Source organism: Thermothelomyces thermophilus, chromosome 3 (assembly GCF_000226095.1).
Source record: "Thermothelomyces thermophilus ATCC 42464 chromosome 3, complete sequence".
NCBI lineage: Eukaryota > Fungi > Ascomycota > Sordariomycetes > Sordariales > Chaetomiaceae > Thermothelomyces > Thermothelomyces thermophilus.
The window spans coordinates 1-134,532 of NC_016474.1; the positions used below are offsets into that span (position 1 = coordinate 1).

General features: G+C 51.5%; 29 protein-coding genes and 1 non-coding gene across 30 annotated transcripts; 13 read left to right on the forward strand and 17 right to left on the reverse strand.

Annotated features, from left to right (window-relative positions):
* Positions 1-2,634: 2,634 nt before the first annotated feature.
* MYCTH_2303065 (glycoside hydrolase family 13 protein) lies at positions 2,635-4,719 on the reverse strand. Its single transcript, XM_003662401.1, has one exon. The coding sequence runs from the start codon at positions 4,576-4,578 to the stop codon at positions 2,782-2,784; it is 1,797 nt and encodes a 598-aa protein (XP_003662449.1). The 5' UTR covers positions 4,579-4,719; the 3' UTR covers positions 2,635-2,781.
* A 1,406-nt stretch (positions 4,720-6,125) lies between these two features.
* On the forward strand, positions 6,126-7,793 carry MYCTH_50903 (sugar transporter-like protein; the record flags this gene model as incomplete). The annotated part of the gene is made up of 1 exon (XM_003662402.1): positions 6,126-7,793. One exon carries the CDS (start codon positions 6,126-6,128, stop codon positions 7,791-7,793), a length of 1,668 nt encoding a protein of 555 aa, XP_003662450.1.
* A 531-nt stretch (positions 7,794-8,324) lies between these two features.
* On the reverse strand, positions 8,325-10,567 carry MYCTH_2303067 (uncharacterized protein). The gene has a single exon (XM_003662403.1). The coding sequence runs from the start codon at positions 10,255-10,257 to the stop codon at positions 8,647-8,649; it is 1,611 nt and encodes a 536-aa protein (XP_003662451.1). The 5' UTR covers positions 10,258-10,567; the 3' UTR covers positions 8,325-8,646.
* Positions 10,568-10,964: 397 nt separating this feature from the next.
* On the reverse strand, positions 10,965-12,755 carry MYCTH_2303068 (uncharacterized protein). The gene is made up of 4 exons (XM_003662404.1): positions 11,975-12,755; positions 11,624-11,926; positions 11,353-11,563; positions 10,965-11,291 (listed from the first exon to the last, which is right to left on the reverse strand). Exons 1-3 carry the CDS (start codon positions 12,521-12,523, stop codon positions 11,384-11,386), a joined length of 1,032 nt encoding a protein of 343 aa, XP_003662452.1. The 5' UTR covers positions 12,524-12,755; the 3' UTR covers positions 10,965-11,291; positions 11,353-11,383.
* A 909-nt stretch (positions 12,756-13,664) lies between these two features.
* On the reverse strand, positions 13,665-14,331 carry MYCTH_2314963 (uncharacterized protein). Its single transcript, XM_003662405.1, has one exon. It carries the CDS (start codon positions 14,255-14,257, stop codon positions 13,820-13,822), a length of 438 nt encoding a protein of 145 aa, XP_003662453.1. The 5' UTR covers positions 14,258-14,331; the 3' UTR covers positions 13,665-13,819.
* Positions 14,332-16,104: 1,773 nt separating this feature from the next.
* MYCTH_2117751 (uncharacterized protein) lies at positions 16,105-17,368 on the forward strand (the record flags this gene model as incomplete). Its single annotated transcript, XM_003662406.1, has 3 exons — positions 16,105-16,196; positions 16,300-16,981; positions 17,024-17,368. The coding sequence occupies 3 exons, from the start codon at positions 16,105-16,107 to the stop codon at positions 17,366-17,368; spliced, it is 1,119 nt and encodes a 372-aa protein (XP_003662454.1).
* Positions 17,324-19,978, reverse strand: MYCTH_111741 (fungal-specific transcription factor-like protein). Its single transcript, XM_003662407.1, has 7 exons — positions 19,940-19,978; positions 19,724-19,839; positions 19,191-19,648; positions 18,838-19,127; positions 18,338-18,778; positions 18,035-18,285; positions 17,324-17,947 (listed from the first exon to the last, which is right to left on the reverse strand). The coding sequence occupies exons 3-7, from the start codon at positions 19,447-19,449 to the stop codon at positions 17,482-17,484; spliced, it is 1,707 nt and encodes a 568-aa protein (XP_003662455.1). The 5' UTR covers positions 19,450-19,648; positions 19,724-19,839; positions 19,940-19,978; the 3' UTR covers positions 17,324-17,481.
* A 934-nt stretch (positions 19,979-20,912) lies between these two features.
* On the forward strand, positions 20,913-25,961 carry MYCTH_81753 (ABC transporter; the record flags this gene model as incomplete). The annotated part of the gene is made up of 11 exons (XM_003662408.1): positions 20,913-21,053; positions 21,126-21,313; positions 21,390-22,046; positions 22,111-22,390; positions 22,466-22,612; positions 22,995-23,439; positions 23,570-23,727; positions 23,810-24,339; positions 24,425-24,540; positions 24,602-24,789; positions 24,855-25,961. 11 exons carry the CDS (start codon positions 20,913-20,915, stop codon positions 25,563-25,565), a joined length of 3,561 nt encoding a protein of 1,186 aa, XP_003662456.1. The 3' UTR covers positions 25,566-25,961.
* Positions 25,962-27,619: 1,658 nt separating this feature from the next.
* MYCTH_2303088 (uncharacterized protein) lies at positions 27,620-30,162 on the forward strand. The gene has a single exon (XM_003662409.1). It carries the CDS (start codon positions 27,766-27,768, stop codon positions 30,016-30,018), a length of 2,253 nt encoding a protein of 750 aa, XP_003662457.1. The 5' UTR covers positions 27,620-27,765; the 3' UTR covers positions 30,019-30,162.
* Positions 30,163-30,204: 42 nt separating this feature from the next.
* Positions 30,205-32,682, reverse strand: MYCTH_68580 (uncharacterized protein). Its single transcript, XM_003662410.1, has 2 exons — positions 30,829-32,682; positions 30,205-30,740 (listed from the first exon to the last, which is right to left on the reverse strand). The coding sequence occupies exon 1, from the start codon at positions 32,528-32,530 to the stop codon at positions 30,875-30,877; it is 1,656 nt and encodes a 551-aa protein (XP_003662458.1). The 5' UTR covers positions 32,531-32,682; the 3' UTR covers positions 30,205-30,740; positions 30,829-30,874.
* Positions 32,683-32,817: 135 nt separating this feature from the next.
* MYCTH_2303089 (glycoside hydrolase family 13 protein) lies at positions 32,818-35,194 on the reverse strand. The gene has a single exon (XM_003662411.1). The coding sequence runs from the start codon at positions 34,951-34,953 to the stop codon at positions 33,106-33,108; it is 1,848 nt and encodes a 615-aa protein (XP_003662459.1). The 5' UTR covers positions 34,954-35,194; the 3' UTR covers positions 32,818-33,105.
* A 567-nt stretch (positions 35,195-35,761) lies between these two features.
* MYCTH_2303090 (uncharacterized protein) lies at positions 35,762-38,146 on the forward strand. The gene is made up of 4 exons (XM_003662412.1): positions 35,762-36,684; positions 36,749-36,989; positions 37,073-37,345; positions 37,418-38,146. The coding sequence occupies exons 1-4, from the start codon at positions 36,168-36,170 to the stop codon at positions 38,046-38,048; spliced, it is 1,662 nt and encodes a 553-aa protein (XP_003662460.1). The 5' UTR covers positions 35,762-36,167; the 3' UTR covers positions 38,049-38,146.
* Positions 38,147-38,227: 81 nt separating this feature from the next.
* On the reverse strand, positions 38,228-40,402 carry MYCTH_2303093 (uncharacterized protein). The gene is made up of 3 exons (XM_003662413.1): positions 40,308-40,402; positions 38,979-40,197; positions 38,228-38,904 (listed from the first exon to the last, which is right to left on the reverse strand). The coding sequence occupies exons 2-3, from the start codon at positions 40,073-40,075 to the stop codon at positions 38,316-38,318; spliced, it is 1,686 nt and encodes a 561-aa protein (XP_003662461.1). The 5' UTR covers positions 40,076-40,197; positions 40,308-40,402; the 3' UTR covers positions 38,228-38,315.
* Positions 40,403-45,281: 4,879 nt separating this feature from the next.
* Positions 45,282-50,701, forward strand: MYCTH_2117759 (uncharacterized protein; the record flags this gene model as incomplete). Its single annotated transcript, XM_003662414.1, has 6 exons — positions 45,282-45,866; positions 45,934-46,305; positions 46,378-46,878; positions 48,637-49,749; positions 49,863-49,900; positions 50,029-50,701. 6 exons carry the CDS (start codon positions 45,282-45,284, stop codon positions 50,699-50,701), a joined length of 3,282 nt encoding a protein of 1,093 aa, XP_003662462.1.
* A 945-nt stretch (positions 50,702-51,646) lies between these two features.
* Positions 51,647-52,845, forward strand: MYCTH_88187 (copper transporter-like protein). Its single transcript, XM_003662415.1, has 4 exons — positions 51,647-51,953; positions 52,021-52,370; positions 52,447-52,539; positions 52,601-52,845. The coding sequence occupies exons 1-4, from the start codon at positions 51,813-51,815 to the stop codon at positions 52,647-52,649; spliced, it is 633 nt and encodes a 210-aa protein (XP_003662463.1). The 5' UTR covers positions 51,647-51,812; the 3' UTR covers positions 52,650-52,845.
* Positions 52,846-53,494: 649 nt separating this feature from the next.
* MYCTH_2303108 (uncharacterized protein) lies at positions 53,495-55,070 on the reverse strand. Its single transcript, XM_003662416.1, has 2 exons — positions 54,136-55,070; positions 53,495-54,053 (listed from the first exon to the last, which is right to left on the reverse strand). The coding sequence occupies exons 1-2, from the start codon at positions 54,795-54,797 to the stop codon at positions 53,591-53,593; spliced, it is 1,125 nt and encodes a 374-aa protein (XP_003662464.1). The 5' UTR covers positions 54,798-55,070; the 3' UTR covers positions 53,495-53,590.
* Positions 55,071-56,669: 1,599 nt separating this feature from the next.
* On the reverse strand, positions 56,670-57,673 carry MYCTH_94504 (survival protein sure-likephosphatase/nucleotidase-like protein; the record flags this gene model as incomplete). Its single annotated transcript, XM_003662417.1, has 2 exons — positions 56,670-57,385; positions 57,496-57,673. 2 exons carry the CDS (start codon positions 57,671-57,673, stop codon positions 56,670-56,672), a joined length of 894 nt encoding a protein of 297 aa, XP_003662465.1.
* A 7,463-nt stretch (positions 57,674-65,136) lies between these two features.
* Positions 65,137-65,433, reverse strand: MYCTH_2060854 (uncharacterized protein; the record flags this gene model as incomplete). The annotated part of the gene is made up of 1 exon (XM_003662418.1): positions 65,137-65,433. A coding segment is annotated over one exon (297 nt), but the record flags the coding sequence as incomplete, so codon positions are not given.
* Positions 65,434-78,071: 12,638 nt separating this feature from the next.
* MYCTH_2303110 (uncharacterized protein) lies at positions 78,072-79,513 on the forward strand. Its single transcript, XM_003662419.1, has 2 exons — positions 78,072-79,053; positions 79,117-79,513. Exons 1-2 carry the CDS (start codon positions 78,330-78,332, stop codon positions 79,398-79,400), a joined length of 1,008 nt encoding a protein of 335 aa, XP_003662467.1. The 5' UTR covers positions 78,072-78,329; the 3' UTR covers positions 79,401-79,513.
* On the reverse strand, positions 79,510-81,505 carry MYCTH_2303111 (uncharacterized protein). Its single transcript, XM_003662420.1, has 2 exons — positions 81,131-81,505; positions 79,510-81,048 (listed from the first exon to the last, which is right to left on the reverse strand). The coding sequence occupies exons 1-2, from the start codon at positions 81,326-81,328 to the stop codon at positions 79,627-79,629; spliced, it is 1,620 nt and encodes a 539-aa protein (XP_003662468.1). The 5' UTR covers positions 81,329-81,505; the 3' UTR covers positions 79,510-79,626.
* An 813-nt stretch (positions 81,506-82,318) lies between these two features.
* Positions 82,319-83,879, forward strand: MYCTH_2062045 (uncharacterized protein; the record flags this gene model as incomplete). The annotated part of the gene is made up of 2 exons (XM_003662421.1): positions 82,319-82,607; positions 82,750-83,879. 2 exons carry the CDS (start codon positions 82,319-82,321, stop codon positions 83,877-83,879), a joined length of 1,419 nt encoding a protein of 472 aa, XP_003662469.1.
* A 1,077-nt stretch (positions 83,880-84,956) lies between these two features.
* On the forward strand, positions 84,957-85,547 carry MYCTH_94500 (uncharacterized protein; the record flags this gene model as incomplete). Its single annotated transcript, XM_003662422.1, has 1 exon — positions 84,957-85,547. One exon carries the CDS (start codon positions 84,957-84,959, stop codon positions 85,545-85,547), a length of 591 nt encoding a protein of 196 aa, XP_003662470.1.
* A 554-nt stretch (positions 85,548-86,101) lies between these two features.
* On the reverse strand, positions 86,102-86,183 carry MYCTH_t98. Its single transcript has one exon. It is a non-coding gene; the product is annotated as a tRNA-Thr (tRNA).
* Positions 86,184-86,481: 298 nt separating this feature from the next.
* Positions 86,482-87,495, reverse strand: MYCTH_2060890 (uncharacterized protein; the record flags this gene model as incomplete). Its single annotated transcript, XM_003662423.1, has 1 exon — positions 86,482-87,495. One exon carries the CDS (start codon positions 87,493-87,495, stop codon positions 86,482-86,484), a length of 1,014 nt encoding a protein of 337 aa, XP_003662471.1.
* Positions 87,496-87,631: 136 nt separating this feature from the next.
* On the reverse strand, positions 87,632-88,541 carry MYCTH_2303112 (uncharacterized protein). Its single transcript, XM_003662424.1, has one exon. The coding sequence runs from the start codon at positions 88,447-88,449 to the stop codon at positions 88,099-88,101; it is 351 nt and encodes a 116-aa protein (XP_003662472.1). The 5' UTR covers positions 88,450-88,541; the 3' UTR covers positions 87,632-88,098.
* A 4-nt stretch (positions 88,542-88,545) lies between these two features.
* On the reverse strand, positions 88,546-89,365 carry MYCTH_2314967 (uncharacterized protein). The gene has a single exon (XM_003662425.1). The coding sequence runs from the start codon at positions 89,260-89,262 to the stop codon at positions 88,873-88,875; it is 390 nt and encodes a 129-aa protein (XP_003662473.1). The 5' UTR covers positions 89,263-89,365; the 3' UTR covers positions 88,546-88,872.
* A 1,485-nt stretch (positions 89,366-90,850) lies between these two features.
* Positions 90,851-91,767, forward strand: MYCTH_68564 (uncharacterized protein). The gene is made up of 2 exons (XM_003662426.1): positions 90,851-91,128; positions 91,198-91,767. Exons 1-2 carry the CDS (start codon positions 90,951-90,953, stop codon positions 91,743-91,745), a joined length of 726 nt encoding a protein of 241 aa, XP_003662474.1. The 5' UTR covers positions 90,851-90,950; the 3' UTR covers positions 91,746-91,767.
* Positions 91,768-110,666: 18,899 nt separating this feature from the next.
* MYCTH_2303121 (uncharacterized protein) lies at positions 110,667-113,259 on the forward strand. Its single transcript, XM_003662427.1, has one exon. The coding sequence runs from the start codon at positions 111,128-111,130 to the stop codon at positions 113,120-113,122; it is 1,995 nt and encodes a 664-aa protein (XP_003662475.1). The 5' UTR covers positions 110,667-111,127; the 3' UTR covers positions 113,123-113,259.
* Positions 113,260-115,171: 1,912 nt separating this feature from the next.
* Positions 115,172-118,696, reverse strand: MYCTH_2303122 (uncharacterized protein). Its single transcript, XM_003662428.1, has 2 exons — positions 116,561-118,696; positions 115,172-116,487 (listed from the first exon to the last, which is right to left on the reverse strand). Exons 1-2 carry the CDS (start codon positions 118,631-118,633, stop codon positions 115,294-115,296), a joined length of 3,267 nt encoding a protein of 1,088 aa, XP_003662476.1. The 5' UTR covers positions 118,634-118,696; the 3' UTR covers positions 115,172-115,293.
* A 5,478-nt stretch (positions 118,697-124,174) lies between these two features.
* MYCTH_2303125 (uncharacterized protein) lies at positions 124,175-125,272 on the forward strand. The gene is made up of 2 exons (XM_003662429.1): positions 124,175-124,217; positions 124,370-125,272. The coding sequence occupies exons 1-2, from the start codon at positions 124,201-124,203 to the stop codon at positions 125,022-125,024; spliced, it is 672 nt and encodes a 223-aa protein (XP_003662477.1). The 5' UTR covers positions 124,175-124,200; the 3' UTR covers positions 125,025-125,272.
* The last annotated feature ends 9,260 nt before the right edge of the window (positions 125,273-134,532 follow it).

Here is a 134,532-nt window from a genome sequence, read left to right on the forward strand (position 1 = left end):
CCTAACCCTAACCCTAACCCTAACCCTAACCCTAACCCTAACCCTAACCCTAACCCTAACCCTAACCCTAACCCTAACCCTAACCCTAACCCTAACCCTAACCCTAACCCTAACCCTAACCCTAACTATATAACTAGGTACTTAACAGTCTCTCTCCCCTAGCTATAGGCATAGTAAGGGGTACTAACCCCTAAAACTTAAACCTTAAATAGGAAGTTATAGAGGCTAATAGCCCTTATATTGGCCTATATTAATAAGGAGCTCTAGGCCTTTATTAGGCCCTAGTGCCTCTATAGGCCTTCCCTTATAAAAACTAGGCATAAGGGGTCTTTGTCTAATATACACTATATCCTCCTACTAGCTTAGTCAGCCTTCTAACGGTTACTCTAGCTAGCTATTATAGCTAATTCTATAGCCTATAGCCTCCTTTATAGGGTCCATAGGAGGGGTAGACCCCCTCTATAGCCTTCCTAAACCTACTACTAGACTATCGACCTTACTACCTCTAAGGCTATAGGCTTTGGCTCCTAGCCCCTTACCTTAGCCCTTCTCTTCCAGAACCTCTAGCTTAGCCTATTATAGGCCTGTTAGATAAGAGCCCTTATAGGGACCTAGGAGGCCCCTAGGCCTACTCTAGATTATAAGAGTAGCTAGTCAAGTCTAGCTTTGAAGTTAGCTAGCCTCTTATTAAGATAGAGGTCAAAGGGTAGTACCTAGGCCTCTATTTCGAGGCATTAGATAGGAGTAGCCTTATAGGCCCTAGTAACTACTCGAAGGGCCCTATATTAGGCCTTCGATAGCTCCCTAGCAGGGCCTTCTAGCTTATCTCCTAGCCTAGTAGGCTTGTAAAAGTTTAAGGCCCTGTAAGATAGGGCGCTATAGATATACTTAGTATAGACCTTGTAGGCCTATAGGAGGCTAGGGCCCTAGGTCTTCGTAGCGAGCCTTGAGTTCGCACTTTTCTAGGGCAAAAGCTATACCCTAGGTCCTTGCCTACTAGAGGTAGGCCTTCTAGGCCCTCTATAGCTAACCATTATAGGCCTCCTTAGCCCTTTTAAAGGCTAAAAGTAGTATAATTAGCAAAGCCTATTAAGCTAACTATAGGGCTAGCCTAGTAAATAGCCTAGTAAAGAGAGGCTATATAGAGAATAAATAGTATAGTATTAACGTACTAAGTAAATGTAGTTTCTATTATTTAGAGTAGTTATTATAATTAGGTATAGGGTAGGTAGGGCAGGTACTAACTAAATATAGTTTCTATTATTTAGAGCAAGTATTATAATTTAGGTATAGGGTAGATAGGGTAGGTATTAGCTAAATACGGTTTCTATTATTTAGAGTAGGTATTATAATTAGGTATAAGGTAGGTAAGGTAGGTGCTAGCTAAATGCGGTTTCTATTGTTTGAAAGTATTATAATTAGGTATAGGGTAAGTAGGGTAGGTACTAGCTAAATGCGATTTGTATTATTTAAAAGTATTATAATTAGGTATAGGGTAGGTTAGTAGGGCAAGATAATAAGGGATCGACTTTGGAAAAAACCTTTAAATATATTTTAAAAATATATAACTAATTTATAAAAATAGATATAACGAAATGAAAAGCGGTTCTAGATAGGCCGAGGTCTAGTCTATTAGAATATGAATCCTATTAGAATATAAATTCTATTAGAATATAAATTCTATTGAAATATAAATTCTTATATAGCCTTTAATATAGTATTAGCCTAATCCTAAGCCTATATATGATTAAAGATACTAATAGGGATAATAAGCTATAGTTAATATATATTCAGATAGCTTCTTTAAGTGCCTCTAGTATTTAGAACAAAAAAAATAAAAATGCTTTTATTACCTACTTCTATAGACCTTACTAGTTAGTCTAGGAGTACCGCCTATAGTACGAATACCGCTATAGTGTTATACCGACTTGTGGCCATTTCTAAGCTGTACTGATTTGCAGCCACCGAGCTATAGCAGATTTTCTAAGGAAAACTCGAAAGACTATTAACCACTTCAAAACTAGTCTTAACTAGGACCAGCTCCCCCCTTCTTCCAAGACGCCGCTACAATCACCTGCAAACTAGGTATCTAGTATCTCTGGATCGACGCCCTCTGCATCATATAGGGCGATATAGAAGACTAGAAGGTCCACGCCGCCCAGATGAGTCGCGTCTACACCTGGTCCTAGTTAACCATTTAGGTGGCGGTGGCACCCACACCCTTCGACCGCATTCTCGGGAAGCGTCACAAAGAGTGGCGACCGCGGGAGATGCGCACGTAGGTGCCAGACGGAATGGCGAGGAACTACCCGGTCTACGCACCCAAACACGTCATACGCTTGGCGATCAACATGATCGTACACGCTTTGCCGTATGCTACGGCTCTGGCCCTCTCCCATTCCGCTCGAGAACCTGGCAGCTTGATAGAATCGGATTCATGATGCTCCTCCCTGCTACAGCCTTTATGTCCCGGTCTAGGACGACGTTACGGATAGGACAATATGATATTTTCCGGTGTGGGGAAGGAAGGGAGGGAGGGAGGGGAGGAGCCTTAATTCCGTTATAGGAGACATATCTTAGCACAGAATATGCCTAACATCTCGGGAATGGTTAAAGATCTTAACAAGTATTAATGCTACTATAAGACAAATGTTCCTAGTTAGGCCAAACATATATCTATCCCTACATTGCTTGCTAAACTTACAGCACTTCTCGCAGCGCTTTGTTTGCCTTGGGAAGCTCGGGCGTGTAGTCCAAAGAGCCCATTGTCATATCAACCGTCTATCTGACAAGATACACTTGGCCCTCAAACGGCTCGAGCTGACCAAGTTTCCGCATCCCCGAGTGCGTGGCCATGATGGGTATTAGCTCTGGGTTTTCTGACGCGCCAAGCTCTGCCGGGCTGGGTACATTCCAGGTCTGGTCCTCCGTGGTGAAGTTCAGAACCACAAGCACCCTGTCGCCAGCGCCATGGTCTGGCTCCTTGAGATACATAAATAGATTCTTGTCGTCGGGTCTCAGGTCCTTGAAGTCGCCGTACACAAGTAGATGGGCGTACGCTTGGCGGAAGCGGAGCATCTTGCGCCAGAATGCGAGCACACTGTCTGGATCGTTGAGCTGCGAGGCCACGTTGATCTCGCTGGCTAGCGGGTGCGTCTTCATCCACGGCTCCTCAACTTTCTTGCCAGCCTTTTCGGCGGCCTCGGAGAATCCACCGTACTTGGCCTGGCCATTCCAAGGTATGGGGACCCTAGCATGGTCTCTGGCCAGGTATTGCACGGCGTCAAACGCCTTGTCCAGCTCGACCTTGTTGTCGGCGCCATAGCGCTCCTTGACCATGTCGTAAAACAGTGTACTGTCGATGTCCTTATAGTTCTCGATGGGGTACGCGTCCTTGGGAAGGTTGACGAGGCCAATCTCTTGGCCCTGGTAGATGTACTGTGTGCCGCTCAAGCAAGCCTGCATGAGAGCCAGCAGCTTGGCGCCCCGAACGCGGAACTCGGGCCGGTCGTCGGTAAAGCGGCTGACTGACCTCGCCTGATCGTGGTTCTCGATAAACACGGTGGACCAGCCGTCGGTGCCGCGGATCAGCGCCTGTGTCATGTCGACTGCCGCCTTGAAGTCGGGGAGAGTGAAGTTCCTGGGCGGTGTCGCGAACTTGTGCGTCTTCCCCATGCCGACGTCGACCACGTCGAACTGGAACACCATGTTGAGCTGCTTGGCCTTTGCGCTGACGTACTGGAGCACGCGAGACGTGTCGGGGGTGCAGGGCAGCTCTCCGACCGTAATGGCACCGTACTTGGTAAGTATGGCGTTCATCTCGCTGAGGAACTCGTGCATACGGGGCCCATTGCAATAGATCATGCCGGCGGGCTGGTAGGGCGTGCCAGGATCGACAATGGGGGCGTCTGGGAGGGTAGGCGGTTTGCTATACATGTTGACCGTGTCGATGCGGAAGCCATCAACCCCGCGCTTGAGCCAGAACTCCATAGCCGAGGCGTAGATGGCCTTGCGGGTTTCGGGATTCTCCCAGTTGAGATCGGGCTGCTCGGTCGCGAAGAGATGCAAGTAGTACTCCTGCGTGAGTTCGTCCCACTCCCAGGCACTGCCGCCTCCAAAGTTGCACCGCCAATTGTTTGGCGGCAGCCGCTCGCCAGACGGGGAATATTTCGCAGGCCGCCAGATATACCAATCGCGCTTCGGGCTATCCTTGCTAGAGCGGGACTCCTTGAACCAAGCGTGCTGGTCAGAGGTGTGGTTGATGACGAGGTCGAGCATGATGCGCATGCCCCGGGCATGCGTCTCCTTGATCAGCGTCTCCATATCCTGGACGGTGCCGTACGGCCGGTAAACGTCTTCATAGTTGGAGATGTCGTAGCCCATATCCACCTGCGGGCTGTCGTACATGGGGCAGATCCAAATGACATCGACGCCAAGGCTAGCTATGTAGTCGAGCTTAGATGTGATACCAGGAAGATCGCCGATGCCATCGCCGTTGGAGTCGCAAAAGGATGCTGGGTAGATCTGGTAGACAACCGCCTGCTTCCACCACTGCTTTTCGCGGGTGTTTACGGTCATGGTTAATTATGGCAGAAGGGGATTCGAAGAAAAAAAATGAATGGAAATTTGACGATGATTAACGACTTTTCGGTCAAGAAGAATGAAGGTCTGTTTAGAAGAAAGAGTATGGATAAAGAGGAAGGAGAGGCACGGCAACTCCAAGCAACCAACGAGCTCGCATCGCTTTTATCCCGTGTCAACGCCGCATTGGTGGAGTATGTACATACATACAGTACATACAGGCGCAGCAGGAGCAACAGCACGCCAAGTCCAACCACGGCCTCTCACAGCACCGCCTGGCGGGCCCTGTAGAGCAAGCGGAGTTGATCGACCATGCCGGACCGACAGCTGTGTCCGGTAGGTCCATGATAGCAAGACAAAAGTGTCGGTCGCTGCGGCACGGGTAAAACGTGATATTCTATCCGTAATGGTTGGTGGAATGGCGCTACCAGAAAAGGCAATTCAGGGACGTAACAAGAGGGGTTTATTGGCAAGCTGCATGTGTGATTTGTCTATTGTCGGACCGACAAACTTACGTTTTGATTGGTCCTATGTCGGGCCGACAGCAAATCCTACACTGTCGCGTGAGCCGGTATACACATGTCCCCGATCCTGCACGTGGAGAAAATTGTCGGGCCGATACAACACAGTGCCGAGAGAGCTTCTCGGTCTTGCTAACATGGCGCGGCAGAACGCTAATAGCGACGAGACCGGGTCTTGTACGCTCGATACGGTAGGGCAGTCCCCACTTATCCCCTGATGTGGCTCGCAGCCCCATGGGGAATGCGAACCCCAGGTCTTCCCCTCTCGGTTCCCGATTCAAAGTATTAACCAGCACGTGTCAATGAGGTAGCAGAGGATGCACTCTCTGCAGAAGGACCCAGAAGTAGAGGGGACTCGGAAGTCGGGGGGCAATTTGGGACGAAGCTCCAGCACTCACGCTGCTCACACCAGCTCAAGAACGGTTCATCACGGCTTTCGCCAGAAGAAAAGCATTGCTCTACACATGTCGGACCGACGAGATCATCGTGCACCAATTGGCATAGAGGCGGCTGTGATTGAGGTTTATAACCGCATCTAGGCCCAGATTCCGGCTTTGTGGAAACGGCACCACTGGGTCACAACCTCCCGGATTCGGCTCTCTGTGAGGCCTGTGATTCGTTGTTCCCCTTCGGCGTACTCCGCTAGCGAGCTCCCCAGACCCCAGACCCCAGACCCCAGACCCCAGACCCCAGTCTCTGTCCCCGTCTTTGCTTGACGGCAGCCAGACTCATCATCCTAACAACCGAGAACGGGGATCCCCGCTACGTGCACGCTCTCTTGGAATGTCGTCTGCTTTCTGCATGATAAAACGGCCAATGTCCCCATGAGTCTCCTCGACGACACATCAGACGCTCCTCGTCGGGTCCCCGGCATCCAAACACACTTCTCACTGGCTTGATACGCTTCATCGCGTTCAGCGTGTTCCGTTCTCCCGGAGTCAGTTCCTCTCTTCCGTCCCGTTCCATCCCGCTTGCTCTGCCTCCGGACCCGTCAACTTGAACACCATCCATACCGGCGCGATCATGTCTCCCGCAAAGGACGATGACGCCGTGGAGCGGGTGGTCGTAATTCGGCCCAACGTGGACAAGTCGACCGCCCTAGAGGCGGCGGCAGCTACCGAGGCCGAACACAACATGGGGCTCTTCAAGTCGCTCAAGTTGTATCGGAAAGCCTGCCTCTGGTCCATCTTCCTGTCTACCTGCATCATCATGGAAGGCTTTGACTACGCCTTCCTGGCCAGCCTCTTCGCCTACCCGCCCTTCCAACGCAAGTTTGGCGTGGCCCTGCCCGACGGCACCTACCAGCTCACGGCCGCGTGGCAGACTGGCCTGACCAACGGCGTGTTGGCCGGCCAGGTCGTAGGCCTCTTCGCCAACGGCATCATCGCCGACCGCTTCGGGTACCGCAAGACGCTGATCGGTGCCCTTGTGGCCTGTATCGGCTTCATCTTCATCATCTTCTTTGCCGAGACCTTGGTGCAGCTGCTCATCGGCGAGATCCTCATCGGGATCCCCTGGGGCGTCTTCCAGACCCTCACGACCACCTACGCCGCCGAGGTGTGCCCGACCCATCTCCGGGCGTACCTAACGACCTACGTCAACCTGTGCTGGGTCATTGGCCAGTTCATCGCCTCTGGCGTGCTGCGCGCTATGCTCTCGCGCGATGACAAATGGGGCTACAAGATTCCCTTCGCCCTGCAGTGGGTGTGGCCAGTCCCTCTCATCATCGGCATCTGGCTGGCGCCCGAGTCTCCCTGGTGGCTTGTCCGCCACGGACGCCTCGAGGAGGCCAAGCGGTCCCTCGCCCGCCTGACCACGCGAAACTCGGGCGTCCCCTTCCGCCCCGACGAGACGGTGTCGATGATGGTGCACACCAACGAGTTAGAGAAGGAGCTATTGGCCGGCACCACGTACGCGGACCTCTTCAAGGGCGTCAACCTGCGCCGGACCGAGATCGTGTGCATGACGTGGATGATCCAGACGCTCTGCGGCGCCGCGTTCATGGGCTACTCGACCTACTTTTACCAGCAGGCCGGCATGGCGATCGAGAACTCGTTCACCATGTCGCTCGGCCAGTACGCGCTTGGCGCTGTCGGCACATTCACGTCCTGGTTCCTCATGCAGTGGTTCGGGCGCCGGACGCTGTACCTGTCCGGCCAGGTCGTCATGTTCTGCTTGCTCCTCACGATCGGATGCGCCTCCTTCGCCGGCAAGGACAATGTCGCCGCCCAATGGGCCATCGGCTCGCTCCTCCTCATCTACACCTTCACCTACGATGCCACGGTTGGCCCGGTCTGCTACTCCCTCGTCTCAGAGCTGACCTCGACCCGGCTGCGCACCAAGTCCGTCGTGCTCGCGCGGAACATGTTCAACATCATGGGCCTCGTGTCCAACATCATCACCCCGCGAATGCTCAACCCGACCGAGTGGAACTGGGGCGCCAAGTCGGGCTTCTTCTGGGCCGGCACTTGCTTCCTGTCTGCCGTGTGGACATACTTTCGCCTGCCCGAGCCCAAGGGCCGCACCTATGGCGAACTGGACGTGCTGTTTGAGAATCGTGTCAGCGCCCGCAAGTTTAAGACGACTGCCGTGGATGACTTTGCCGGGCGCAGCAGCGAGGGTGTGGAAGAAAAGGAAAAGGCGCTAGAGGTGGAGGATGTTGTAAGGCGCGTGGAGAGCAGGCCGAATTAGGCTCTCCGAGACCGGAAGGGTGGGAGACCAAAGGAAGCCGGCTAAGTACGGTATGGGCCACAAGGGTTGCCTAGAACGAAATTGACCAGAGTATGAGAAATATGTCTCTCGGCTTCACCATTGAAGGTACTCTTAGCTGTCCTTTGTGCTAGTAAGGATTGGAACAGCTTGGAAAGATTCTGCGCTTGCATGGTGGCCGCGAACCAGTGAATAAGATCAGTGCCTAATTGAAGCCAAGCTTCAATGATCAAGTCTCTAAGATGTGTAATTATGTATACACATTGAAGAGCGAAGGAAAGAGCTTCACTTCTATATAATTACTGGCCTAATCCTCCAATATTTATCTCACCGGCCATTGGATGCCACACTCTTGGCTGCCCGCGTTGCTCTTTCCCTACATATCTCCTGTAACTGAGAAAGCATTTGCCACCAAGGTGTGGCTAGGGCTGCGAGTCTGTTGGTATGGAAATACCCCGATAGGGTCAAGCCTGTAGCCTATGAAGCGACGCTTCATGCCTACTGTGGGCCTCGACGAGAGGTGCGCGAAGCGTACATACACCACAGTCAGGGTATTTTAACGAGGCAAGTCTGACAAACCTCGGTCGTTCTGACACTAATTATGTGTACTATACATGATGGCTAGACGATACAAACGGCAATGGACAGCGTTAAGAGGAGAAACAGCGAGAATGCGAAAAACAGAACGAAGGCCGCGATGCCCTGAGCCCGGTGATTAGGAACATAGGAAATCAGACTCTCGGCGAGCAGATTCTACCTGTCATGAGTGTTATTGGGATGGAACATGAATCATCGCTCATTCTTGCGCCGAGGGACAACGACTCGAGTCCCTTAATTATCCTTCCGGGGTCCTTCCCAATGTTCCAAAATCCACTACCGTGTACATTTCCCGCAAGGTAGTCAACTTGTCTAGGAGGTACTCGCGATGATGTTTCTGGGTGCGCTCAAAGCTGAATATGAAGCGGACCAGGAACAGAAAATCCTCCACGCGGGCCCGGGCCTCTTCCTGAGTCTGGCCTGGCCCGCGCGGTAGGGCGAGCACATCGGCCACGGTGCTGGTGATCTCGAACAGTTTCTGCAGGATGCCGCTGCCGTGAGTAATGATGCTCGACGTGTGGCGTAGACGGCTGACGAGCCCGCGCAGCTGTGCCGAGAGGCGCTGCGCGGGGAAGTGCAGCGAGAAACCCTCGTGGGCGTCGCGCGGGGGTGCCGACCGGAGAAGGCCGTGCGAGAGGGCGAGCTGCCAAACCAGGGTGCGCAGCCAGAGGCGCGTGACAAAGAGGTCGACGTGCTGCTCCTCGCTCAGGGTCCCGGCGCCGCTGGCGGCAAGGTCGCGGGCCGCTTCCGCCGTCTCGGCCTCGTCGGCATCGAGTTGTGCCTGCTTGTGCTCGATCCACTCGGCCGTGATAGTAGGTGCGTCCGGTATGTCCTGGGCGGCCCAGTGTGCGAGCAACGGCGCATCCATAATCTGGAACAGCCGGATCAGGCGGTTGAAGCCTACCGTGACGTGGGGCGGTACGTCCGGGTCGGTGATGGGCAGGCCCGTCCGCAGCGGAATCATGGTGCAAGGATAGCCCGACATGACACATAGGAATCGCTCATGTATATAGGCTTCCCAGTACATGCGCTGCTGGCGCGAGACTTCGCGGCGTGTCAACCCACAGAGGTTGTCCTCGGAGTATCGGTGTATGTTTAGCATCTGAATCATGGTGATGGCCTCGCGGAGGCTTGCGAAGCTACGGTCGAAGCGCCTGAAGGCCATGAGCGAACATTCGTTCCATATCCCGACCATGGCTCGCTTCACCGTCAGAGGCATCTCGTTTAGGAGGTAGTCCGCCGACGTGTCCCTCCCCATGTCGGCCTTGCGGTAGGCCCACAGGCTGTGCTGAAGGAGCAACGTCATCTGCGACGCGACGTTGCCGTGAAGGTTCCAGGATGGCTGCGTTAGGTTGAGGGTGATGGCGCCAAAGGCGTGGACGAGGGCGGCGTCCTCATAGCTCACGTGCATGTTCCCGATGGCAGAGCGCATCTCGTCGGGAGTCAGCACGGGGTTGACAGGGTAGACGAGCTGCTCGTACTCGGGCAACAGCCTCAGGAAGAACTCCTGCGAGAAGCCGGCGGCCAGTGGGACCGGCTCGAAGCAGCGAGGCGGAGATGGCGTGGCGGCATGGCCCCAGTCGAGAATGCCGGCGATGGAGGTTACGGCGGGCGCGGTGCTTGTGGTTGTGCCGGCGGGAGGTGTGCCCTCGCTGCCGGCGTGGTTGATGGTCTTGTTGCGAAGCTGAGCAACCAGATGGCCGCGTACGCCGGGTTTGCGCTTGGCTGGTGCGGGCGCAAAGGTGCAGGCAAGGTTGAGGTGAGCGCACTGCGTGCAGGGCTGCGTGCGACTACATCTCACTTTCCGAACCCGGCAAGCATTGCAAGCCTGTGAAACCTTGGTGCTCATGGCATTCGCCAATCACTTCTTACCCCCAGGGGCAGTCTCGGTCGCGTCGGGCGCGTATGAGGAATCGATAACGGCGGTTCGGGGTGTCGTGCAAGTGTAGCGCCGAGGAATCATGTCGAAGCTCCGGCGCTGGCGGCTTGATTGCGCAACCATCCACTAATTATATCTGTGCTCGAGAAAACCCAGATATCGGTCCCATGCAGACCTGCGGCGATGCAACGTACTGCGTGGTTTTGGTAAGCCCAGCAGGTCAACGACCAGAGGTCGGTTTCTCGGGTCGTCGAAAGCCTTCGGTCAGGGCCGGTCTTCAACTTCCAGGCCCGGAGGGATGAAAGCTCCGCTGCCTTTTTAACTAGCGCCTGCCCCCCAATGACGTTTAGCGCTTTAGTTACTCGCGGTCCTGCCCCACTAGCGACTCAGTTTGGGAGTCACGGTTCCCGCTCCAATGGATGCCAAGACCAATATGAAAGTTCCGTCAAGACTTGGACCGGCAGGAGCACGATTTCAAGAGTCTAACAACCTGGAACATCAAGTGGCCTATACGTCGGTCGATAAATTAGTAGTCAACCTCCGTCGTTTGGACTTTGATCTCCCGGTATTAACCCCCAGTATTTAGCCACGCCCGCGAAGCATCTGAAGGTACCTACCTATCAGAGGACTTGATCTTGTATGTATGTACCAGGAATTGTGGCATAATTATCATGGCTGTAGAGGGCTTTTTATAGTCTTGGTCGCAAACTAGCGCTTCTCTCCATCCATTAGTTTAGAGCGAACAACGCGTCCTGAGAGTGCCGAGTATTCAATTAATTAACAGTTGTGAAATTGCAAAAGCGACGCCGCAATTGCTGCTTCCAGCAATTGCACCTAAGTAGGTATTCTGACAACAGTCAAGAGAGCTGTAATTACGTATTATCCGTTCCAATTGTGTAGTCATTTCGATATTGCAGTTCAATTTCCGCCCTTCCAGCTCTCTCCGTCCATTTCTATCCATCCATTTCAGCCACTTCGCCGTGTCTTCCCGTGCTCGATCGACTCTTTGCGTTCCCGTTGCCTTCAGTTTCGCTCTTCACAACGGCATGATAATAGGGCACAGACCTCTTATATGCCACGCACCGGTGTCGAACGCTTACTTGGAGACCTCACCACCGTCCTGCTCGTTCTGGTCGGTGTTTGGCTTCCAGAGGTCCGAGTTCCCCAGCCTGTCCGCGGTAAGACCGGCACGCCCTGGAGATTTCATGCCAGCTTCGAGCTGTCGTTGATACGACACATTGCGTAACCGATTTGCCTCGGCCGGCGTCAGACGAAGCTACAATCTCGCCGGTTAGCATCACATCCTTACCGCCAATGCCCTGTCAAACTCACTCACATATATCTCTACCCCAACAGCGTGTAACGCCAATGCAAGCCAGAGAGCCGCTCCGAAGTTGTGGCTAAAACTGGCCATTCTATTGCTTCCGTCCCCGGCCATCGTTGCGGGGACAAGCACATTCGTGCTAGTGTCTCCATGGGTGAAGTATGATTCGCATGCAGGGTAATCCTGGAGGATTCGCTCCTTCTTACTGATCAAACTGGCAACCTCGGCACACGGCATAGGAACAAAGTAGTCCTCATTGCTGGTGATTAGTGCCATAAGGAAGAGAACTGGGCGTACTGTAACGATAGAACCAGCCTTGGACAGTCAGAGTATGCTCGATGATGCTGATGGGGGCAGACTCACATAAAACCAGGCTCTCAACATCCACTCCCGATGTTGCTCAATTTGAAGACGCTTGATGTTATACCAAGCAAGTGCCAGGCAGACAACGAAGGCAATAGACAAGACTCCGATGCTCGTTTGAACCTCCGTTCGGCCGCCAACCGAGTTTCTGGCAAGCATGATGGCCCCGGCTGTTGGTACCAGGCTGAGAATGATGATGAGATACCCATTGATGCGGTGGAACAGCACGACGCTGCGGCGGATGATGGGAACAAACTGAAGAATGACGAGCAGTGATCCTGGAAGAATGGTGCCCAGGTGCAGAATAATGCCGATTCTGTCGATAGAACCTCGCGTATAGTAGTAGCAGCCCAGAGGCCGGTCTCCGCTCTTCGATTCGCAACTTCTATCGATCGCGAGATATTGCAACCGAGCAAGTGTGAAGCCGGTAAAAGCTCCGGCGAAGATGAAGAATAAAACAAAATTGTAACCTTTGGAAAATCCCATCGGATGGTACACCCTGCGCGCAAAAGCAACGAAGGCATGTCCGGAGCGACTGTTGGCAGCCATCTTGTGCGCTTTTCTCGACAGGTTGCTTGGGTGAGGACTGTTCGTTTGGCGACCTGCCCAGTGCACGACATAGCGAGTTAGTTCGTTCATAGTTATAATTATACTTTTTTTTATTTCCCGCCAAGCTTGGAGTCTGGTAAATGCATTTGGACTGAAGGCCTATCTCCTACAATGCGAATGCGACATAGTTGATAGACTACAATGTGCTTTGGCCTCGAAGACTGCCAAACAGAGTGAAGCCCTAGAAGAAGCAGTATTATAGCAGTATTACTCCCGGTAATACACGGCTAGCGAGTGCGAATGCGGCCGAGTATCGCCTCCCTTGCCGGGCCGGCGTGATTGAAGCCCGACATTACGCGTTTAGTTGCATTGCAGCTGACGAAGCGTCTGCACTCAGGGCGCGCCGCCACAATGCCTTGACGTAAGCAGCAACGCAAGTCTAGCAAAGAGCTTCAAATTCGATCAACTCTTTGACGTATGTACGATGTGATGCCGAACCAGAGTAACATAGATTGTCAACTCAAGTACTTGTTCTGATGTGAATCATGCTTGAATTCCTGGCCTATGGGCAGTTCAAAAACACTAACAAACCTAATTACTAGGTAGGTAGCATGCTAATTGATAGCAACCCTCTGTAACCCTACCATTGTTTATTGGTAATAACTGACTTGCAGCAACCAAGACAGCTAGCAAGTAATAGCCACTTAGCAAGGGATATGATAGCATAAATCTCTTGGCTACAAACCCGGTCCAAAGTAGAAGCACGAAGTATTTCTGCCTGTTTTGGCCGAGAGACAGAATACCTATATACCTATATTTGAAACAAGCGACAGAGGTACTCTTTATACAATACTGCCGTGTGTGAATCGTCTGACCCAAATGTGGGATAATGCAAAGACTGAGTTCTGTTTCATCATTGCTCACAGGTAACTAAAGTAAGTTCACCGTTAAGCGATGGATACTACTCCCAAGAGTTGCATAAATGGGATAGCTATCCGCAAATAGAGTAATCTTATCGAAGCGTCTCATCAATGCTTCAGGCACAGCCCGATTACTGTGAAAAACAATGTTTAAGGGTATGTGGCGGTTATTCCGCACGGCACTATACGAAGCTTCTCAAGAAAAGCGGTGTCCAACAATTACTAGTAAGGCTAGCATGTATGTACATACATACAGTACATAATTACACTACGCCCCAAACTAACACCTGCACCAAGTTTCGCATTATTTCGACCCCCTGACTAATGCCATCTTCCTGTTTTCCTCGTTTTCCCGCCTTTCCGGATAAGGAATGGTTCAAGGGAGTGCCTGAGGAGCAAAGCTCTTGTCGGGGGTGACCGGCTGGCCATTGACGAGCTCGGCGTCACTGTAAGCGGGCCAAACAATGAGATGCTTGCTCCAGTCCACCACAGACCACGTCGTGAAGCCCAGCGGGTCCCAGCCGGAGCTGATAGTGTAAGGGCCGCATGTAATGCCGTTCGTCGACGTCTGGCTGGCCGGGTTGCCGGTCACATTGTAGGAGCATTCGGTGACGGGTGCGATTTGCGTGTCGACACCAAATGAAATCTCGCACGAGGTGTCATCGTCGTTGCAAGTACGGGTGAACGACCTGATGATCCACTGGGGAACGTCGGCCATGGCAGAGACCGCTTCAGATCGGGTGTTGGGAGCCGGGGCAGCGAAGGCGCTGCTTGCGGCGGCAAGAAGGCCGATAAGAAGAGTGCTGTACTGCATGTTGACGGGCGATGGCGCTTCTTAGTCTTTGGTCTTTGGCGGTATGGGATGAGACTCGGAATTGCTGAAGGCTGCTAAGGATGTACTGGCGTCTATTAGGGCGTTCGTCATGGGGTTTGTTCCGTGGTTATATACCGCGAAGGATCCGAGCATCCTGAGCTCGAATCCGCATCGCACTTAGGCCGGTAGCACATAGCGATCCGTGCCTTTCGCTGATGACACAACGGACTCGGGGGTTAGGCTGAACAAGACACTCACGATACTACGTTACTTCGTATCGTCGAGTAGAGGTTCAGCTGACCTTTTTCTCAGCATACAGTCGAAAACTCGTATTGACAGGCGGTTCGACATTGACGGTAATTGATCGGCGGCGCGTGGGGCAGAGAATCCGTGTCCAAGCCACAGAGACGGCATGAGGTCCCATGCACATACCTATTGTAGGAATACACATAGCAAAAGTAAAACATGTCATTGCTCTCAGTCGCGGCCAGAACACGGAGAACGAGCTAGTACATTTTACAGTTGTCATGCTACACTATGTACTTTGTTCAGACCGTGAGACAAAGAACCATGTGAGAGGCACACAATATTAGGCTTCCGAGTCGCCTCCTGAGTAAGGCATGCGTGTCAAGCTTCTCTGCTGTACTGCATCTAGGCGGCAGTGCTCAAAGCCTTTCTTCTGTGAAATCTTTCGGGTATGCCTTCAGGCATTGTATTGTTCGGAATTGGGCAATAATTAACCTCCTTTGCACAACATGCATAATTATACTGGGTTAATAATATACTGGGTTAATAATGCGACAATCGTGTGGCCGCTCCTTCGCATCTGTCTCTCGTTGCTGCCGTCAGCATAATTATGCACAGATGCCCGATAACCCTAATGGTTTACATTTTATTTACCCTAGTTGCTAGCTGCCGGCGGGAGCACAGATATCGAACTATGGAATGGTCCGCTCTCGAGTTTTGGCACCAGCGGAGAGAAGTGGATCCGATCAAAGGCGTCTGGTTGAAGTTGCCGAGCGTAGACTGAAAGACTGAGAAATTTATCGAGACCGATGTTGAAACGGCTAAAGAGTCATTGTACTCCGTATATTCGAGTAGCAAGCAAGCTAGCAATCCCCTGGGATCCCATGTTGAATTTGAAGCTGTAGGTATTGGATAACGCACCTTGGTGCGTGCGGAGGACATTTCTTCAAATCACTGAATGCCAATGCCCGATAGCGAAGCAAATGGGTGCATACTGGAAACTTACTCCAACTTGTACAGGAGAGGGCTCTTGATAAACAAACCTTTACTTGTTCTATACGGATGTGCACCCTTGCTAAACCTGGGTCTTATGGGCTAATTAGCGTAACAACGATGGGTCAAGCCACCATGGCTGGGGAGAACGGCTGCTTAGCCACATATCTATGACCCCTGTATTACGGAAGCCCGAATCGTCGCCCGTCAACGCATCAGTATCTCGCAGGGCATCTGTATTGGTGTGTGAATGAATGCTGCAAGAATAATGGGTATCCTGGAGTGGTTAATTATACTAGTGTCCAACCAGAAACGTATTCATACAGCACTATACAACAGTATATCTAACCCTATCTTGCTGTCGGCTTGAACCTGGATTGACTGACCGGAATACTTGCATCCTGACCTAAGTTGTGGCATAGCTCCTTGATTAGAACAGAAGCTGCTGCTGTGGGGACACCAGGTCCGTGTATGTACATACATACCTCGGCATCCATGCTTCGGTTCCGTCACGCTGCGCTGCCATCATCAATTCAGCACTCTGGATATGTCACGGAACACCAGCAACAACATTTCATCTCTCTCCAGGCCCACCAGCCACAAAAAAAATGACGGAAGAGGCTTCGTCCGATGAGGCTGGAAAGCTGTCCCCATGGGACAGAATAGTCCTTGTCGGATTATTCCCTCTATTTGGTAATTAGTTCCAAATTCCCATTCCCGTTCATGTGATCCTTGACCGCTGACATGTTGTCGGGACTTGGGGCAGCCGCCCGGTGGTTGATCACGTTCGCTTTGAACAAAAGTCCTGGCCTCCACTGGCGCCAGAGGTTGGCATTGACATTTCTGCAAGCCCAGCGAGCCGCTTTCCCAATCCGTCATCTCCGGTGGCTCACGCGACGCGTCTCGACGGGGGAGGCAGTCGTGCGATATTGTTCGAAAAATAAGATTCCGCACAAGTCTGTTGTCATCGACAGTCCCGCTGCCGCGTCTGGCATTGAGGGTGTGCCTGCGGCAACCCTCCATCTCCTCACTGTTCCGATAGTTGAGGAGGACGTACCTGGCCGTACCTTCCTGTACTTCCACGGCGGTGGCTTCGTCAACCCTCTTCGCGACGTTGCCCACATGCCTTTCATCATGCAATGTGCTGAGGCATGTCACGCCAGACAAGCTGTTATCCTCGAGTACGCGCTCGCTCCAGAGCATCCGTATCCCGCGCAGCTAGTGCAGTGCGTCGCGACGCTGCAGTATCTTCTCGGAGAGATGAAGCTCCGTCCGGAAGATATTGTTCTTGCGGGGGACAGTGCGGGCGGGCAGTTGGTCGGGGCGCTGCTCGCGCATTTGGCACAACCGTCGCCCTACGCCGCGGCCATTACGGTTGACGGCCAGTTCCGAGCTGCGCTCTTCGTGAGCCCGTTTGTGAGGATGCCCCCAGATGAGGGGAGCTACGAGGCAAATCACGGGAAAGATTACCTAAACCGCCCCCAGGTGGACCGCTTCATGTCGGCTTGGAAGGGGTCGAAAGACTAGGTGTGGGCGAATCTGTGTGGCGTTGAGCAAGGCGCCGATATCTGGAAACTTGTGTTCGCCCGTGGCCGTGGCCGTGGCGATCGGGGTTTGGTACTAAAAGCCATGGTTACTGTCGGCACGTCTGAAGTATTCTTGGAATGCTGTCGCTCATTTGCCAAGGAGCATGTGGGAGCAGAGACAGTGTTTGTCGGTCGACAAACTGACTGCAGGGTGCTTGGGGGCATGGACCGCGTGTTAGTGGAGTGCGAAGCCGAAGTCCATGTCCAAGCAGCGTTGGACTGCGCTGTGGGATACAACGAAGGGGCAATGCAACGGGCCATCGCATCGTGGCTAGCAGGCCTGTAAATTCGTGTCCCGCTATGGTGAGAAAGATTTGCGTCCAATTAGGACATCATCATATATGTATGTAGTAATTAGGGGTTGGCTAATGGTTGCGTCGTAGCTAATTACTGAGCCATTTAATTAGCCTCCTCCGTAACAGCTCCCTCCATAAAGCCCATCATGTACTGATTGTTATAGAACCAGTCTTCGAGTTCTGTGCCGTTCCCCATCCAAATCATGGGATTTACTCCCCTTTGAAACGCCGGGTCACTTGCGAAGCTTGCCGTTCCCGTCTCGTATTCGGATTCTTGCGAGCTCGGGCCGAGTTGGGACGGAAAGCCAAGGGCCGCCAGACAGGTGTCGACTGTGCTAGGCTGCTGACCGTCTCTTCCCTGTCCCGTTTGGGACTCGACGAACTGTGATGCGACGCTGTAGAGCACCTGGAAGAGGCGGCGGAGTCTATCCACCGCTTCAGACACGGCCGTATACGGCTGCAGGGAGCTGACGAATGCCTCCAGCCGGGCGAGGTCCGCCCTGTCCCGGGTCTCGATCACCTGGCAGAAAACGACGATGAACGGGACAAACGGCGCAAAAAGAATGGTCCTGAAACGAAGGTAAGCATTGTACATCCATCGGGCGTAGGGTCCTTATCAGACACCAAAGGTTTATTCTCCTGGAATTATTACGTACCAGTTCATGTAGGTGGAAAACAGCCCAGCAGTTGTCTTCTCTAGCACGGCCATGCACTCCTGATGGCGGGCCAACGTTTCTCTAGCAGTTTGAATGCACTCTGCTGTGAACGTGGTTGGAGATCCTGGTGGATTAGGCACGGCTCGGTGGATAAGAGTTCTGATCGACAGCCGCAAGACATGGTCCGAAATCACAAAGAACTCGGCCAACTCCCTAGGGGAGACTGACCTGAGCAAGCCGTGCCATTTGTCCTGGAAAGCTGTCAAAATATGTCATATCCCCGGCATTTTGGGGTTGACTCACCAACATCTTCTGGGTCAAAGTGTCGAGTTCGTCGAGCCGACCGAGCAGGAGCTTCGCCCTCGACTTCCTCACGGCCTCTGGCTGCCGAAGGGCTTCGGGGCAATAGAGCAGCTCGTAAATCTGGCCTTGTATTCGGGACTCGGTGATCCAAAGGTTAAAGAACGAAAGGCTGGCAGAATGCTGTGTCTCCTCATCGCGAGGCTCGGGCACAGTGACGTCGTAATCTTGTATGGTAGAAGACCGGCCAAGACGGAGAGACAAGCTTTTGTCGAGGGTATAAACTACCCAGAATAGGAGTCTTTTGCGGCGCGCCCCAGCAGATGAGTCGTTGTTGGCGTGCGTATCGGCGCGGTGGTAGCCGAGCGACTGGCACATCTCCGAGGCTTTGGACGAGAGTATCCACGCCAAGGACGGCTTCCCAAGCTCGATGGTGTAAAACGCCTTGGGCAACATGTCAGCGGAGGAATGCTAAGCGGTCAAGCTGACTTCACGCCTCTTACCCCAAGCAACAGAGCCTCGACTACATCGTCATTTGCCGGCAGGTGAAGAGGCAGGCTAGACAGAGCCGTCTCGATGTTGACGCCGCACAGACGGGCCAATGCAAGGTACTCCTCCGTCTTGTCAGGGAAGTAGTAAGCATAACCACGGTACAGAAAGTGCAAGCCGGCGTTGACAATGATAAAATGGACCGGATTATATTCCTCTGCCATGTAAAGCGCGAGGCACGTCTCTGGGAAGTGGTCAATCTGAAACAGATCAAGGATCCATGCCGCACCGATCTGTGGCTGGGCTAATCATGCTCAAACCATCAGTCGTGATCCGCCAAGGGAAACCGTGATGACCAACCGCTTACCCTTGGTGAGCTTGAGGAGCTGCAGGGTCTTCTCGATCGGGGGCACGTCGCAGCCCTCGAGGGTGACTGGTCGCACGGGCTTCGCGTGCGGGTACGCCATTTCGCGTGCTGCCGGTTGCTTTTCCATAGACTCGACCATGTTGCGCAGAGCATCTATCCTCTCCCGCACCTCAGGTCTCGAGTCTGTGCTGGCCACTTTCTGAAGGAGATTGTTTGCGAACACTGAGTGCGCCGTCAGCGACGACTCGCCTTCGACCATAGAGCCAGTGGCCTCGGTTCCGTTTGTATGGCTGCCATAGGTGGCTGGACTAGCAGAAGCGGCCGTATTATTCAGAGACGGTGGCTTGGTCGTAGATGTTGGTGCGGGTGAAGGAGAAGAAGGCTGCTTAGCGAGAAGACCCTCGAGCAAGTGAACTACCTTGTCTAGGCGACGCTCGATAGCATCAATCTTCTTCTCGCTAATACACGCGAGATTGTATCAGTGACCCCATGGAGCCACGGCGTCTGGAGGCGGGGACCGACGGCGGACATACTACTGATGAGTCAAGAGGATCCTGCTTCTCTTTTCTGGCGGCTTCTTTCCGGAGTGCGTGCACTCTATCTTCGCATGAACGCAATGGGCGCAGGGGAGCTCTCGATTGCACCGGATCTATGACGGAATTGTTTATTATATAATTAAATGTCGTTTAACACTTGAATCTCTGACCAGCAGAGCACGGCATTCCGGTTGCATAGGTAGGAATACCTACTTTCCGTATCCGACACGCGTCACACTGCACAAGGATGTGGTTAGTTTTGAACTCGCATTGGTAAGGGTTGAATTGAAGGAAGGAATTGGTGCACTTGCAGCCCGCGGTACGGGAGTCTGAGCAGGGCCCGCAGACGGAGGCGACTCGATTCCAGTCTCGTCGATTGCGTCCTCCATTGCAGTGTTACCCTAACGTCATGCATTCATGTGCGAATACACCTATCAGCCAATTTCAGAAACATGATTTAGCGCTGGCCGAGTTGGGCTGGTCGCCTTGCTTGCCTGATCGCTTCCCAAGAGAAGAGAGCTGTGGTTGGTTGGTTGCCGAGCCTTCGGGTTGGGGGAGTGCGGAAGGGCAGAAGAAGCCACGGATCCCGCGGAACGCGCGGGACCCGGCCATCTTATACACAGGAAGGGGCGGGCGAACTATGACGCTCGGGCCACATCGAGCCATTCTATTGCGTATGCACCCGACTTTAGTTAACGCAGGGCTTGGAAACGGAACTCTAAAGTGCTGCTAGTAATGATCATGAAATTGTTTTCAGAAACTACTATACGGACGTACTTGAACTCCACCCAATCAACGCCAGCCCGGGGGCTTCGGCATGTGACTCATTACGGGACAAGCTTAATTCTCTCTGATTAAGGCCCGATGAATCGTCGCTTGACAACAACCGGAGACGGACACTTTCGAATCAGGGGGTTAGTTATGCTGCCGCGGGTCAACTCCCCGCCCGGCTGCCCCGTCGGAGGACGCGTATCTGGTGTTCCAAGCTTCCAGCAGCACTTGGCGCCAAGCAGGCAGGAAGGCTCCTAGCTTGACAGGGCCCACCCAAACCTTTAAAGGAACCATCGCATTCAAACGTGCCCTCTTCTTCAAGAAGAAAGGCAAGCTCCGCCTTGCCATCGCCAACTCGTAGGTGTTGACTCTCTGCCTACCTCGTCCAGGCCGTTGCTCTTCTCAAAGCGCAACCATGGCTGCCGGCGTCGACTTCCCGAAGGAAGCAGAGCAGGCGGAAAAGGAGTCGACCTCGCAACCAACGAGCGAAGACCGGGGCAATATTAATGATACTAATAACAAGGGCGCTGAAGAAAATGGCTGGAGTGCATACCGGGTACGGCGACCATGTCCCATCAGGAATGTAGCTGCGCATACTTACTCAGCTTCTTGCAATAATTAATTACAGCGCATCTTCCGATACGCGGGGCCCTTTGAGTACACCCTCCAGGGCATCGCCATCCTGGCGGCCATTGCATCCGGCGCCGGCATCGCGTTGCAGAATTTGATTTTCGGCGAGTTTGTCACCGTCATTACGGACTATGCTTCCGGCGACTCATCTAGACAAGTCTTCCTCGACGACGTTGCAGAGCTTGCGTATGACCCCAAGCCCCATCATCGCCGCGAAGTTCCGACTTGGCTGGAAGCGAGACTGACGCGCGTGGGCGGGCAGCCTCAACTTTGTCTACCTTGGAATCGGTCGATTTGTTCTCTCGTATACGTACAACGCGCTCTTGACCTACGTTAGTCACCGCATCGTGCGCAACATCCGCCATGCCTATCTCAGGGCCGCCCTCAGTCAGGAAGTCGCATATTTCGACCTGGGCACCAGCGGTTCTATTGCAACGCAGGCCACGTCCAACGGCCGCCTGATCCAAGGCGGTATTGCCGAAAAGTTGGGCCTCACCTTCCAAGGTCTTGCTGCCTTTGTCACGGCCTTCATCCTCGCCTTTGTCACCCAGTGGAAACTCACGCTCATCACGCTCTGCATTGCTCCGGCCACCATCATCTCCATGGGCATCGTGGCTGCCATCGAGGCCGGGTACGAGACCAAGATTCTCGACATTCACGCCCAGGCCAACTCATTCGCCGAAGGTGTCCTCGCCAGTGTCCGAACCGTCCATGCCTTCGAGATGCGTGCGAGGCTGGTGGCCAAGTTTGACGAGTTCCTCTCCGAGGCACACCGATGGGGGAACAAGAACTCGCCTCTCTTCGGCGCCCTGTTCTCTGTTGAATACACCATCATCTACCTGGGATTCGGTCTTGCTTTTTGGCAAGGTGTCCAGATGTTGGCAAGGGGCGAGGTTGATTCACCCGGCCAAATCTTCACGTAATTATGATTCCCCATCATTCCATCTGTGCTCTTCCCAACCCCTAATTAATTAACGAATCAGTGTCCTCTTATCTGTCACCATCGGCTCGATCAATATCACCATGCTTGCGCCATACTCTATCGAGTTCACCCGTGCGGCAACCTCTGCCGCTTCGCTGTTCAAGCTCATCGACAGGCAGTCCGCAATCAACCCGTTCGACGACTCGGGCGAGAAGCCGTCCGAGGTCACCGGGCTGGTGGAACTCGAAAACGTTACATTTGCATATCCCACTCGCCCCGGCGTCACAGTCTTGGATAACTTCTCGCTCAGAGTGCCCGCCGGCAAGGTCACGGCCCTGGTGGTAAGCAGTGAACCCAACCGGTTTCCCATCCAGGGCACACAGCCCGGGGGGCAACGAAAGCTGACCCGACCCCAGGGACAAAGCGGCTCCGGCAAGAGCACCATTGTCGGTTTGATTGAGAGGTGGTACAACCCCTCGTCAGGGGTCATCAAGCTGGACGGACGCCCCATTGACAGCCTCAATCTCAGCTGGCTGCGAAAGAACGTCCGGCTTGTTCAGCAGGTATGGAGGTGGCGTGCGTCCGGTGGATAGAGAGGCCTTTTTTCTCTAACTCACGTATTCATGTTTCTAGGAACCAGTCTTGTTCCAGGGATCCGTGTTTGACAACATCGCGTATGGGCTCGTGGGGACCCCTTGGGAGAACGCTCCCCGGGAGGAGCAGATGGTGCACGTCCAAGAAGCGGCGAAGACGGCGTTTGCTCACGATTTCATCTCGAAACTGCCCAACGGCTACGAGACGGACATTGGACAGCGAGGGAGCCTCCTGTCCGGTGGCCAGAAGCAGCGGATTGCTATTGCCCGCAGCATCGTGTCTCACCCAAAGGTCTTGCTCCTCGACGAAGCCACTAGCGCCCTCGATCCCCATGCCGAGGCAGTAGTCCAGCGGGCGTTGGATAAGGCGGCCGAGGGACGCACGACGATAGTCATTGCCCACAAGCTTGCGACGATTCGCAAGGCGGACAACATCGTCGTCATGTCCAAGGGCCGCATCGTCGAGCAGGGCACGCACGAAGGACTCGTTGCTCAGGACGGTACTTATGCTCGGCTGGTCAGGATCCAGGACCTGGCGGTCAAGGCTGCCGGTTCATCGTCAGATGCCGAAGGAGAGGACACTGCCGCGGACGAAGAAGGGCATCCTGCCGAGCTCACCAAGACCATGACTCGGTATGCCACGGAAGACCAGGCCCGGATGGAGTCTCAGAAAGGACGGTATGACTTCGAGAACCACAAGAAGCTGGGCTTACTTGGGGTCATAATCCGCCTGGCCAAGTTCAGTCCCGAGCTCATCTGGTGGTACCTCTGCGTCCTGGTGGCATGCGTTGCAGCCGGTGAGCCTACCTACCTTTCCCACCCTTCCCAACCGCGTGCTTGTCGATTGATCACCTACGCGATACCATGACCAAGGAGAAGATCCCGCTGACGAAAGCTCTCCCTTTTTTATTTTCCCCCTTTGTGCAGCCGGCGTCTTTCCCGGTCAAGCCATTCTACTCTCTAGGATGATGAATGTGTTCACGCTTACTGGCGACGCTTTGAAGGAGCGCGGCAACTTCTTCGCTTCAATGTTCATCGTCCTGGCCGCGGGCTGCCTCGTCGTCTACTTTATATTGGGTTATGCGGTTAACGTCGTCGCATCGGTATGGATCTCGCTCTGCAGTTGCTTCCCGAGGGGCGCGCGCTAACGTTGGGGATTTCTACCAGACACTATCCCATAAACTTCGCAGGCAGATCTTGCATGACATTCTACGCCAGGATCTTGAGTTCTTCGACCGGCCAGACAACAGCACCGGAGCCCTTGCGAGCCGCGTCGACTCGCACCCGCAAGCCGTGTTTGAGCTGATGGGTTTCCAAGTCGGGCTCATCCTTATCGCCGTGCTCAACGTTGTAGGTTGCGCCGTCCTGAGCCTCGCCCACACCTGGAAGCTGGGCCTGGTGATTGTTTTCGGAGGTTTGCCTCCCCTCCTAGGCGCGGGCTGGCTCAAGATCCGCCTAGACATGAGGCTCGATCACAACGTCTCCAAGAAGACCTCGACTAGCGCAGCTATCGCGTCCGAGGCGATTACGGCCATCCGGACCGTTTCGTCGCTGGCCATCGAGGACCGTGTTCTTTCCCGCTACACAGCTGAGCTGGACCACGCAGTGGCGCAGACCGTTCAGCCCATCGCGGCTGTGATGGTTTGTTTCGGGCTGACACAGGCCATCGAATATTGGTTCCTGGCCCTAGGTTTCTGGTAAGTAATAATAATTAATTAAACCCCGTCGTATGCCAGCAGCACTCGTGTCCCGGATCATTCGGGCCTGACACACGAGGTCCAGGTATGGCTGCCGCCTCATGGCATCTGATGAAACGACCCTGTACAACTTCTTTGTTGCCTTCATGGGCGTGTTTTTCGCCGGTCAGGCCACCGCCCAGATGTTTCAGTTTTCAACCAGTGAGTCTCGCCGTCGGAGAGCTTGGAGGCGAGGCTTAGTTAGGGGCTGATGTCGTTCAAGGCATTACCAATGCGAAGAACGCGGCCAATTACATGTTCTGGATCTCTGGGCTGCAACCAACGGTGCGGGAGACCGACGAAAACCGCGATAACAGTCCAAAGTCCGGCGGCCCAATCTCGTTGGACAGTGTCCGATTCTCGTATCCCTTACGGCCGGACGCCATGGTTCTACGGGGATTGAATCTGGAGGTAAGAAGATGAAGAAACTAGAGCGCCCCGTGGCCGACCGATCCTAGCTAATAACACCGGGCAAGATCACCAAGGGCCAGTTCGTGGCAGTGGTCGGTGCTTCGGGGTGCGGCAAGTCGACCGTTATCGCCATGCTCGAGCGCTTCTACGATCCGTCTACCGGCAACATCCGCATCGATGGCGATGTCCTGAGCGAGCTTAACCCACGGCACTACCGCCGGATTGTGTCTCTCGTCCAGCAGGAGCCAACGCTGTTCCAAGGAAGCATCCGAGAGAACATTGCGCTCGGTATTGACGACCCGACAGCTCCCGTCGACACGGCCGCATCGTCCGCCACCGCTCAAGGTCCCACGGTCTCCGACTCGCAGATCGAAGCGGCCCTGCGTGCCGCTAACGCTTGGGAGTTCGTGTGTTCGCTTCCCGATGGCCTATCCACCGCGGCAGGGCCCAATGGCACGCAGCTTTCGGGGGGCCAGCGCCAGCGTATTGCCATTGCTCGCTCGCTGATCCGGAACCCCAAGATATTGTTGCTTGACGAGGCGACCAGCGCCCTGGATACGGAGAGCGAGAAGATTGTGCAGAGTGCCCTGGCCGAGGCGGCCAAGGATGGGGACCGCATCACCGTCGCCGTGGCGCATCGGCTGTCGACGATCAAAGAGGCCGACATGATCTGCGTGTTCCACGACGGCAAGATCGTGGAGAAGGGGACACACGAGGAATTAATCGCTCTCGGAGGGATGTATCGCAAGATGTGCGAGGCGCAGAACATCGAGTAAGGGGGAAGGGGGGCCGCGTGGAATAATAGTGCACCAGGGTCATGTCCCGGTCAGCGAGGTGCTCCGACTGACTAACTACCTCACTTAAGGACAACTACTTCCATACGGCAGATAGTCTCACACGAGGGAGCTGCCATTATCCTTCAGACTCCACTCAACGCCCGCTATTCAAGGGTGGAAGTGTATTATCAACGCAAAACACAATGTTCCCAGCACCGACGGCCTTCTTAGATTCCCTCTTTATTGTTCTGGATCTTGATCTTTTCGAATAGAATTAATTTTGGTAACAGGACAGATACCAATTAGTGGTTGTACTCTATTCAACTTTGACTGTCATTAATACACAATAATTAGAAGCCTTCCGGGGTAATTCATACAACTATCTCTTAGATACCTACATGATTTATCTACCTAGGTACACATAACTTCATGTCATTCAATGTCGTTAATGTCTTCGAGACAAGTAGCTGTGGCGATCGGGTCATAAAGATGAAATTTATTAATCCCATCACGACTGATTCAAGTGTTCAGCCATGCTATGAGAGAATGGGACTAATGCCAGGTACACACGCTTGTTCATCAAAAGTCACCCAGAATCATCATGCCCTCGTGGCCATGACTACTACGTAATATTGCTGACACGAGTATGGCAACCATTGAACGACCCTCTCGACGGGGGTTACTTGCTCTGGTTAGACTCAGACTTAATTAATAACATTTCGAACGGTGCAGACGTTAAGGGCGAAGCAAGGTTCTTCGTTTCGTTCTATTGGACTTTAAAACCTCAAAGTGTTGTTTAAGCGGCGGTTGGATGCCCGTTTCCAACATGGTACCCGTAGTCGAGATACGTTGATTACAAAAGGCGTGGCCATAATAGTTCTTATCAGTTGAATTGTTGTTGTCGCTCGTTAATGAAATCTCGATTCTAGCGAGTAATTAGAACGGCCACCATGACTAACGTACCTAGGTACTTATGAAGACTCTATGGTCCTTGGGCAGATGTAAGTGATATGACGACATTTCCCCCGAGATCTTGCGAATCAAGCTCACGGAGGCCAAGAAACCTCTGAGTCACTTCGTATCTAATTACTGTGGGCATCGTGGCGAGGTACGCGAAGCGAACTAATTACGACAGTCGGGGCATTTATTAATAATACCTTAGTATGTCCCGTATGTCCCGGACCATGATTAAGGCGATCGATGACCGTGTAACCACTGCCGTGTATCTTTGGTGAGCACTCCGCATCGTCCAGTTCTCCCCATATTCCACGGTTCTCTATTTGCCATCAAGGTGCACACGCGTCTCCCTCCCCACACGGAAGTGGACCAGAGGCTCTTAGGCGGCGTTGAGTGGCGGAAAGCCGGGCAACGACAACAGTCGGCTGCGCACTAGATTGCACTGGACCAACGATTTGGAAACGGTGTCCCCGCTTTGGTGAGCAATCGACTTGGCACACGAAAGAGCGAAGACAAACAGAAAGCTCGGAATGGCGTTCGCAGACAAGTCGAATGTCCGAAGCTCCGAGCACGTCATATGGACCAATCAGGGCTAACGAATTACTGATGCATGCAGCTGTCGCCGTCCCGACAAAGCCTGATACAACAATCCCGCCGACTGTAACCGTGTTGAGGAATTGCCCCTCGCCAAAGGGGGGGAGGGGATCGACCTCACAACCATGATACTCCCCGAATTTCCGCGAGGATGAATAATCCACCTATCTTTACCGATGCAGAGAGACAGAACAAGGTATTATGGCTCGCCCGGTCGCCTGATGCCGGCAGCTCTAAGACATGGGTGAAGATGGAGGGTGGCCGGCGAAGCTTGCGGCGGTCGAACCACACGAGACGGGAACCAGATGGAAGCCGCGATCGAGCCCCTCATCGAATGCGGGGTTCGCGTTGGCGTGACGGCGGGTACAACTTGCACGGGAGCGGGGTACTTCCCTCTTGCTGATGGCCCAGGGACAACTCCTTCCCGAGATGCTGTGACACATCGGCCCCCTCCGTGGCGATGGATTTATAAAGCCCCTCGCACCTGCCCGTGTCCCCCCCTGCCGCCCTCCCGCCCTTCTCTTCCACTGGTTTCTATGTCTCCTGTCCGAGGTGGTACCCAGCAGTAGCATAGTACTACCAGAAGCATCGCAACCCCCCCAAAATACTCCGTTAGCCGACCCGCAACGCTGATCAACCGACGACAACCATGGGTGAATGTCCTGTTCGCCACTCCGCCAACGTCGCCGGCGGCGGCACGCGCAACACCGACTGGTGGCCGAACCAGCTCCGGCTCAATATCCTCCGGCAGAATCAACCGGCGTCGAACCCGCAGAAGGACCTGGACTATGCCGCCGCCTTCAAGTCGCTCGACTACGAGGGCCTGAAGAAGGACCTCCGCGCGCTCATGACGGACTCGCAGGACTGGTGGCCGGCCGACTTTGGCCACTACGGCGGCCTCTTCATCCGCATGGCCTGGCACAGCGCCGGCACCTACCGCGTCTTTGACGGCCGCGGCGGCGGCAGCCAGGGCCAGCAGCGCTTCGCCCCGCTCAACAGCTGGCCGGATAACGTCAGCCTCGACAAGGCCCGCCGCCTGCTGTGGCCCATCAAGCAAAAGTACGGCGACAAGATCTCGTGGGCCGACCTGCTGCTCCTGACGGGCAACGTTGCCCTCGAGTCGATGGGCTTCAAGACGTTTGGCTTCGCCGCCGGCCGCCCCGACGTCTTCGAGGCGGACGAGTCGATCTACTGGGGAGGGGAGCAGACGTGGCTCGGCAACGACGTGCGCTACTCGCAAGGCCGCGAGGGCGTCGCCGGCCAGGGCGCCCTGGGCGGCGACGAGTCCAAGAAGGACCACAAGGACATCCACACGCGCGACCTCGAGACGCCCCTGGCGGCCTCGCACATGGGTCTCATCTACGTCAACCCCGAGGGCCCCGACGGCATCCCCGACCCCCTCGCGGCCGCCCGGGACATCCGCATCACCTTTGGCCGCATGGCCATGAACGACGAGGAGACGGTCGCCCTGATCGCCGGCGGGCACACGTTCGGCAAGACGCACGGCGCCGCCCACTCGGACAATGTCGGCCCCGAGCCCGAGGCGGCCCCGCTGGAGCAGCAGGGCCTCGGCTGGAGCAACAAGCACGGGTCCGGCAAGGGTCCCGATACCATCACGAGCGGGCTCGAGGTCATCTGGACCAAGGAGCCGACCAAGTGGAACCACAACTTCTTCGAGTACCTCTTCAAGTTCGAATGGGAGCTCACCAAGAGCCCCGCCGGCGCCAACCAGTGGGTGGCCAAGGACACCGACGCCTTCATCCCCGACCCCTACGACCCGAACAAGAAGCACAAGCCGCGCATGCTCACCACCGACCTGGCGCTGCGCTTCGACCCGGTCTACGAGAAGATCTCGCGCCGCTTCCTCGAGCACCCAGACCAGTTCGCCGACGCCTTTGCGCGCGCCTGGTTCAAGCTGCTGCACCGCGACATGGGCCCGCGCTCGCGCTGGCTCGGCCCCGAGATCCCGGCCGAGGTGCTCCCCTGGGAGGACCCCATCCCGCCCGTCAACCACCCACTCGTCGACGACAAGGACATCGCCGCCCTCAAGCACGACATCCTGGCCACCGGCGTCGCCCCGCACAAGCTCATCTCGACCGCCTGGGCCTCGGCGTCGACCTTCCGCGGCAGCGACAAGCGCGGCGGCGCCAACGGCGCCCGCATCCGCCTGGCGCCCCAGAAGGACTGGGAGGTCAACAACCCGCCCCAGCTGGCCGAGGTGCTCAAGGCGCTCGAGGGCGTCCAGGCCGCCTTCAACGCCTCGGCCCCGGGCGGCAAGAAGGTGTCGCTCGCCGACCTGATTGTGCTCGGCGGCGTCGCCGCCCTCGAGCAGGCCGCCGGCGTGCCCGTCCCCTTCAGCCCGGGCCGCACCGACGCGTCCCAGGAGCAGACGGACGTCGAGTCGTTCCAGCACCTCAAGCCCTTCGCCGACGGCTTCCGCAACTACGGCCGCGGTACCTCGCGCGTCACGACGGAGCAGCTCCTCGTCGACCGCGCCCAGCTGCTGACCCTGACCCCGCCCGAGCTCACGGTCCTCGTCGGCGGTCTGCGCGTGCTCGGCGCCAACTACGACGGCTCGTCCCACGGCGTCTTCACCACCCGCCCGGGCAAGCTGACCAACGACTTCTTCGTCAACCTCCTCGACACGGGCGTCGCCTGGAAGTCGATCGACGGCGAGCTCTTCGAGGGCACCGACCGCAAGACGGGCGAGAAGAAGTGGACGGGCACCCGGGCCGACCTCATCTTTGGCGCCCACGCCGAGCTGCGCGCCATCGCCGAGGTGTACGCCAGCGCCGGCGGCCAGGACAAGTTTGTCAAGGACTTCGTGGCGGCCTGGGCCAAGGTTATGGATCTCGACCGCTTCGACCTCGCACAGCAAGGCTCGGCCGGTCCTAAGTTGTAACTAGGCTTCTTTCTTGCAGGAGTAGCATTGATACTCATTCCCCCCAACCCAACCCACCTTCTTGGAGGCATGATGAAAATTCAAGTTTGACGTATTCGTTCTTGTGCTTTGATGTTGTTGGACTGGGAAACCTGTTTCAAGCCAGGAACACCTCGTATGAACAGATTGGCGCACATAATACCAATTCTCTCTCAAAACCACTCAACTGCTCAATAATTAGCGCAGAGGGTCCATTACAGAGTTCTAATATTACAGAAACTGTTTCCCCCAATTCTAGTAGCCCCATTTTCATTCAATTGATTTTTGGTTTTCCCTTGTGTCCCCGCCGTAGCTAAAGATAGACGAGCCTAGAAAGTCCCTACGCCCTCCAAGCCTCCCACTCCTCCCATTTTCCCCCGGACTGTTGACCTGAGCCAGTTCTAACACCTCAATGTTTGTGCACCACTTTGCAAGAACCCGAAGCGATCCCCCCCCCCCAAAAAAAAAAAAAAAAACTTCCCCCGGTCGAGGAGCGCTATGGACAGATGTAGATAAGGCCCAGATTGGTGTTATCTCGCCGGCTACGCTATGCTGCGCGCTTCGTTTCGCCATCTCGATGTTGACCGTCGACCCGAGCCGAGATGTCTCATTGCGAAAAGGCCGAATCCCGTTTTTGTTCGGAATGACACAAGAGATATTACGTCGCTCTTTGAATCGGAATGGCATCCAGACATGGTTCGCTCCTGCACGGGTAGGTAATAATATTAATAATAACACGGTCCGATGGTTTGTATCTGGTGTGTAATTACCAGTGATCGATGAGAAGAATACCTGGTGATCATTCATTGCTTCCGCCCGCGCTTGTCCTTAAGTTACATTAATTACCGGACTGCACCAAAAGGTTCGGTAATGTGTTGCTGATGTGTTTGTCGAGGAGCGCCCCGTAGGTGGACACGCCGCCCGGGAGCTTCAGGATCAGGTCCCGGAAGTACCTGATATTCTCCCGCCCGGTCCCCCGCTTGTCGGTGGCCGGCACGCGGGAGAGCACGTCGACCATGGCGCAGGCGACGTCGAAGATCTTTTCGTTGATGCCGACGCCGTGGATCCGGATGCTCTCGACAGAGATGGCCCGGACCACGCCGACCAGCTCCTCGCCCAGCTCGACCGGGTAGTGGAAGGTCAGGTGGCACGGGATGCCGGGCTCCTCCATCAGCAAGCCCAGCCGCAGCCGGAGCTGCCACAGGATGACGAGCAGCCAGAGCTGCGTGACCCTGAGGTTGGCAAGCTGCGTCTCGCAGAGCAAGCCCGTGTGCTGCGGCTCGAGGGCGCCGCGGATGGCGGCCTGGATGGCGTCGAGCGACGACGACACCAGCCGCGACCCGAACACCGTCGTCTCCTCCCGGTTGAGCAGGGAGAAGAAGGCGGTGTCGAGAGGGCGGAAGAGGGACACGAGGCGGCGCAGCCCGGCCAGGGCCGTGTCCGGCTCCGACCCGGACCCGGACCCGGACCCGGACCCGGACTCGGACTCGGCCTCGAGGGCGGGGCCCGACGGGACGACCTGCAGCGTGACGGGCCGGCGGTAGCGGATCCCGTGGGAGCGCTCCGACACCAGGATGATCCAGAAGAGCCTGTCGGCCAGCTTCCGCCTGAGGAGGTCACCGTCGCGGATGCGCAGGACGAGGCAGAGGGTGGCGGCCTCGCGGAGGAAAAAGAAGCCCTGGCTGTGGTGGAAGAGCGAGGCGTGGCCGGCGTAGAGGAAGAAGGTGGCCAGGGTGCGCTCCAGGCTGGGGTTGAACGCGCTGGAGGAGAGGTGGACGCGGGAGGCCATGGCGTCCTCGAAGAGCAGCTCGCCGAAATGGCGGTTCGAGTGCGGGATCCCGGCGGCCTCGAACGGGCGCCGGTCCGGCTCCTCGACCTGGAGCAGCACGACGGCGCACACGGCCGTGACGAGGCACTGGGCCTCGGCCCCGCGGTGCGACTCGGCCTCGGCGACCAGCAGGTCGGCGTACTCGGGGGTCAGGATCGGGATGGTGGGGTACAGCTTGGCGAAGAAGCGCTGGAAGCAGTACCGGATCACGATGCCGGGAGGCAGGCTCCGTCTCGGCGACGGCGGCGGCGGCGGCGGCGGCGGCGGCAGCAGCAGCGGTGGCAATGACCCGGTAAGCGGGGACGCGTGGGCGGTTTCGGGCGAGAGGCTCGCGGGGAGGTGCGGATATGATGACCATGCTCGACTACTACTACTACTATTGGTATTAATAGTAGTAGCCATCCCCGCCGTCGCCGATCGCCGAGCTTGCCTCCCGGGGTCCCGCAGGCACTCGTACTCGAGGCCGACCCGCACGCACCGCTGGCACGGCCGGGACTCGCTGCAGCCCTTCTGCAGCCTCTTGCACCTTTGACACGCCCTCGAGACTTGTACCCTCTTTGGCTTCGGTCGAGGCGCCGTCGAGGCAGCCTCTGCTGAAGTGGCCGCATCATGGACGAGCGACTTGCTCATTCCCGGGCGCGGGGGGGCGTCTGCATGTATGTACATAAATACACTCCTAGCGTATGATGGAGTCGTTGATGGGGCACAACAGTTATTTTATTGGCAAAGTGCCTGTAATGTGGATTTCTGCGTGGAGCGTGGAATGATGAGTGTACACATTTGCACCCACCCCCCTTTTCCCCCATTGCAGAAAGCGGGGAGGCCGGCAAATCTGGGGATGTCTTAACTAGCCCATTGAGGAAAAGGCCGCTCTCCGCAATGTGGAGAGCGGCGCGCGGACACGACGCGCCCCCCGGACCCGGGGTAACCGGGGAAACAACCCGGCCTTCCGCCACGACAAAAAAATAAAATTAATCCACCGTTTCACATCTGTGGCGTGCCTGGCATGGAAACCGATTGACGTTTCTACACTATACCTGCACACCACCACCACCACCACCACAACAACAACAACATGTTGCGCGTAAAGCATTAGTCGTAGTGTCTGAATGAATTGGCACGGAAAATTCCTTCCCCGTTCCTTTCCCATTAAACTTCATCCCTCAACTTACCAGGCACCTCATGAACTGTGCACACCTCATGAAGTGTAATTAGGCAGGAGCCTACTGCACAGCGGCAAGTCACGGCTTAAAGTTCAGATACACCCTTCCTTCCCAAGGGCTCAGCTCGCTGCCTCGGAGGCCGGGCCCGAGCCCGTCGGAAGCCGCCGACTTCCCGGACCGGACGGTGCTCAGCAGCAGGCTCGCCTCTCCCTCGCGGCAACCCAGAGCGCCGCTGATGTCGGGACATTGCTGGACGGAGCTGCTGAAGTTCATGACCACCAGCGCCTTCCTCCTCTTCTTGTCGTCGTCCCCGTCCCCGTCCCCGTCCGCGCCGCCTTCCTTGACGTACATGAAGAGGGCCTCGTCGTCGGGGGCGAGGAGCCTGAATCTCCCGTGCGTGAACAGGTCGCGGTATTGTTTGCGGAGCTTCAGGATCCTGGTGTAGAACCCCAGGACGGATTCCGGGTCGGCCGCCTGCTTGGCCGCGTTCAGCTCGCGGTACTGGTCGTGCACGCGCATCCAGGGCGTGACGCCCTCGTCGGTGAAGCCGGCGTTCGGCGAGTCGTCCCACTGGAACGGGATGCGCGAGTGGTCCCGGGCCAGGATGCCCAGGCCGTGCAGCGTGGCCCGGACGCGGTCCTGGTCCCCCGTGGCGACGGCCTCGTTGTAGAAGCCGACGCTCTCGACGTCCTTGTACTCCTCGATGCCCCAGCTCGCCGGCATGTTCCGCATCCCGATCTCCTGCCCCTGGTAGAGGAACAGGGTCCCCGTCGACGTGGCCTGCCACAGCGCGATCGTCTTGGCGCTGGCCTCCCACAGCTCCGGCGTGCTGTCGTCGCCGAACCGGGACACGGCCCGGCCGTTGTCGTGGTTCTCGCAGAAGACGGTGTGCCAGCCGTCCGTCCCCTCGGTGAAGGTCTGCCACGTCTCGACCAGCCGCTTGAGCGCCGACAGGGGGAAGGGCCGGTAGATGTACTTGCCGTGGAACAGGTCGCCGGTGCCGAGCCGGATCGTGCTGAACTCGAACGCCATGTCGAGCTCGCCCGCCGCCGCCGACACGTACGGCAGCACCTGCTCCGGCCGCGGCGTGTTGGACAGCTCGCCCACCGAGACGGCCCCGTACGGCGCCAGCACCCGCGTCCGCATCTCGCGGATGAACTCGTGGATGCGCGGGCCGTTGCACCACATCTCGGGCGCCGGCTGGTGCGCCACCCCGGGGCAGGTCACGGGCGCGTCCGGGAAGTCAGTCCGCTTCGAGTACTTGTTGACCGTGTCGATCCGGAACCCGTCCACGCCCCGGTCCAGCCAGAAGCGCATGGCCTCGTCGTACACGGCCGCCCGGCACTCCGGGTTCTCCCAGTTCAGGTCCGGCTGGAAGGGCCCGTACAGGTTCAGGTAGTACTCCTGCGTCCCCTCGTCCCACGTCCAGGTCGGGCCGGCAAAGTAGCCGCGCCAGTTGGTCGGCGGGATCCGGTTGCCCTCGCCGTCGTACCGCGGCGGCTTCCAGATGTACCAGTCACGCTTCGGGCTGGTCTTGGACGACCGCGACTCCTTGAACCAGGGGTGCTGGTCCGACGTGTGGTTGACCACCAGGTCGAGAATCAGCTTCATGCCGCGGCTGTGGCAGGCCTCGATCAGCCGGTCGACATCCTCCAGCGTCCCGTACCGCTGATGGACGGCCTGGTAGTCCGAGATGTCGTACCCCATGTCCTGTTGCGGGCTCTCGAACATGGGTGACAGCCAGACCACGTCCACCCCCAGCCGATGGAGGTAGTCGATCTTGGAGATGAGTCCCGGTATGTCGCCCCAGCCGTCGCCGTTGGAGTCCTTGAAGCTGGCCGGGTACACCTGGTAGAAGACCGCGTCTTTCCACCACGGCGTTGTCCCGACCCAGCCGTCCGGGTGGTGAATGAGATTGGACCCCATCGTATGCTTCTTAGGTTTGGTCGAGTCTGATCCGGGCGGGACAAGCTCAACAACTCGATAATGGTTTCAAGCTGAGCGTGGCCTAATAATGCTAATAGGGAAGTAGGGAAGAGGCGAGCGGCTTGGGGGGGACGGCGAGATCGTTTTGGGGCGGGGGACCAAATATCCCACGAGGATGACAGAGAGGGAGGAGCTTGATATCGTATTCCCGAGGCACAAGGGAGAAAAACCCAGCCCCCATCATCCACCACGGGAGTGCGGATCCGTTGGGATCTGCGTACAGTCGAGCTTGTCCGTCCGTCGCGCTCCGACACCCTGGTCCTATGCTACTGCACTACTTTTGGTGGGTTCCTGGGGAAAGATCTGGATCTCGACCAAGGTCACGGCGGCGACGTTTATTCGTGCATCCCTGATCCTTTGTGTCCTGATAACGAAAAGCAGGCGGAGAACCCCACGCTTGTTTTTTGATGACCTCCATTAGTATCCTTTTTCGTCGAGATGCAAGGACCCCCCCGTTTGACAAGAATAGCGGCACGTGGGTGTGTGTGGCATCTGGCGTGGGGCCGCACGGCAGAGAGAACCAGTTCGGCACGGAGTCCGCCCCCTGTGCCAGAGCAAGTCTTGTCCAATTGGCATGCAATAAACTCCGCCTGCAACTCCGACGCCCCTGCTGGAACCGATTCCCCTTCCCCCATCGACCAGCCACACCCAAGGGACTAATCCGTACACTAGTGTATTCACCATGAATGGCCCACAGGTTTGGTGTAATCCGTACACTAGTTTCCAACCTTGTTTTTTTTTCTCGTTTATTTTTTTTCTCCCCTCCCCCGAAAACCGTACGCCTGGGGAAATCGAGGGGAAAGCGACGGTCCCTCGTCGGGGTTGGGACACCACTAACCGATTCGGTCGTCTCACAAGCCCACGGAAACTACCCAAGCCCCGCAAACTATTCCGCCTGCAACTGACGCGAACCCTGGTTGGTCCAGTGCCACCGACACTGTGGCCGATGCACTCGCGCCCCGGAACCATGAACACCTTCTCGGTCGCGCGCCATCCTGCAGGTCGAAGATAAATAACCTGCCCTGATCCAGCATCTCCAGAGCTCTCGGATACCTCTCTTGCTTGCTGCCGTACATTGATAGCATCGGTCTCTTCTCTGTGCCATCTTCTCTCTTTTCATAATTATTGCCTGCGCTCGGGGCTTCGTAGACACGATGGCCGATACTAAAACACCACCAGGTTCGGACGGGCCTCTTCCAGACAAGGAGACCGGCGCAGTTGCTGCTGCTGCGGCTCCTCTGGATGGCGACATCGCTATCGTGGAGGCAAAGCATGCCTCGGAGAAAGAGCACCAAATGTCCCTCCTGAAGGCTCTCAAGCTGTATCCCAAGGCCATCGGCTGGTCAGTCCTGGTATCGTCCACCATCATCATGGAAGGTTACGACCTTGCCCTGCTCGGCAACCTGTATGCCTCCCCGGCCTTCAACAAGAAATTCGGCGAGTATGACGCCGCCTCGGACAAGTATGTAGTCTCGGCTGCCTGGCAGTCCGGTCTGTCCAACGGTGCCAGGGCGGGCGAGATCTTCGGCCTGATCTTTGCCGGTTGGGCCTCGGACCGCTTCGGCTACAAGATGACCACCATTGGGTCGTTGATCCTGATGATCTGCTTCATCTTTGTCCTGTTTTTTGCACCCAATGTCAAAGTGTTGGTGGTTGGCGAGATTCTGTGTGGTAAGTTTCCTCCTCTATAATTATTTATAGGAACTAGGTCAACTAAGAGCTTGGTTTTAATTAGGCGTTCCTTGGGGTGCATTCCAGAGCGTAACGGCAGCTTATGCCTCCGAGGTGGCTCCCATGGTGCTTCGTCCCTATCTCACCACCTTCATCAATATGTGTTGGGTCATTGGCCAATTCTTTGCCGTTGCCGTCAACAAGGGGTCGGTGGGACGGAACGACGACTATGCCTACAAGATTCCGTTTGCCGTGCAGTGGGTATGGCCCGTTCCCATTCTCGCTGGTCTCATCTTCGCCCCCGAGTAAGTGACTTCGTCTCATCCCCTTCGACCCCTTTTCTATTCAATCCCCTGCACCGTGACTAATAACCCGTTCGACTATCTAGGTCCCCTTGGTGGTATGTGAGGCACGGCCGGAAAGAGGAAGCAAGGAGGTCCTTGCTGCGCTTGACCTCGCGAAACCAGCCCGACTTCGACCTTGACGAGACCATAGCCATGATTGAGCACACCAACGAGCTGGAGAAGAAGCTGAAGGAGGGTGTTCGGTTCCGTGATTGCTTCAAGGGCGTCGATCTCCGCCGGACCGAAATCGTCGTCGGCATCTGGCTTGTCCAGACGCTTGGAGGGCAAAACCTGATGGGTTACTTTGCATACTTTCTGTCAGTCGGCTCCCAACACCATGCCCATCAGCGAATTCTGTTAATAATATTTCTTACTGACACACTCGACAGCGTCCAAGCCGGCATGGACTCGAGCAATTCCTTCACCCTCTCCCTCTGCCAATACGCCCTCGGCATGATCGGCACCGCCGGCTCCTGGTTCCTCATGTCCAGGGTCGGCCGCCGGAAAATCCATTTTGGCGGACTGTGCGCCCAGCTCACCCTCCTCATCATCGTGGGCTGCCTTTCCTTTGGCACGACGAAGGCGTCCGTCTGGGCCATTGGTGCGATGCTGATCGTCTTCACCTTTGTCTACGACTTCGCCGTCGGCCCCGTCACCTACTCGCTCGTCTCGGAGCTCTCCTCGACCCGCCTCAAGGCCAAGACGATCGTGCTGGCCCGGGCCGCGTACAACGCCAGCAACATCTTCGTCAACGTCATGACCAACTATCAGCTGAGCTCCACCGCCTGGAACTGGGGGGCCAGGACCGCTTTCTTCTGGGCCGGTTCTTGCCTGCTGTCGGCCATCTGGGTCTTCTTCCGCCTGCCGGAACCCAAGGGCAGGACCTACGCCGAGCTGGACCTCTTGTTTGAGCAGCGGGTGCCGGCAAGGAAGTTTGCCGAGACCAAGATTGATCCCTTTGCCCACACAGAGGAGAAGAGGAGCTTGTCGGGCGAGATGCTGGAGCACGTAGAAAAATAATTAGTTTGTCCAAGACAGTGAATAATTTATCACACACGACAAAACCGGGTCAATCTGCGTCCCATGCACACGGCCCTTCCCGTTTTTTTTTTTTTTTTCTCTTTTCTTTTTTCTTCCCTTTTCTCCGCATTCTAGTGCCAGATCTCTTAATCATCTGGCGAGGAACTGTCTGTTCAGAGAATTGTGTCACTAAATATTTATTAATCTTCATTCTGCGGTGAGATAAGCAAGGCTATGATTACATACAAAAGAAAGAGAGCATTCCTATTAGTTCCTCTTGGCCCTCCGCGCCCTCTCCATCCTGACCGCCCTGCTTGCCTTGCAGCGGCTCACCTTGGTCAGCCGCCCGTCCAGGGCAATGTCCACGGGCGATGTAGCCTGGATATGCCGAACCAGGACCTCATCCACGGCGTCCAGGGTCACCAGGTTCTCGAATGGAGTACTGAACATGTTATCTCCTCCGCCGGCCACAAAGTCCACAGTGACAATCTTGTACTCGGCCGCCTTATCCAACGACTTATCTCCGATGGTAACCGAAACGAGCACATTGTCGGTGCCGTTAGCAGAAGCCGGGCCGTATTCGATCCGGATGCCGCGTGAAACCTGCAGGAACGATGTGACCGGCTTGCCATTGTCCACGTTCACACCGGAGATGATACCTTCGAGGACCTTCCAGAGTAGTTCGCCTGTCACAGTCACCTCAACGACGGAATTGCTAAAGGGGAAGGCCGTCAGGACTTCGCCGCGGGTGATTGGCCCGTCGTCGATCGTGGCCCTGACGCCACCGGCATTGACGAGAGCAAAAGCAGGCGCTGTCTCAGAAGTGCTCGCGTTGAGACGGTAAGTGAGCAAGGCACTGCGCGACCGTTAGAATCTCCCCCTCTCCCCTTGCTCGAATGTATCCGAGACCAACCGGGGGGGGGGGCTCACTCGGAAACAAAATCGCCCAGCAGGCACTCCTGTTCCTGGCACGTCGTCTGGTCCAAAACAACATTGCTATATCCGATCTCCTCCTTGGCGTACTCCTCAAACGGACCGCGCCACTCGTTAATCTGCTCCTGCAGGTCCTTATCCTGGGCCGTCGCGTTGGTGAGGTGGATAGGGGCGCCGTGGTAGGCCAGGATCTTGCCGTCGGCGTCGTACGTCACGTCGATATAGCCCAAGTACTCTCCCCAGCGGTACGCGGTGACGATAAACACCTCTTCGCCATCCTTGTTCTCAACGATGGTGGGATACGGGCCGACGGCGCCCTCGAAATCACCCAGCGGCGTGTGGCTGTGACCGCCCATGATCAGATACAGGCCCGTCGTTTCCTTTGCCAGGCGCTGGTCCTCTTCGTAGCCGATGTGGGTGATGGCCGCCAGGCGGGTGATGTTGGTTGTTGAGCGGATCAGGTCGACAGTGTTTTGGACCGCGGCGACCGGGTTGTTAAACTTGGTACCCTTGCCGGGGTTGGAGATGCCCGGCGTCGTGTCGGTCGTGACGCCAATGACGGCAAGGTCGTACTCGGGGAAGATGTGGAAGGGCTTGATGGTGCGGTTGAGGACCTCGTTGTCCGATTCGATGTTGGCGACGAGGATGGGGAAGGTCAGGTTCTCGAGGAACTCGCCCAGGTAGTCGTCGCCCCGATCAAACTCGTGGTTGCCCAGGGTCATGGCGTCGAAGCCGATCTGGTTAATGGTTTCGGCGATCTTCTCGCCGCCGTAGAAGTTGAAGAACATGGTACCCTGGAACTCGTCGCCGACGTTGAGGAGGAGGGAGTCGGGATGCGACGGTCGCGTCTCCTTGAGCACCGTCTTGACACGCGAGTAACCGCCATAGCAACCCGCCTCCGGACGCGTGCAGTCGGTGCCGGACTTGGAAAACTGGTCCAGGTGCGCGTGTACATCGTTGATGTGATAGAAGGAGATGTTGTAGTTGCCGGCGTCGTCGATAAACCGTTTGTTAAGTCTCCGGCTCACGAGGTGGTCTTCCCGAACAGCGAGAGCCGTGCCCAGAAGGCAGGCTGTAGCGAGGGAAAATTTCATGACTGTGGGAAGGAGCGGGGATATGCCGCGCGAGAGAAGGCTTGCAAGGTATGCCCGAAAATCCAACTGTTTGACTTCTCGGGAAGTCGCGGTCGGTCAACGGCGGCTGATGTATGCAGGTGCTGTGACGATGTCGGCAACTTCCTTAAGCACCTCAATTACAATCACCGCTACTCTGCAGTGTAACGGCAGTCCCGTGTGTGTACCCTCTGAAAAGCTAAGGGGTATTGACCTGTCTTGGAGCCCGTTCAGAGGCTACAGTCGTACCGGCCAATTCAGTCCCAGATCTTTCTTCTTCTTCTGGCGAAAACCCATCGGACGGGAGCGACCCTTGGATCTAATAAAACCTTCGCCGCGCGTTCCTGCCTCGGCGCCGGGAACACACAGGTTAAAGTACCTTCCACTTTTGGGGCTTTTCCCACAATCGCACTTCAACTGGCCTTCCTTAACAGGGTCGAGCAAGGACGTGGGGCTGATTGCAACAGACCAATCTCCTCGAGCCATCAATGGCTTCCCGAGGATCGACTCGTGGGGACCCAGTTTGACCCACGTGCATTCACTAAGCTCAGCAACTGGGTTCGATGAGCATTGAACAACTGGAGACCGTTGGGCCTAGTGTGGGTATTAATCCGCTGTTCAATGCAACTATACACTTGTCTCCCACAGGACGCTGATATCGCACACACGTACATACATACTAGTACACTACTACTCCGTATCTGGACAACAGAATTAGGTCCATCCGTGCAATTTCGCTACTAGCAGTAGTGCAGATACGGGTTGTTCTCTGTTCTGGTCTATTCTTGTTCTTCTCAGAGCACCACTCTGTCATGCTCAGTCCCCCCCCTTCTCTCTTACACTATCCCATGTTATCGCTGAATAAGCACCCTTGCCTCCGACATGGAAGTGGCGGGATAACTCTGCGGAAGAGGCTTGGCCGAAAGGTGCAAACATCTGCCTGATAATCACCTGACTTTCCACACCTTATTATTACCGCTCCCATGCCCCCGGCCGAGTACGGTTCGTTCTAGTAACCGTTCTAGTTGTAGTCGCTGTTACAATTCGGCATCATGTCTTCGGCACGCAGCCCCGCCGTGCCGACGTGAAAAGAGAGCCTGAGGATACCGTGCTTGCTGTTGTCTGTTGCTGTGTTCAGCTGTGAAAGCTCATAAGGGCTCCGTATAGCCGGTTTTCTGTATTTTCGGGACGGTCCAACTGTGGCGCTGGTGTCGATCCTATGACACTGCTGCTGCCGGATAGCAGCCCTCCCTGAGCCGCCGCTGAGCACCGAGGCACCAAAGAGTGTTTTAATAAGTGGACAGAGACAGGGAATGCAAGCACCAATGAGTACGCAGGTAGCTTCAATTCTGAGATCATCAGAGTGTCAGAATATAAAACAGGACGCAACAGAGATGATCTCTGTGAGACGCTGACGCTGTCCAAAGCACCACCTGGTCAGCCATCCACGTAAAGTCGGTGGAGTCAACGGCGATTGTTAATAGCGTGTAACACTTGTAAGCCGCAACGGCTCCGGCGCTGGCAGCCCCATCAGCCGAGATTCCAAGCAGGTCAGCTTGGAAGGCCAAGGAGACACACCAATATCCAAAACCTGAGTGCAGAGGACAGGGCCAACTTCTTCCTCCAGCCCATCTGCAGCCGACGCAGCACGATGGTTGGGTACAAGGCAAGATATAGATCAAGGAGGACCTAGGAAACTCCGTGGGCGACACTGGCGCGCATCGTGATTGAGAAGTCCCAGCACCTCCCCTCCGGCTCGATCCATTGGATTCCGATGGGCCGGCATTGCAGCATGAGCATGGCAATAATAATGCCGGCGGAAAATAGAAAGTATAATACCAAAGTGATCAACATTATTGCCTTAAGCAGCTGGGCCGGATCGAGGATCTTGGCCAGTAGCATGATGACAGCGAACTTAGGTGCCGCGAACGACGCAATCCCGGTCATGAAAGCGATCCAAAATGTACATACAAGCTGGTCTTTCGGGCATCCTCTTGTGACAACGTCCCTCTATGCCTGCCGACCCTATACTGAGACGGCTATTCTGACAAGTACGAGGTACAAGATGATCAACAACTGCACAAAAAAATCAGTCCTGATCCGGGTCGAACTATGAGGACCGCTACATCCGTCGAGAGCGAGGGAAGGACCGACAAGGGAATCAATGACAATGTAGTCCTCTGTTCGAGGCGTTTTCAGGACAGTAGGCGGCTGTATATCCTTCCGACTACGAACAGAACGGCAAGACCCGTCATCGCTCCCGTCACGTCAAGTAGTAGCGGCGCCTGGCTTTCTTGCGCCTAGCCGGGGTAAGGCTCTTCGATGCCCAAGGTTATTGACAGGAGATTAAGGTGGTGTGGCGCGTAGTCATACGAGTATAATAATTATCCCAAGACGGTGTTGCATTCCCAAACCATCCATGGCTTGTATGTCGTCAGGTGTTATCAAAAATGATGGCTTGACGGTTCAATTTTCTGTAATTGGTTACTACGCTGCCAAGTCGCTGTACGTAATAGGATTGAAGCATGTTTGTCGAACTCGGTCGAGAATCGATACAAGGACTCGACAATCCAGACGGGCAGCCATGATGATCCCAAGGGACATTTGCAACCGGTGTTCTCGCCGACATTTTATCGAAGTCTTGGAGTTGTTGTTCATATGCGTTCCACGGCTAATACTAGGATTCCAACAGGGAGTTTGACCAGATTCAGTTACAAAGTCATCAAGAAAGCGGCTCATGATTGGGGCCACATGCAGTGTAATTATGTTTGTATGTACTGTACACTAACGTCAATCATACCCATGTCGGTCACATACCAAATTCGGCCACCAAATCTCCACCAAATTCAGGGGTAATATACAGCTTACAACACCAACAAGGACACAGTCAATTGAAGCTATTCGCAAGCCAACACTCCTAGAGTTAGTCAAATATAGAGTAGTCTACAGGCATCTCCTTCTATACTAGCTTTGCAAAGCCTACCTTCCCCTGTAATGCCGTACGCCGTGCCTTTTGCCGCTGTTCTTCCTCCTCCTTTATAGCTCTCTCATCTATCTTTTCCTAGATAGCTATAATAGTAAGTATACGTGCCTTGTTAAAGTGCTTCTTGGTAGTCTTTTTCCGACTATTAGTCCTCCTCTTGATAAGCTCCTAGTTTAGAAGATAGAGTATGAGATTATTTGCTTACAAGGTTAGAAAGTCTTATTTTAGATAGGTAATTGCCTTCTTTAATAGGCTGTTATAAACTCTAGATAGTTCCTCTATAAGGTTATTAAACTGAAAGAGTATCTTCTTACTATTAGAATAGAAAAATGCCTCCTTTTCTAGTATATCTATATTAGACTTATAGAGGTTAAGAACCTTTACTAGGTCAAATGGAATTAGCCTAGCCCTTTTCTATATGTTAGTAATATTCTTTGGTATTGTTTTATATATCTAGGAGTAGATGTTGAAAAACTAGTGATTATTAATTTAAATTATATTAAAGAGAGCGGTTTCCATAATAAGTTAGCGATATCGCTATATTAGAGGGCTAAAGATACTAATGTCTAGGGGTTATAGTATATAGGTTAAGTATAATAGCAAGTAGAAGGGAATAATATTATAGGAGGTATAGAATTTAACAAACTATGGTAATATATAACTTATATAGCTATCTAGAAGAAGAAGATAGTTCCGACTAACTATTTAAGGTACTATATACTATTTAAAGCACCTAATCCATTCTACTATAATATTATAATTAATCTAGCCATTTAAACTGACTTAAATAATAATATATGGGTTAAGGTCTTAAGGAATCTATAACTCTTAAATTTAAGTACCTTTAAAGATTATAAATAAAGGTAAAATATAATTATTAGTATTAATATACTTAATGATTAAGACCTATTTATAGTTACCAGGCTAAATAGAGGTTAGCTTCTATACCTTTATATAAGGTATAATAACCATCAAAGTATCCCTAATACCCTTTATATAGCTCTTTTTATCTATATTATAGATATTATCATTAGTAATATCATATATAAGCTAGGTAGTCTAGAAGAGTTTAAACTACTACTCTAAAGTCTAATAATCAAGGGTATCTTTCCGGGACTAATCTAATATACAAGAGCGTCACATCCGAACCTCTAGATAGCATACAAGGAAGTTAAAATACCAGTACTTTCTAAGAGGTTTTATATCCTCCTTCGCAAGGAGGAGTTAGCTAGCCAGATTCTTAATAGCCGAGATGGACATTAGCTAGCCCTAGGCATCAAGTTAGTAGATAGCTCGAATAAAGGAAGCTTCTTCTACGTTCGATAGGCGTTATTATAGCTCTCTAGAAGCTCGAATACTCTTATACCGACCAGAAAGACGGTCTATAAGCGTTGATCAGGGGACTCTAAAGAGGATAGCAGCTTATCGAATACTAGGGACATCTTTCTGTTCGAGCGCTAGGATTGCGGCTTGGATACGGCCTTCCTGATCAAGATTTGAGTTAGCCATCGTCAGAAAGGTAGAGTAGACTTCGAATATTGTAAGAAAAGAGGAATTTGTGGTAAACTGGCTTGCGATGTTGGTATCTTGGTGGTGTACGTTTAGGGGCTTAAATTGGTGGAGATTTGGTGGCCGAATTTGGTATGTGACCGATATAGGTATGATTGACGTTACTTTGGGCACAGCATAATTCGGACCGCATGGGCATGCCCATGAACCCCGCCGCCTTACTGAGCCTGGTATGGTAGCTAGGCAACAAGCTGAAGTTTCTTGGCGCTTATCGTGACTGGGCGAAACGAAGTTCGAAGATGCCCTGTTTGCGCGAGCCACGCTTGCTGATTACGGATGGAACAGCGCTAGTGCTCCGTAGCACGCACGCTATTTTCGGTTTTGGCGCACTTAACTGCGAGGATGCCCGGGGTTCTGAGTAGATCGGACGCCTCTACGAAGTACTCCGTAGTGTATGACCTCTCGACCTGTGTGGCTTGGGCTACGTGGACAGTCTGGTGTGATCTTCGTCTTCCCAACACGAGGGTGCAGCTTCCAGATTTGATTCAAGCGCCTCCGCTAGGATGCACCAGGGATAAGAATTCCACCGCCGGCTTGTGATGCAGCACAACGGTTGTTCTCGACTAAAGTTTGACGAGTTGCTCGTTCATTATGTTCCTTCCACAACCGGAGATGGCTTGTACCGCCCGAGGCGAAATGTTGGTCCTCGTCGCCGAGTTGTTTCTCCTTGCAGCCTTGCTTATTATCTGCCTCGCTTACTTCGTTTTCCTCATGCCGCCAAGATACCCAACCAACATCCCAGCTGTTCCTTTTTGGGTGGCTCTCATACCCTTCTTCAAAGACGTCGACCAATCAGATATCTTCCGCAAGTACATCGAGAGACCGCTCAGGACTCATGGTGCCGTAAAGCTGTTCTTCGGAGCCCAGTGGAACATCTTAGTGCACAAGCCATCATACCTCGCCGCCATCTTCAGAGACGAGGACATTTACCAAAAGAGCGGCAATCAGAAAAAGATTCCTCACAGTGTCCTCGCGCACCTCCTTGGTGACAACATAATATCCAGCCACGGAGAGAGGTGGAGAAACTACCGGTCCGTGGTGAAGCCCGGGCTGCAGAGAGACTTCGAGGCCAGAGCAATTGCCCGCAACGCCGAGCACCTTTGCGGCTTATTGAGAGATGCCCAAGTCCGCGCAGGAAACGGGGGTGTGCCCGTCCAGGAGCTACTGCAGCGGTACTCGGTGGCCAACTGTTCCGAGGTGGTACTGCAAATCAAGCTCGATGTAAGTCAAGATATTATGTGAAACGTGTTGGAGGCATTGACGTCCGTTAATACTTACGTCTGGTGAGGCCCTGACTTCTGCCAACGCGCCCATCAACTTTCTGCAGACCGAGGTGAAGCGGGAGATTTTCAAGCCCGTCTTCATGAACTTCCCTGTTCTTGACCGGTTTCCGTTCCCAAGCCGCACAAGAGCCCGCCGAACCGTTGACAGGTTCAAGCACGAGCTCAGACGTGCGATTGTCGAGAGCCACGCGAAAGACGCCATTTTCGCTTCGGCAGCGTCTTCTGACGGCCTAGGCCGGCGGATGTTGGACGCCAGAGAGTCCGGACTGTGGGACGAAAAGCAGCTGTTGGATAACCTAACAGTTGCGTTCGTGGCAGGTCAAGAAAACCCACAGCTCTGCATGATATCCACACTATACCTCATGGCTAAGCACCCCGTAAGCCCCCGCGGCGGGCTCCCCTAAAAGTGACCAAGAGTCTCATATCAGCAATAGCTGACGGCTGCACAGGAATCCCAAGCTAAGCTCTATGCCGAGGCTCAGAGTAAGGGGTTGATGGAGCGCACAAACCCGGACCCGGACCCGGACCCGGAAATCCTGCAGGACATGCCGTACCTGACTTCGCTGATATACGAGAGCCTGCGGCTCTTTCCACCGATTGGTCAGCTAGTCAATCGGAAGGCAAGCAAGGATATCCTACTGGGCGATGACATTGTCATACCCAAGGGGACCTATCTAGGTTACAACTGCTACTCGACCAACCGGGACCCTGCTGTCTGGGGCCCGAGAGCTGACGAGTTCGACCCGGCTCGGTGGGGAGACTCGCCATTGGCCATCCGGAAGCAGTATCGGCTGCGGAAAGCCAGAGCAGAGTTCATCAGTTTCCACGGCGGACGCCGCGCCTGCCTGGGGGAGAAGTTTGCCATGCTGGAGATGAGGGTCACTCTAGTCACTCTCGTGCGGGAGTTTCGCTGGAGGCTGGACCCAGCTTGGGTGGATAGAAAGACGCCCGTAAGTCATCAGCCTGACCTGTTTTGGGCCATTCTGGACGAGCCGGGGCTCTCTATTAATCGAGGTGGATATTAATAGGCTGGACCTCTCTACCCTCGTACGCTAAAGCTCGTATTCCTCGACAGGAAAAAGGATCCTTGCTAAACTAATTAAGGTAATTAGACATGCTGGTTGTCAAAGCTTACTTGGTAGGTTGCCCAGCGGGTCGAACAACGTGGCACACGCAATCGCCAGTTTTAACTAACCTTAACACTGTCTTGTTTCATCAGTACAGAAAAGTTTGAACTGCTTCTGGGTGGCTTTGACAATGATGCCTGATGTGTTTGTAGTCAAATATTTCTCGACGTTGTTGCTCATCTTCCTGCGCTAAATTGAAATGCTCAATTAACGAACCGAGGCCACCAAGAGTCTTTCTCTGAATCACACTATTAGTGAATGTCTATCCGCCGCAATAGGTAATGATGTGTATCAGCGATACTGGCTCATTAGTAGTCCCTCCCTGACATTTAAGTAATTATTGTTGAAGATTCGTCGATGACATGGATAGGACTAATTATTAATCTGCTTTGTAGCGTTCATGATATTGGATCGGATATCGTGCCGAAGAAAGATCGGATATGTCCGAATAGTAACACAGATCGTGGCATGTCGAGCTTGCTTGGATCCTTCTGGAAACGGAACCCGCCGTTGATCACAGTTCAGGAGTGTTGGTCGTTACCCCTCCTCGGGGTTGTGGTCGTTTTAATGAGCTGCTGTACAGTCACCCTCCAACTGCCAAGCTGGGTCGAGAGAAGGAACGCCAAGGCTTGATCAAAAAGACAGCGGTAAGGAAAGTAGGGGCACTACAAGTAGACGCCGAGCGTTGAATGTACTGTATATACATATGTACAGACATACAAACATACTCGAATCGCCAATCCCCGGACCCCGCCCGCCGGGACATAAATAGACTGGCTCCACTCAGAATAGAGTGGCACTTGTCACAAGGGACCCGGCACTGGCCGAGCCTTTCTCAAACCGACCAGGGTTTGAGCGAATGTTATATGCATCGTGCCTTCCAGGGCTTGATCACGAGCAAATGATGCAGGATTTGTAGCAACCGTTCTCGGCTCTGCTCGAATCAGCCCGACCCATCCTCAGCCAGGGCGAACAAGGCTCATTTCTGCTTCGTTTTCTCAAGTGGCTGTGCATTCAGATGCTATACATCCATTGCACCGTCAGGGGCCAAGGACCGTTTCCGTTGTGCCAATCGAACTTGAGGGTAAAAGGCACCTTGATAAGCAAGGAAGCTGCTGGAGGCAGGCAGAATGCGACATTCTGGCACCGGATTTAGCCCGCTAATATCTCGAGCACGGTGTATTGGTTCCGAGAGAGTCCAAGTTTCCTCTAAGAGAATCCTTCCCGGCGAGTGCCTTGCCGGCGCCCAGTACCTCACCGATCCCTTCGTCCAGACACAAGCCGGCCCCGGAAAATTAGGCGTTTTGCACGCCGTTTGCCGGATTCCGATCGACTGTTCTCTGCGCCATTGTTGAGCAACAAGACGTGTAATCGTCTCATCTAAAGGCCTCCGCCAGTTCACATGCCAAATCACCCAGCGTCTTAATTATTTTGGATATTAATACCTCTCTCTTCGTACTACCTATTCGGCTCCATAACCATACATCCGTTGGCCTCTCTTCTCATTTTCTCTGTTCATCTCTTGTCCAGACTGGCCTTGCGGCAGTCGCTTTTATTCGTCGTTCAGGGTACCGTACCTAGTTACGAACCATGGACTTCTCAAACGAAGGCCAATCATTCTACCACCGTCTGCAAGGCGCCTTCGTCACGGATGGAAATGGGAGGCTCATTCACTGCACTGGGCCTCAACGGCAACGGGCCCCGGATAACCGGGGTTTGATCCAATCGGGGTCCCAGTCCCTTGGAGACTCCGGCGACGTTAGGATCTACCAGGACTGCGATGCCCGCCAACACAGGACTGTCGTCCTTGTCAACAGCGCGCGCTCCGATCACGAGGACATCGCTTTAGACAAGTTTTTTGTGCAGTTGGTTCTCCATCAAGCTGATTTCAGCGTACGTTCTCGGCCTCTGAAAACGGCAAAGAACGACCCGAGAGCCGAGCAGATCGTGGATCTCTTTGACAGCTATCTCAGATACCAGGGTAAGGACGACAAATGGACGGACGGAGGGCGAACGTATTTTACAGAGCGTGTCCGTCACTTTACCGCACAAGAGCGCCCCATCGAGTTCTGCCTGCCTGCGTTTCCCTGCAAGTCGTCCAACAGGGACAAGGTTACGGGGCCCGACCCCGACCGGGGAGAGGAGCTCGCTCTCGAGAGGCTCCACGATTTCGTCGAGGCCGTCGAGCGAATGTACGGGCCCGGTGCCAAGCTGTGGATCATCAGCGACGGCCATGTCTTCAGCGATTGCATCGGCGTTGACGATGCCGATGTGGACGCGTACGGCGAGAAGCTGAAGCAGATGAACCACTCCATCGGCGTCCGCAGGGGCAACACGAACCGCGTCGGCTTCAAGTCCCTCGTGGACCTGTTCCGACTTTCAACTTCGGCGGTTGTTGGCGGCCTCCCGGCTTTGGCCCAGCGGCTGAGCCTTCTTCCGACCATCGACCATCATGTCAGCACCAAATTGACCGAGGAGGCCGAGCTATGCCGGCGCATTCTGATGGCCGGCTGCGGCCCACGGAGATCGGCCGTCCGTGCAAAGATTGACTCCAAGGACCCGGCCATCACCGCGCTCTACCGGGGCTTCTCGCGATTTATGCTGGAGGACCTAGAGCATCACCCCCACACCCGGAACCTAACCAGGTCGCAGCAGAAGAAGCTGTCGGCCAAGGTTGCTTTTGAAATGATCTTGGTGCGTAATCTACCCCTTTTGATGTCTTCGCTTAAATATTGTGAAGTAATCACCGTATCGGGCTGTTGCTGACGCAGAAACAGCGCAACCAAGCATACTCCAACCTGGTCGAGATGCTCTTTCCGAACCACGTCCGCCTGTCCATCCATGCGCAAGTTTCTCTTTTTTTTTTTTTTTTTTTTTTTTTTTTTTTTTTTTTTTTTTCGCATCCCATCCACCTGTTCCCCTCCCCACTGGGATCCTATAAAAAAACCCCCGCTAACTTGCTCATCGTCCCAGACACGACAATGCGGGTCCCAAATTCGGTATCCAGCTCTTTGACCCGTCCCGCGTCCGCGCGGTCCAGACTCTTTCGGCAGACGGCGAGCTCATGACCTCGCTCGACCTGCTGCACATCCCCACGCCGTGGCACAACTCGGTCGTGCAGCTGGCCGGGAGCGATGTCATTCTCGTCACCAAAGCCAAGCTTGCTAGGGCAGCGCTGACCTCGGGGAGCATGACGGGCGGGCTGGTCGGCGCCGAGGAGGGAAGGGCCCATTTCATGCTCGAGAAGAAGTCTGTCGGCGCTGCTATCCCCGCCCAGGTTGCACCTCTTCCGCCAGCTTCATCTGTTGCTACTATCCCTGCTGAAGGGGTGGTGGAGACAGAGTCTAAGATGGGCCCTGCGGCGACTGAGACGGCTACTGATTCGACTACTGCCGCGGTGGAGTTGCCGAGAGCTGCAAACCGCCCTACGGCTGGGAAGCCAAGGAAACCAACCACAATGTTCGCAGAAAAAGCAGACGATGTGATCCGTCGGAGCACGGGCAGTTCGGTCGGTGGGGAGAAATCATCCCCTGCGAGCCACACAACGAACTCCTCCTCTTGGCTGGCAAAGCTGCGCTGGGTTCTGTCGCTTTTCGGCCGAAAGAGTCGCGAGATGGTTGGTCGACACCTGAGACTGGGAACTTGAGAGCACAAAGAAGAATTTTGATCCGAGCTTACTCGTACCTGAACTACCCCAACCATTTCACCCTTCCCTTCTCACCGCTGTACGAGAACCAAGCCGTGGATGGGGTTCCGAGCGTTTTGGGTGGTCGGTAAACAGGCCCTGCTTGGGCGCATCTTTTTTGTATAATTATTAAGTGCCCGGTTGGGAATGTACCTTTGTATTATGCTCGGAGTTCGGAATATTTCCTGCTCTCTTGACTGATGTGGCACTGTCGACAATTTGACCGGGCCGCCCTTGTGTTTTCTTCTTCCATGTCGGCGGCGGCTCTTTGCATGGTCTTGTCATCTGGTCAAGTGTTGCCACATTCCCCTGTTGTTCTGCAACGTCGAACCAGGGTTAGCGCAGCTGAATCCAGAAATCAGCCAGATGCTTTGAACTGAACAGAAAAAGAGGGCAAGAAGTAAAAGGAAACCAGTATACCGGGATACCGGGGGGTCAGGTCAGTGGGGCCACGCGGGCCGTTCTGGCGGTGCACGCCCGGGGCGGAGCAGAGTGAAACCACCTCAAAAGTGGTCCGTGGCCAGCCACAATGTGCTCAAATGCACGCAATTGGCCGACTCTCGCCCTTCCGATGCGTGAGAGTCTACCAACACGAGATTCGAGTGAGTCGATCTTCTATTTAGGTTTTCTCGCCAAGCCTCCAGTTGCGGCACCCGCACACGTTGGCGGCACAGCAGGCGTGAGACACGTATGTATCAGGAAGGCGTGACTGGCGAAGCCCTTTGCAAAAGACCGAGTGGTAGGTAGGTAGCGTGCTGCATGTGCCAAAGCAAGAAGCCCCGAGTTCCATCAAATGGCAGTTGCCCCTGTGGTACATACCTCATATTCTGGTAGCTGCCGCACTTATTAATTACCGGTCAGAGCCGTTGGTGGTCCAATTCCTAACCCAAATTGAAGGAAGTTCGTAAATAAGATTTTAAAACCCCAACTCGACTCCCATCAGACATAAAGTAGTTTTTGTCCTTTCAAGTCTTGAAAGTTCACCTTTCTTCCGCAGGTCCATTCTACTTTTACGCGGATCGCGACTCAGTAATTACCTCCGAAGACAGCACTCCCAATACCTCGCCGCAAGATGGATCACCACGACATGACTGGCATGTCGTCCGTGGCGACAATGACTACGACGGCTGCCGCAGCTGCTGCCACGAGCTCTGGAAAGAGTGGGATGGGCGGCATGGGCGGCATGGGGAGCGGAAACGGTTGCAAGATCTCCGTAGGTCGTTCTCTGTCGGCCACTTGACGGAATCCCCCGGCTGACCGACTGACTGCCATGTTCATAGATGCTGTGGAATTGGAACACCATCGATGCATGCTTCATTGCGAAATCGTGGAAGATCACGTCCAGGGGCGTCTTTGCCGGATCCTGCATCGGTGTCGTACTGCTGGTTATCGTCCTCGAGATGCTGCGCCGTTCCGTCAAGGAGTACGACCGCTTCCTCCTCAACAAGCACCGCAAATCGCTGGCGGCCGCCAAGCCGACTCCATCACCAAAGACGGCGTCCGATGACGGCACCGATGCTCTTCACTGCCCTGCTGTTGTCAGTCAGGGGTACCGCCCGAACGTGTTCGAGCAGGCCATACGCGCTCTACTGCACATGTTGCAGTTCGCCGTCGCCTACTTTATTATGCTGTGCGTACTCTCTTGATGTCCTGCCCGAGGATAATAGTCCTAGGAAGCTTGGCATGTTCTGACTTTGATGACGCAGGCTAGCCATGTACTACAACGGCTACATCATTATCTGCATCTTCATCGGCGCCTACATTGGCAGCTTCATTTTCCATTGGGAAACACTCGGCGGGTAAGCAATCCCATGTCCCCCGCCTCCCGGTCAAGGGACTCGTAAGCTAACCCTTTGACAGTGGACAGCAGACCAGCGCTTCCAAGGAAGCCACCGTGTGTTGCGGTTAGCCTTAATAGTCTCTGAGGTCTCGAGGAAGGGCGCCTTGTCATGACAGAAACTCCCTAGTCGGGGGGCCGGTCCTCTTCCCCTCCTCCCCCATCTCTCCATTCCTTCCATCTTCTTTCCTTTTAAGCTTGACGTTATCTTCTGTAGAATATATATCTAATCCTAATGCAACTTGCCATGATCAACAGCATCAATCACAAATCAAGTCTTGTCCCATCTGGGAGCAGCAGCCTTGCATCATTGCTCATTGGACCGCTCACTGCTGAACGTTAGATGCGTTTCTTGATTCGGCAGATTGCTTAAGCGTCCGGGCGGGCCGTCCAGTGCCGTTGTGCTGGTAGTTGGTAGCGGCTGATACAAACAATATCTCCTGCATTTCCGGGGTGCTTCCCGCGGCACGATGTCACGCCGCGGCAATATGAGAGCGGCCCAAATCTCTGAGCTTCTGCCGCTGCATTGGGTCAATGTAACTGCAAGAGCCCAATAGGAAGTATCAAAGATGTAAGCGAACCCAACAACCTGGGCAGCAATTGCAAGACTATGTGGTCGTGTGAACAGCTTGCTGTCGACTCCCAACCAGTCAACATCGGTACCTTATCGTTAGAGCGAACGTTGCCCAGCCTGTGTCTACCTTTGGCGCTGGCCTCTGACCCTACATTCAATGTTTTGGGCGCATGCCAAGATCAGGTTGTCCCTGAGGCAAAGATCGATCAGTTCGTTCAAAACGATTCGGAATGATGTTAGGACACGTTTTGTGATAATTACCAACTAACAAGGTCCATGTAACCACAAATAATAAAGTAATTATATGCAATAAATAAATAAATTATTTAATTAATAAGAAATATACAGTACGGTACAAGAGAGACAAATCTAGGGCAGACTTCCTACCCAATTTGGGGTAATAATTAGCTGCTCATTTTTCTTGTTATTTAATACCACCTCACGAGAACTTGACCTTCTTGGCATCCGAGTCAATGATATACCTCTGACCCTTGCCCTCGGTGAGGCCGTACAGCCGGTTCTTCCTCTTGTCGAAGCTCAGGTCCTCCGGGTGCGGCGGATAGAAGCCGACGTTGTTGTAGGCGTAGCTGCCGGGGACCCAGCCGAACAGGTCGCCCTTGCTGTTGCCGTTGCTCGTCGAGATGTAGAACTTGCCGTTGGCCGACACGGCGCCCTGCATCTGCAGGATGCCGACGCAGTACGCCCACGTCGCCTTGGCCGTCTTGCCGTCGGCGCCCGTCTTGAGCCGGCCGGTCGACTCGTCCAGCGCCCACTTGACCAGCCGGATCGGGAGGCTGTCGCTCGTCTGGTACTCGCCCACGACGACCGTGTGCTCCTTCTCGGTCCGGTCCAGAGCCAGGAAGGAGAAGCGGAAGGAGAAGTCGGAAGACCACTTGTACCACCTATATTATATACATTGTACGCGGTTTGAGTCAGCTTTGGATGAATTTGTTTGAGGGGGGAAAATAAAAAGGAGTTACGAACCTGATCTGAGGAATGACATATTTGTAGCCTGCGGCCGTGTATTTGCTGCCGGACTTGCCCACGGCATCGCCCGTGTCGACCTGCCAGATGTTTGCGAGGTCGAAGACGCGGATGCCGTTCGTGGTGTCCACCACCCAGAGCTTGTCGCCGTACCACATGATACCTCCGGCATGGATGGGGACCTCGCGGAAGTTGTCCTCGGCATGAGGATACACCAGGAGGGCGTGGCGGTACTTGTCGTTGGCCCGGTCGACGAAGGTGACGCGTGCGCTCTTGTCGTCGTTGCGGTGCCAGCTGACGATCCAGCCGTCCTTGCCCTCGTACGTGCCGCCCTCCACGGCGTCGGCGGTGGACGAGATGCCCTGCGGGATCCACTTCTCCGTCTCGAAGTCGTTGAAGTCGGACGTCCTCTGCCAAAGCTTCCGGCCGGAGCTGTCGGTGGTCATCTTGTGGTTGGCATCCTCGAAGACATCGCTGACGTTGACCCTCTTCAGCTTCTTGGCCAACGATGCCACGTTGGGATTATCCGCCTGCTCGACAAAGACGAAGTCGGCGCCGTCGCGGGCCTTGTCGCTGGTGTTGCACTTGCTGGGGTCCGCGGCCAGAGATCCGGGCACCAGGAGCGCCGCGACGGCGGCAAAGAGGGTCGACGAGAGTCTCATTGCGACTGGCGGTGTTCTGGAGTTTTGCTGTCGCGTGCTCCGTGAAGTTTGGAAGAAAAAAAATCCAAGGAATCCAAGACAAGAGGGGCAGCAAAGAACCACGGCAGATGGCGGTTGAACCTTTTAAATCTTGGGTTGTTGTTTACCAACCCCTGTGCTCCTTGGTCAAGACCGGACAGTTGATGCGAGCCGTCTCCAGGTAATTACATAGCCAAAGGTTGTTGGGTTGATGTGACGCTGAGCTGCAAGAGCGGCGAGCATTGTCAAGGCGGCACCCCACCGAGTGAGTGTCAAAATTAGGACGGCTCATTTCAGCTCGGTGCCAAATGAGGCAGCTGCCAGATGGGCGATCTTGTAAGACGTTTTGGCTCTCTGGAGGCGACGGAGGAAAGCTGACCCGATTGGAGACTTGAAATGTTGCTTCTTGGCTGACATGCAAACCGAGGGAAAGGGGAAATTTTTACACTTCTCAGACAGAAAGCACTACATGAGAATACGACAGGTTCGAGAAGCATATGTAAGCAGATAAAATACAGCTTTTGCAATGCGCTGTTGAATATTCATATGCTCCCACATAGTTCTTCATGATGCGCCCTACTTGACTCCGTACGTGCGGTCTTGTGCATACAGTAATTATGTACATGGCACAGTACCTACCTAATTTTAGGACCACGAGAGCCATACGGAGTACGGAGTACACTCCTTGTAGTCATGCGATTGCCGCAATGGGTGGAGCTGATGGTCGATCAGTGACAACACAGGTTCCTGATCACCGTAATCGCGGGGGCTCGGCCTCGTCTCGCTTTGCTGCCCGGACAAGCGAAGCTGTCGAGACAAAAAAAGAAGCACTATTTATATCGCCTTGTCGTCACTCAGGTATCTAGTCCATACTGTAACTACCCTCCTCATTCATGCTCGTCCATGAACGTTAATGGACATTTAGAAGTCTTTGTTATTCTATAGCAACACAACGCGCGCACGCGCACACACACACACACACACACATATATATATATAGTCAGCAGAGGCAGCCAACCCTAAGACCTCCAATGAAGAACGAGATAGAGGGTACCACTGATCAGAGGAAGCCCAGAGATCCAATCACTACTATTAATATTAACATCTCTGGCTCCCTCGTGGGCAGGTTTCAACACCAACGCCTCGATAACTAATAATCATTATCAAGTAGTAGTTGAGGCTATCCATTTCTCCAAATAAAAAAAAATGTTCTTGTTTGGCAACCAACCCTGGGTCGCTGGATCTTAGGCCCCTTATGAGCCTGCAGTGCAAACAAGGTGCGTTTCCGCCGATCTGGATTCAAGCCTGATTAGCACATGAGTTACCTCCCGACCCTTTCACCATGTTCAACTATGCCCCTACCAGAGGCGGGGGCACTGATGAGGTTCCGTCTGATGGCTTACCAATTACCAAGGAGCCGTTATCTGGAGCAAACCTGGGCGCTGGCTGGGCCGAGGTAATTAGGCGTCAGGAACGGGCAGGGTAAGTCACAGGGATTGTGAATGGATAATTACTGGTCTACATAACTACATCTCCGTACACAACACGTAATTACAAGTGCCGAATATCCGCGGAGGTGTGTTAAGATATGCACCATACAGTACATGTGTCTCCAAAATCTCTGTGGGCATTTGAAGTATACTTTTGAGGAAGAAGGTATTGGTTCCCTAGTACGTTATGGCATGTAGCATGGGTGGCACGTTATGTGTAATTTGTGTGATATCAATTCACGAACCTTCTACCTAGGGCTAGGGAAGGTTTGGCTATCCACCACTAGCGAGCAGTTTTGATGATGGAAGCAGCCAACTAAGGAAGGTACCTTAAAGCTCGGTACTTTTTTTCTTTTTTTCTTCTTCACGGTAAACACGTCAACATGCTCTTCAGCTTATCCCGCACCACAGCCTGCTTCTCGGCCGGGGCCGTCGTCTTGTCGTTGGCATCCCCCACGCTGACCGAGATGTAGCAGCCATCTGTGTCCAGGACGGAGAGCTCGGTGGGCAAGCGCGTCGATCCGCACTGCTCCGTGTCCGGGGCGGAGAAGAGGCCGACGTTGATCCGGCTCAGCACCCACTTGAACTGGCTCGCCTCGGTGCACTGGCCCTCGACCTTGGGGAAGTTGACGTTGAGGAAGACGTCCTCGGGGAGGTAGGGCTTGCCGCTCGCGATGACGGCGTTGGTGAGCGTGGCGGCCAGCTCGGCGTACACGCGGCTGCGTGGCTCCTCCGGGCTGTTCCAGGCCAGCGTGCCTTCGGACGCGCCCGAGAAGGCGATGGCGGGGATCTTTGCGTTCTTGGCGGCGTGGACGGCGGCGCCGACGGTGCCGGAGAACTGAACCGCCAGATACAGATTGCTGCCGACGTTGGGGCCCGAGACGGCCAGCTCGGGGCCCTCGCCGTTCCACAACTGGGGGCCAATGGTGTCGATGCCGTACCTCATGGACGTGGCGGGGAACGAGTTAACCCAGTTGAGCCGCGGCGAGGTCTCGTTGCGCCCGATGGGGCCGCTGTTGGCAGGGCAGCTGTCATACTGGCAAGGAGTGGACCTGGGGGAGGGCTCGATGTCGAGCGAGCCTAGTTATATTATTCAATAAATTAGGTTAGTTAATTAGTGACCGCGTCAACAAGCAGAAGAAAAAGAAGAAGAAAGAAAAGAGAAAGAAAGAAAGACCCAAACGACTTACCGGATCCCGACTTGTTCTCGGCGGGGGCGGATAGAACTGCGTCGTGGCCCGCGGCTATCAAAGCGTTGTGGAAGGATCGTGCATACTGCTCGGCCCAGCCATCATCGTTGGACTGGATGATGCGGATCCCTTGAGCACCGAGCGCTGGCAGGAGCACAACAAGAGCGTTGAGACGCATCGTGAAGGTTTGCTTAACTACTGGCCACCCAACTTCCCATGTGCATACAGTACTTTTCAGGTTGCGAGAGGGGTTGGGCGAGTGTTTCTGTTAATAAACGACTCTTTGTACGTTGTTGGAGGCCTGACCTACTAAGTAGTGTAGCGTCCCCTTAAAAGTTACGAAACTGAGACGCCAGGGGCAGCAGGAACTTTGGCCGCCTGCGACCAATCACATTGCGAAAACCGAAGTGTGCTACCGGCGCTAGAACCCCCAAGGCAAACACGGGGTGCGATCTCATTCTTGTGATTCGACCAATCCAGCCGCGTGGTGGGATGCAGTGGCTAGCATGGGTACCTTGTGCACGGAATCCGGTGCTTGAGGAATGCTATTAGCAAGCGATCTATACGGACGTAGTAGTAGTATTCAGCAGTGCCTCTCGTTGCGTCGCACTGAGCACGGAGCTACCCCACGGAACAAGCTGAAATGGAGAGATCCCCGAAAACCGCCGAGAGGTTGCGCTGATGATGGAGCAGCGCCCGTTTTCACCTACTACTTGTGAAAATACCGCGAGGAAAGGGCTGACGATGGTTGCATACGGATATCACCGGATGTCACCTAGGTCAAAACCAGGGAGGCCACCTACCTTGCGATTCTTCATCGATATGAAGCCGGCACACATCCAGCCTCCGAGATAATATTAGAGTAAAGTAAGGTGTCGAAAGCAGCGGCAAGCTCGAAGCAGCATTCGAGAGTGCTTTGTAGTGGGTGGCTCGAAGGTCAGGAGAAAACGAGCGGCTGTTTTGTAAATGGACGAGGAAAGGATAAAGGAATGATAATTAATAGCCCTCACATCCGGAGCGGGGTGTTTTGTGGCGCGTTTCCGCCGCTTCTGCCCCCTCCTAACCCACAGCATTGCTCAATTACTTTACTCGTAATCCTCCCGCCCTTTCTCCCCGGGTCCGGTCCGTGCCCGTGCCGAGTTGGCCCGACGAGGTCGCCGTAAGCCGAGTATCCCGGGACAGTTTGCCGCCGGCGGGTGCGGACCGGGTGCTGCGGACTTGGCAGCTCCCTATCTCGGGGCAAACACTATCTCCAGCTCTTGGTGTCCTCCTGATCGTGGAAGGGATTAACTACATACTGAGAAAGATTCAGCATTGAGCTTTTTTTTGTACTTATACGGTGAAAGCCCCCAAACAGGAAGTCTATCGTAGCGTCAATCCTAAGTGTAATCGAAGCCAAAGCAGCCATCTATCCTAGCATGCTCGAGATGAGGAAGATGTTATTCCTTTAAGCAACATTCTAGGTGCTACAGCTCGGTGGCTGCAATCAGTACAGCTCAGAAAGGCTACAAAGGTACGACACCACAGCGGTATTCGCGCCGTAGGCGGCACTCCTGGACCAACTGTCATGGTCTGCAGAAGTAGGTGATAAAAGCGTTGATTATTCTAAGTGCCAGACGCACTTAGAGAAGCTGTCTAAATATATGTTGACCCTGGCTTGTTATCTCTGTTGGTAGGTCAGTTAGATCTGACCTATAGATAGCCAAATGCTATAATAGGTACCAGGGTTCGAAAGGAAAAATGATGACCCGTTATAACTTAGTAAATATAGTCTTTTGTCTATTACGATAGTCCTTATAATCGTTCTTCTATCCTGCGGTTGTATCTATCCGCTTATCCGTCAGTCCTTCTTACTACCAGCCGGGCCTAGGTTGTCTAGGAATGCGGATAGTGCTGACGGGCGCTCCTGCTATAGGCACGCGAGAGTCCTGGCCCTGGCCTAGGTGTCCCTGACCGGGGTACGGTTGCCGTAGAGCGTGCTAGCGGCCCTCTTACGCGAGGGGCTCTCCTATACTAGCGTTTCTGGCTATAGTCGTTTCTGGCCAGTGGTCGTGGGCAGCAGGTATACGACCGGGCGGGCGATTGAGCTAGGAGGGGTACCGGCCTTTGTGGTAGCTGGCGGTAGCTAAGCTATAGGTAGCTACGTTCTAGGAGCCCCCTATAGTATAGTGGCTAATATAGTACGCTTACTAAGTTAGGTAACTATACCTTCGAGCTGCTATAGCTTTTTATCTATGCCTTTCTTCTAATTAAGGGTAGCTATATAGCTATCGTTTATAGCCGTCGAAGTCTCCTATAGCTGCTTAAGCTCTTCCTTAATCTGGTTAAGGGCCTTAGTAATACTATTAGTAGCCTTATTCTACCTTTAAACTATAGTCTAAGCTAGCCTAAAAAGGTCGGCCTTAGTAGCTAGTGACTAGCGTTTAGTAAAGTGCTTATCGGCCTTATTATCTTTAGCTATACCTTAGGTAGCGATAACTTATACGGGTGTAGGTTATATAATCTAGTAGCTAGGCAGGCTATAATATAAGTAACTAAGCTTAAATAGGTAGCTATTAACTAAAGTATTATTATCTCCTTTAGATATATAGATATAAGCTACTAATAGTTCCTTAGGCTTAGGTATATTAGTAGGCACTATACTAGTAGTATAGTATATCCTATATATAGTCTCTAGTTTCTTCTTAAGGCTATATATAGCTAGGTTAGCCCTAAAAGAGTTATTACCGGCCTTTTTGTAGTAGCGGTAGATCTAGTAGCAGGTATAGATAAGTATGTCCTTATTACTGTAATACTCCTAGTAGGTATAAGTAAGGTAATCCTTAACAGGCCTAATTAACGTGCTTATGGATAGGTATAGCAGGCTAGACTTGATGACCCTAGTGCTAGTAAAGGGGTCGAACTCTATGCCTATAAGGGTATTTTCTACCTCCTTAAGGCTATCAAAGACGACATAGGTATCGTTAAATCTGGCCTGTAATTCGGCCTCTTTGTTGTTATTAGGGTCCCTCTCACTCCTACGGACGAACCTGCCAGTAGGTGCCCTATGCTAAGTATACCTAGTTAGCATGACAGGCTAGGGTATAGGCTCGGGTAGGTAGAATGTCGGGTCTAGCCGTAATAAGGCCTAGGATGTCGGCACGGTAGTAGTAGTATCTGTAGTTTTAGTGACGACTAATATACCCTCATTATTACAGTGCTCGGTGTTCTATTACATGGTTATAGGTAGGCTAGTAGGCATATATAGGTGCGTAGTCGTGTCCTTGGTGGTAGCGTTAGTAGAGCCGGAGTCTTAGTAGTTCTACTCTAGTTAAGCTATATCTAATTTGTAGGATAGGCGGTTGGTAGGCTTAAGCGTTAGAATCGCTTAGCATATAATTAGGGGCGTTAATAGCCTCTTCTTATTTACTATATCCTATACCTTGGTAATAGCGAACTTGATTAATAATAGTAAGGTCGGCCTATTATCCTAGTCTACTAGCTTGTTAAGGCTATTAATAGCTAGTTCTTTATACTTATATACCTTGTATAGGTTAATTAATACCTATCTAGTTATACTAATACATTAGCTATATATAACTATATAGCTGCCTTCCATTTTATATACTATATTACTATTAATGGCATAAGGCTAGGATCCTCCCTATAGGTTCAAGGTCTTGTAATACCTGGCAAAGAATAGCGCTAGTATAATATAGTAGATCTTGGCCTTAGTAGCCTTATATAGGTTAACCATGACCATAGTACTAGTAATAATGCTAAAGAGTATAGCCTTTATCTTGCTATCGACTCTAATAAAGGCAAATCTAGCCTCTAGGCAAGGGATTTTAGTAGCATCGTCCTTATCTATACTATAGAAGGTCTTATAGTTAGCTATAGTTATCTACTCTCCTTAGGATTAGTAGCTATTAACGAAGTAGTATACGGCTAGGAGGCGAACTATGTCGTACTTACTAGCGCTAATACAGACTATGTTAACGACATTACCTGGGACTTGGGCTATAGCACTTATATCACTATCGTAGTACCATTCGACGATAGCGTCGTCTGGCAATTGCAGGTGTAGAGAGCCGAAAGTGTCGTATATATTAGTTCAATCGTTAGCAACAGCTAGAGGAAGTATACGCTATAGGTTATTCTAGGGCATGGTAAGGTCTTTGCCCTCGGAATCGAAGTATAAGGTTATATCCTTGTAGCGTACTCGGACTAGGCTACCCGTTGCCAGGTCATTCCGAACCTCCTCCTCGTTGCCCATAGTAGCGGCAAAGCCTATACCGCTCTCAAGGAAGGTATCTACGCGGTTAAGGACCTCCTAGATGACCCTATCATCCGGGCTGTTATTCTCGCTTACAGGGCCTAAATATACGCCCTATATAGGTGTCGGTGTAGGCTATACCTGGCTGGCTGCCCTAGTGCCTATGGCCGACAGTGCCCTTCGTGGATTAATAGGCGTGAACGTAATGGTAGTAGTATCGGTTGACTCTGCTGCTACCGACTACGGTACGGGCGTATCTTGCTAGCCAGCCGTAGACTTATTTCCCTAGACTAGGCTTATAGCCGTAGGGCCTTTAGCGCTTTTAGTAGCCTGTTTATCGCTCTTCCTAGCTCTGCTTCTAGACTTGGCCATTGTGACTATTGTTAGGTGGTTCTAGGTCGATAAAACTTAGCTAAAATTGCCAAAACTTGGTAGTTTCTTGTGCGCGCGATAGAATGAGTAAAAAGAAGCAGGAAAACAAACTCTAAAGCCTTCTTTTAATGGAAATAGTGATACGTAGGCTATGGGAGATGGCTATATAGTAGGGTTTGATGGAAAAGGCTAAGTTAAAGGGTTTGGTGGTTGGAAAAGAAGGTAGTTATTAAAGAAGTTATAGAAGAAGTAGAAGAGGTTTAAAGAGGTAGAAAATGGTAGGAAAACTAGGGTTCTTATAATTTAGGGTAGGGCTTTAAAGATAGGATGAAAAGTGCCTAAATAAGAGGGGTATTTAGCCTTGCTAACTGGAATAGGTAGGCTGTTTAGCCTTGTTAATTAAATAGGTGGCTATTTAACAGGTTAGCCGAGCCGGGTATATGGTTTGATATAGTAGTTAAAGCCCTATCTATAATAAGTAGTAGAATTAAAGCGAATGTAGTAGGTAAAGGATAGGTTTAAGGGGAGTAGTAATAGGTTTTCTAGCGTTAAACCAGATTCTAGGGTATCCTATTAAAGGTATACGTCCCCTAGGCGCTATTTGGTCTCTTCCTGGCTAGAAATGACGCCTTGGCCCTTTTACTTAGGTGGCCGGCCTCGTTTTCTTCTAGGTGGCGGTTGAATCTGACGGCGATTCTTATATTCCTAGATCAGTTCGCTAGCGGTGGCTTCGAGTTCGCTTTTTGGAAGCTATTAGTTGTCCTTTGCGTCAAATCCAAGCCAACGGACAAGGTATTCTATCTTCGGGCACTTCTTTCTACACACCCGATAGTTAACGATCTTCTTAATCTTTTAGTATTTCTTGCCATTAACTAGAATTAGCTATAGTAAAGGAGCGGTCCTTTTAAATAGATCAGGGCCTTGTTTAACGTAGTAAAGTTAGGTAATAGATATAACTAGGTAGACTTTCTAGGATTTAGAAAAATCTAACTTGTATACTAGTTTTCCTACCCTCTGTTTAATTTTGAAAGGTCTTACCCTCTAGGCTAACCACTTCTTATTAGGTTTGCTAGGTAGGTAGTAGCCTTTATATAGATATAGCTAGATAGTGTCTCTAACCTTGAATTTAGTAGGTATATATCTCTAGTTATACTATAACTTGGCTACGGCTACGGCTCGGTCGATCATTTTACTAGCTTCGGCCTAGTATTGCTTATATAGGATTTCTAAAGCTTCCTATCTGCTAGATTTAGCGGTCCTCTTGCTAAAGATATCTAGGACTAAGTGTAGCTTAAACCTGTATACTAGCTTATTCGGTGACCTTCTAATACTAGTGACTAGGGTATTGTTAAGGTAGTGCTATAGAGCAGGGAGGATCTTGACTTATAAGCGGTTAGAATTGGCCGTAAAGTTCATTCTAAGTGCGATTTCTATAGTCTGGTTTGTCTATTCGGACTGGCCGTCGGTCTGCAGGTAGTAGGCTATAGAAAACAATAGCTTGGTTCCTAGTAGTAAGAATATTTTCTTCTATAGGTCGGATGTAAACTTGGGGTTACGATCGCTAATGATCTAGGCAGGTATACCCTAGTCAGTGAATATCTAGGTCCTTAGAAGAACGGTTGCCTATTCCTTAGCCGTATATATCCGGCGGCCTACTATAAGCAGCTTCTTCTTACTAAACTTGTATATTATAGTATGGAGTATATCTGCTAGTATATAGCCTTCGAGTGATTAGAGGGTCCTAACGGTCGGTGCCGGCGGCAAGTCGGTAATAAAGTCTATAGCTACTATATAGTATAGTGTCGGCTAGGTCCGAATTAGCTAGAGTTCCCCTAGTAGTAGGTTCCGGTCGGTCGAGTTTGCCTAGTATACCTTATAGTACTATACGAACTTTAAGACTTTCTAAGCCTTCTTACGGAAATGGATAGCTATAAGCTCGTTTATTATCTTGTTTTCACCGAAATAGTATATATCATTATAAACGATCTAAAGGATTAGGTTAATATAGCTTTCCGGTAGGCAGAGTCTCCTAGTGCTATCGAAGTCGACATGGAAAAGTAGCCCGTCCATTAATTCGAATAGTCCTATAGGTAGTTTTGGCCGTCTATATTTCCCGATCCTATTCTAGTCATTTCTAACCAGGTCCTTCTCGCTTTCGCGGAGTATATAGTAGATAGGTCTGTACTTACGGTCCTTAGGATAGCTAGTAATGATCCTAGCCCTAAACTCGTCACTAAGCACCGGTTCTATAATAGTCGTGTCCGCTATAAAGACATCCTTATCCTAGTGCTTGCTCTAGATGTCTCTAAGTTCGTTAGCCAGACTATCCTTGACCTTTAGATCCTCCTATTCCTATATAGGTAGTCTTGATAGTATGTCGGGTACGACATTTAAGGTTCCTAGGATATAGAAGATATTAAGGTTAAATCTAGATAGGTAATTAGTAGCGTTAGCTAGCTTGAGGTTGGCCTTAGCTAGATCTATTATAATTAGGGATATATACTTTATAATCCCTTTCATAGAAACGTAGTTAGTAAGGATATTAACCGGATGCCTATTTAATTAAACTATCTTTCCAAGCTTCCTAATTACCTAGATAAGTATAGTAATCTCTGCCTTGGTAGATCTATAGCATTTTTCTATATTAGTGGTTGCTTATAATATAAATAGGATAGGCTATACCTTACTTATAGGAATATCCTTACTAGGAATTTTCTCTCTATCCTAGTCACCCTTAAGCTAGAAGGCAATAACGCCATAGCCATTATAGCAGGTATCTAACTTTAGGAATAGTAGCTTTTCTAGGCAGTGGTAATAGAGGAACTCCTAGTTATATAGGTACTCCTATAGCAATCGGAATAACTTGAGTTCTTCCTTGTTAGAGTGAATTTGACGGTAGATGTGACCGCTTTCCGGGCACGTTTAGCTTTCCTAGGGTTCAATTTTCCTTCCTTCCGGGCTGCTACCATTAGTGCTATCTTCCGGGCTTAGAGTGGTCTTGCCTTGGCGTCAAACTATAGAATGCCTTTCCTAAGCCATCTGGCTATCCTAAGGTAATGCTCTAAGCTGTCAAGAGTGTCTGGAAACTTTAGCTTTTTAAAGGCGATAATATGGTCGTCGGTTTTAGCAATGCCTTTACCGTTTACGATATACCTAAGGAGTTTTACGGCCAGGTAACCTATAAAGGATTTGGCTATACCAATATAGATATAGGCCTTATTAAGGATTTCGTAAACGGTATATAGGTATTTAAGGTGTTCTTCCTCCGTTTTGCTAAAGATGATAATATCGTCAATATATGCCCTAATAAAATGGCGGTGTTTGAGGAAAAGTCTATCTATATAGCATTACGCAAATGTAGGTACGTTTTTAAAACCTATAAGCACTACATTAGATTTCTCTAAACCGTAGTAACTTATAACTACTATATAGTCATTATATTCCTTAGTGACTAGTAACTAATAGAAGAATCCTAAGGCATCTAGGGCTATGAAGAACTTGTTACTAACTATAGTAGCTATAATATCGTCCTAGTTAGGCAAGGGGTAAACATCTAGAACCGTAATTATATTTAGTGGTCGTAGGTCGACTATACTTCGGCTCTTCTTGACCTCTACTCCTGGCTTTTCGGTAACCTTCCTCTATACGATAAATACTAGGCACGTAATAGGGGTTAGTTTATCTATAAAAGTGAATCTGCCAGATGCCTAGAGCTAGTTATAATGCTTATCTAGAGCCTTATGGTCTTTAAGCCCTATTAGGTACGGTCTGACCGTACGGACTTGCTTTTGTTAACTGTTAACCAGGTTGATCCGTATCTTCTGGTTTTCTAGCATTAGTACGATTCCCCTGTCACGGTAAAGGTCATATCTATCTAGAAGTTCCTTTACCTTAAGCGTGAACTTAGGATTCACGTTGGTAATGCTAACGCTATCCTTGCTTTTAATGGCTAGGATATCGTCAGGTTTCTTAATACCATGGGATAGGGTATAAAAGTTAACCCTGTTCGGTGGTAGGAGTTCCTAGTTACTATCGGTACCTTCTTAGTAATATACATACTAGGCTTCCTCTAGCTTTTCCTTTAGCTCTTGCTCGGTAATTTCATCCTAGACCTTAGTCTATATATCCTCTATATTGCTTATCTTAACTTAGGTAGTAGTGTCCTCCCTATGGTATTCTAAGAGGTAACTAATCTTGTCTCCTTTCTAGATAACTATAGAGACATTAGTATTATTTCTAACGATAGCTACCTAGGGTATATACCGATTAACTATAATATCCTAGACTCTATCTTAGCTAGTAGTAAAGTAGAAGCACTTGTCCTCTAGGGTAGTATTAGGTAGTAGGATAAAGTAAGTCTTAACTATCTAGGTAGAGTATATAGGAATAACGGTATACCAGATAGCAGTAACCTTCTAAGAGATAGGCTTAGGGTTCTTCTTTATGACATCTCTATAGACCTTTATATTTGCTAGCGATCTGAAGGTACAGATACCCTTGACAAAGTCAATCTTGACATTGTAAGCCGTTATAAAGTCGGTGCCTAGAAGTATTTTTAGAGTAAGTTTGTCGATTACATCGGCCGTAACGTAGATATATCCGTCGATTAGCATGTTCCTAGCCTCCCTTAGGATATAAAAGTCAAATTCGACCTATTCGCTAATCCTAGTCTTTGAATTGACTCCCTTAAGGGTATAGGGTTTGCCTTAAATCTATTAGGGATTCTTTACCTATTAGGCAATCTATGTCCGGTTAACTAGGTTAGTTAAACTGCCTATATCGAAATAGATGTCCATGGTTTGATCTCCTAGGTTAGCTCGAACCGGAATACGTAGGTAAGATGTTTTCCTTGGCTAGTAGAAGGGTATTTCTATACTTAGGTTGGCTTCTACCACTTGGCCAGGTTCGAAGGAGAGGAGTACGGTTTCCTATTCCTATTCCTTAGGTAGTTCTAATAGTATGGTCGCTCTTTCTACGAAGTCTCGTTCTACCTAGAGAAGGTCTTCTTTCTTTGGCAGTTCTGGTAGTCGTAGTTTCTTCCTATAATCCTAGTGCAAGTGACGGTATAGCGCTCTTTGGCTTGCGAATGCCTGTCTGTAGAGCCTATGGATATTGCCATCTTCCTAGATATAGTCTTCCTTGACGGTACTAAGGAAGTATGCCTCTCTATCGCTACTATCTCTATTAGTCTCGGATTTATAGTCACTAATTAGGAGATAGCCGGTAGCTTTAAGCTCCTTATATTTGGCTTCGGCTTTCTTATCCTTGCTAGATACTACTATAGTATTATAGTAGTAATAGGTACTATCCTTATTAATATACTTCTAGCTATAGCGATAGAATCGTCGGAAGTAGGGATTCTGTTTGCTATATCTGCCCTTTTCCTAGGCTCTAGTATCCTAGGGATAGTTACCCTTACCTTGGTCATTACGGTCTTTTAGGCAAGGCTCCTAGTTACGGCCTTGATATTACCCTCCTTACGGAAGATACCTACGTTTCTATTCCTCTCTCTGTCTATAGTAGTTAGACCGGTACTATTAGCCTTGATTACCTTGTCTTAGCTCGGTACGTAACTAGTTAGTTTAATCTTCGAAGCTACTATTACTATTATTACTACTTAGTCCGTTAGATATATCCTCGACATTAAATACGGCGACTTTCTATACCTTCCTTTCAGCTTTAAGCTCCCTAGATAGTGCCTCCTACTTTTTAGTAATATAAAGGAGGTACTAGTCAAGAGTGTCTATTTCCTATAGCTCAGGATGAAGCTTATAGAGTGCTAAGGTCATCACTAACTAAAGTCTAGTCAAAAGCTAATAGTTCGTCTTATCTCCCTAGACTTAAGTATAACGGAAAAGGTCTATCGCAAATTCGTAGATAGATTTACCTATAATAAGGTCATCCTTAGTATAGCTATTCTAAACTAGCCATTAACCTGCCTAATTAAACTAGATACTAAACCGTTCCTTAATCTTTTAGAGCTATATCTCTATACTTAAGTAAAGAATCTCCTTCTTAGTAGGCAATAGTTATTATTCGTACTACTATAGAGCTAACCTATAGAATAATACCTATAGGTCGTTCTATAGAAGGAGTTCCTTAGAGACGTTTCCTCTAACTATATTATAGATACGCTCGATTTAGAGGTTAATATCTATATAGTAATAGATCTTCTTATAATAGAAGATTAGCTAGCTATTAGTAATCTTTTAATCAGTATCTAGCTAGAGTAAGCTAATATTAGTAATCTCCCATACCTAGTTAGTAGCCGGTTATAGCAGTATATATATGTTACAAGCTAACTATATACCGCGACCCGGTAAGGTGTAGCAGGCTAAATGAGCCACCAATCAAGAAGGGCACGAAGCGAGGCTGACACAGGATCGCTAGGGAGCACGGGCTACCACAGGCGAACAATTGCCGAAAAGGGAAAGATAGCAGAGGATAGCTAGCTACCAAAGGCAATCTAAGGACAGGATAGAAAGGGACTATAAGCGACCGACAGAAGTATATATATATGTAAATAGTCACTCATTATAGTAGACTCTAGGAGTTCACCAATGATAGCAACCCACAATCATAATACTTATACCAAGCATTGCTAATTACTATGAGAGATAACTCTAGTGTTATTATAAACCCTTTAGCTTTACCGAATCCCTTAGACGACCTGCCTACTTGTCCTGCTTAATCTACCTTTACCTAAACCCTTTTAGAAGAAGTCTAAGTTAGGTTCGTTATACGTTACTATTACTCCCTTTATTCTGTTATAGTTTAGAATAGAGGTAACTTCGACCTCGATATCGATATGGCTACTAACGTTATAGCCGAATAGCTGCTTACCTAGGTTAGTTAACTCTATTAGCAAATCTAGGAGTTAGACTAGAGAGATAAGGCTGCTTAAGCTCGAATCAAGGAACTCGAGAACGGCGAAAAGCACTTGTAGAAACTAGTTAACGAGGCCTATACTAAAATTAAGGCACTCGAGGGCGCCAAAGTAAGCCGTATCAAGATCGAACTACCTGGCAAATATAGAGGAACTAAGGAGGACCTTGTAGGATTTCTAACAAACCTCTAATCCTACTTCCGGCTTAATGACGACAAGTTTCTAGACGATAAAGCTAAAGTTCTCTACGTAGCTATAAGACTAGAGGGTAAGGCACTTGGATAGTTCGAGCCTATATAGAATAACTATCTTACTAAGGAAGACGAAGACGACCGAGACACGTTTACGTAAGTAGTCTTTCGATCCTATGACCGTTTCGAAGAAGAGCTTTAGAAGGTTTTTAGTAACAAAGATAAGAAGATTTATATATAAGAAAGACTTACTAATCTCTAATAGACCAAGTTAATAGCCTCCTATGCTATATAGTTTAGATAGGACATACTTAAGTCTTAGCTTAATGACAAGGCATTAATATAACTATTCTATAACGGCTTAAAGGAAAAGGTTAAAGACAAGCTATATAAGTATAATCGGCTTAAGACTCTAGATAAATATATTATATAGGCTATTAGAATCGATAATTAACTCTATATATAAGAGTAATAGAAACGAGGTCAAATAAATAGAACTATAGTTAAGGCTAATGATAAGAAAAAGCAAGCGTACGTTAGTACCTCGTATAGGACGTACTCTAGAGCTATAGATATAGATATAGCGTGGAAGCAAGACTAGAAGAAGACGACCAAAGACAAGTCTAATATTACCTACTATAACTATAGAAAGAAAGGGCACTATAAGCGAGAATGTCGAAGCCCGAAGAAAGAGTAGAAGATAGTCCCTAGAAAGGAAATTACGGCTATTGACGAAACCACTAAGGACGTTATCGAAGTAGCGGCTACAGGCTATGAAGACAAGGGCAATGACACAGATAGTCTTAGACATAATGGTAACGGTAAAGACGAACAAGCACCGTACTCCGAACTAGTTACTATAGACCTAGAGACAGGTCTTGCTAAATAGGATACGGCAGGAGAATACGTACCACTAATTTCGATTCTCCTAGCCTTGAGGTAGTAGAGTTTTATAGTTATATAGAGGTAGGATAGATTATAGATAACTGACACCTAAGGAATCGAAAGACCTAGACCTAATGTTCTATTCCTCTAGGAACGAATCGAATAGTACTATAATAAAGTTTTCCGGCTTAATATAGAACTACGCGAATAGAATGGACGTTTGATTCGACTTGCCTAGTAAAGCGATAAGATAAGGGACGAAATAAAGAAACTCTAACGTATCGTAGAAACTATTAAAGGAGAATAGCCTATGACATATAATAGGCCTAATAGCGACGCCGAGTATCTTAGCGACTAGTAACTTAGTAATAATGTACAGAACCTAGAATACTAGTTTATACACGCGAAATATAAAAAAGATAAGCGTATATAGGAAAGCTACTAGAAGAAATACTCCTATTATAGTGTTAGGGTACCTATAGTCTATATATAATAGGAAGGATTTGGGAAAGAATTCTAATACCTCCTAGGCTATGCTATATAACTATATCTTTGACATAAGGCATATATATAAGTGCCCTGGTTCTAGTATATAGTATATAAATGCCGATACTACTTCTATGATAAATTCGAAAACAATTACTAGCCGACCTGACAAGGAAATGAGGACAGAAGCTTACGCCCTATGGAATAGATCTACGATGTAGGAAACAGAGCGGCCGAATTGCTCCAGAAGATCGAAGCCTACGATCTAAAAAGCATTACGATAGTTTTAAGACAAGCCTAGCCTAGGTACTATAGAATAGGACGAGACATATAGGACTTGTGCTAGAGTAACGATTGCCTCTATTACGTAGACGAAAAGAAGTTACAAATTTGGAAGCTCTAGATAAAGCTATAATATATATAACGAAAAGTAGAACAGACCTAATAGTAGGAAGCTATAAGCACTTAATAGCTTATAGAAATAAGTACGATTGACAAAGCCACTATTAGCTAAATAACTAAAGAGGTTAGCACTGACCTAGGAAACGGGTTAGGGCCCTTCGAGGGGCCTAGAAACCATTAACGCCCGTATAACGGCAAGTAGTAGCGTAGTATAGGAGGAACTAGCGTAAGAAACTACTATATCGAGACCTCCCGGTAGAAATATGGGAAATCGCTATAATCTTTAGACGATAGTAGTAAGACAAGCGACTATAGATAATAATACAATGGAAACAGCACGAAATACTTGTACTAATGGACAATAGAGCAAAGATAAACCTAATTTCGCTAACGCTTATAAATTAGCTATAGATACCCTAGAGAATAAAGCAGAAGTATAGTATAGTCAAAGGGCCATTTCTAATATAATAGGTATATAGGAAGACCAAACTAATCAACATTACTATAGTAAGGAAGACTATAGTAGTTATATTTAGTATTATAGATATAGGCAACGATAAAGATATAATATTAGGGTTACCATAGTATAAAGATTATAACCCGGATATTAGCTAGAAGAATAGTAGCTACCTACGACCCTAAATAGAGTTATATTTGACTAGCGAGATAGGGAGCGCACAAGGATCACGAGCAGACAATACTTAAGGGAAGGTATATCTTATAAATTTACTATAAGAGACAGATAATAGTAGGCAGACCACTATAGACTCTAGAAGAAGCGGTATAACGACACTAACGTTACAATAGGAGAAACAAGCTAAACCGCCGATAGCTATTCTCTCCGTTAACGAATGTAGAGCACTATAATTAGAGCAGTAGGTTGAGACAGGAGAAATCGCTAGCATCGCCATAGACAGAACCAAGTTCGTATACTATTAGAAAACTAAGAGACGAGACAAGACTAGGGAAGTACCTAAAGAATACGAAGGACACCTAGTATTCGAACTAAAACATCTAGAAGGATTACTAGAACACGGCCTATAGGATTATAAGATCAAACTTAAAGAAGGAGCACGATTAAAGTTCTTTAAGATTTACTATACAAGCTAGATATAGAATAAAGAACTTAAGCGATATTTGGAGGAGAACCTTCGAAGAGGATATATCTGCCTGTCGATATCGCTAGCAGGCTACCTAATCCTGTTTGTGCCTAAGAAAGATAGAAAGCTATAGTTATATGTCGACTATTAGTAACTTAACGAATAGACCGTGAAAAACCGATACCTGTTACTACTAATCTCATAGCTCCGAGATTAGTTAGTAGGAGCCTAATATTTCATATGTCTTGACTTACCATCGGCCTATAACTATATATAGATCAAAGAAGGCAACAAGTAGAAAACGGCCTTTAGGATACCTTATAGCTACTACAAGTACCTTATTATGCTATTCGGACTTACAAACGTGCTAGTAACGTTCTAAGCCCTGATTAATTAAGCTATCCGACCCTTTCTCGACAAATTTACAGTATATTATCTTAATGATATACTTATCTTCTCTAAGATAATAGATAAACACTAGAAGTATATAAAAGTAGTGCTAGACACGCTATATATATACAAACTATTAGTTAACAAGGAAAAGAGCAAATTCTATATTAGGAAAACGATATTCTTAGGATATAAAATATCCCTAGGACAAATTCGAATAGAACCTTTAAAGGTTAAAGCTATTAAGAATTAGCTACGACCGACGTTAGTTACAGAAATACGAAGCTTTATCGGATTTACAAACTTCTACCAAATGTTTATTAGGAACTTTAGAGCGATCGTACGACCTTTATATAAACTTACTAAGAAGAACGCTAAATTCTAATAGAAAGAGTAGCATAAGCAAGCATTTATATAGATCTATAACGCCATTACCGAAGATCTAGTACTAGTATTACTAGACCCTAAGAAGCTATTTAAGGTAGAAATAGATGCTTTAGACTACGCTATCGGAGGATAATTAGAATAACGAGACAAATAAAGAAAGCTACATCCTATAGCCTTCTTTTTAAAGAAGCTCGATAGACCACGTCTTAATTATCCGATCTACGATAAGGAACTACTTACGATTATCAAAGCTTTTAAGGAATGGCGATTATACCTTAGTAATACGACTAAACTAATATAGGTATATATAGATTATAAGAACCTATAATACTTTATAACGACGAAAGAACTTAATAGATAACAAATATAATAGGTAGAATTCCTTATAGAATTTAACTTTGAGATCTGCTATAAGAAGGGTAAAGAGAACGTACGAGCAGACATCTTAAGCTAACAAATAGATTATATAGAAGGACAAACGGAAACAATACTACCGTTATTTAAAGAACGAATAGACGGAACGCTATATCACGAAACGCAGACACCTATAGAAGATAATCCACTTAACTCGTTCCTAGAGTATTACATAATCTTTTAAGAAGAAAGGATTAACGAGGTATAGTATCAAGTAGTACTTAGACTACTAGTACCTAATGGAGTAGAAGAAAGAGATAGGAAACTCTAGTACTAAGGCAAAGCATATATCTACGACAGGGATCAATAGCTACAAATGATTCGAGAACTCTACAAGTCGAAACTTAGAGGATATAAAGGAGTTACAAAGACTGTCGTATAAGTCAGGAAATACTATAACTTTCTATAGTTAACGATACAAGTTAAGGAAGTTATATAGAACTACGACATTTGTAATCAAAGCAAAACGGCATAATATAAGCCGTATAGGCTACTTTAGCTACTACTAATAGCTGACAAACTATAGAGCTTGGTTACGATAGACTTTATTACAAAGCTACTAGAATCTAAGGATATAGTTACAAGAGTAACCTACGATAGTATTCTTACTATAGTAAATCGCCTGACTAAATAGGTATACTTCTTTCCCTATAAGGAGTCCTAGATAGCTAAACAGCTAATAGACGTAATCTATCGGCAAGTTACATTAGTATATGCTTAGCTATAAGAATAGATCACTAATAGAGATACTAAGTTTGTATCGAAGTTCTAGCAAGCGTTAATATAACGATTAGGTGTTAATAGCAAGCTGTCAATAGTATATTACCTATAGACTAACAGATAAACGGAGCGACTAAACTAAGTTATTAAGTAGTACCTACACTCTTACATTAACTACTAGTAAGACGACTAGGTCATACTATTACTAATAGTATAACTCGCTTATAATATAACACTAATAGAAACGACTAAAGTCATACCATTCTTTGCAAACTACAGATATAAAGTAAACCTTAGGCAAGGACTAGAGGTCATAGTGCCAAGAGCAGCAGTCAAAGTAGAACAAATATACGTACTATATAAAAAGCTTGAAAAGGAACTCGAGTTTGTCAAGACTAGAATAAAGAACTACTACAACAAATACAGGCTCGAGGGACCTCGCCTAGAGAGGGGAGACAAAGTCTACTTGATTATACGAAACTTACAAACTAAACGACTAAGCACGAAGCTAGACTTTAAGAAGGTTAGACCCTACATTATCAAAGAACGAATTTCGATATCTAACTACCGACTATCGTTACCATCATCTATATAACTATGGATAGATATTTTTCATATTTTACTTCTCGAACTAGCACTAAAGAATGCTAAGGTTACTACGTATATCGAAGCAGAGGACAAAGAAGAAGAATAGGACGTTAAAGAGATTCTAGATTTACGTATTATTAATAGAAAACTATAATACCTGGTTAAATAGCTTGATTTCGGACTAGAAGATAATTTATAGGAACCCGTCAAGAACCTAAATTGCCCTAAGAAACTAAAGCAGTTCTACTAGTAGAATCCTAACTAGCTATAAGAACTGGCTCTAAAGCCTATTCCCTAATAGAAAAAGAGGGGAACCTACTAGAATTAGGACTAGGATCTAACCCGATCGACTCCTAATTAAGTATATTAAAAGTACCTAATGCCTAAGCCTAACCTACAAGGGTCTACATTTCCGACATTAGTAGAGGAGTATCTAGCTCTTCCTCCTCCTCTAGATAAGCTACGCTACGACGAAAAACTTTGGTACTATAATCGCGTAGGGATTACTATAAACGACGTAATCGACTTAAACGGCTTAATATCTAAGCAAGTAACGCCTTGGTCTTAGTAATCTCCTTTAAAACCTTCTCCTACTCTGACAAATTCGAAAGGACTAAGGCAATTAATAACCTAAGATTATGAAGGAAAATAACGAGGAACCTATAGGTATCTGTAACGTTCGGACTATTACACTTCTTGCCTATATAAATATAGTTTTAACACTTATTTAAACCTTCTATTATTATATAACGCTTTTATAGCTTTACATTCTAATAATACTCATAAGGTATAACGACTTTATAACCCTCTTGCTTAATCTTAATTATAATAACGTGTCGTTTGTGTTTAAGATCACGACGATTCCTAGGAATATAATTAGCTATAGTAAAAGGAAGTTAGCAGAAGATGGACATTACCTACTAGGAAAAAGGGGGTATTAGTAGTACTTAAAACAAGTTATAAGAAGCTTTCGGGTCGAAAGCCCTAAAGAGAAGGCATCGTATTATAAGCTAACTATATACCACGACTTGGTAAGGTATAGCAGGCTAAATGAGCCACTAATCAAGAAAGGCACAAAGCAAGGCTAATATGGGATTACTAGGGAGCATAGGCTACTATAGGCAAACAATTGCCGAAAAGGGAAAGATAGCAAAGGATAGCTAGCTACCGAAGGCGATCTAAGGACAGGATAGAAGGGGACTATAAGCGACCGACAGAAGTATATATATATATAAATAGTCACTCGTTATAGTAGACTCTAGGAGTTCACTAGTAATAGCAACCTACAATTACAGTACTTATACCAAGCATTGCTAATTACTGTGAGAGACAACTCTAGTGTTGTTGTGAACCTTTTGGCTTTACCGAATCCCTTAGACGACCTGCCTACTTGTCCCGCTTAATCTACCTTCGTCTGAACCCTTTTAGAAGAAGTCTGAGTTAGGTTTGTCACAATATACTAGCTATAGCTAAAGGGAACTAATGTCTGTTGGTTTGGTTATAGCATTCTATAGGAGTCTAACTATAGCCTATTAGAGCAGTCTTATAATTGTCTCCTTGGTTAAATCTAATAATAAGAGGAGTATATACCCCTTAGTTAAGGTATTTCCTACTAGTATTAATATTATTATTAGCGATCTTTCTATCAGATAGGCTATTAGCTAAAAGGTTTAAGAAGACCCCTATTAAGGTTCTTCCCTTTTTAGAAGCTCCCTTAGTATATTAGTTATAGTTATAGTTTAGGCAATTCTAATAGGTCTACTTAATACCTAATTACCCTATTAACTTAGACCTACTTGGTTTAGTTTAGGCCTTAATATCTCTAGTAGCTCTAATAGGCCGATAGGTAGAGTTATCCTTTATAGGGCCGTTTCTAGTAGTATAACAAATTATTAAACTAGGCTATTAGGACTTAGCGTTTTTAAGGTCTCTAAGGGTCCCCTAAGTTAGGATTCCTCCTAAACTTATACTTCTAGCGTAGTTCTTACTCTTAGTAGCAATAGTAGAATAAGTACCTAGTCTAAAAGCTAGGGAAGGCGCTTAATAAAGTAGTTTACAAGTCCCTTTAGTATATACTTATCAAGATTCTATAACTCTAGGTAATCTTCGTCGATCGGGTAGTCGTTAAAGTCTTACACGTAAGCTAAGTATTAGTCAGCCTCCTCGAGGGATACCGCTAGCTCGAGGATTCGAAGTTCCGTTAGAGTAAGCCTTTAAACCTAACGCCAGTAGGCGTTTCTAACGACAAAGCGGTAGGTCTAATACGCTTGTCGTAGTTCGGGCTCGTTCATCAGGTCTTAACAGAGTTACTATTACCGTTATATCTAACCGTTTAGGCGTCTACTTGAGCAGAGGGATATAGTTACTTACCTAGGTAAATGGTCTCTTATAGCGTTCGAACGCCCGCGATTGGTAATAAGATCGCAGATTCGAACCGGTAGTAGGTACTACTTGCTATAGCTCGGTGGCTGTAATTAGTATAGCTTAGAAAGGCTGTAAAGGTACGATACTATAGCGGTATTCGCGCTGTAGGCGGCACTCCTGGACTAACTGTCACGGTCTGTAGAAGTAGGTAATAAAAGCGTTGATTGTTCTAAGTGCCAGAGGTACTTAGAGAAGCTGTCTAAATACATGTTGACCCTGGCTTGTTATCCCTGTTGGTAGGTCAGTCAGATCCGACCTACAGACAGCCAAATGCTGTAACACTAGGTGATGTAGTACGTTGTCTACGGACGCGTCCATCATGTAAGGTTGGATAAGATAAGCCCTGTGGATCTGGCAAACGGGCTGGCAAACGGAGTGTTCTTTGTTCTTATCCTCTACTTATACAGAGCCACAGGGCCAGCAAACGTAGGAAGAAGACATCGCTCTTTTGAACTATTTACAATACTATAACCTTCTTCCATCTATTGAAACCACCATCTTCTATCACTAGGTATCAGCTCAGTGTGACAAAATAAATGTTGAACCAACTAGGCACGCACATGTTGATGGCACCCATCAAGCATCCTGCCTACGTATCTAAGTGAGGTAACCTAGGTAGGCGATTATAATTAGATGTGATCTGTAGCACTGCCAGTTACTAGTTTCCGTTGCTGCAATGAGACGAAGTTCCTAGAACTGATTTTCAATGCAGCATTTCCGCATCGGAAGCTCCAGCTATTCGACTTGGGTTCAGGATATAAGTCGAATTATTACACGTTCCAGAAATACCCATTCTTGTAAGTGAGAGCCAAACTAATACCTCCAAGCAGTGTATGGATTACGGTTCACGGCATAATTACTGGACACGTGTTTTCAGCGTAGTAATAAATAGCATAGATTAAGCACACTTTCAACTGGGCAGGTGGGAGAGGATGGTTGGCGGTCGGCAAATTAGCCTGTAATTATCGAGAGATGCACCCAAGATCCGGGGTTCGGGAGTTGCCATACGCCAATAGCCGAGTAATTTACTGTTGCACATGGACAGGTTATCGTGGATCTGCCGGCGGCATTTTAAAGCACCGTCATGATCCTCCAGGCCGCGCGCTGAACAACTTCATGAATTGAACTCTGATTTCTTTTGGTGATAATTACATGTCCGATCCGACCAAGCTATTCTCCATCGTTTTGCTGGACCCCTAGTGACTTGTGGAAATTGAGAAAGCAATAAGAAAGGAGAGCCCAAGAAAGAAAGAAGGCAAAAAAAAAATTTAAAAAAAAAAAAAGAGAGAGAGAGAGAGAGAGAAAGAAAGGGCAGAAAGAAAAGACGGACCAAGATGAGATCTCCCTCCCTCCTCTTGCCGTTGCTCCCCCTCGCCCTCGCCCAGCTCGCGCAGGCGGCCATCAACTGGGACATGTTCGAGTACGGGGTGGTGCCGACGTTCCGGTGGTCGCGGCCCTTCCCGGACGACGGGACCAACCCGGGCGGCTTCCACGTGCACTGCCGGCACTCCAAGACGTTCCGCGCCAAGATGTACAAGCTGCGGGACCTGTCGGAGGAGCCGCCGACGGGGCTGGCGCCGTGGAAGGTGGGGATCGAGGATTTCCTGCGCAAGCGCGACTACGTCGGCAGCTGGGACGGGGTGGACCACAAGGGGCAGGACCGCGAGGTGGTCGTCATGGAGTGGCGCGACGTCCCCGGCGAGGTGAGGGCGTGGATCGAGGAGCAGCAGCGGGACCCGAGCGAGGCCAACGAGAAGAAGTGGCTCTTTGGCGTGTTTGAGAAGCCAAAAGCCCCGGGCGAGAAGGTGTACAGTACCGTGCGGCCGAGGCCGACCGCGCCGGCTTCTTCGCAGCAGCAGCAGCAGCAGGACCAGCAGAACCAGGAGCAGCAAGAGGAGCAGCAGCAGCAGCAGCAGCAGCAGCAGGTTGAACAACAGAAGAAGGAGGCTGCTCACGACGAGCCCGAGGTGGCAGATCAAGACAAGATCGTGGTGTTTCCGGCGGGGGCCATCTACGAGATTCTACCGCTCTGGGTGGCCAACGGGAGCGGTTGCGAGCGTAAGGATCATCATTTTTTTTTCTTTTCCCTGTCAAGTGATATTATATGCTAATATGATGCAGGGGACCTCAACAATCTGACCATCTACCGGTCCCAGGCGATCGACCACTCGGTGCTGGCCTGGCCCGTGGACCACACCAAGCCTCAGCGGGACCTGGGCAAGCGCGACATCACGTTCAAGATCGAGGCCATGTCGGTCACGGAGACGGAAGACGCCAAGAGGGCGCGGCTGATGTGGGAGAGGATGCACCGGACGATCAAGAGGAACGATCGGAAGCAGCAGCGGGAGAAGCGGCAGAAGGCCAAGAAGGAGCTCGAGGAGCAGAGGGTGAGGGATGAGTTGTAAATCAAATCAAGGTAGTCTGGGTACGGGATAATTATATCTGCATTAATTAGTAGGTAATAGGCACCATTAGGTGTTGGTCGGTAATCTAATATGCTCATCTAATTAGCCAGATAATCATGATCCAACCCCCTCAATCAGCCATCTCTTCTCTCTCTCTCTCTTTCTCTCTTAATATGCTCAAGTATTTTGCTGCTGAAATAGAATGGAAAGAGAAAAGGAAAAAAAATCACACATCTAGGGTCGTGGCTTCGTGACGCGTCTCGGACTCGGGCTTGGGTTGCCGGCCGGCTTCCAGCCGCATCCGCTCCTCCACCGTCAGCTCGCTCTCTGCCTTGCCGAGCTTGATGGTGGCAAAGATCAGGAGCACGACGGCGGAACAGGCGGTGGCGAACCAGAAGGCGACCTTGTGTCCTTGGGTGCCGCCCCTGTTCTCGTCCTCCGAGACGGCGAGATCGGCAAGGCCGAGGAAGAAGCTGATGCCGACAAACAGGAGGCTGTTGATGAGGGCGCCCGCGATTCCCTGTCTCTCGCGGGCGACGTTGGTCGTGATGAAGACGTTGGTGACGATGAAGGTGATGTCGACGCCGATGGTCGAGCCGAGCATGGCGGGAAAGATGAAGGCCCAGTAGTTGCCGTCTCGCGGGGCAAAGGCGAAGAGAAGGCAGGTTGCGAGGAAGCCCGAGGCGGAGAAGACGAGCAAGACCCTGCCGGGAAGGAGGTGAAGGGTGAACCCGCCGACCGTGGCGAGAACGACACCGCCGGCGGCCATGGGGGCGAACCATACGGCGGTCTGCAGGGCCGAAGCGCCCATGTAGTCGCTTATGTGAAAGCTGGCATAGAATAAAAAGATGCCAAAGACCCCGTAGGCGAAGAACAGTGCCACGGACAGGCGGGCCATGTATTTGGGCTTGAACAAGTCGAACGGCAGCAGCGGTTGCTCGGCGACCCAGCCCTCGACATAGACGGTGGCGGCCAGACACAGGATGCCGAGGATGAAGGTGATGATGATGTAGGGGGTGCGCCAGCCGTCGGGGGCGTGGGCGCCGTCGGTGAGGGCAAAGGTGGTCAGGATCAGGCCCGGGACGACGGTTGCGACGCCCCAGTAGTCCATATTGACGTGGGCGTTCTCGGCGCGCGTCTGGGCGCGGTCGCGGGGGATGGTGGCGAAGGAGCAGACGCAGACGACGAAGGTGACGACAGAGCCCAGCCAAAAGTACCACCTCCACGACATGTACTCGGTCGTGGCGCCGCCCGTGATGATGCCGAGGAAGAAGCCGATCGGGGCAAAGGCGCTCCACAGGCTAAACACGAGGTTCTTGCGAGGTCCGGGCCGGTACGTCTTGCCCAGCAGCATGATGCTCGTCGGCAGGAAGGCAGCGGGGCCGAGGCCGCCCAGGGCACGGGCGACGATGAGCATCTGGTAGTTGACGCTGAAGCCCGAGACGAGCGACCAGACGAAGAACCAGACGATGCCGGCGTTGAAGACGACGTAGGCTCCGTGGATGTCGGCGAGGCGGCCGAACGGGAGGAGGAAAGAGCCCGTGACGAGGGAGAATACGCTGGCCGGCCATGTCTGAGAGCCCTTTGGGATCTCGAGCGCCTTGGAGACGTTGGGAAGGATGATGTTGAAGCCGGATATGAAGAATTCCTTTTTTTTTTTTTTTGGTGTCAACACGAGCCAGGGACGGTCAGTGGCAACCAGGGAGAAGAGAAGAGAGAGAGAGACTTACGGCCATGAACATGGAGACTAGCAGGGAGCTGCAGAAGAGAATCTCGTGCAGCCCATTTTTGAAGACGGCGGGCCGTTGGCGGCCAAGCCGATCGAGGTCAAGGCCATCGTCGAGTTCGGTGGCGTCCGAGTCTGTCCGGGAGTGGTCACGGTTGTCGTCGGGTCCCGAGGACGGGAGTTCCTCGCCTTTGGGGCGCATGGGGCGGTATTGGGGGAGGGTTGAATGGGCAGCGTCTTCATAACGGCCAATTGACTTATTTTTTTTTTGTGGTTGAGGGCTGTCAAGTCTTTATACGTCTTGTCTCTGAAGAGCGCGCGCGTGAGCGTGTGTGGACATGCACACACTATACCGCTTGCCGGTGGTGGAATGGCGAACGAGATGGCGATGCAAGCGGCATCGAATTTTCGGCCAGTTCCTGCACGAGTTGAGAATTTGGTGCCTATTTCGGCCTAGCGGGGAGTCGTAGACCCCACTGTTTGAGACCACCGATGGAGAAGGTGGGGACGCTACGGTGTAGTGTACGGTATCCCTACACTACTGTGTACTACGTAATTCCTACTACAGCACACTACTAGCATTCTGTAGGGTGGTGGCTCCGTACCGGAGGACCGAACTGTTGATGACAGAGAGCGAGCTGAGACCCTCCCCGCACAGGGGTATGGTTTCCTCGGTTCAGATTCGACCATGCACGAGTGTTGAAGTAATCCCTAGTGTATACCGATTACGGTTTCGCATGTGGTGTACGAAGTAGTGTAGTGGATGAGATTTTGATATTTCAGATTGATAAGCAGCCAGGCAGCGCGGCTCGTGCAGCGGAATGCAACCGTTGCCGTTGTGATACCTCTTCGGGCCTAGTGACCGTTCCAGGGCTGACCTTTCCGGCGGCAACCGAGAGTGGCGGGAAGCAACCCCACGGGTTCTCCTGCACCGAGCCAAACCCTGTTCGGGCGAGACCTGGTCGGAGAAACTCAACGAAGTCCCGGGATCCGGAGCCGATCTCGTGGACATGCACTTTAACTCTGGACATGCAGGATTTCGTACTCCGTACACTAGCCGCATGATCACCACGACATTCACATAGTGTAGCCAGTGCACCACAGATATCCCGGCAGCTCCGCCATGCAAACCCCCCAGCCTGCGGGAAGCCAAGACGCCGCCTTAAGGTAGCAAGCTCAAGAACCTCTATCTATGCCAGCTCCTGGCCGCGGACCAGGAGCCGCACCGTCCCCGGCCTGTCACAACTGCCGCCGCCGCCGATTGCGCTGCGATCGCTCTTTGCCATCCTGCCGCAAGTGTTTAGGCTCCGGGCAGAAGTGTCTCGGTTATGGTCCCCTTTTGCGGTGGGCGAATGCCCCAGCCGTCCGCGGCAGGCTCGTCGGACTCGGTGAGCGACTCGAAGTGTCTCGCATCAGCCCCCCTCTCCTCGACCCTCTGGTGAACCATCTCGATCGGAGAGCGCGGCACTATGTCCATCACTGTAAGTGGACCCATCCCTTCCATCACCTCCCCCCCCCCCCCCAACCCCCAAAAAAACAACCTCGGAAACCCCCAACCGGCCGCGCGCGCACGGTGCGGTGGCTTTTGGGACTCGCGCTGAACGTGTGTGCACCCGGATCCAGTCGCCACGGTCGTGTGCCGGGTCCTGGTCTCGTTTGATCAGGAGGATTTCAATCCGTTCCGCGTCATCATCCCGCTGGCCACCAAGTTCGACTTCCTGGAAGCCATCATCGTAGCCACCGGCGCCATGCACACCGCGTTGCTCCACGGCGCCAAGGACCAGCCGGGACGGCCCGAGATGATTGACGCCCTGGTCGCCAAGGACCGGGCCATCAGGCTGCTCCGGTCGGCCATCGACAACATAACGCCCGACAGCCAAGCCATGGTCCTGGCCGCCACCGTCTTCCTCATCAACCTCGACCTGATCGACTCGGGCAAGGGGGGTTGGCAGGTCCACATCGAGGCAGCCAGCGCCCTCATGTCGTGCCTGCAGGACCCCGCCCACGAGCTCGACCGGTCGCTCACGACCTCGATTGACACCATCGCCGCCGACTGTCTGACCTACCGAGTCCTCGGATCGGCCATCAGCGGCGTCGCCCTGACCTCCTGGGCCGGCCGCGACCTGGCCGAGTTCTTCTCCGTCCTGCGGCGCGCCGAGGCGTACAGCTACCACTGCTGCCCGCCCGAAATCCTCCACATCCTCCTCTCGGCGAGCAGCCTGTGCAGCGACGACGGGCCCGCCCGGGTCCCGGAAGCCCTGGCCCTGATCGGCCGGGCGCGTGCCCTCGACGTCGTCGCATGGGTCCACAGCATCCGCGGCCTCTCGGCCCACGACGATCTCGATATTCGCGTCCGCATCGCCCTGGCTCACCGCGCCACCGCCTGCCTGTACATCCTCCTCGCCGTGCCGGAAGCTGCCCCCTCCCCGTCGTCGGTCGACATGCTGGTCCGGGAAGTCCTCGAGCACCTGGCGGCCGTGCCCATCGACCACATGCATCTCAAGGGCACCATCTGGCCCACATTCGTCGTGGGTGCCCAGACGGATGATCCCGAGCAGCGTGCCTGGTGCATGGAGCGCATGCAAGCCGTCTCGACGATGAACCGCTGGATGTGTCCTTGGGGGTATATACGGACCGCCGTACGAATGATGCAGGATCTATGGGACGCGCGAGATCGAGAGCCCGCTAAGGGTGGCAGGAGGAACTGGTTGCTCGAGCTCAAGAGTATGCGGGAGAAGTGTCTGATCGTTTGAACTTCTCCATCATGGACACGTCTCTCAGCCGCCGGAGAGGGGAGAGGGCCGAGTGTGCCGATCACAACAGGGTTCACTGGTGACTTGTCAACTTCAAGGAGGGCTTGAGAGTGCGTGAGTTGTCACTCCCTGGATGGCTCCCTTCTTTCCCCCGCATGCCCATCTGACCTTGGGACTTCGGCTTCTCGAGGGAGAAAAAAAATCAAACCGACAAAACTCAGGTGATCCTTGTCCCCGATCGTCGAATCTCCCCGTTCCACTAGGAAGAGGAACAACAAGGAAACGGGGTGTTTCGGTATGCTTAGGGTTAGGGGTGGCCTAGGGTGAGATTACACGATGTCTATCAAAAGTTCGGGTGCCACCAGGTCTCGTGTCTCTTTGACGTGTTCGCCGCGGGCGATCCTGCCGAGCGGCCTGCTGCCAACTTGCCGAATCCCCATCATCTGATAGTTGAGGAGCACTCGTCGACTGCAGTGGTGCCCCTCCGCCTTAACCCCCCACCGCTTCACATTCCATCATTGGCCTGGAACAGCCAGTGACAAGCACGGGTTGAAGTTGCTGCTGCAGCTTGCCAAGATCGCAATGGGGGATTGGGGCTTCCTTCATCGTTCTGTGCGACGCTCCCACGTTGCGATAGGATCGCCGGGACGCAGCGAACCCTCCAGACACTGTTGCACTTATGGCTCTCTGCAGCCCTGTTTTTCTCAAGACGCAGGCTCGAATTGGTCAATTCTCTAGAAAAAAAGTTTTCGTCGGCACCCGCGATACCGGTTGATAACATCTGATATGGGCACGCAGCCGGCCCCAGAAACAATGATTTAAAGAAGTCTGAGACCCTCGTGGTCTTAGGCGGTCCCGAGGTCGTCTGCTCAACCCTCTTTCCTTCCTTCCCCTCCTGCCATCCGGGGCTTATCTGATGACCTATACACGGCGAACTGCTCCTGCCCTCCTCCTTCCCCGGCCCCACCTCTCCTTCCTTCCACACTGCCCAAAGCCCCAACCCATGACACCTAATGCGCCACGGGAACTCTTTGCGTAGTTCCGCAGCCCCGCAGTTCCGCAGCCCAACCGTGCCCGATGTACCTTCCACAGCTGTTGCCTAAATCGGCAGCCCCTGACAACAAGCACTCATCAGCGGCCGCTGTCAGTCCCCTCCCCAGCGACGGCTCGTTCCGGACCACATCAGAATCCGAGTCCGCATCCGTGACAATACCGCCACCAGCCACACGCGGCTCTCCGCCACACCAAACTCTCCTTGCTCTCGATCGCAACGAACAGCACCAGCACCATGCCGCCTCTTCCGAAGAGAACCTTGACCAGACACCACAACCTCCTCTCCCCGTCCACCCCTATTACCACACTCTAGGCCCACCACGGCCCCTTCCCTCCCCCCCAGGTCATGATCGGAGGGGACGGAACGTGCACGGGCGGCCCTTGCTGCTGTTGCAGCAGCGGCTACAGGCCCGCGAGGCCGGGACGATGCGGGCACAGAACGTGACCATCGGCATCGTTGTCGGCGTGCTGCTGGCCGTCTTCCTTGCCGGTTTCTTCTACTTTGTCTGGCGCTACCACCGGTCTATCCGCATCCGCCGGAGGGGCGGCCATCACCGGCGTACCTCCAAGGGCTCGCGCAGCTCCGCTTCTCAGTCTACCGGTGCTGCTGCCTAGTTTAAGGTCTTGGAGGGTTTGGGCGGTGCGGCTCTGGCGGAAAGGACAGCAGCAACAACAGAAACGACCCAAAATGAAAAAAAAAAAGAAAAGAAAAAGAAAAAGAAAAAAAGGGGGACAGGGGAAAAAAGGAGGTTTGCGCTAGGATGACTCGGATAAAGAAGGGATGGCTGGCGTGGCAATTTACGGGAGCGTCAAACCAGGTTGAGCTATCTTGTGGGTATGTACAATCAGGATGTGGATAACAAGTGTAAGATGCAAGAGTAGTACGGAGTACGAAAGTGGTTGACGTTAAGTACAAAGTCAGACACATTATATTTTTGGGTATAACATAATTATAACTCAATTACAAGGAATTTGGCAAACACCAGAATCCTGCTCTTTCAGCATGAATCTCCCCTCGGCCACTGTTAGATCAGTGCATATCGCGCTCGATAATTATCCTCTCCATCTTCAGCACCGTCGTCGATGAGCAGACGGGCAAAAAAGGAACATCAAAGGACGAATGTCCCGTATAATTATTGGACGACTCTCGTCATTCAACCTCGCAACTTTGCCCACAGCCAGAATCGAACTAGCGACCTTGTCATTGCCTAGCTTTACTAGTGACACGCTCTACCACTGAGCCATGCGGGCTTTGTCGTTTGAAACAAGGCGCATATTGACAGTTGATGTGGTGGGGATGCGGTGGAGGTTGCCTTTAGGGTTGGTCCAAGCGGGTCTCGAAGCACCTAATTATCGCGCCCGTCTTGGCGGCAGGCATGTAATTATCAAGTAGTAAGGCCTCAAGACCGCGCGCGCTCTCTCCGTGTTGATGGTTGCTAGCAAAGGTCGCATCCTGGGGGAGGTTGGACGCCCGTTTGGACGCCCTCAGCACCCCGCCCTGAATGTCAAGCGGGGAGTTATTATTTAAAACTGGGCAGCGGCAGCTGCGTTAACGGCACATTGGTTCAGGCCGACGAGCGCGCTGCATGCTCTCGTTGCGTCGCCGGCTCCGATGATGTCTGGGCCGTTCCTCGGGTTGTTCATGGCTCCGGCCGTGCTCCCTATGATTCCGATATCTTTCACTTCTCGGGACTCGTTCTGACCGCTCCAGTCCCCCCTCAGCTCTTGCTCTGCCCTTGCTCACCTCCCTTGCCTCCTCCGTTCGCGGTTTTCTTTGTCGTTCTCTCACCCAATCGCGAACCCCACCCTCACTCCGTTCTCTATCCTTCGTCGTCTCCCTGGTTAATGTCCTCTCCCTTGGCCTCTCCCAAGGCCTCTCCCTGGGCCGCTCCTTTTGCCCCGTTTCGTGAACCAAGCTCGGGTGCAAATTTCGCATATTGTTGATGCTCACTTGCAGGTTGACAAGCGAGCCGCTGAGCCGATCCGCGTCCGTTAGAAGAGCGTCACGAACCGCGCAGTCGCGGTGAGAGGGGGGCGGCGCAGAGTAGGCCAGGCGCCTGATGGAGTCGGACGCGCTCTGCAACTCCGTCGTGACGCTGTCCAGCGCGGCCGATAGGTCCGGGTCGACCGCGCCCGCACCGACGTCTTGCCCGGGCTGTGGCTTCCCTTTCGCAGCAGACCTGCTTCCGCTTTGCGTAGCGGCGGCGGCGGCAGCAGCTTTCTTCTTCTTGGCTTCCTTTCGACGGCGGACCAGGGCCCGGATGCCAAACCCAAAAGCCCCGACCACGAGCTGGCTGATCAAGGCGTGTACGTCGCCACTTTCACTGCGCGGCAGGTCACGGCTGCTGCTCCCTTTGCTTTCCGAAGATGGGTCCCTCGTCCTGGTGCGACTAGATCTGGGGTGGGCCCTTCGAGATCGAGTCTCAGATTGTGCCTGTCGCTCGCTGAGCTTCTTGAGGGTATACGAGAGGACTGCGCGGCCAACTTGTTGCAGAATCTCGGGCGGCTCTTTCGAGCCTTCCAACTTGGATGAAGCCCTTGGCGAGCGACGCGAATTAGCCATATTGCTCTGTCTCGGATCTTGATGCAGATTGTGCGATTCTCCGGATCGCTAATTGATCGAGGGTGCGATGGGAGAAAGAATGGTGGAGATGGCAATTTTGGACCCTAATAAGGTACCGATCATTTTCCTTCAAGGAGTAGTGCCTCTCGGCGCGGTACGGTGATCTTATTGCCTGCGCTTTATGCTTCCTGCTCCACGCGATGCGCGCGACTCGTGGTCGTGAGGTGTGATGACGGCGCTCGGGTCAGTCAGATGCATCGCGTGACCAGGTGACCAAGGCAGCACCACCACCCACCACCACCGGGTCTATCCATAATAGCCATCCAGGGAGCCGAGCCACACATGCGCGGCCGTATCAACAGCGCCACTGTTGCGGCATTTCCATCCTCCAGCCAGGCGGGTCAAATGTGTTGCTTTCATCCCCCTTAACTCCACCTAGGATTCAGAAGCAGTTGGCAAGGCTTCTTGTCACCATTACATCAAGTCAGAAAATTCAGTCATTTTAATGGCCAAGCCGCTCACTGCTGCCTTTCTAACCGCTGCCGACTTGCTTGCTCCGAGTCCCTGATAGCGTCAGGTTCCGGTCGTCCCTTTGAAGGGACCCTACCTGGGGCCAAAGACTTGCAGGATGGATAACTCGAGCCGCCCATTTATCCTCGCTTGCATCTTGACATCAACATCCAAATCCATGTCAAGTCTCACTGCCGGGGCACCCCCGCCGTCACTTCGATGCTGTGCTTCCACGGCCGTATCATGGTTTCGCAACACCCGGGTCTCTCGATAAGGCCTTGACTTCGAAAGTTGGGTATCGCGCTCAAAGCTCTGAGCTCTTGCAAGACTTCTCTCCTGTTGCTCTGTTGCGCCTCTGTCCTCCGTCTGCGTCGCAACATCCACAACTGGCTCGCTGGCCCGACCCGGCTCCATTTCCGAGCCCTCCGTCGCGCGTTCACTCATTGTGCTCCTTTCTTAGCGTGCCAAGAGAATACCCATGTTCGGCCAGAGTCGCGTAGTCAACAGAACTGCATGGGGGCGTAGAGGAGGACAGGAACGTGCTTAAAAGATAGCTGACTGGGTTGCCAGAAAGTCGCGCGGTCTGGCAGACAATTGTGGAACGACGATACGACCGAGTCGTTGGAGCATGACATCACCTCAGATCCTTGACGTCGATCCGCCCGACCTGGCGTCAGGGTCCAACCACGGCGCGAGAAGTGTTTGCAGTAGTCACAAAAAGCAGAGGCGTGAAAAGGCAGCTTCGAGGGCGGACGACGGGATTCCTATTGTGATTCTGCTGAGCAGGCTCTCAGATAAACCGTGGCTGCGCTTCCCAATATTGTCGAAATCTGTTGTTCATGTAGTGGCCGCGGCACCTTTGAAGTGTTATTTTGCGGCGGCAGCGTCGGCCTTCTCTTTTGCAAGCCTCCCCACTTTCTCTACCGCCTGTGCCAAGGCCGGCAAGTCCGCGCCTTGTATTCTTTCATTGGCGTTGACGGCGACCTGCTTGCCCTCCTTGAAGAACATAAAGGTGGGCATGGCAGCGACCGAGTACCTCTGGGCAACGGGTCGGACTTTGTCGACGTCCACCTTGGCGAAGGCAAGAAACCCGGGAATCGAGAATGTCGACGCCATCCGGAGAAAGTGCGGGGCGATCATCTTGCATGGCCCACACCAGTCGGCGTAGAAGTCGACGACTACGTATCGCGTGCTCGCGAGGAGCGAGTCGAAGTCGCTTTCCGAAGCAACGTGGTTGATCGCGTGGGATTCAGACATGGCGCGAATATCAGGCACTCGCTATCGGGGGTCGAGAGGTACTTTAGCAAGGCGAAATCTATTGTCGATGGCAGGGCAGGAACGATGCTGGGCCGAATCGGAGGGGTAAGACTGAATAAAATGATGGGGACCGGTCGGGAGACGCGCGATGCGCGGGGGTACTGGTACTGGGTCGCCCACTCCGGCCCTGGAGCCCAATCGGAAACAACCCTAACCCTCATTAACCGGCCCCTCCCCATCCAGACCAAGCTCACGAGAAATTGGTAGAGGTTTGATAAGCAGCAACGGGCGGCAACGGGCGGCAACGAGCATCTGTTGAGAAAAAAGCAACTGTAGAATCTCCGTGAGAATAACCTAAAAGGGACAAGCCTTCCTGACCGCCGGGTAAGCAACAGGCCTTTCAAGTCTTTAGTCTCGGTTCACACTGTACAGAACCGTCACTATGGAATGGGTTGCCAGGAGTTGGAGCAGAAAAAAAGCAAGTCGTTCTCGACCCACGTCACTTGCATGTCTAGTGTATGTACACTAGGAACAAGAGGCGGCTTCAATAGCGGTGAAGGAACTACCTAAGTCTTCGAGAAAACTGCCGATCAGCACAGAAGGCCACAGTCATTATTCTGCTTGCAGTCAACTCCGTCAAGCGATCAAGCGCCAATGTTCTCAAAAAAACAAATAGCAGATAAGCTCTCTGCAGCGGAGCTCGGGTTCTCGGGAGCCATGTTGGTGATTCGGTCTCATACATACGTTGGAACGATGCATAGGAACTTTGAACCACTGGAATGTACTAATGTTGAGAGGCTGTATGTATGTACGCGGCCACTTAGGGAATAACATCCCTTGTCTTCCTCCGGTATCCTGCAGCTAAGTGTGCACAGTGGCTGTAAGAATGCGCCGGGGAATACAAAGATTGTGCACTCAATACCAGTCTGATGAAGGTCACTGAGCTTTCAGGATTGCCAGCGATTTCGGCCCGTCCGTGGCATAAGATAAACACGAGGCTCGGCGTTAACTGACCTCCATCCATCAACGAACAAACAGGGAGTGTTCGAGATCTACCACCATATGACATCCCGCTCCCACATACACTGTACCCTGGCCATCTTTGAAACCTCTGGTAATCTGGTTCGGCATCTAAGCGGCCACGCAACCCCACTGTCACCTTAGGATTGTACCTTGACGGCTCAGGGAGATTGACGTGAGCTACAATGCTTTTGCAGCTACCATCAGTTCCTCTACTTCCTTCCGTTTGCTTTCTTTCTTGGGCCTGATACAGTCTGCTGGCTATTTCCCTACCTAGGTACCTAAGCTGTCTAGGAGGTAAGGTAGGTACCGACTTACGTACCATTTATGGAAGTTACCAGGGAGCCAAATGCCGCGAGCATGCACACTCATCTCGCAGGAAGCAGTCGCATGCCGGCGAGGAAACGCCAGTCAGGGAAAGAGCAAGAGGGGCGTTCGGAAAGAAACATCTAACTTTCAGGTTCCCGTTGCAGAAAATCTTCGCGGGCTGCCGCTCATAAAACTGGAGGCTTCCGCCTTCCGCTCTTCCTCAAACTCTCTCCTTCCCAACCTTCCCCAGCCCATTCTTCCCTCCTAAATGCACCCATCATTCTGTCTGCGAGTCGTTTGAATCATCTCGAGCAACGCCAGATCAACACTCTTTCCCAAGCTTCGAACCTGAGCACACCATGACTTCTCCCGCTGATCCCCACAGCAAGTGCTTCTCGCACATCAACGGCACTAGCGACCAGCTTAGAGATCGCCTCGCCGTCTCGGAGCTCTGCAAGGGCTGGCCCGTCTACCGTGACGCGTCCGAGTGGAAGAACTACCGCAACCTGTTTACTGAGGATGCCACAGTCTGGACTAGTAAGTCATGAAGGCATCATCTCGCCCCGGCCGCGGCACGCTCCGGCTGACCAGTTTCTACGTGGCTAGCCTGGAGCGGCCCCCGCCATGTCGACGACTTCATCGCCATCTCCAAAGCAGGAAAGGAGAAGGGCGTCTTTATCATGCACCGCGAGTGCGGCACGCTGGTCGAGCTCAACAGCTGCAACCGCCGCGCCATCGGCAAGATGAAGGCGACCATCACGCACCGCTTCAAGTTTGACCCGTCAACGGGCGGCCCTGGCGTTTCTCCCGTCACGGAAACTGCCGAGTTCGACGTCGACTGCGACTGTCGCTTCATCTTCTTCTGCGAGAAGAACCCCGCCACCGATGAGTGGAAGGCAAAGTACGTCAAGCTGTTCTATGAGAAGGACAAGGTTGTTCCCGTCGACGGTCGCACTGCTCCCGTCTTTACCAAGGAGGAACTCGACAAAATTCCCGTCGGTTACAAGTATCTCGGCGCTGCTCAGGCGCGTATCGGCTACCAGATCGACCTGGACCTTCCCACCGCCAGTGGCGAGTTGTTCGGTCGCATGTACGCGGAGATGGAGAAGTGGCTGGACGGCAAGCCGGTTGACCTTTTTTGGGAGAGCAAGTGATGGCGCAGAGTACCTTATCTTTCAAATAGCAGGCAAGGACGCTGGAAGCCGGCTAAGGAGATTGATACCCCGGGCAAAGGGCATCGGTTTCAATTCTACGGGCGTTCAGCGTGATGTTCTCTCTTCTCTCCAGACCTCGGGGTTCGAGTGCCTGTGGAAGTAAGGCTCATGGCTCATGGGAGTTTAGGTCTCTTAGAACGTGGCCGTTCACTGTGTGTTCAAACATATCAGAACAGGTTGCTTGAACGATGCCATTGTGACACCACATCTGCCGTTCCTGCAAGATCTGACCCGGACTTTTGGATATGAACAGCACCAAGAGATCTGCATACCGAAAAAGCGGTGCCCCGGGACATTCCCTAATGGCCAAGCTTCTTCCGATGTCGGATCATCCGAAGCATTCTTTCTCTTGGAGTCACTCTGGCCAAGTCACCCATAATTCTGCGTGTGCTTCCTTCTCATCCCTTGCACACAAATTTGAATTGGTCGTGAGTGAACATAATGTCTTACTTCATACTAGGATTGATTGGTCGGCATGTAAAAGCCCCTACCTATACGGCTGGCCGATAATGCCGTGAATCAACAGGTTCTAGCCCGGGAAAGACATGGCTTCGAACCTAGAGAGAGGGCGTTATACAAACGAATAAAGCCTATATCATTTATGAAACTTAAAGTGTGACAGTCATTTTCGGACATCCATTCTCTACTCTTACTGGCCTTCTTCAGACCCTCACTTGAACGTTGTAACAATCTTCACGAGACAACTTCCCAGGTTATCAACAGGTTATACACCGATGTCCTAGTTGCTCTGGATGCACAAAGGAGAGGAATCAAAAAGGACATTCTCTGTCACTTTATCCATTATTGTTATTATTCTTGGTAGTTTGTCTATTTACTTTGCATAATTAGTCATATACAGCTTGGAGTCAAAACCTTCTTCAACTAATACTAGTAGAACCCAAGCTAGCCACAACAAGTCGTCCAGGTCGCAGGGCCTTACTCTTCAGACCGTTTTTTGCCAACCACATTGTTCAAGAACCGGTTCGGTGAATGGACAGGCACCGGAAGCAGTAAGCCATGGCCCAACCCGGCCTGTCACCGAATCCCTTCTAAAACATGCACAGAGACCACATGACTGTACTGGGTACCCTGACATAGTAGGTGCGTTCCTTTTGACGCAGAGTTCCTCGGCTTTTTCTAAATGATGGCGCACCTAGTGGTGTGGTCTCAAAGACACAAAGTGAGACTGGCGTATGTGCATACATGGATAGTACTATTCTGGACTCAGCGCACCCCATATCCATGCATAGGCACTTACTAGAAGAGTCTGGGGCATGCATACATGTACATACGTCCGCATGTATGCCCCGTTGTGTGTATGTATAATTATACATAGCGTGTCGGTGCTGCACGCCAAAGGGGCTACACCGCCTTTAACTCCCAGGCTAGTAGCCCACGTATGAAAGACGTGGCGGCCTTGGCTTGACTGTCGACAAGAGCCCCCGGTTTCTGTATGTAGTAGCCGGCATATGTAAGGTAGTGTTAATAGACGCGATGCCCCCGAACGAGGTATCCCGTGATGCGCACCCTCCCCACCCCCTTCCCACCTTTCTTTCTTTCTTCCATCCCCAAGGTTGCGGATAGCACGAACCCTCTGCAAGTTTTCCAAGGCCTAGACCTTGCATTATTATGCCACTACCTTGCTACGCTTAACCGATTACTCTTTCAGTCCACTTCTGAGAGAGAGCTCCTCGAGTGGTGATGGCACACGTGTGAATCTAGGCCTGGATGGAGCATGAAGTAAAATATCATTGTCCTGATGCCTCCAATGGTTCTGTGTGAATATCCAGCCCTCGGCCGGGTTGTTTTCCAGGCCGGGCAATGTAGCGGATTATCTATTCATCTTCTGGACGGTGATCATCGGGGGAGCAAAAAAGCAATGCAAGGGAGAGAAGCGGTGGGGTGACATAGATTGACAATATAAGACACATGTGGATACACATAGGCAGTCAGCTCTATAGAATCAAGGGACATATGTAAACACACTCCCCAGACCATTGTATTCACCCCAATGTTCTAGTTTCCAAGACCAAGTACGGATTACACGCAGTACCCCGAACACAAGTGAACGGTGTCTCTTCTAAAACAGAATCCACCAGTGAGCCCGCTCCACACATCATGTACATCTGCACACATGTCTCCACCCCTCGCACTTTTTTTCCGCTCCGCATCGTGTCGTCAACGGTACACATCATGGTCCATCACGACAAGAGGCTATGCGCCCAAACCAAAGTCTAAAATGCAGAAGCCGATACATGAATGTCCATGTACAAGATTGGGGGGGGTATCTATCATCAGTCATAACCATATCCAAAACAACATGTGTCCCAACAAAAACATGAGTCAGAAAACGGGGAAAAAAAGATCAGCCAAAAAAGGAAAAGAAAAGAAAAAAGAAAAGAAAAGAAAAAAGCAACTTTTTGTCATAGACCATGCCACCCATGTTGAACAGAGCCGAAAGTTACAAAGAGCGTAGGAGAGATACCATGATGAAGGAATTAAAGGGAATAATGCTCCGGGAAGAGAACGACGGAAATGGAATAAAACAGGCAGGAAATAATAGGAGCGAAATAACGCAAAGAACGCAAACCCTCGCTTCCTTCTTGAGCCATGTCGCGTAACAAGCTTGTCACGCCCATCCCGGGCACCCAGGAGCGCCGACTTCCCTGGAATCCCGCCACAATAGACATGGAGCCACAATAGACACGGAGCGGCCGTTCAAGTTGCCGGCCGCACCTTCGTAAATGAGGACGCAACCGAGTCAATCGACGTCCGGGGACTGGGGTTCGCACTCGAACTCGGCGTGGTAGCTGCGCTGCCGGACCGAGACACGGACTTTCTCAGCTTCAGATCGCACCGCCGGATGAGTTGCCTGCATTTGTTGTCCACATACCCCCGTTAGTGGTTGACAAGCAACAACAATGGGGGTTGCGTGACGGCTAAGAGGGCGGGTTATTGGGGGGGTGGGCTGAGGGAACGGGCATCAGATGGCAGCAGCAATCTGGAGCATCACTGACAGAGCGCCCCTGTCAGCGGGGTTCCGCACGACCACGAGTTGCTTGTCCTTTTTGCTCCCCCCAGTGCTGCTGTCACGGTCCTTCTTCTGCGGAGACGAGTTCCGGGATCGGCTGGCTCGGCGTGAAGCCGAAGCGAGTTGGTCGATGCGTTGCTGGAGTTCGATTATCTGCCCCGTGGCGGCGTTGTAGGACTGGGTCATGATGTCGAGGGATTGTTGAAGGATGTTAACTTGTTGCTGCGTGGCGCCGAGCTGAGCCGATAGGGCTGTGTTGCCTGCCGTGAGAGTATTGATCTCGTCAACACGCCGCGAGATCTCCTGAGCTTTCGCTTCCAGTTCAGCGCGCAGAGAGGCTGCCGCCGCGTGAGGATCCTTCGACAGCTCCGCCTGTAGCTGTGTGATTTGACCCTGTAAGGAGGAAATCTTGGCCTCGAGCTCGGACTTGGCTGCCTCAAGCGGACGGAGTTTGTCTGCCTCCGCTTGCACCTTGGCAATCTTCGCCTTCAGGCACGCTGTTTGACTCTCAAGCTCGGTAACCTTGCTTTCCGCCGCAGCCTTCTCGCCGAGTAGCCCAGGAATCTTCTCGGTATCTTGTTGAAGAGCGGCGATCCTGCCCCGAAGCTCGGCATTCTTGCCCTCGACTTCCGAGATCTTGCCCTCCAAGTCTGCAGCTCTGCCAGCAAGCGCAGACTTGGCGACCTCCAAGCCAGGGATCTTGTCTGCTTCGGCTTGTAACGCGGCCTTCTCTCCCGTGAGCTTGGCAATCTCCGCCTGGGCAGCATTGAGGGCATCGCTGACTTTGGCCATGTCTTTTGCCAAGTCAAGCCTTTGGCTCGCAAGCGAGACGTTGGCGTCCTTCGCACCGGCAAGGTCCGTGTTGAGAGTGTGAATCTGGGCTTGAAGCTCGTTCACCTCGGCGTTGGCATCTCCGGCTTGCTTTTGCAACGCGGCCTTGTCAGATTCAAGGCTTTCCACCTGACTCTTGAGGTTGGTAGCTTCGGCCCTGGATGTCGACAGCTCCTTCTCAAGAGAGGTAACTTTGGAGTTGAGATCCGATGTAGAAGCCGTGAGAAGCTCGACCTGCACGTTGAGACTGGCGATTTCCTCCTTGGCCGCCTCGAGCTCGGCTTGAACGCTGATTTTCTCCTGCTCCACAGATGCCTTGGCTTTCTCTAGCTCAACAACCCGGTCTTTCGCGGCGGCATGTTCCTTCTCAAGTTCCTTCCGCAGGGCAGCCTTCTCCTCCACGGCAGCATCCCGAATCGTTTGCTGCCGCTCCACGGCAGCCTTTAGGTCTTCCTTTGAGGCGGCCAGATGCGCGTTCAGGGTAGCGATCTCCGTTCTGAGTTTCGCATGATCAGCAACCATGTCGGCAATCTCCTTGTCCTTGTTGTCGCGCTGCTCCTGGAGAGCGTCCCTGCTAGTTTCGAGGGCGGCAATCTGGTGAGCCAAGAGCTCCTCGCGTTGCTTCCGGTCGGCTTGGAGCTTCTTGTAGTCATTTTCCAGCGTGGCAAACTGTTCCATGACCCGCTCTTTCGACGTTTTGATTTCATCCCGCTCTTTCTCCGCTTCCTCGAGCATAGCTTTCTGCAGCTCCATAGTAGACCTGTACTCGTCGAAGACTTGCCTGGTCGCCTCCAGCTTCGATTCCAGGTCCACCTTGCTGGCTCGTTCGGCGTCCCGTTCCTTCTCTGCGTCGTCGAGCATAACCCTTTGCAGGTCGAAGTTGCTGCGGAACTCATCAAAGAGTGCCTTTTGCTTATCCAACTTGCCGAATGCTTCTTCCTTGCTGCTGCGCTCGGCGTCGAGCTCTTTCTCGAGGGCGGTCTTCTCCTTATCGAGAGCGGTGAGACGCGAAGACTGGTTGTCAAGCTCCCTCTTCAGCTTTGCCTCGCTCTCTCGCAGCGTCTCTCGCTCTGCCTCGAGCAGTTCGATCTTGTGCATCAGGCTCCGCTCCATCTCCTGCTGGTAGCGCTCAAGCTCACGAGCATACCGAAACTCGGGCGTCTCGGAAGTGAGTGGGAGCATCTTGATCTGAACCGGCTTGTTCCCGCTCTTGACGACGGTCCGGTCTGCGGTCCGGTCCGTCTCGGAGACTGGCTTTCCCCGGATGCTCAGCCTTGGCTTGGCTTTCCGCACAGGCTGAACGGAGCTGGTAGTGCTCTCTGAACCAATGACGCTGGGCGTGAAGCGAACGGATGGTGCCGACTTCTTCTTAGTCTCGGCGGGGGTCACAACACTGGCACCGGAATCCGAGGGGGACGAGATAATGGTCGTGGCCTCCGTGGTGGAGGACAGGTCCGAAGACTCCGACACGGATTCGGTCTCTGCGTCTGTTGTGGTATAGTGCTTCTCATGGTGGTCGTATTGTTCGCGGCGGTCATGCGGTCTGCTGTCGTGTGCATACTGGGGGCCCAGAACGGTGCGAACTGGAGGCACATGATAGACGGATGGAACGCTCCCGGACGATGCCCGCGACGGCCTCAGGCTGACGACCGCTTGACGCTCTGGGGGGATCGCTGGGAATTTGGCCTTGAGGACTCTCCTGGGTAGAGAGCTTGCCGGGGCGGAGGGCAGCGGTAGTGGCGGTGGTAGTGACGGTGGCGTCGGGGATCCCAGGTCAGAGTCGCTTCCTACCGCGGGCAGGTTGGATGATGTGACAGAGGTGTCCGAGTTCCGGCGCGGCCTTGTCGAAGGACGGACGGTTTTCCTCAAGATTGACTTGGCAGGCATTTTGGGCTGTTCTCTCTGACCGTCACGCTCCTGTTGACGGTCCGACTCCCACTGCGGCCACTCGGCAGAGCGTCCGGAGGTCCGGGGCCCGGAGCCGGGGGTCACGGAGCCCCCTGTCCGTGGGCCGAGAGATTGTCTCTCTCTCTCCATTGGGATAAGATTATGATATGGAAAATGTGTGTCTCGGTGCTGTAATGATCTCAATTCGAGGTGGTCGTCCGTGTTCCTCGCTTTCTGTCTCTTCGGGTCGCTCACGTCGCTATCGGATTGTAGTAATGGTGTGGCTTAGGAGTAGTGCAGTCACAGACGGGCATTTCGGGTTGGAATTCTCGGTCTTTTGGACGAGAATCGTGTTTGTTGTGCGCACGAGAGAGACGAGCCAGGTCGAGTGATGCAGGGAATGGGGACAAGCGAAGAGGACAAAGCAGGCTAGGGGTAGGGCGTGCAGCAGAGCGTGATTTTGAGGGCAACAGAGATGGGGCGTCCAGTGGGGAGCCGCAACACAGCAGTGTCCGCATCCAGCCCTGACACGCCCTGGCGGGCTCTCACTGGCCCTAACAGACGCCGGGCGTTTCGCTGGGTTCAGAGGGAGCGAAATTCCGTCGTGTAACTACCCGGCTTCACCGGCTTGACAAGGGTCTATGAGAGCGTGACTCACCCCAAATGTGGCTAGTCAGCCTTGCGAAAAGCTGGAATGAGGTATCCATTGAATCGGAGGGCTTGCATTGGGCATGGACATGGCCTGCGGCGCGGTGAAGTGTCGAATCGGGTCGGGCCTTCGGGCTCGTTCTGCGTTTGTGCATGGGCACAACACTCAGGGCGGGGAGAGAGACCAAAGCGGGAACTACCCAGATGAGACCTGACGCGAAACATAGCCGGAACTCCAGGCTCACGGGGCATCCCTTCCATGCAATGTGATGTCGAGCTCCGCCCGACTAAAGTGCGTTTAGTTGCCACCGATTGCCAAATCACCAGTGGCAGGGCAGCATCGGGAAAATTGTCGCTGGCCGATGGCTGGCTGGTTGGTCCATGCTTTGCGTGTTGAGATGTTGTCATTTGCTACGCCCAAGTGCGCAGTAAACCGGTGTGGCAATTGACAGATTGTCAGGGGCGGCAGCCAAGGCTGGCAATCATATTTCTCACCAGGCCGCCGCATTGAACGCAAGCGGGAAGGCGCTGCCAGTGTGAGACCGGGGACCAAGACGTTGGCTGGCCTTGGCTCCTTCCATCGCTCACCTCAGTACGAAGTAGTGCAGTTAGTGTAAGTGGTGTGTAAATACAACGACCCGTAAACAAAAACGTCAGCGGCTGCAGTGGATTGCGGGCGGGAAAGAGCGGGGCCGCTGATGGGACCAATGAGAAAAGGGTCATTGAGGCGGAAAGCCCCACTTTTGGGCATCATTGGGCCACGACATGCTCGACGTGGTCCCGCACAATTCGCGATCTTGCAACTTCGTGCCTTCCCCGGAACGCTCAGCGCAGGCAAATTGACTCTTGACTCCGAGTCGTGGAAGAGTCACTTTCCTGGAGCCACGGCAGGGCAATGCACAGAGCTGGAACTGCACCCCCTTCCCAAGCTAAGATTCAACTGGATGCCCAGGCTCCCTGACGTTTGCTTGCATCACCACCACTGGACCATGTGTATAAATGGACATACACTACATCCTACATACACTCCCAATGTTGCCTGGGCTCCAACTGCAGCGTTTGCCACCTCAACGCGAGCCCAGACTACACCAAGCTCTTCAAGTTTGTGCGGTTCCTGGATCCAGCCATCGAATTGATCTCCCGCATGTTCCCCATGTCATTCCCGCCAAATACGGTTTGGCAAAAAACGTCACGTCAGGGCAGGGCAGGGCAACCACTCGTTGAGACACGGTGGGACCCTGTGAGGCACAACTCAGAAGACGCTCTCCATGCTGGCCGAGGCGGAGTCAGCTGGGAACACAAACGCGCAATCTCGGGAGATAACGGTCAGATCAGACACTCACGGCCGATGATGAATGTCAGCCTAGGAGGCAGTACGTACCAGGCGTCTAATCTAACCCTGTTGAACGGGTATATCCCTCTCCTTCACGTGGCCAAAGTTGCTGCCCAGAAACCTGTAAACCGGACATCGGAAGCGGTGGCATCACTGCCTAGGTAGGTAGCTGAGCGAGACCACCTGGATGGGCCTACACTTGGGCCTACACTAGGACCACTGACAGCGAGCCGATCCTAGCCTGCTCCGCGCACTACCTGACGCAGTCTTATTGGGGGAACCCCTGACTTACAGACAGGTCTATAGTAGCGTACGAACCGTGGCAAGTAATTATCCACTACAGAGCAGTCCATAGGATAGTCCAGGGTTGTTTCGTAGTGTAGTCCGAATGCCTGCAGGTCTGCACTCCGCTCTGAAGTGCTGTCGTTTGCCCTGCAAACCAGAAAACACAGCATAATCCAACGGTTGATCACGTTTGCCCCTTGCGCTTGAAGTTTGGTAGCATCGAGAGCTGCAGCGACCCTCGGATGACTCCTTCTAAGTGGTCCATTTCTCCTGTGCTCGCCTAGAAGACCAGTGTTGGTCTCTGGCGCCCCTCCCCCGCGCGCTGGTCTTGGATGTTAATTGGCGGCCATCTATTTCCAGGCATGTAGTATGTAAATAGCAACAGATTACATGATGGGGGAATCTTTACTAACAGCGGTAAGATTTTATCCCCACACCCAGGCGGTGAAGGGCCTAGGCCCATATGTGTCTCCCCACGACACGTATAATAGGCCGCCCGGCCTCGCCAACAGATTGCTCCCGTCTCTCGTGTTTGGATAGGGATTCCCGCCACCTGCGTCCCGCCGCGTCTGCCTGCGAGGCCTCGCCAAGGGGATTGATTTATTTCGCAAACCGTGACTAGGGCGGCTTGACCCGGACGCATAGCCGCATGGTCGCAAAACGTCGAATGGAGTCATGACGAGAAACTACGTGTACGCATGAGTATTCCGTCGGCTGAGCCGATTTGAGCCGCTTCCGAAGGCAGCATCGCGGACAGCTGTCCCCCGGACGACTCGGAGAGACAGGCGGTCGAAAGAGCGGAAGAGGCCCCATGAAAATAATGGCCAAAGTGAGGGGCTTGGACGGCCAGCGTCAGACGACGAGAGGCCGCGTGGTTGGAACGCTGCGCGCAGACCGAGATCGATTAGGATCTCCAGTATGCCGCTTGCCATATGCAAGATGGGGTTTGGTCGATTTCGGGTCCGGGTTGCCAACGCATGCAGCTTCGCGGGAGCGGTGAGAACCGCAATGTCTTGGAGCCGCATCGGAGCCGTGGCCCTTAGCTCAGAAAGGTGATGGTGACGCTAACTGCTCGCGGAACCGAAATCGTGACAGCGAGTCCGTGAAATAGAATTTGTAATATTTTCCGATCCGAGAGAGGCTCAACAGGGCGGTATTCTCGAAGGTGAGCAGTGCAACATCCTCTCAGGCTGAAAGTACTGGCCTCCTAGCACTCCTAACACTCGAAGTACTCTGCCTAGGCGGTAGGTCCCGACGAAACTACAAGTTATTAGCTTTGTATTTTTATTTTACTTCTATTTTTATTTGGTGGATACGGCACTTAGCTGGAGTGGTATGTTACCATGTTAGCCGAGTGTCATTCATAACTAATTATGAAATACGAAATATGAGTGAAGAGCTCATAACTTTTCACATGGTCTATGACCATATGACAACGTTCATGAGTTGGTTAGTATATCTGAAAGGTTGTGACAGATCTTGAAATCACTCTATATGAAGCATCCTTTGAAACCGTGTAACATTCTCTATCAGAAACTCAACCATAGCTAGGGGTAGTGGTTCCTTTGCTCACATCTTGAATTCGGTTGAACTAGCCTTTTCAACTGCTTTTGCTTCCAGGGCAGTCGTTTGTGGGAGACAATATTTGAAGACCTAGACAATTTTCTTTCATAAGCACTACAGAACGTAGTTATGATTTCCAACGTTCACTTAATAGCGAACTGAACCCGCTCAGTGATGCGCCTGGAGCTTCCGTCGTCTACGGAGCTTGGATTTCAAGCACAAGCTCAAACCGGATCTTATGCTTCAGAGTGCTCGACACTCAGCGCACTGGGGAAAGTAACAAGCACAGCAAAGCAAAAGAGTTTTCACAACCTCGTTTCTCATTTTCTTAGTTTCTGGAATCGGTGTGCCTGCGACCAACGAAACCTACAGCCATCTAAGCAGAAAATTGCCAGAGAGGCCTCAAGTTTATTGCTGACATACAATACCCACCGACTAGGGTACCTAGTACCTAACATGCGAGCTGAGTTCTACCACCTTTGGGAACTGGGTATGGAAAGCGATACCAAAGGGGCGACGCCAAAGAACGGCCGACTCGACTTCCAGGATCGAAGGATTAGCATCTTGACCCATCATGATCGCCCTCGTTCCAACCTCGGTACATATGCCTTGATAAGGCCTTCGAATGACAGGACATTCCCGAACCAAAGTCGACTTGAAAATTCACGGATATCCAGCTCATCATCGGCTAAACTTGAGCTTTGCTGGCTTGATCTCCGCCCTCTCCCCGATTCTCTCTCCCCGCTACTCCCGATTCTCTTGCCGCTTGCCCCCCTTCCCCCATCTCTCAAAACAAAACGTAGGGCTAAATGAAGCTGATTTGGACAAACGACGTTCGTGAAGGTGCTCGAAGTCTTCGGCTTACTACAGAATCCTGCCGAGGACATAGCTTGAGGGAGCCTCTGGAAGTCAATACTTCCTAGCCAGCTTGAACTCGCCGTTGTGTCACAGTCCGATGAATCGTAGCCTAAGGCAGCTGCATGGCTATTGCTCCCGCCAGCGATGAGTGATCTCCAAGATCGATATATGACCAGCCAAGGTTTCGTAAGAGCCATCGTGGGCCACCAACATTAGAATGGATCGTATTGCGCAGGCGATACAACAGTCTATCTAATGCAGCGCTATGCCTACAGGGCATTCTCACCAATGGCCTCAATAGAGGATATGCCGTTTGACTCCGTCGCGAATGACACTTGCGAGCCGCCGTTGTGGCCAACTATCGGCTTGTTTTACAATGCATGTGCGTTGCACTCAGCCATCTCACCATTTCGAGTCTGATACGGTCGTCCATGTGCCGTTCCCGTAGGAGGCACGTGAACTAATTACGGAGCAGACCCTTGGGAGTGGGAGTTCAGCTTGTGTAAAGAGTCACGAGAGTACGCAGAAAACCGCAAGGCAGCAATCAGAGAGCCGAGGCCATGCGATTGGGCACAGACCTCAGCTCGTCTCGGTCACAGCGACAGAACATCAGACGAAGAAACTGGACTGGATTTCCAGATCAAAATAGGCCGTCTTGGCAGTTGCAGGAATCGGGGGCTTGTGCTGCCCGCGGACGCCATGTTGCAAAGCCATTATTAGGTGAGAAGCAAGATCTACGTCGGCGGGTAAGTACGGGAGCGCGTTATTCGACGCCACCATTGAGATCCTCAATGCATCTCCAAGGCATCTCGGCGGCGTCTCAGAAGGGGGACATATTCCGGACGGAAAAGCTAATACCGGAATGCTACAATATGACTTGGTCTAGGTGGTTGCGCAATGTGTGTGTGTGTGTGTGTTGTCGCGAACCGAAGGGAGGCAGTGATAGCCTGCTGTTTGTGAAGGTACAACAAAATGGGCGGCTCGATCGCAAAACGCCTTGCTTCCGAAGTGCGACCGACGCAATGTGTTTCGCTTTCGCGAACAATGCCGGGGAGCTTTGGTTGCGAAGCGATACGGGATGAGAAGGGTTCCTCTGGACCTGGCACCGAGGATGGCAGGCCGGATTGGCAGAGGCCGGGAAAGGGGGTTTCAGCACGGTTGCGTTGGATCCCGATCCCGGGTCGCACTCCGAACTGAACCGGAATGGCGCCGGATCCGAGTGGGGCAAGAGTGAAGTGGCTCGCTCGGATCAACTTAGTCATTGGTTGAAACTTAGCCTGTATTACGCTGCCGCCGGCTGAGGTGTAGTATAGGAAAAAAAATCCAAAAACTCATAAGCGCGAGGATGACGTTTTCGGGAGTATCTGTTGTGCAGTGAGGCTGCATGTCGTCTGCGGCCGGCACCTTTTACGGTGCCGTTGGAAGTGCTAAATGAGTGAGATGTCTCAGGAGCCGCTGTTGGGCGGGCAGCCTTGACCTCGGGCGAGGCAGCCATGACACGAAGCTGATATGTTGGACAGTGCTTGGGGGCCTGTGTCTTTGAAACACCCGGCGAAGTGTCCAAAAGCTCTCCGGTCCACCGCACTTAAACGCGGCGAATAGTGGCGGAAGAGCACAAAGGTTGCAGACATGGTTACCCGAGACACAAGCAGCCGAGGCCAGAGTTACCGCGGATTGAAGTGCGTTGCGCGACCCATCAATCGCCTGTTTGGTCAAATGAAAGATGCAGAATGTAGACAGCCCGAGAGCTCGGCTGCTTATTTGCGACTGGGAGCGTGGGGGGGATGGTTGGAAAGGTGTGGGCGGATGCGGGCGCACCAACCCTCGCGTTGGTTTTCGTGCCGTCACAGTGCTGACGCTGGGTCAGGTTGCCAGCAGTTTCGTGATGGGTTGTTGGCCCATTTAGGGCGGCAATGGCAGACACTAACCTTGCAAGCGCATTCCGTACATTGAATCTAGTAAGTACGTCCGTACTGCATGTGGGATCAGACGGCGTCTCAGGGCACTCGCGTACCATTGTTTCTCAGTACTCCGTACTGATAGGCCGCAAAAGCGCAGTATGAGGCAGGCTGCGTTGAGAAAGGGGCTCGTGCGTTTCTTTGCGCCCAGGCCAAAGTGCATCTCATCTCTCGACTTGGAAACGGAAGCCAAAAGTGGCAAACGCTCCGTTTTTTACAGAAATTTGTTGCACGGAAGAATCCGTGCAGGGGTAGAGTGCGGGACTTCCACCCTGCCTTCCAAAAACATTCCTTGCGGATCGCAGTTCCCGACTTGCACACGCCTTGACACCGCAGCATCTGCTTCGGTCTGCTGCTTCGGGGGATTTGAGAAGAGAGGGAAAGGGGGCGCATCTACAAACGGAAGTTGACGGCGTCAATGTGCTGCGTGTTCGGTGACGCATGGAAGGATCGTCCTTGCCCTCGAGTCGGTTGCAGCTCAGGAAGAGGAAGGAGGGTCAAGGCCACTGTACGGATTACGCAGCAAGGTTCTTGCTTCACCACCAACCGGGAACCTCGCGGTTTCAGTAGCTCCTGCTATTCGAGCTTCGAATTTCTACTAACGAAACAAGGTCCCAAAATTCACGACAAAGGTAAATAAATTGCCACCAAATAAGATGAGGCATTACACAACAATTTGACTTATTACAGGCATACACCATACAGGAGTTTGTGCTTCCTGCAAATGTCGGCAGCAATCTGGGCGTTCACTTAACAAGATACGGATAAAGAGGTTAACTAACGGACGCTTTGGGACCGTTGATCCCATCATTACGGAGTAAATACTGCGAAATTGACAGCAGAGGTCGGGGTTGCAGCCGCAAAAAATAGCATGGGCATTCCCACCATGGGCCAGAATTTGTTTGCATCGAGCCTTGACGCCTCGCGCGCCATGTCATCCTCACCATCCCAAGAAGGCACTTCTCATGTCCCCTCTAGTCGGAACGCAGACGGTGCTGCATATCAACCCGGACGGTTGCAGCATGCGAAACCTTGACCGATGGCGGTGGAAGGGGGAGGAGGGGTTGCAGCAGGATTTCTTTTAAGTCTTAGTTGCGGCGGGCCCAGTTTGTGTGGGGCGGGAAACTTGGAGAGACATATCCAAACGCGCATACACACCCGCGCACCCGACACCCACCACCACGAACACAGAATCCACAATTCCGAACAGGCAACGAGCTAGCCAGCCAGCCAGGAAGCCAGCCCGTCAGCCGGAATCAGCCAGTCAACCAGCTAGAGCCGTAATGCTTAGTGCGGGCAAAGAAGAGGAGTTGTTTGACGATCGGGCGCAGCACAATGAACAGGCCGGGTGTGGTACTTTCGTTCGACGATTGCCAGCTTGTATTACCGTCTCTCGCGTTGGCTTTTTTTTGGGGCCAGCTTGCGCGTTCTTACCGACGGCGTTCTTCAAATCGTCGCCCACTTACATAGTACAGCCGCCAGCGCTCGTTCGACTCTCGGTCGAGCCAAGCATACTAGTTACTAGCTGGACGAGTGGAGGTGTCCTCTCGGAAGGCCGAGATCGCAGTATAGTGCATTACCAGGTGAGCCCATTTTCTCTTTTCTTTTTCTTCGTCCTTCTCACGAGTGATTGTTGCAGGACCGCGCGCCCGGAGCTTCCGTCTCGCCAACTCTCAGCAGCCCGCCGCGAAGGGACTGCCCCTGAACCGCACGCCGAACCCCAATCAGCGCTGCCAGGGCGGGGCTCGCCGGCGAGGAGCTCCGCACCCAACAAAAACGAGTTGGACGGCCGAGACCACGGACATTGCGGTCTCCCCACCGACAAGCCCCAACCTTCCTCATGGTGATTGCCACACGAAGACATTCGAGTCGTGATCGTTCTGTGTGTCGTACTGCGTAGTGTACTTTCCCCGTATGTTCCGTCATATACATACATAGAGTACGAAGTCCAAAGGCGACCAGTTGCCGCTCACAGCCGGTTTGGGATGAAGGGAGCCTGCGGCGCCGAGAAGCATCTCGAATCTTCGTACTTGTACTGGCTCAGACACAACCATCCGGCATGCCGTGTTTTCCGCGATGCTTCATCCTTGCTCGATGCTGACTGCTGGCTGGCATCCCTGGTGCGGCGTAGTGTCCCGGATGGGAGTGTTTGAGTGAGATGCCAACCGAGCAAAGAAAAGGCGATCTCTGGAGACGTCGGCTGTGTGGAAGACAAACCACCCTTGGTGCCGCTCTTCTGTAACTGGCTCTGGACCAACCAGGTAAGAGACATTGGTCTCTCACCAAGCCGCTCGCTGGGTTGCGGCGGGCCTGCTCCGGGCTTCGCACAGTAACCCCCCCCCCCAAAAATCTTGTTTGGGCGCCGCCTCTTTTTCTTTTTCACCAATATACATAACTAGGAAACTGGTTATTTTTGTATCGTCAATTGTACATACATACGGATACGGATACTGCAGTGCGGGATCAGCTAGCTGGGCCGTGGCTGGTTTGCTTGTTCGCTCGGCGTTCTGGGATGGACATTGGCACAGCGCTTGAGTAGTCCCACATCGCACAGTGGTGTCGAAGGAAATGCTCGACGAAACGCTGCGCCCAGGTCTGGTGTGAGGCCTCACGAAGCAAAAGGCCAGCCAACCTGGTCCTGGGCGCGAGTCCAACGTGATTCTGTCACCAGGAAAAGCAGGGTTTTGCTGTGCGACGCCCGAATGACGAGGAGGTACCGGGGAGCGAGAGCCTGAACTCGCCGGGCACCCGCTTTGGCTTTCGGGGATCCACAGCGAAATTTGAGCGGCAACCTGCTACTCCTTACATAGTACTACACTACGGAGTATATTGACCTCACACATCTTCTGATCCGCTTGGCCGCCACGGCTTGCATGCCGTCTCTCTCTTTCCCGCATATCGCTTGCTCCACCACTTCCGGCTCGAAATTTAGCAACGGGTTTGCCAGAGCGGGGTTATGATCACCGCCGATGACCCATTGCCACAACACACATGAAGAAGTGGATGTACCACCAGTGGCTTGACACCTTGGTTCTGGGTCGCATTCGCGAGAAATGACACAATCACTTGGATCCCGACGCTCGTCGCGCGAGCAGCTGACGTGCCACAGGCCAAAGTAGGTAGTGCACGGAACGGAGAACGGAATAACTAGACGGAATAATGCCCGCTCACACAGTTCGTTATCGGAGCTGGTGTCTAATGGGTGTCAAGCCGGGGTTGTCGGGCATACGCCGTCTCAGTCTGACGAGGGAGTTGTTGGCCCGTCATGCCGCGGCTCGAGGGTGCTCGTGCTTAATACACTAACTACTCCGTACCGAATCCGTACACACTATGCAATCTCCGTGCATACCGTTGGCTGTCAGTCGGACCAGCCCCTGGTGCGAAGTACGAAGTATGGATTAATGGAGACATGTTTCTCGAGGCGGAACAGCAGGGTTTTCAATCGGTGTGATCAAGTCACTCCCGGTTTGAGGTACGAGCTGGGTTTCAGATGACCGCCCAATGCGAGGTTCCTGACAGACGCTCTCTGCTGGAGACACACAAAAGTCACGAGTCGGTGGCTGTCTCGCTCGCTCAGCTGTGCGCTCTCTCCCGTTGCTCATCGGCGGCGCCACACCGACGACAAAAGTTTCCGTCTCGAATTCGTTTTACTCCGTATTCCCCGCACCGTCCCACCGCGAGCCCCTTTCGTTTCCTTTGGTCACTGCGAATCCTGTAATCATTTCCCCTTCCGTCTTCTGAGCCGAGAGTGTCGGCCGCAGGGCGGGGAGAAGGCACATGAGCTCCAGGGGGGGCGTTTGCTGCGCACGCCGGGCGATTTCTGGAGTTGTTCCCCAAGACCGGCCGCTCGGATCCAAAAAGGCTGCACCTCCGGCGGCGAGTTTGGTCGGCTGCGTAAGAGGAAGGGGCTTTTTCTTTTGGGGGTGAGGCCCCGTCCCCTCCCCCCCTTTTCCATGCTGGTTGTGGCACATCGCCGAAGGTCGAGACTGTTACTGCGCACTGTGCGGCGTGATTCCATTCCTGGCCGAGAAAACGGATCCCAGATCCCGCGCCCTGCAGCATGCCACAGCCCGACCGGCGGATTGCTGTGCAAATCGTTCAATAGTTACACTAGTGTAGGTCGGGAAAGAGTACTGTACCAGTACGAAGAGTCAGTCGTGTTTAGTGGGCGAAATTCCGAATTCGCGTCAGCCAGGCGGCCGTACCTTCCAGGTTGTTCTGCTGCGACCTTCCCTCCGGCCTCAGCCCAGACCCAGAGTTTCGCAGGCTGCACCATCTAGGCGGGATCAGCAAAGCAACATCGTTCACTGGCTGGCGTCCGCCAACCCGCATTGGGCGAAGAGTCTCAGCAACAAAAGACGCTCGCAACCCTTTGGCTCCCCCTCTCTTCCCGCCTCTCCAAAAAGGGATGGATGGCGAAGACATGGACCGGGGAAGCCAAGCCCCAACACGACGCAGATTGACAAGCGATGGGTCCGGTATCTACACTTCGCGAATGAGGGCTGATAATCGGTTCTTTGGTTGTTCGCCTCGGGAGTAAAGCGTGGTGGAGAGAGCACTTCAATTTACTTACGCTCAGTTCGGGAAAGCAGAAAGGAAAGAAAGATACAATGCCGTCATTTTCTTTGGGATGCGCACGATGGAGTCAGTGTACCGAAATACGACCCTATTTACTCCGTATTTACTGTGTACTCCGTTTTCCTGAGCGACAAAATCGCTCGGGCTTCTGATCCCTGCAGGGCCAGTTCGCTGTTCAAACAATCTCACCACTCATCCACCAACGATCAGTGGAACCAAGGGGCAAGCCCGTCCAGGTTGCAACCACTGGCAGTGGCTCGGCTGTTGGGCGCTGGTCAAGCCTTAGAGTAATTACACTACTCCGTACGGGATGATGTTTGACACAGCACAGGGGCGCCTTGCGGACCCACTGTTCAAGCATGCTCGATATGCAATGGCTGTGTGTGTGTGCGCTGTTGAGGCCCGCCCTCGTCGTCAACCAGCTGGCGCAGCTCGCGTGATGTTTGGAGATTGAAGGAATGGAGGTCTCATTGCGGCGTAGTGGAGAGGTTCGGCGGGCAAGGAGTGAGGGTGCGTCAATGCTGACGACAAAGTCACCTGCCGCAACTTCTGGAACGGCCACTGAGAGCGCCGAGAATCGCGAAGTCGAAGCGAAATGGAGCGCAACCCACTCGCTAACTACAACTAATCCAAGTACCTAACGTTAACTGACCTGGTGTGGATGTACTGTACGGACTACATCCACTGCCTGACCGAATGAAAAGTTCCAGCAAATCCGGTGGCGAGCCCAGACCCGAAATGCACCATTCGCTCTGCCAATCCCAAGACAGCCCAGAAAAGCGCAGGAACGAACGGCGCGGTGTACACTAGTGTACAGATGGCACATGCCCAGCCGAAGGAATGGAAGGCTGCCGAGATAAAAAGAAGGCGAGCTAAACCGTAACAGGCCTGTGTGCGCCCGCGAGAGGGCCTGGCTGGATCTCGAAAGAGGAGGCTGCTGCCCGGCAGGCAGGGTTTTGATTGGCCGGGTTCAGGTCACTATGGGCCGGCTTGGTGCGTCTGGTAGGTCGAGAGTCCTGCAAACGAATCTCGTACTGTACCGTGTAGGTCAAGGTACGTAGAGTACGATGTGGAAAGTACTCTGGTATATGCTCCGTACCTAGGAACCGGCCTGCAGCAGATGGCGCTGCAAGCACCAAACACGACAGGCGGCGGCACGGTGGTTCCCACCCCCTTGCACCGCACCCAGACAACGACATCGACCAGGGACAAAGTAAATTACACTAGCAGCATTTGCGTCGACCGGGACTAAGACGCAGCAACACACCCTCCGCAACCGCCTCACATGGATGACCATCGCTATGGAGGTTTTCACTGTATGGGGATTATCCTCCCCGTCCACTGCTGCTCCTCCAGATCTTCCTGTCTCTCGTCGTCATCGCCTTCGCCCTCGCCCAGCTTCCCGCCCCTTCCTCCCCCATAACTCTCCCTTCGTGACCTCACCGATCCGATCTTGCCGTGGAGCATCCGTCCGTGACCTCTCGTGGCCACCCCAGTTGCGTGCCCCATTCACGGGTCGTTGGCGGAGACCACCCTGACGGGACATCCAGGCCTTGGGCGACTTCTCTGACAAAGGCAACAAAGCCCCCTCCACGAGGCTCGACGAGACCGTCGCCGCCGGGACTGCTTCACCATTGTTGAGAAGAGAGGACTTGGCCAGCTCACCCCTCCGTCCCTCCCTCCGTCCCTCCGTCGAGTCGACCAGTGTCGGAGACCTCCCTCCTCTCCCCGCCGTTGAACCTCGAAAGCCCGTGATGTGAAATCCGGGAATGTTGAAGGAAGAAGGAACGATACTCAGTTCAGGGCTCGAGCAATTGAAGGCATTCTAGCTCTGGATCTTAGTGGGTACCTGTTGAACGCTTTGCCTGGTGTACGGAAGGAGCAAGAAAGGCCCCGCGTATCTCGAACCCCGAACCGCTTGGAAAGGACCTCGGAGACTACGGGCAGGTGCTACTTCCTTTCTGGGCGTCGAGAATCTCAGCCCCGGTATACACGCCAATTCATGGCAACTACTTGCAACTTCTTTTCCCCGTGAGCTTCTCCAGGACCATCAGCCGCCAAGCTCGCGTCGTCGCCATCTCCCAACCCTCACTCCCTTTGCCGACCCACTTGACTCCTACCAGCTCCATGAGCTCGGCATCGCTACGCAGTCCGCCGCTTCCATCTTGATTCCCCGTCCGCCAGCGGGTTTCTCTCCGCGGTGCAGCACCCGCGGCACCTCAATTTACTGTTTCCCCGTGGCCGTTGCGCGCCACCAACCGACGAGAATATGGGGACTACGTACGAAGTTTCGCACCTCCGCTCATGCGAGAACTATTTTCTCCATCCTCCCTCCTCCTACGTACCATCAATGCCGCAACCAGACCGGCGGCGGTCGGTCTTGAACGAGCGGCCAGTACCAAACGAACAGCTCTTTGACCCGGTTTCGCGATGCTCCGCGTCTCTGCCGAACCCCTCCGAAAGTTCCAAAACCGCAACCTCCTACCGACGCCCCGTGCCGCCAACCGCTCTGGCTGCGACAGGCCCCTCGTCGACGACGGTGTCGGAACATTCGCAACGGCAAAGCAGCTCGCAAAAACCTAAACAACCAACACCCATCCCTGCCCATTCCCCGTCGCAGAGTCCCGCGAGCTCTAAGATGACGCAGCACAGCATGAGCATTCCGGAGCGGATAAGCGCAAGAGGGGGGAGCATATCTGATTTCATGGCCGAGATAGCTGCGCTCTTTTGGTTTGAGTCGACGAAGCTGCTGGAGAGGCTGGAAACGACCAAGAAGCTCGTTCCCGGCGTGCAAGTCCAGCCGCTCGCGCCGGCCGCCGTCGCAAGCCAACATTTCAAGAAATGGGTCTCATCAGTCTTGACAACGACGCAGGTCACGCAGAATGTCGTGATCTTGGCACTGCTCTATATCCACCGGTTAAAGAAGGCGAATCCCACGGTCAAGGGTCGTCCGGGGAGCGAGTACCGACTGCTGACAGTGGCTTTGATGCTGGGCAACAAGTTTCTGGACGACAACACCTACACGAACAAGACGTGGGCGGATGTGTCGGGCATCTCGGTCAACGAAATTCACGTCATGGAGGTCGAGTTCCTGAGCAACATGCGCTATAGCCTGTTGGTCTCGGCTGAGGAGTGGGAACAGTGGCTCGATAAGCTGGCCAGGTTTTGGTCATACGTCGAACTGGCGCAGCAGGCACAGTCTTCCGCGCCCTCGCCACTCATGATCCCGTCGCCGACGCACCGGGCCTATGCCTCGCCGCTGCACTCCCCGACCGTACCCTTGACCCCGGGCCTTCAGTCAACGACACATTCGTCCAGTTTCCAATCGCCCAACTTAGGCCCTGCGGCCAACGCGAGCCAGAATTGGATAACGTCGCATGGCGGTAGCAACGCGAATTCACCCTTGGCATTGAAGCCTCAGCCGTCCCTGCACCGGAAGCGCAGCTTTCCCGAAGAGAACCAGGCCGAGCATCCGGCCAAGCGGGCGAGTCTGTTACCGGCCGTACAGGGAAATGCCTCCTCGCAGGCACCCTTGCAATATTCGTCGAACGGCCTGCAGGCCCAGGTCGGCCTTGCTGGTGCGGGGAGCGTTGCTCCTGTGCAATCTCGTCCTGTGCCTGCCCCGCTGCCTGACCACGGTCGACAGCATGTGCCTAGCTTGACACTGAACACGGCCCAGGCCACCGCGGACGTGACTGTCACGCAGCCTCAGACCTACACCTCATCGGCGTACACACTTCAGCAGCCTCCTCTGTCACTGCCACCTCTCGCTTCGGGTGCTCGCGCTATGTCGATAGTGTTCTCAGCCACGACGTATCCGCCATCGCAACCTGTTCCGGCAAGCGGCGGAGCCGTAACGCCAACAACGAGCTTCCCGCCGATGAGCTACAACACCCCTACGAAGCGACTGTCGCCTCAGAATACGCTAGCTGCCTACCCCGGCTCTTCTCCGCTTGTCATGGGCAACGGTACCACCAGCGGCCTGCACACGCCCATCTCCCACTCGCCCTCCATCTACCTTCAACAGCGCAACAGTCCGTACAAGCCCGTTCGACACGTCAACACGTTGCTGTACCCACCGCCGTCGGCCTTCCTGCAACAGTACCAGCTGCCGAACCCAGTGCTTCCGAACCAGATGCACTACCAGCCGCTCGGGAAGCGCAACGAGTACCGCACAGGCATCGTCCCAGAGTTTCTTGACAGCGCACACCGGGTAGCTGGTTACCACCAGCCCCCGGTCCCGCAGATGCTACCGAACCTTCCTGCGCACTCTCAACAGTCGCGGGCGCAGTATCAACTGACGCCTGCTGCACGAGCCGGGCCTTCCTATCCGGGACAGTACTAAGCGGTTGGCCGCATTTGCCAATGCGGCGTTGTTTTGGTCTTCTTGAGCCCAAGAGCTCAGTTTTGTACTATTATCAGGTGTTTACCTTTTTTTTTTTGTTTTTCGCGATGATACATTTGCATAGTCGGCGTTACGGTTCGATTTGGCTGCTCTAGGAAGATTCGTGGGCGAGATCATAATCGTATTGAGGTTGATATGAGGTTCATGGGCCAACGGCGTTTGGGACCCCGCCGGGATGAGGGGATACAGGGCGCTTTGCATTCGGAGGCAGCTGCTACTTCACTGCAGCGGATTGTGATTCCGGGGGACGTGGATATTTGGGATGTACTCTTGACAGCTTTGCAGCTGCCGTCTGTGAAAGAATGTTGGCATCTTGTGGCATCAGACTTTTTTTGCTGGCAACGGAGAGCAGATCGCGGTGTAGCCAAAACAGCACCCCTCTAAATGCTATTAGTAGGGTACAGAGCCTGTCGACGGAGGAGGGAAGGGTAATTAATCCCCAACCGCGCCAGGGCCGGCCGGAAGCGAAGGGGGGGAGCGCCTCCCCCACTATGATGATAGCGAGAAAGCTGAAGTTTGCAAATGCCAGAGACGACATGCTCTGCTCAAAGCAGAGTTGACAAGTTGTGGGGCCCCTTTCTCGCCACTTCATGTGTCATTTCCCTTGTAATCAGACTCATGTTCGACCTTTGCATGACTTGCACAAGGAGAGAAGGAGAGAAGCCAGTGTAATCCAGGCTCTTATCGCGGAGAGAGAAGATTCAACACACACAGTTTCAGGCGGAACACGAGTCACACCAGCCGACTTCAGTTTGTGCGTGTTTGTTCCTCGACTGGCTAGCGTGTCATCCGGATATTCAAAACACCTTACCTCTCTGCTTGGGCCTGAGTCTTGATTGTTTTCGTCTCTTGTCAGTTACACTACGGAAACAGCTTACCTATGGCCTTGCGTGACTTGTAATTATCTTTCTGCCTCCCTGACTTCGTCATGTCATGCTCCGAGTCAGATAATTATTGGTTCAAACCTGCTTACTTACCTTTGCTCCACATCCAATTCGAGAAACTCCCGGAAGTGGATCACGAAGGGCAAATTGTCGCGGGGTTGGGATGAGCAAGGACGAGCTTCCAGTCTGGAAGTCGGGCCGGCGGCATGATGGAGTGTCTATTTAAATAGTGTCTGGGCGGAGTTTGGCGGGAGTAGTTAGTTAACGGTGGTTGCCGACGACGCCGCAACTCCCTGCCACCACGACTTGCCGAAAAGACCCTTTTAGATCGCCGGAGAGGAGGAGGATCAGGAAGCGCCCGAAGAGAAGCTCCGGAGGCTCGGTCTCGGGCAGGACTTTCCATTCCCAAGCCAAACCAAAGGAGGTATTTACAACAAAACGCAAGACTGCATATTATGGGGGACCGACGAGGGTACACTCACTTTGGTCGTCGGTACTGTTGTTTGTGCCCATTGAAAAGGAAACTATCGTTCTCGTCATGCTACGCATACGCCGGGTAAGGATTACATAGATACAAAGCCACCCAACCCCTATAGTCCAAGAAAAAGAAGAAGAGAAAAAAAAAAAAAACACGGTAGCCACCCACCCCAGAGCCGATCCGTGATCTTCCCGTCGCATAATGCATGTCATCCCGTAATGCATGTCATGGAAGTAGGTATGCTCCCCATCGAAACCGATGCAGTCGTTCGTGGTTCGTATGTCCGTTCGTTGAAAGAAACCCTGTGGGTGCGCAGACCCTGTTGTCCGCAGCCCGTCTCTATCCCCCAAAGAAGCAATAGAAGAAAAAAAAGCATATCCAACCGCTATTATTATAATGAAACTCCTAGGACATCATCCCATCATCAACGCAATATCAGGAACAACATACCGACCATACACCAACACACAGAAGGCATGGTCTGGGAAACCATGGGACGCCTCTAATAACCCTTGATTGCCTTTTGCTTCCCCAAAGTTGCCGGCTGTTTTTTTTTCTTTTCTTTTTTCTTGTTTTTGTGATCATTCTTCTTCGTCTCCCAACGGCCACACTCCTTTCAAACCCATAGGTGTCACTGGTGCAGGAGCAATGCCAGCAGAAGATGCGTAACTCCGACCTCAGAGGGGAGGTGGGGGAAAAAAAAAGGGGAGGGGGGTGTTGAGGAAAGAGAATATCATATGTATATATCATCACGCCCGGTCCGCTCTCCGCCTCAGCACGTTCGTCATGTCCAGCCGCACGGTGGGCCGTTCGATCTCGAGGCTGCGGCTGGGCACCATCCGGCCGCCGGGCGTCCGCGGGTTGGCCACGTTGACGCGCCCGCCCCGGTGCAGTCGCGCGCGGCCGTGCTCTTCGTCGACGCTGTCTTCCGACCCAGACGACTCGGCGTCGGCCGCGTCGTCGCCGTCGTCGCCGCCTCCGCGGCTTCCTGGGCAGGGAGCCGGTGCCGGAGCCAGTGTCGGCGCTGGCGCTGGCGCTGGCGCTGGCGCTTCTGTCGGAGGCCTCCCGCTCTCCTGGTCGCCCGAATCCATGGAGAGATTCTTGAAGGGGTCAACCTCGTCCCCGACCGTGCCGGTGCTTGTGTCGGCGTGCCAGTGCGCCACAGCTCCGGCTGGTGAAGGTTGCTGCGGTAGCACGGGAGGCGGGGCGGTGGATGCCGTCGACGGCCGCGTGGCCTCGCCGCCAGTGTTGTCGGTGTCCGGGCCGACGGTGTCCGCGTCGCTCCCGCTCTCGACTCGGTCTGCAGCCTGTTCTTCTCCGCCTGGACATGCTCCCGCGGCGCCGTTGCCCTCATTGCCCTCATATGCTGCGAGACGGGCAAAGTAATCCGCCAGACCGTCAACGCTCGGGGTGCCGACGATGAGGTCGTACTGCGGCGGAGGTGTCTGCAGCGGCAGGGGAGGTGGGGGCTCATCGGCGTCGAAGGCGGGCGGATTGTGAGACGGGTACCGGAGGAGGTGAATCGGGCGGTCCTGCTCTGTCGGGGTGAAGAACGTTTCCGGGCGGGCGTCGCTGGAGGAGACGGTTTGTCGGCCGCTCGGTCGATGGGCGGCTAGCGGCACGCTAGGGAGGCTAGCCGAGCCGTCGAGGCGCAATCGCCGCCCGCTGGCGTTGATGAAGTCTTGTTCGACCAGCGTAAGGGGCCGGGCAAGCGCGGCCGCGCTTGGGTCGAGCGGTTGAGCGTCTGGACAGCCGCACGACATTTGCTGGCGTTGCTCGGGGATCACCGGGGCGCCGCTGCCGCTATACCGGGGGAGTGCCGTGTTGGCCTGCGTCGCGCGGCAGTTGAGGACTGTGAATGGGCTGTCGATGCTGATCTCGAAATGCCTGCGGCGTTTCCCTGTCGGATCGTCCGGGTCCGACCGAGAGATGCGCATGACGACCTAAGTAAGTGCTAGTGTTAGCCTGTAATACTCCGGGCGTCACTTGGGGGTAGTGGCGCAGTGTTTTTTTTACCTTAATCCAGTGGAAGACGTTCACATTCTTCCAGCTGCAGTCCGGATGCAGACGCAAGAGCTTATCACGCGCCATCATGTCGCAGGTCGGGAGCTGGACGTTCATCTCGATCTCGGTGCTGCCCCAGAAGGTCTCGAGACCGAGATCGAGGTCGCCCAGCAGGTTGTCGCTGGGCTCCGGCAGTGGCTCCGGGGATCCGCGGTTCCACGACGCGTCCCTCATCCTGCGGCGCGCAGCCATCATCCGAGCCTCCTCTCGCTGTTCGGGTGAGAGTTCGCCGCCGCAAACCACGCGAACGTCGCTTGCGGAGAAGCGCTTGTCTAGCGGCATTCCGGCCGCCTTCTCCAGGAGCAGAATCTTGCGGCCGGCGTCTTTTCGCGTCACGCGGCGGTCGTTGGTCCAGTATTCGATGTTTTCGGTCACGAACACCCTGAGCCTGTGGACCTGCACCTTGGCGAGCGGCGTGAGCTTGAAGGCGATGGGTATCTTGGCGCCGATGGGAAAGCTCTTGCCTGAGATGACAATGTCGTAGTGCAGCTGGTCCTCCCAGAGACGACTGATGGAGATGGGCTCGACCGTCTCGAGCGATATCTGGTCCGGCAAGCGAACGATCGACACCTCCCTTGAGCCGTGAAGGTTCGGCTTGAAGGCGCCCGCGCGCTCCACGGTCATCTCCAGGTCCCACCGAACGGACCCGAACGGGAGTCTCGCCGTCTCGGGCTGGCTGTGGTCGATGGGCAGTTCGAACGCGTACTCGTAGGTTCCGGGGGGGAAGATCTTGTACCCTTTTGCATGAACATGGTTGATGTGCGGAGAATCGGCCTTGCCGAAGCTACGCGAGTTGACGGATTGAAGCGAGAGCCGCTTCAGCTCCTTGGCGGTCAGGGTACTGCTGCGGCCCTTGCCGGGTATCGGGAGAGATCCGCTGGTGACGGTCGAGTGTCGCGAGCCCATGGGGCTTGCGTTCTTGAGGATGTAGGTACATTGGCTGCCGTACTCGGTGTCCCACATGCCCTCGTGCATGGCGTGGAAGAAGATCAGAGACTGAGCGCGTAGGGTCGTCTCTTCAAACACCTCTGACTTGGACGGAGGTATACCTTCGGGCCATTCGGTTCTCCCCTTGCCAACCAGCCTCAACGTGATAGCCTTGATCTTGACATTCTTGGAGACGTTTAGCTGCAGCTTCCCGCGTAGCAGGGCGCTGGTGCTCTGAATGCTGCGGCGCGTGTGGCGGTCGTGGTCGAAGCCGCTCAGGAAGACGTTGGGCTCGGCCAGCAGGATGGAACATGACACGCCACTGCCGGACGCGACCGGCTTCTGGACTTCGCAAGCGGATGAGCTCATCATGCTCTTAGAGGACCGGATCGACATGATGGTGTTCCGGTTTTCCGGCATCACGGCCGTTGTGATTGCGGCTTGGGGCCGGGGCACTGTAACGGCGGTCATGCTGGCAGGTTCGGGATCCGGCTCACCGGCAAGGATGGGCTCAGACGTCGCCGGTTCGAGACGGGAAAGTCTCCGAGCAAAGCTGATGAAGCTTGACGGACGAGACCGGGGGGTGTTCCCGGCCGGGCGAGCGGAGGCGGCGGGCGGTGGTTTCGGCGTGATGGAGAAGGCGGCAACAATTTTGTCGACCACCCTGCCAAATCTGCCGCTGCCGGACGAAAGTGACCGCAAAGACCGCCTCTTCTGTTGCTTCTCGCTGTTTTCCTTGTCGGCTCGTCTCCTCTCCTTCTCTTGTCTCTCCCTCTCCTTTTCTCCCTTCTTCCTCTGCTTCGCTTCCTCCTTCTCTCTCTTCCTCCTCTTCCTCTTCTCCTGTCTCGCAGCGGTGCCTCTCGACGTCTTTGGCGACCGCAGATCGGGCGGCACAAAGCCTGGTGGGTATGATACGATGTGGATGGAGTGTGGACGTCGCTGGCGGGGCTGGATCAGCGCGGCCGGGAAGTGATCGGGATCGAGACGGCGCCCGTGGTCGGCCTGTCGTCTCGGAAAATAATACACGGTGCCGTGGGCAGAGCGACAGTATGGCTCTCGAGGCACCTGGAAGTCATGTTCGGGACCTGCAGAAGGCATGGCGACGCGGTTAGCAGCGGAAGCGCGGCAGGAAGAGCGGCATGCGGGTCGGAGCGGCAGCGGCGGCGGCGGCTGCTTCGGCGGCGGCGGAGGGGAAGGGGCGGCATCGCTGCATCAGGGCCGCTGCATCGGGAGCTAGACAAGGCAAAGGAAAAAGGAACAAGAAGGCACAGATAGTAGGCATGTAATTAGAGGGAACAGAGAAATGGAATCGAGGCGGAGAGGGAGACAGGCACCCAACAACAACCAACACGCAGCAGCCGTGCATAAAGAAGCTCGACTCGTCCTCGACATCCAACAGGCCGAGTCCCAGAGGCGCGGGCGTTGGCGGGGAGCGGAGACGGGCTGGAAGTGCATGATCCGAGACGGTCTGATGTTGACGTGAGATGGGACACAATGCGCCGACTCGTTTCTAGCGGGGTGCCCATTGGTGCGCACGTTCTGCTCGGTGGGCCGAACTCTGGCGATGCTCCAAACCGCGGCGCCAGGGCCTGACAGGCATGCCGGCAGTTTGCGGGCGCCCAAAGCGTCCGAGAAGCATGGTCATGGAGAATTAAGGGTAGGGTAAACAAGGGTGGTGGATGTTTGTTTGCGACAACGATTCTTTTGGAGGGGATGGGTGTGCTCAAGCAGCACTTCAAGCCAGCAGCACCTTGACGTACCTTGGGTGCCTGAATCAGAGCATCCCCATTATGATCAGTCAAGCACAGGGGGGTTTGCAGAATGGCGGGCTTTGTGAATGTTCTCGCCGAGCTCCCCCGTCGTCCTGTGTTTGTTATTCTTCTCTTCGAGGCAGCGCGGGGCCACGTATCGTCGTCAATGGGCTGACAGACGCAGCAGTGTCGAGCCTAGAACAAAGGTGTGCGGGAAGGGAATGCGTGGTGTGTTCCTCGGCGCCCACCGAGGTATAATATCAAAGAGAACCAACGCAACGCCGCCGAGGTCACGGTCGACGGTTCGGGTCGTTTTGCTGTGCCAGTTCGATGCGGCGCAGGAGATCTGGTATGTAGCGCCGCACCCTTAACGCTTCCGCTCGCGGCGTGCCGGATGCGTGGGATTCGTGGGCGTCTCGGCGTCTCTCTGCTCTTTGTTCGGTCGGTCCGCGCTGGAGCCGTCACCAGCGGGCGGCGGCCAAGTCGTCTGAGTCTGGCGGAGAGGGAATAAGCACGTGGGGAGGGAAGGGCAGCGATATTTCCGCGCAACGGGTGCGGTACATTAGTAGGCCAACAAACTAACTAAATGCGGTCATGACGGGGAGGGAAAGTACGGGATTCTAGAGGCGAGAGATCGGTACCATTAGTGTACGCGAGGACAGCACAATGGACGCCCCGGGACACCGAGTCTCCCGGAAGCAGGGTCTTTCGGCTTCCAGGAACCTGGAATGGTGAAGATGGCGATTCGAACGCCATCCAGTATCTGCAGCTCCATCGGAGCGATGATGTAGTTTGAGCAGGCGAACCCTTGCTCGTACTATCGCACTTCGAGAAAGTCGGGTGGGTATGGTGGGGCAGCTGGAGGCGGCCAATGACCCGGTGCCTAGCCCATGACCAATGTTCCACAGGACCACAAGACCCCTTCAATCCCCGAACGGCTGATGAATGGTCTGATGAGCTCTTTCTTTCGGTACATAGGTAATTACATTATCCGTGTTGGTTTGAAGCGCCATGCCGTTGGGCAACAGGTGGAAGCGTCCTCAACGAGACATAAAGGAACATCATTTTGACTGACGCGGCCCTGACCTGCTCACGAAGTCGCTGACTGAGCAGAGAATCGGTAATCATTGCAAACTGACCAATGAAACACACCCCCTCCCAACTGTATGGTATGTGCGAACTTCTCAGGCGAAACGCTGTCGACTTCTCAGATGCGCCAACTTCAGGGCGCAGCAGCAATGCCAAGGGCGCCAGCAATACGACCAGACTTGGGTTGCTTGACGAATCATTTCGCCCAATCTGGTTCTGGACTTTGGCCCCGAGCTACGCCCAATAAAGTGGGCTGTACGGAGTTCGTTCCTGACTTTAATTCGAAACTCCGCACATGTGATATTCCGTACAATAAACATTCCGTGCATGTGCTGGGCTTCGAAGATGCACACAGTACCTGTCCTGTCCTGTCTCAAAAGATAAAGCAAACAACGAATTATTTGTCGTCGGCTCTAAAACATTGTCGGCTTCTATGAAGACAGTATCTCGATTCATCTGTCAACAGCGTTGTTGTCAGGCGGACCAATATCTCTGTTGAATACTTGCAGAGTTAACTCCCATCGGGTTGCGGTGTTGCGGAGAGTCTGCGGGCCAAGCTCGGCAATCTGCAGTTAAGCGGAGAGTTGCAAAACCGCTGCAGTGGGGTACGTCATCGGTGGGGCTAGTTACATCCTCGTCGCTTCAAGTTGAAAGCTTTTTTTTTTTTTTTTTTTTTTTTTTTTTTTTTTTTTTTTTTTCCCGAGTCTCTGAGATCAAGTTCTACACTCAAAGCATGAAGCCGAATTCTAACCACCACTCGTGCTTGGCCACCCTGACGTAAAACGTAGCCGAACGGGAAAAAAAATAGGATCGTGACATTGGTTACTCTGTATAACTGACGCAACAGAATGCGCAAGCCACTTTTTGTTCTCATCCGGAGGATCGGGTATTACTAAGGCAAAACATCATCATTTAGTTGGTTGGCTATTAGCATATCAAGGTAAGGGAGAGTCAGCAGGGCGCCTTACTTGCAATCTTGTATGGGTCTGTTGGCTGTCGATAATACCAGTCTTGTTGCTCTAAAGGTGGTCGTTTAATTTCTAGATCTTCAGGTACGCATCATCGAAGATCAAAGGGCTCGGCTCTTGCTTGCCATCATTACACTACCGCGGGTAACGCTCGGCAGCCTGGATTCGATCTGTGACGCCCAAGATCCCCCCGATCCGGTTCCAGAAGTGCCTCTGCCTCAAAAGATGCGCTGTCGAGATGGCCTGGCCCAGCTGAGTCCTCTTGAGACGAGTCCCACGCATTTCGTCACTGAAGCCTGGGCTGGCGTTCGATTGTTTGGGTGTGGTGCACGCTATTGGCCCGCCGCAGTGCTGGGACTGATTAGTTGGGACTCCAGATCCAGGTTCCGGTCCTCGTCAGAGCGATGGTCGACAGCTTTGTTTCATACTTCTTCTGACATTGTATAATTGAACTATTATAAACTCCATACTATGGTATTCGGCTGCTTCGATCAGTCACATGCCTCACCTTCGTCGACGACGTAGAACCTACCTCACCTACCAGACTTCCGCTTCAACGATGGGGATGGGAAACCCGCCGGCATCTACGCCTGGGTAGTCCTGTCCATCGACTTAACCTGGACTGCCTCGCTGTGCCCTTGCAGACTCGGTCGGTATCTTACAGTCCATTCGCTCGGTCACTGTTATCCTCCAACCCTTCTTCTGCCATTCCTGACATCACGCGCGGCGGACGGGGCGAGGGAATATTTATACGAGGGGAATTGTTGCTAATATATGTCACCACACACATTGACACTTTGGGATAATTTGTTGTTGGAACCTTGCTTGTTTCTACAATAGAGTCTTTTTTAGGCAGTCAAGATGCCAACAGTAAGTATACTTGTCGAGGCCTGCATAAGTGATTCCCTATGGTTATCAAAGTCTTGTTTCAAGCCTTCATTGCCCCAGGCGGACAGGATAAGAATTAGGCGAGCACAGACAACGCTCCTACATTCGAGTTCCAGCCCAAACTCAGCCCAAACTCAGCTCGGTAAACCTCAACTGACAATCAAGCAAGTACAACACTGCACAATCAGGATCCGCCCAAGCCGCAACTTTGGGATGAGTCTCTAAATGAGAACACTGGAATGTTTGGAGGTTTCCGGAGGCACTCCACGCCATAATTACACAAGAGCGAGGGAACTTGAACCATGCTCTCGGACCACTGATCTACCTGCCTTAGGACTGGACTTTGCTTTGCACAACATCACCACGCACATACTGACCGACGTCAAGGTTTTCAAGCTGGCTGACTATCTGCCAGAATTAGAGAACCGACCAGATGGCCGTCTATGCGCTGGAATTTTTTTTTTATTCCGCGAAGCTTGGGTTGTAATGCATTTCTGAAAGGAGCAGGGTTTCTCCACTACTTTCAGCTAGATCACCTTTCGTATAACAGCATTGGCATACCATGAGGATTGCGTGCATGCCTGTGGACTTATGGAGCGCTTTACGCAGAGTACTTTGATCATGGAGTCGGGCGAACTGGCGTTGCCGATGAGCAGGCCCGATCTCCATCGCCAGGGTTCTCGGCATTTTGCACCGGCATTGGCTTCAAGGATGTCGGGGTGCGGATCCCGCATAACCACGGCATACTCAAGGGACCCATGAGGGTATGCAACACTTCACAAACGGCGTTGGGTATCAAGGGATCAGCGAAAGACTAGCAAGGAACAAGATGATCTCCGTTTTGTTGGGGCTTTCGCGACGCGAGTCTTACTAGTTAATATAGGCGATCGGGACTCGATCTCCGGGCGTGAACATCGGTTCCAATGCTCCTTAACCCCACCCACGGCGGTGCGGATTCTGGTAGCACTTGTTCGGGGAATGTCTTGATGCCTTAAGGTAAACGGTTCCTAACCTTCTTGAATTATTAATTATCTCCAGACTTCAACGTGACGCATGCTGAGACGACTTAAGAATTCGGTTACGAAAACGCGAACAGGTGCACCACCTAACCTGACTCTTCTTCTGCTTTAACTACCTAGTTCAACAACATATCGAGTGGGTTGCTCACAACCTGGATTCTCTTGATTAGGTGGTCTTTTCACTTCTTCTGCTTTTCTGAGACCATGTCAACGTCGAGCAAGGTCCCCACCCGCCAGCTCGGACGGGACGGTCCTATCATTCCGATTCTAGGCCTCGGCCTAATGGGCCTCAGCTGTGAGTCACCCGTTATGCGGCATAGCACCATTAGCAGATAATACATCACGTCCAGATGACAGGAAGCCGCTAACGGCTCCCGGGCAGCCTTCTACGGGACCCCTCCTCCGGACGAGGAGCGCTTCAAGCTCTTGGACCGCGCCCACGAGCTGGGATGTGTGCACTGGGACTCGGCTGCCCTGTACGGGGACAGCGAGGAGCTGCTTGGGAAGTGGTTCGAGCGGACCGGGAAGCGGAAAGACGTGCGTCGGGCGGTCCCTATGAAAGCCCCGAAGTCTGCGCTTGTATGGAGGTAATTACTGACGCGAGTCGCAGATCTTCCTTGCCACCAAATTTGGCACCTCGGTCACGCCCGACGGCGGACGCGAGATCAGGAATGACCCGGAGTTCATCCGCGATGCCGTCAAGACGGCGCTGAGGCGTCTCAAGACGGACTACATCGATCTGCTGTACTGGTGAGTTCCTGGTCGCTTCCTACTCTGGCCTTGGGTACCTCTTTAATTACCCCTGGTCCCAATTCTGAACAAACCGCCCATGAATGAGGGAATAGGAGAAGGCGTGCCCGGATTGAGGATGAGATGCTAATGAGGGGGGAAACACATTGATTAGCCACCGCATCAGCGGCAAGACCCCGATCGAGGACATTGTCGAGACCATGAAGGAATTCGTCGAGTGCGCCCCTCCCTCCGCCCTTGTTTCGCATCTGTGTCTTTCCGTTCCTCCCACTCCCACCAAACCCACCTAATTACCCCTTGCTCTCGTTTTCCTGTTCCTTCTCGCACCTAACCTTGGCCCCTCCACCATACGCTGACGACGCAACATAGATCCGGCCAGGTGCGGTACCTCGGGCTCTCCGAGTGCGGCGCCGACACGCTCCGCCGGGCGGTCCGCGTGCACCCGATCCACGCGTACCAGATCGAATACAGCCCGTTCACGCTCGACATCGAGCGTCCCGGCTCGGGCGGCGGCAGCGGCGGCAGCGGCGTGGACGATACCCTGGCGCGCACGTGCCGCGACCTGGGCATCGCCATTGTCGCCTACTCCCCTCTCGGGCGGGGGGTGGTGACGGGCCGGCACGCCTCGGCCGACGAGTTCCGCGCGGAGCTCGAGGAGAACGACTTCCGCCGGCTGGTGCCGCGCTTCTCGGCCGACAACCTGCCGCACAACATGCGGCTCGCCGAGGTGTTCAAGGAGCGGGCGGCGGCGGCGGCGCGCAAGGGGAAGGGGAACGAGGGGTGCACGCCGGCGCAGCTGGTCCTGGCGTGGCTCATGAAGCAGGACGGCGTGTTCCCCATCCCGGGGACGAAGAGGATCGCGTTCCTGGAGGAGAACGTCGGGGCGAACGCCGTCTTCGAGCGCATGACGGACGACGACGAGAGGGAGATCCGGGCGGCCGTCGAGAGCGCCGAGGTCCGCGGGACGCGCTACCCGGAGGCCATGATGGGCGGGCTGGTAAAGGACACGCCGCCGAGACAGTGATATGAAGTGATGGGTGACGTGATGGCACCGAGTCAAGCAAGACTGAATCTCCGTGATCTCTCGGACTTGTCGCTCATCTTCGCCGTTCTTTCGTCTCTCTCCTTTTCTTCGGTGCCTAATAATATAATTAGGGAACCAATCGCGCAGTGCCTCCTTGCAGGATGGATCTTGTGCACGCCGGATGACTTGTCTTGCCTGTGGCTACAATTTGGCTCTCATGTCAGTCGTAGATTATCGGGACACCCAGCTCCGCAAAATCGGTCGTGGGGGGCTTGTCATTGCTAAGTCCATGCTTCCCCGAAGGTGTACATGGGTTCGACGCTTCCGGAAGCTCTGGGCGCGGAACAATCCCGCAACTAGGTTGGAATCAGAGCTACAGTCCCTTTAGCTGAGGATAGCAACCTAGTTGCGCGTCTGTGATTCGGAACCACTGGATGGTGAGACCAACAGGGACACGTAATTATATCAGACCTCTCTGTCTCGGGATGCCCACGGCTACAGCTTCTTCTTTTCACACTTTCTTCAATGTATCTACCTACTTATTAATTATACGTCGTGAGCGTGTGGGAGTACGAGGAATGAGCGCTGCAAGGAGATGCTTGAGAATGCCATGCAGGTCTAAGAAACGGACATGAAAGCTCTGTGCAAAACGAATCACAACATTTTGTAATTATCTTACTCAAGAACTAGGTTTCTGTGTGAGTTCATACTAAGAATAATTAGCATGTGCCGTTCGTACCCTGCTACTCTATAAACGATATTAATTAGCTAATCATCTAACTTTGAGTTTTGCTTATGAACAGGGCGCTAACTTCTCTCCCTCCTAAGCTTGCTATCAGAAGCTGTAGAGCTTCTAAGAGTATTAGCTACATACGTGCTACAGCGTATAAGGCGTCGTTGCCAACGCTTTGGCCAGTTCCTTTGTCAATAAATATTAGTCGTTTTGTCTCCTTTGTAGATAGTTTTAACAAGGCACTCTGTCTCCTTCGTACAGTCACCTACTATAGACTGCTTTTAACGCTCCCGGAGCTCCTACTACGTTCGGTAGTTATAAGCCTGGCGCCTTGACTACTCCTCTGCTAATGTATCTTTAATATTAGTAGTAGCTTCTTCTATTACGAACTCTCTTACCTTGCTTTAATACGCTTTTGACGACGTGTCTATTATGTCTGAGATCCTAGTTAAGACTTCTATATGCCTTATAGGGCCTAGTTTCTAGAACTTGTGGTATATTAAACTGTAGTTATAGGCTAAATTCGCTGGTATATAGGGATTTGTCGACCCTGATGGCGACCGCGAGCTAGATCTGGAAGTTCCGTAGCGCCTAACCTATAAGTAAGCTAGAGATAACCTTATCCTAGCTTCCTAGGAGTAACTTATAGAAGGATTATTGCCCTTGATATCTATAGATTTAATACCTTCTAATGTAGCTATCGTAGCTAAATTCGTATAACTATAAGACTTCTTTTATGAAGATATTATATATACTATAGACGTTAGTAAGTAGATAGGATAGCTATAATACTAGCTAGTATATACTATAGATTCTAAGCTTTATAAAGCTATAAAAGCATATAGGAAGAGGGATATTAACCTTATTAGAGGGATTATCTAGGCGCTTTGCTCTATACTTATACTATCTATTGTAATGCTCTATACGATAGTTACTATATAATATATAACTAGTCTTAATATACCTAAGCGTTTAGGAGTCAATCTATAGCGCTAGATTTGTGACTTTAATATTACCTTCTAGCGAGCTATCTAATACGATATCCTAGAAGTATAAGGTATATAAGGACTTTACGCCTTCCTTGATACTATTGTTATATATATCTTGCTAACCTAGGTAGCAAATAAAAGAATAGAAATCGAGCTTGCTAATAGTATAGGATAGCTACTTCTAGAGCTTAATACCCTTATTATAATAGCTAAGATCCTAATTAATAAGGATATATAACCTAGAGTCTCTTAAAAGTATAGAATCTTCTTGATAACTTATATACTAATACTTCCTATAGCTTAAAAAAGTAGTAAGGAGAGAGGTAGAGACTTGTATATTTAGTAGTATAATACGAGATGTCCTTATAAGTATCTAAGACATCTATAGGATCCAGTAGACTATTATATACTTAAGCAAGCTATTCATAGTAATAAGTAATATTTATATCTTTTCGATAAGGAGTATAAGAGGATTTACTAGGAGCTTAATAAGCCAAAGTAGGCTAAACTAAAAAATTAACTTATTACTAAGTAAGGGGAGCTATTCTATTCTAGGTAGTTAAGGGTAGGATACCCTAGTTCCTTTAATATATTAATTATTAGCCCTTAACTACTTGGCAAGCTTTCGACTTACTATAGGGCGTTTAGTATAGTCGCTCTATAATATTATCCTCTTTTAAAAAGCACTCTACTAGACTTATATAACATAACCTACTTAGTTAACGATAAGAAGTTCCTTTTACCTAAGACGTATAACAAACCTAACTCAGACTTCTTCTAAAAGGGTTCAGACGAAGGTAGATTGAGCGGGACAAGCAGACAAGTCGTCTAAGGGATTCGGTAAAGCTAAAGGGTTTATAATAACACTAGAGTTATCTCTTACAGTAGTTAATAACGATGCTTAGTATAAGTACTATGATTATAAGGGTTGCTATCACTAGTAAACTCCTAGAGTCTACTATAACGAGTGACTATTTATATATATATATACTTCTGTCGGTTGCTTATAGTCCCCTTCTATCCTGTCCTTAGATTGCCTTCGGTAGCTAGCTATTCTCTGCTATCTTTCCCTTTTTGGCAATTGTTTGCCTGTGGTAGCCTATGCTTCCTAGCGATCCTATATTAGCCTCGCTTCGTATCCTTCTTGATTAGTAGCTTATTTAGCCTGCTATACCTTACTAGGTTATAGTATATAGTTAGCTTATAATATAATGCCCCTTCTTTAGGGCTTTTGACTTAAAAGCTTCTTATGACTTGTCTTAAATATTACTAATACCCCCTTTTCCTAGTAGGTAATGTCCTTCTTCTATTAACTTCCTTTTACTATAGCTAATTATATTCCTAGGAATTGTTATAATCTTAAATATAAACGATATACTATTATAATTAAGATTAAGTAAGAGGGTTATAAAGTTACTATATCTTATAAGCGTTATTAGAATACGAAGCTACGAAAGCATTATATAATAATAAAGAGTTTAAACAAGTATTAAAACTATATTTATATAGGTAAGAAGTATAGTAGTCTAAACGTTATAGATACCTATAGGTTCCTCGTTATTTTCCTTTGTAGTCTTAGGTTACTAACTATCTTAGTCCTTTCGAATTTGTTAGAGCAAGAGAAGGTTTCAAGGGAGATTACTAAGACCAAGGTATTACTTGCTTAGACATTAAGCCGTTTAAGTCGATTACGTCGTTTATAGCAATCCCTGCGCGATCGTAGTACCAAAGTTTTTCGTCGTAGCGTAGCTCGTCTAGAGGAGGAGGAAGAGCTAAATACTCCTTTGCCGATGTTAGAGACGTAAACCCTCGCGGGTTAGGCTTAGGCGTTAGGTGCTTTTGATATGCTTGATTAGGAGTCGATTAGGTTAGATCCTAGTCCTAATTCTAGCAGGTTCCTTTCTTTTTCTATTAGGGAATAGGCTTTAGAGCCGGTTTTTATAGCTAGTTAGGATTTTACTAATAGAACTGCTTTAGTACCTTAAGGCAATTTAGGTTTTTAATAGGTTCTTATAAGTTATCTTCTAATCTAAAATTAAGCTATTTGACTAGGTACTATAGTTCTCTACTAATGATATATAAATCTAGAATCTCTTTAATGTTCTATTCTTTCTCTTTATCCTTTGCTTCGATATATATAGTAACCTTAGCGTTCTTTAGTATTAGTTCGAGAAGTGAAATATAAAAAATATCTATCTATAGTTATATAGATAATAGTAACAATAGTTAGTAGTTAGATATCGAAATTCGTTCTTTAATAACGAAGGGTCTGACCTTCTTAAAGTCTAGCTTTGTGCTTAGTCGTTTGGTTTATAAGTTTTGTATGATTAGGTAGACTTTGTCTCCCCTCTTTAGGCAAGGTCCCTTGAGCCTATATTTATCGTAGTAGTTCTTTATTCTAGTCTTGATAAACTTGAGTTCCTTTTTAAGCTTTTTATATAGTACGTATATTTGTTCTGCTTTGACTGCTGCTCTTGGCACTATAACCTCTAGTCCTTACCTAAGGTCTGCTTTATATCTATAGTTCGCGAAGAATAGTATAACTTTAGTTATTTCTATTGGCGTTATATTATAAGCAAGTTATATTGTTAGTAATAGTATGACCTAGTTGTCTTACTAGTACTTGATATAAGAACGGAGATACTGTTTAATAACTTGGTTTAGTCGCTCCATTTGTCTATTAGTCTGTAGGTAATATACCGTTAATAGCTTACTATTAATACCTAATTATTATATTAACGCTTACTGAAACTTCGACACGAACTTAGTATCTCTATTAGTAATCTATTCTTATAGCTAAATATATATTAATATAACTTGCCGATAGATTACGTCTACTAACTATTTTACTATCTAGGACTCTTTATAGGGAAAGAAGTATACCTATTTAATTAGGCGATCTATTATAGTAAGAATACTATTATAAGTTACTCTTATAGCTATATCCTTAGATTCCGATAGCTTTGTAATAAAGTCTATTATAATTAAACTTTATAGTTTATTAGCTATTAGCAATGGCTAAAGTAGCCTATATAGCTTGTATCGTGCCGTTTTGCTTCGATTGCAAATGTCGTAGTTCCATATAACTTTCTTAACTTATACTATTAACTATAGAAAGTTATAATGTTTCCCAACTTATACGACAATCTTTATAACTCCTTTATATCCTCTAAGTTTCGACTTATAGAGTTCCCAAATCATTCGTAGCTATTAATCCCCATTATAGATATATACTTTACCTCGGTACTAGAGTTTCCTATCTCTTTCTTCTACTCCGTTAGGTATTAGTAGTCCAGGTACTACTTAATACTATATCTTATTAATCCTTTCTTCTCGAAAGATTGCGTAATACTCTAAGAACGAGTCAAGTAGATCATCTTCTATAGGTGTCTACGTTTCGTGATGTAGCGTTCCGTCTGTTCGTTCTTTGAATAACGGTAGTGTTGTTTCCGTTCGTCCTTCTATATAATCCGTTCGTCGGCTTAAGATGTCTGCTTATACGTTCTCTTTGCCCTTCTTATAGCAGATCTCGAAGTTAAATTCCGTAAGGAATTCTACCTATTATATTTGTCGTCTATTAAGCTCCTTTGTCGTTATAAAGTATCGCAAGTTCTTATAATCTATATATACTTATACTAGTTTAATTATACCGCTAAGGTATAGTCGCTATTCCTTGAAAGCTTTAATAATTATAAGTAGTTCCTTATTATAGATTAGATAATTGAGACGTAGTCTATTAAGCTTCTTTAAAAAGAAGGCTATAAGATATAGCTTTCCTTGTCTGTCTCGTTATCCTAATTATCCTCCGATAGTATAGTCTAAAGCATCCGTTTCTACCTTAAATGGCTTCTTAGGATCTAGTAGTACTAGTATTAGATCTTTGGTAATAGCGTTATAGATTTACGTAAATACTTGCTTATGCTATTCTTTCTATTAGAATTTAGTGTTTTTCCTAGTAAGTTTATATAAAGGTCGTACAATCGCTCTAAAGTTCCTAATGAACATCTAGTAGAAGTTTATAAATCTAATAAAGCTTTATACTTCTATAACTAACATCGGTTGTAGCCAATTCTTAATAGCTTTAACCTTTAAAGGTTCTATCTAGATTTATCTTAGGGATATCTTATATCCTAAAAATACCGTTTTCCTAATATAGAATTCGCTCTTTTCCTTATTAACTAATAGTTCATATATATATAGCGTGTCTAATATTACTTTTACGTACTTCCGGTGTTTGTTTATTGTCTTAGAGAAGATAAGTATATTATCGAGATAATATACCGTTATTACGAGCCAACCATATACCGCGACCCGGTGGAGCACAGGAGGCTAAATGAGCTACCAATCAAGAAGGGCACGAAGCGAGGCTGATACAAGATCACTAGGGAGCGCAGGCTACCATAGGCAAACGATTACCAAAAGGGAAAGATAGCAGAGGATAGCTAGCTACTAAAGGCAATCTAAGGATAAGATAAAAGGGGACTATAAGCGATCGGCAGAAGTATATATATATATAAATAGCCACTCGTTATAGTAGACTCTAAGAGTTCACCAGTGATAATAACTACAACCTATAATCACAAGTACTTATACTAAGCATTACTAACCATTATAGGAGATAACTCTAGTGTTATTATAAACTCTTTAGCTTTACCGAATCCCTTAGACGACTTATACGTTTATCCCACTTAAATTTACCTCTATCTAAACCCTTTTAGAAGAAGTCTAAGCTAGGTTCGTTATACATTACTATTACTCTCTTTATTCTGTTATAGCTTAGAACGGAGGTAATTTCGACCTCGATATCGACATAGCTACTAACGTCACGGCCGAATAGCTGCTTGCCTAGCTCGGTCAACTCTAGTAGCGGATCTAGGAGTTAGACTAGAGAGACAAGGTTGCTTAAGCTCGGATCAAGGAACTCGAAAACGGCGAAAAGCACTCGTAGAAGCTAGTTAACGAGGCCTACACCAAAATTAAGGCACTCGAGGGCGCCAAAGCGAACCGTATTAAGATCGAACTACCTGGTAAGTATAGAGGAACTAAGGAGGATCTTATAGGATTCCTAACGAACCTCCGATCCTACTTCTGGCTTAATGACGACAAGTTTCCGGATGATAAAGCCAAAGTCTTCTATATAGCTATAAGACTAGAGGGTAAGGTACTTAGATGGTTCGAGCCTATATAGAATGACTATCTTACTAAGGAAGATAAAGACGACCAAGACGCGTTTATATAGGCAGTCTTTCGATCTTATGACTAGTTTAAAGAAGAGCTTTAGAAGGTTTTTAGTGACAAAGATAAGAAGATTTATATATAAGAAAGACTTGCTAGTCTTCGATAGACCAAGTTAGTAGCCTTCTATACTATATAGTTTAGATAGGATATATTTAAGTCTTAGCTTAATAATAAGGTATTAATATAACTATTTTATAATAGCTTAAAGGAGAAGGTTAAAGATAAGTTATATAAGTATAACTAGCCTAAGACCCTGGATAAATATATTATATAGGCTATTAGAATTAATAATCGACTCTATATATAAGAGTAGTAGAAATGAGGTTAGACGAACGGAACTACGGTTAAGGTTAACAATAAGAAAAAACGAGTATACGTTAGCATATCGTATAAGATATATCCTAGAGCTATAGATATAGATATAGTATAAAAGTAAGATAAGAAAAAGACGGCTAAAGATAAGTCTAACGTTATCTACTATAACTATAGAAAGAAAGAACACTATAAACGAGAATGTCAAAGCCTAAAGAAAGACTAGAAACTAGTCCTTAGAAAGGAAATTATAGCTATTAACGAAAATACCAAGGATGTTATCAAAGTAGCGGCTATAAGCTACGAGAACAGGGATAGCGATATAGATAGTCTCGGACGTAATGGCGATAGTAAAGACGAACAAACACCGTACTCCGAACTGGTTACTATAGACCTAGAAATAGGTCTTGCCGAATAGGATACGGCAAGAGAATATATACTACTAATTTCGATTCTTCTAGCCTTAAGGTAGTAGGGTTTCACAGTTACCTAGAGGCAGGATAGATCGTAGACGACCAATACCTAAGGAATTGAAAGACCCGGACCTAATGTTCTATTCCTCTAGGAACGAATCGAATAGTATCGTAACGAAGTTTTCCGGCTTAATACGGAACTACGCAAACGGGATAGACGCTTGATTTGACTTACCTAGTAGAGTGATGAAATAAGGGACAAGATAAGGGAACTCTGACGTATTATAGAAACTATTAAAGGGGAATAGCCTATAATATATAATAGGCCTAATAGCTATACCAAGTATTTTGACGATTAGCAACTTAGCTACGACGTATAGAACCTAGAGTACTAGTTTATACGCGTAAACCATGGAAAAGACAAACGTATATAGGAAAACTACTAGAAGAAACACTCCTATCTTAGCATTAGAGTACCTATAGTATATATATAGTAGGAAGGATTTAGAAAAGAATTCTAATACCTTCTAGGCAACGCTATATAACCATACCTATAATATAAGGCATATATATAAGTGCTTTAGTTCTAGTGTATATTATACGAATGCCGATATTACTTTCGCGACAAGTTCGAAAACAATCACTAGCTAACCTAACAAGGAAATGAGGACAGAAGCCTCCGCCCTGTAGAATAGGTCTATAATGTAGGAAACAGAGCGGCTGAATTGCTCTGGAAAATCGAAGCCCGTGATCTAGAAGGCATTACGGTAGTATTAAAACGAGCCTAGCCTAGGTACTACAGAACAGGACGAGATATATAGGACTCGTACCAAAGTAACGACTACCTCTACTACGCGGACGAAAAGAAATCGCGGATTTAGGAGCTTTAGATGAAGCTATAGTACGTACGACAGAAAGTAAAACGGACCTAATAGTAGGAAGCTATTAGCACTCAATGGCTCGTAGAAATAAGTACGATCGACAAAACCGCTATTAGCCGAATAACCGAAGAGGTTAGCACTAACCTAGGAAACGGGTCAGGGCCCTTCGAGGGGCCTGAAAACTATTAATGCCTATATAATGGCAAGTGGTAGCATAGTATAGGAGGAACTAGTATAAGAGACTACTATATCAAGACCTCCTAGTAGAAACATAGGAAATTACTATAATCTTTAGACGATGGCGGCAAGACAAGCGATTATAGATAATAGCATAATGGAAATAGTACGGAATACTTATACTAGTAGATAGTAAAGCAAAGATAAACCTGATTTCGCCGATACTTATGAATTAGCTATAGATACTCTAGAGAATAAAACGGAAGCATAGTATAGTTAAAGGGCTATTTCCGATATAATAGGTATATAGGGAGACCAAACCGATCGATATTACTATAGCAGGGAAAACTATAATAGTTATATTTAATATTATAGATATAGGCGACAATAAAGATATAATATTAGGATTATTATAGTATAAAGATTATAACCCGGACATTAGCTAGAAGAATAGTAGCTACCTACGACCCTAAATGGAGTTATATTTGACTAGCGAGATAGGGAGCACACAAGGATCGCGAGCGGACAATGCTTAGAGGAAGGCATGTCCTACAGATCTACCGTAAGAGACGGACAGTAGTAGGCAGACTACTACGGACTCTAGAAGAAGTAGTATAACGACACCGATGTTACGATAGGAGGAACAAGCTAAATTACTAATAGCTATTCTCTCCGTTAATAAATGCGGAGCACTGTAACTAGAGTAGTAGGTTGAGATAGGAGAAATCGCTAGTATCGCTATAGACAGAACCAAGTTTATATACT

Coding starts and splice junctions, on each gene's coding strand:
- MYCTH_2303065 (XM_003662401.1), bottom strand. CDS start 4,578: ATGACCGTAAACACCCGCGAAAAGCAGTGGTGGAAGCAGGCGGTTGTC.
- MYCTH_2303121 (XM_003662427.1), top strand. CDS start 111,128: ATGCCGCAACCAGACCGGCGGCGGTCGGTCTTGAACGAGCGGCCAGTA.
- MYCTH_2303122 (XM_003662428.1), bottom strand. CDS start 118,633: ATGCCTTCTGCAGGTCCCGAACATGACTTCCAGGTGCCTCGAGAGCCA. Junction 116,488..116,560: donor ACGTCTTCCACTGGATTAAG/GTAAAAAAAACA, acceptor GCACTTACTTAG/GTCGTCATGCGCATCTCTCG.
- MYCTH_2303108 (XM_003662416.1), bottom strand. CDS start 54,797: ATGAGACTCTCGTCGACCCTCTTTGCCGCCGTCGCGGCGCTCCTGGTG. Junction 54,054..54,135: donor TATGTCATTCCTCAGATCAG/GTTCGTAACTCC, acceptor TATATAATATAG/GTGGTACAAGTGGTCTTCCG.
- MYCTH_2303110 (XM_003662419.1), top strand. CDS start 78,330: ATGAGATCTCCCTCCCTCCTCTTGCCGTTGCTCCCCCTCGCCCTCGCC. Junction 79,054..79,116: donor CAACGGGAGCGGTTGCGAGC/GTAAGGATCATC, acceptor AATATGATGCAG/GGGACCTCAACAATCTGACC.
- MYCTH_68580 (XM_003662410.1), bottom strand. CDS start 32,530: ATGTACATACATGCAGACGCCCCCCCGCGCCCGGGAATGAGCAAGTCG.
- MYCTH_2303067 (XM_003662403.1), bottom strand. CDS start 10,257: ATGAGCACCAAGGTTTCACAGGCTTGCAATGCTTGCCGGGTTCGGAAA.
- MYCTH_2303093 (XM_003662413.1), bottom strand. CDS start 40,075: ATGAAATTTTCCCTCGCTACAGCCTGCCTTCTGGGCACGGCTCTCGCT. Junction 38,905..38,978: donor CTGGGCGATTTTGTTTCCGA/GTGAGCCCCCCC, acceptor ACGGTCGCGCAG/TGCCTTGCTCACTTACCGTC.
- MYCTH_2314963 (XM_003662405.1), bottom strand. CDS start 14,257: ATGCAGTACAGCACTCTTCTTATCGGCCTTCTTGCCGCCGCAAGCAGC.
- MYCTH_2303090 (XM_003662412.1), top strand. CDS start 36,168: ATGGCCGATACTAAAACACCACCAGGTTCGGACGGGCCTCTTCCAGAC. Junction 36,685..36,748: donor GGTTGGCGAGATTCTGTGTG/GTAAGTTTCCTC, acceptor GGTTTTAATTAG/GCGTTCCTTGGGGTGCATTC. Junction 37,346..37,417: donor GGTTACTTTGCATACTTTCT/GTCAGTCGGCTC, acceptor CACACTCGACAG/CGTCCAAGCCGGCATGGACT.
- MYCTH_88187 (XM_003662415.1), top strand. CDS start 51,813: ATGGATCACCACGACATGACTGGCATGTCGTCCGTGGCGACAATGACT. Junction 51,954..52,020: donor GAAACGGTTGCAAGATCTCC/GTAGGTCGTTCT, acceptor CCATGTTCATAG/ATGCTGTGGAATTGGAACAC. Junction 52,371..52,446: donor GTCGCCTACTTTATTATGCT/GTGCGTACTCTC, acceptor TTGATGACGCAG/GCTAGCCATGTACTACAACG.
- MYCTH_2303111 (XM_003662420.1), bottom strand. CDS start 81,328: ATGCGCCCCAAAGGCGAGGAACTCCCGTCCTCGGGACCCGACGACAAC. Junction 81,049..81,130: donor TAGTCTCCATGTTCATGGCC/GTAAGTCTCTCT, acceptor AAAAAAAAAAAG/GAATTCTTCATATCCGGCTT.
- MYCTH_111741 (XM_003662407.1), bottom strand. CDS start 19,449: ATGGTCGAAGGCGAGTCGTCGCTGACGGCGCACTCAGTGTTCGCAAAC. Junction 18,779..18,837: donor TCGAGGCTCTGTTGCTTGGG/GTAAGAGGCGTG, acceptor ATGTTGCCCAAG/GCGTTTTACACCATCGAGCT. Junction 17,948..18,034: donor TTTTCCACCTACATGAACTG/GTACGTAATAAT, acceptor CCTTCGTTTCAG/GACCATTCTTTTTGCGCCGT.
- MYCTH_2303088 (XM_003662409.1), top strand. CDS start 27,766: ATGGGTGAATGTCCTGTTCGCCACTCCGCCAACGTCGCCGGCGGCGGC.
- MYCTH_2303068 (XM_003662404.1), bottom strand. CDS start 12,523: ATGGCTGCCAACAGTCGCTCCGGACATGCCTTCGTTGCTTTTGCGCGC. Junction 11,927..11,974: donor TGTTGAGAGCCTGGTTTTAT/GTGAGTCTGCCC, acceptor TGACTGTCCAAG/GCTGGTTCTATCGTTACAGT. Junction 11,564..11,623: donor CTGTTGGGGTAGAGATATAT/GTGAGTGAGTTT, acceptor GCGAGATTGTAG/CTTCGTCTGACGCCGGCCGA.
- MYCTH_68564 (XM_003662426.1), top strand. CDS start 90,951: ATGACTTCTCCCGCTGATCCCCACAGCAAGTGCTTCTCGCACATCAAC. Junction 91,129..91,197: donor GGATGCCACAGTCTGGACTA/GTAAGTCATGAA, acceptor CTACGTGGCTAG/CCTGGAGCGGCCCCCGCCAT.
- MYCTH_2303112 (XM_003662424.1), bottom strand. CDS start 88,449: ATGAGTGAACGCGCGACGGAGGGCTCGGAAATGGAGCCGGGTCGGGCC.
- MYCTH_2303089 (XM_003662411.1), bottom strand. CDS start 34,953: ATGGGGTCCAATCTCATTCACCACCCGGACGGCTGGGTCGGGACAACG.
- MYCTH_2314967 (XM_003662425.1), bottom strand. CDS start 89,262: ATGTCTGAATCCCACGCGATCAACCACGTTGCTTCGGAAAGCGACTTC.